The sequence below is a fragment of the Myotis daubentonii genome, chromosome 7 (assembly GCF_963259705.1).
Source record: "Myotis daubentonii chromosome 7, mMyoDau2.1, whole genome shotgun sequence".
Lineage (NCBI taxonomy): Eukaryota > Metazoa > Chordata > Mammalia > Chiroptera > Vespertilionidae > Myotis > Myotis daubentonii.
The window spans coordinates 93,735,455-93,875,766 of record NC_081846.1 but is presented as its reverse complement, the minus strand read 5'-3'; the positions used below and the strand labels follow the sequence as shown (position 1 = coordinate 93,875,766).

General features: G+C 55.3%; 2 protein-coding genes and 1 pseudogene across 21 annotated transcripts; all 3 read left to right on the top strand.

The window, feature by feature from the left end:
- The first annotated feature begins 7,191 nt into the window (after positions 1 to 7,191).
- On the top strand, positions 7,192 to 9,348 carry LOC132238896 (zinc finger protein 329-like; annotated as a pseudogene).
- A 47,701-nt stretch (positions 9,349 to 57,049) lies between these two features.
- On the top strand, positions 57,050 to 110,024 carry BIN1 (bridging integrator 1). Of its 20 annotated transcripts, XM_059704748.1 has the most exons (20): positions 57,050 to 57,323; positions 86,693 to 86,773; positions 90,082 to 90,136; positions 90,312 to 90,406; positions 90,617 to 90,712; positions 91,573 to 91,680; positions 92,406 to 92,498; positions 95,833 to 95,918; positions 96,087 to 96,162; positions 97,446 to 97,528; positions 98,661 to 98,705; positions 100,101 to 100,248; positions 101,261 to 101,389; positions 103,899 to 104,006; positions 104,457 to 104,480; positions 105,307 to 105,414; positions 106,122 to 106,211; positions 106,409 to 106,516; positions 106,758 to 106,859; positions 109,414 to 110,024. In XM_059704748.1, exons 1-20 carry the CDS (start codon positions 57,240 to 57,242, stop codon positions 109,519 to 109,521), a joined length of 1,827 nt encoding a protein of 608 aa, XP_059560731.1. In that variant the 5' UTR covers positions 57,050 to 57,239; the 3' UTR covers positions 109,522 to 110,024. The 20 variants fall into 20 exon arrangements, with proteins under 20 accessions (XP_059560731.1, XP_059560733.1, XP_059560735.1 ...); XM_059704750.1 differs by lacking the exon at positions 98,661 to 98,705 and having other exon boundaries at positions 57,051 to 57,323; XM_059704752.1 differs by lacking the exon at positions 103,899 to 104,006 and having other exon boundaries at positions 57,051 to 57,323.
- A 29,143-nt stretch (positions 110,025 to 139,167) lies between these two features.
- On the top strand, positions 139,168 to 140,139 carry LOC132238894 (keratin-associated protein 4-9-like). The gene has a single exon (XM_059704896.1). The coding sequence runs from the start codon at positions 139,168 to 139,170 to the stop codon at positions 140,137 to 140,139; it is 972 nt and encodes a 323-aa protein (XP_059560879.1).
- Positions 140,140 to 140,312: the final 173 nt, after the last annotated feature.

Genomic DNA, 140,312 nt, shown 5'->3' with positions numbered 1-140,312 from the left:
GGTTGGGTTGACATTTGCTATATTTTGTCAGCCTAACACTCATCCTTCTTTTCCATAACAACCACCTCAGTTTCCTTTGGGGGCCCCCTACTTCTCTCAGCCCACGTGTTGGAATGGGACCCCCCTGCTCCCCCAGCCAGGAGTGGACACATGGCCCAGACTCACCAGTTAGCATGGGCTGCTCCCTGCAATCACCTCATGGTTCCTGTGAGTGCCTCGAGGGCAGGGACTGTGGGCCACTCAGTTTTGGACCCCCCACAGCACTGGTTCCCAGACCTGGATGACCTAGGGCCCCTTCTCAGATGTTCTAAATCAGCAACTTTGGAGCTGGCCTTGGGCATCTATCCTATCTAATAATAGAGAAACATGGTAATTAACCGTAACTTCGCTACCCTTCCCATTGGCTAATCAGCAAGATATGGAAATTAACTGCCAACCAAGATGGCGGCCAGCAGCCAGGCAGCTGAAGCAAACAGGAGGCTTGCTTGCTCCAGTGATAGAGGAAGCCAAGGTTCCCCACCTGCCGCTGCCGGCCTCTGAGCTGCACTCTAAGGAACACTGTTGCAATTAGAGAAGCTAAACAATCCCCAGAAACCTGCTTTTAGCCAGCCGGGCCTCAGAGCTGGAGTTGCAACAGTGTTACAATTATAGAACCCAAACAAACCCAGATACCTGCTTTCAGCAGCTGAGGTCTCAGAGCTGGAGCTGAGCCTCAGAGCTAAAGCTGGCTCTCAGCTCCAGTGACAGCCATAGAAGGTAAATAAATCCCAGAATAAAAAAAATAAAGAAGAAAAGGAGAGGTTGGGAGCTTCAGTCACCCGCCAGCCTGAAAACGGCCCTCAGCCCCTCACCCAGACTGGCCAGGCACCCCAGTGGGAACCCCCACCCTGAAGGGGTGTGACCAACTGCAAACAGCCATCATCCCCTCATCCAGGCTGGCCAGGCACCCAAGCATGACCCCCACCCTGAAGGGGTGTGACCAGCTGCAAACAGCCATCATCCCCTCATCCAGGCTGGCCAGGCACCCAAGCGGGACACCCAGCCTGATCCGTGACACCCTTCAGGGCAAACCAGCCAGCCCCCACCCGTGCACCAGGCCTCTATCCTATATAGTAAAAGGGTAATATACAAACTGACCCTAACAGCAGAAAGACTGGGAATGACTGGTCACTATGACACACACTGACCACCAGGGGGCAGACGCTTAATTCAGGAGCTGCCCTCTGGTGGTCAGGGCGCTCTCACATGGGAGGAGCTCTGCTCAGCCACAAGCCAGGCTGATGGCTGCCAGTACAGCGGTGGTGGTGGGAGCCTCTCTTGCCTCCTCAGTGCTAAGGATGTCCGACTGCAGTTTAGGCCTGCTCCCTGCTGGCAAGTGGACTTCCTCCGAGGGCTCCTGGGCTGCCAGAGGGATGTCTGATTGCCATCTTAGGCCCAATCCCCTGGGGAGCGGGCCTAAGCCAGCAGGTGGTCATCCCCTGAGGGGTCCCAGACTGAGAGAGGGCACAGGCCAGGCTGAGGGACCCCCTCTCCCCCCCGAGTGCACAAATTTTTGTGTACCGGGCCTCTAGTATTTTTAATAAGCTTCCTAGTGAACATGGATGATTAGGTTTGGGGGTCATTGCCCACACTGTGTCTGTAATGCGGATTTTGTAGTCAAAGAAAACCCGATAATTTCAAGAGAAACATCAAAAGTGCTCTATTCAAAGTAATGTCCATCGCTAGCTACACATTTCCTCATCTTTCAGATGATTTGTGGATACCGTCCCAATAGAACTTTTCTTGTTTTAAGGCAAACCATTCAGAGACCCAATTTTCCACTTCTTCGTATGTTTTGAAGTGCTGCTCAGAACGTGCGTGTGCCATTGATCAGAACAAGTGGTAATCTGAAGAAGCAGGGTCTGGTGAATACGGCAGGTGGGTTAATAATTCCCAGGCAAGATCTTTTGACGTGTCTCTAACTGGTTTTGAAGTGTGTGATGGTGCATCATCATGAAGCAAAAGTACTTTGCCGTGTCTTCTGGCCCATTCTGGTCGTTTCACAATCAAGGCATGATTCAAATTGATTATTTGTTGTTGGTAGCAGTCAGTATTAAAGGTTTCACCTGGTTTTAGATTTTAGAAGCTCATAATACACCACACCTTCCTGATCCCACCAAACACAGAGCATTGTCTTCTTACTGAAGCGATTTGGCCTTGCAGTTGATGTTGATGGTTACTGATGACTTTTTGGTTTCCATTTGTCTTTCGTTCAGTTGATGTGGCACCATTTTCCTTCCTTTAAATAAAATCTTTCCCATTGCTTGTAAACAATCGGAAATTGTTTGCTGAGCAACGTTTAATCTTTCAGCAAGTTGTTTTTGAGTGACATGCTCCTTCATCCAATAATGCTTGAAATTGTTGGTCTTCAAAGTTTTTCTGTTGACCTGGATGTTCTTTGTCTTTCACTTCGAAATCATCACTTTTAAAGCATTTAAACCAGCGTTCACAAGTATCTTGAGATGGAGCATGTTCACCATAAACTTCCCAAAGTAGATGATAACTTTCAGCAGCACTTTTCTTCAAAATAATGAATAAAAACTTCCCGCAAATGCTCTTTTTTGGGCACGAAATTCAACATTTTTAAGCGTAAAAATATCTATGATGTTAACACCTTCAGAAAATTTGACATATGAAGTTTGGAAGCTTGTTGTCAATACAACAAAATAACATACATATCAAATCGCATATATATCAACATATGTGTAACTCCATCTATTGAAAAAAATCCGCATTAGTAACCGGTACACCTAGTATACTGTCGGTGCTTTACAGTTGCTGGTATAATGGAAAGACTAGAGTCGGCTTTCCGACAGGTATGTTCAGGCGGCTGTCTCTGAATTGCCCATGAAATGGGACTGGCAGGACTCTGGGAGCGTGCTTGGGTGGTGATCTGGGCCCTGCGGTGAGATGGCACTGCCCACGCAATGAGGCCTCCCACTCCCAGGAGCTGGAGAAGCCAGGATGAGTTCCTGGCAGGGCAGGGCAGGGCAGGGCAGGGCAGGGCAGGGCAGGCAGCCTCCAGACGGCGGTGGCATGGCAGGGCTTCCAAAATTAACCTGCAGCCACCCTACCCAGCCCCCCCACCCAAAAGGGCTTGGGAGCTTGGGGAGCTGGGCCTGCACCACCCCATCTTTCAGTTCCTCAGACATGGGTCTGAAGTTAGACTTTGCTAACCGACAATTTCCTCTGCTTTTCCTCCCCCGCCCCCCCCTCTTTTTTAAACTCTCGCCTGTAGCTGCAGGCAAAGGCTATTTTTATGGCCAGGGGTTTGATTTCTCAAAAGGAGGGTGACAGGTGGTGGATATTTTAGTACTAGTACTCTGTCCTTCCGTCTAATGAAAGGAATTCAGGTACAAATTAAACCCAAAATATACAAAGCTGTTTAAGATTTTTTTTCTGATTAAAAATGTTGAGTATAATCATTGCAAAAAACTCAAGACAATACCGAAAGCTCTTAAGATGAAAGCGATCGTTACTAGAAGCCCATCTTCTGAGAGAAGCACCCTCTGGCATATTGATACATTTCCTCCCTGTGCTTTTCGGCAAGTCCCAGCCCCTGAGGTGAAGACCGGCGCCAACTGCAAGCCCGGGATGGTCGGTGCCGGAGCCCCGCCCGCGGCCCGCAGGCGACGCGAGACCCGAAAGCTTCTGGGCGGCCGTTTGCACGGAGTACACCCCACCCGCGCACCGCACCCCGCGCACCGCACCCCGCGCACTGCACCCCGCGCACCGCACCCCGCGCACCCGACCCGCGCACCGCACCCCAACCCCGGGGGCAGCGTCAATCCCACCGCAGAGCCCCGCTCCCGGGCCTGGCGACTCCGGCGCCTGCGGGTTGTCCCAGGTCGCCCTGGCACGGCAGCGCCTTGTCGCTCCGTTTCCCGAGTAGTTAGGTCCTAACTGTAGTAGTTTTGTTCTAAAACTCAGTGGCCACTTGGAAAAAGAAAACGCATCATTTGACAAAAACCAAGCTTAAGCAACGCAGACAGAGCGTGGAAGGCAGCGATTGCAACCGGCGCCGGCCCTGCCGGCCCCCCCGCCCCCTCCACCGCTTCCAGCCTCCCCGGTTCTGCTCAGCTCGACTCCCCGCGAGCAGGTGCTGAACGAGCGGGTGAACGAACGGCCCCAGGACCTGCCGTTCCCATCCCCACGGGGTTGGGGGAGGCTCCGCCACCACGGAGCCGGGGCCTTGGAGGTCCTCTGCGAGGCAGGGGGACAGGCCTGCGCCCCCAGATGTGCCCTGGACAGCGGGCGGGGGGGAGGCGCAGGCAGCCGGGGCCTCTGCTTCAGAGCCGGGCTTGGAGGAGGGCAGGCTCCGGAGTCACAGAGACCGCGTGCCGGATGGAGCTCAGACCCCGCGCTGGCTCTTTAACTCCTCCCCGGGAATGACCCGGTACCGACCCTCCCGGTACCGACCCTCCCCGCGGGCCCAGTGCGGGGACAGCCGCGACCAGCAGGGGATCCAGCTCCGGGCCCAGCGGCTGACCTAGACCCGCTCTCCCGCCGCGGCGGCCCGCGGTCAGCGCAGCACAGCCGCGGGCACAGCCGCGGGGACAGCGCGGGCAGAGCGTGGGGACAGAGCGGGGACAGCCGCGGGCAGAGCGTGGGGACAGCGCGGGGACAGCGCGGGGACAGCCGCGGGCAGAGCGTGGGGACAGCGCGGGGACAGCGCGGGGACAGCCGCGGGCAGAGCGTGGGGACAGCGCGGGGACAGCCGCGGGCAGAGCGTGGGGACAGAGCGGGGACAGCCGCGGGCAGAGCGTGGGGACAGCGCGGGGACAGCGCGGGGACAGCTGTGGGCAGAGCGTGGGGACAGCGCGGGGACAGCCGCGGGCAGAGCGTGGGGACAGCGCGGGGACAGCTGCGGGCAGAGCGTGGGGACAGCGCGGGGACAGCCGCGGGCAGAGCGTGGGGACAGCGCGGGGACAGCCGCGGGCAGAGCGTGGGGACAGAGCGGGGACAGCGCGGGGACAGCTGCGGGCAGAGCGTGGGGACAGCGCGGGGACAGCCGCGGGCAGAGCGTGGGGACAGAGCGGGGACAGCGCGGGGACAGCCGCGGGCAGAGCGTGGGGACAGCGCGGGGACAGCGCGGGGACAGCCGCGGGCAGAGCGTGGGGACAGCGTGGGGACAGCGCGGGGACAGCCGCGGGCAGAGCGTGGGGACAGCGCGGGGACAGCCGCGGGCAGAGCGTGGGGACAGCGCGGGGACAGCCGCGGGCAGAGCGTGGGGACAGCGCGGGGACAGCCGCGGGCAGAGCGTGGGGACAGCGCGGGGACAGCCGCGGGCAGAGCGTGGGGACAGCGCGGGGACAGCCGCGGGCAGAGCGTGGGGACAGCGCGGGGACAGCCGCGGGCAGAGCGTGGGGACAGCGCGGGGACAGCTGCGGGCAGAGCGTGGGGACAGCGCGGGGACAGCCGCGGGCAGAGCGTGGGGACAGAGCGGGGACAGCCGCGGGCAGAGCGTGGGGACAGCGCGGGGACAGCGTGGGGACAGCTGTGGGCAGAGCGTGGGGACAGCGCGGGGACAGCCGCGGGCAGAGCGTGGGGACAGCGCGGGGACAGCGCGGGGACAGCCGCGGGCAGAGCGTGGGGACAGCGCGTGGACAGAGCGGGGACAGCGCGGGGACAGCCGCGGGCAGAGCGTGGGGACAGCCGCGGGCAGAGCGTGGGGACAGAGCGGGGACAGCCGCGGGCAGAGCGTGGGGACAGCGCGGGGATAGCCGCGGGCAGAGCGTGGGGACAGCGCGGGGACAGCCGCGGGCAGAGCGTGGGGACAGCGCGGGGACAGCCGCGGGCAGAGCGTGGGGACAGAGCGGGGACAGCCGCGGGCAGAGCGTGGGGACAGAGCGGGGACAGCCGCGGGCACAGCGCGGGGCCGCTCCCTTCCGGGCAGGCGCACCGCCCCCTCCCGCTCCCACCACTGCCCGCCGCTCCTCCTGGTCCTGGCTCCCTCCCGCTCCCTCTTCTGCTGCTCCAGCTTTTTGCAAGAAGAGGAACAGGAAGTGAAGCTGTAGGAGCAGAAAAAGGACAGGAACCCCCCCCCTCCCCCCCTCCCTCCCCCCCCCCCCCCCCCGCCGCGAGTGAGGGGTGGGGCTTGTGGAAGGCAGCGGGCAGGGCTCCGGGCGGCCCTGGCGACCCCCTGGGAATGAGGCGCCTGACCCGGCTGCTCTGATAGCGCCCAGCCCTGCGCTCCCTCCCGGCGGTGAGAGGGGTTGCGGGGGAGCTGGGGATGGAGGCCCAGGCTCAGATGAGGTCAGTGCTTGGGGGATGCTCCAAGCGGACCGGGGCTCCATTTACACCCGGCAGGACCCCTCTGAGATAAAGTAGCAAATCACAATCCTAACTATTGTCAGCAACTGCCAATTTAGCACCTACAGCAGCGGTTCTCAACCTGTGGGTCGCAACCCCTTTGGGGTCGAACGACTCTTTCACAGGGGTCGCCTCAGACCATCGGAAAACACATATATAATTACATATTGTTTTCGTGATTAATCACTATGCTTTAATGATGTTCAATTTGTAACAATGCAAATACATCCTGCATATCAGATATTTACATGACCATTCATAACAGTAGCAAAATTACAGTTATGAAGTAGCAACGAAAATAATTTTATGGTTGGGGGTCACCACAACATGAGGAACTGTATTAAAGGGTCGCGGCATCAGGAAGGTTGAGAACCACTGACCTACAGTGAACCAACAACCACACCAGCCTTTCACACACTTTATCTCATCCAATAGCACATGCCACGTGCAACACGCGTCACTTATCTCACTTTGCAGATGCGGAAACAGAGGTTAAAATCTGTCCAAGGTCACACAGGTGGCAGAGCTACTATGGCCACAGTTTGTCTGATGTGAAGGTAGTAGCATGAGCTATGAGATTGTTAATTAAAAGATTGATATATAATCGTGAAATTTGGAAATCTGCCTTCATTTCCAACTATAGGGCATCGATCAAGTAACATGTATTAGCTCCACGTACAAGGATTAAGAATGATGTCGCAATATTTAACAACGGGGGGATATTTGCACAGTATAGTCTTAAGGAGAAATAGTATATTTAATGTGATTCCATTTTTGTGAGATAAACAAATGTAAGACCTTACAAATATGGTTAGGGAAAAATCATGGATACATAGAAAAATGCCTAGAAGGATCAATGCCAAGAGGCTAATCTTGGGCCTTAGCAAGGTGGGATCCTAGGCGATATTTCCTTCATTCCTTATTGTTCATTTGTATTTTCTAACTCTCCAACAACATCCCTGTATGATTTCTTTTCAAAAGTCAGAGGAAAGGGGTCCTGGGCTGGAAAGGAGGGACCCTGCTCCAGCGCGGGCTCTGCCTCTGGCTGGACTCTTGGACGAGTCCTTTTCCTTCTGGGGCTGGCATCTTCGCCTATAACACGAGTGACTGCTCAGTAGACAGGAAGGCCGAAGATCGGGATCATATATATTGTGTTCTAGAAGTGTCTGTAACACAGGTCATGCTCCTTAAACAGTGAATTAATGGGTAAATGGGTGCATGCTATGAGATTTGAGAATTAGGGGCTGTGGGGGGTGGGAGAGTTTCAAAGCCATGGCATGCAGTTTGGTTCTCAAAGGCAGCCCAGAAGCAGAAGACGTGGCGGTTCTGGGACTCTGCGGAAGCCTCTGTTACATTCAGCTCATCAGCACAGGAAGGCGGCTCAGAGCTCTGGGCTTGGTGTTGAACAGACTTGATTTCTGGGGCCAGTGCTGCTCTTTGCTGGCTGTGAAATCTTGAGCTAATTATACAGATTTTCCTAAGCTTGTTTATTTTCACCTGTAAAATAAAAGTAATAATTAGTATGTAGCTCATAGGATTGCTGAGCATTTGAACAATCTGTTTAAATATTAGTTCAAAACGATAGACTAAATCCAGCTATTTTTTCCTATTCCAAACCTTAGACACACCAGAAAGATAAATAGATATATAGCCCATAAATGTTTTGGCACACAAGAAGGGGAAACCTCAGTGGATTGGAAATGATGAGGAATTCCTAAAAGAAGAAAGATGGTGAAGTGAGAAGAAAGAAACTACTGCCTAAAAGTAGGAGAGACCTGCTGCGAAAGGTGGGAGTGGCTTTCAAGGTGCTACAAGCTTGGAGACAGTGGGTGGGGGTGGCCATACCTGACAGGGGGATGGGTTTGGATGTTACAGTAGGAACAGCTACCTACTCCTCCAATCCCACCTTTCCTGCTTACCACAGCAGCAGCAGCAGGGATCCCTGCCTCCATCATGGGTTGCCTTGACTTCATCTTTTAATGAAAGCAGGAGGAGTCACCTGGGGAGAAGCTGTATAAATGTACAGAATGTGGCAAGTGCTTCAAACGGAACTCTTCTCTCATTTTGCATCACTGAACTCACACTGGAGAGAAACCTTATACCTGTAACGAGTGTGGAAAATCCTTCTCCAAGAACTATAACTTGATTGTGCATCAAAGAATCTACACGGGAGAGAAGCCCTGCCAATGCAGTAAGTGTGGGAATGCCTTCAGCGATGGGTCAGCTCTGACACAACACCAGAGAATTCACACCCAGGATAAACCTTACGAATGCCTAGACTGTGGAGAAACCTTCGATCAAAACTCATCCCTGATTTTGCATCAAAGAACTCATATGGGGGAAAAACAAAACTGATGTAACAATGGGAAGCCTTTCACAGACATCTCCCACCTTGCTGTGCATCTCAGGATCCACACTGGGGAGAAGCCCTAGGAATGTAGCAAGTGTGGAAAGGCTTTCGGGTTGGCTCGTACCTCACCCAGCATGAGAGGACTCACACCAGAGAGAAGCACTTTGAATGAGCGGAATGCGGAAGTTCTTCAACCGTAACTCTTACCTCTTCCTGCATCAGATAATCCATTCTGGGGAGAAGCCCTATGAGTGTAAAGAGTGTGGGAAGATGTTCATCGAGAGTGCTTACCTCATCAGGCACAAGAGGATTCACACTGGTGAGAAGCTCTGTGGCTGTGACCAGTGTCAGAAACTTTTCAGGAACATTCCTGGTGAGAAGGCCTATAAGTGTAGTTGGTGTGCAAAGCCTTCAGGGACTGCTCCTGCCTGACCAACCACCAGAGAATTCACACCAAGGAGACCCTGTACCAGTGTCTAGAGTGTGGGAAGTCCTTCAAATAGAACTCTCAACTTGCAGTACGTCACAGACTCCACAGCAGGGAGGGTCCCGGCCAGTGTCCTCAGTGTGGGAAAATGTTCAGAAGGAGCTCAGCCCTTGTCCAAAATCAGAGAACACACCCTGGAGAGCAGCTCACAGAACTATAATAGATATGGGCACACTTGTTTCCCAAATGCGCTCAAAAACCTGTGTGAGGGAGGGTATGCTCAGGGTGATTCCTCCCTGTCGGTAAAAAAGAATTTTTTAAATTCATGTGATGAAACCTATGTGTGTGTGTGTGTGTGTGTGTGTGTGTGTGTGTTTAATGTATTGATTGTTCTTTTGAGAGAGACATTGATTTGTTGTTCCACTTACACATTTATTAATTAACTAGGGGCCCGGTGCACGAAATTCGTGCACTGGGTGTGTGTGTGGGGGTGTCCCTCAGCCCAGCCTGCCCCCTCTCACATACTGGGAGCCCTCAGGTATTGACCCCCATCACCCTCCAATCGCAGGATCGGCCCCTTGCCCAGGCCTGACGCCTCTGACAGAGGTGTCAGGCCTGGGCAGAGGACCCTCATTTCCCCCCATCACTGGTTCTGCCCCCAGCCCAGGCCTGATGCCTCTGCCCCAGGTGTCAGGCCTGGGCAGGGGACCCCCATCTCCCTCTGATCACTTGCTCCACCCCCCGCCCAAGCCTGACGCCTCTGACCCAGGCTTCAGGCCTGGGCAAGGGGACCATCATATCCCTCCAATCCCCGGCTCCGGCCCCCACCCAGGCCTGATGCCTCAGCCAGAGGAGTTGACCCTCATCACCCTCCGATCACCAATCACCGGATCGGCCACTTGACCAGGCCTGAGGCCTCCGGCAGAGGTGTCAGGCCTGGGCAGGGGATCCCCAGCTCCCCGCGGTTGCAGGTTCCGCCCCTGCCCAGGCCTAACACCTCTGGCCGAGGCATTAGGCCTGGGCAGGGGACTCCCAGCTCCCCGTGATCTCCCGCTCTGCCCCTGCCCAGGCCTAATGCCTCTGGCCGAGGCATCCGGCCCGGGCAGCGGGGACTCGCAGCGGCAGCAGCGCCGCGATCTCCCACTCTGCCCCTGCCCAGGCCTAACGCCTCTGGCTGAAGCATTAGGCCTGGGCAGGGGACCCCCAGCTCCCCGCAGTTGCAGGCTCCGCCCCTGCCCAGGCCTAACGCCTCTGGCCTAGGCGTCTGGCCTGGGCAGCGGGGACCCACAGTGGCAGCGGGGGGTGCCACGATCGCACGGGCTCTGCCCCTGCCCCTGCAGGACGCCTCTGGATGAGGCGTCCGGCTCGGGCAGTGGGGACCCGCAGCTGCAGCGGCCCCACGATCGTGGGCTCCGCTTTAGGCCCAGGCAAGGGACCCCTAGCTCCCGGGACTGCCAGCTTAGATCGAGCCCCGCTCCCATCGCTGGCTCCACCCCTACTTTCTGCTATCACTGGCCAGGGCGGCAAAGGCGCCTGATTCTCTGATCAGGGCTGGGGGGCAGGGCAAAGGCGGCCCCAGGGCCGCCTTTGCCCTGCCCCCCAGCTCTTAGCTTCCCCCTGGGTTTCCGATCACTGTCAGTGGCAGGGGGCTTCTTCCTGCTTTCCCTTTCGCCTCCCTGCATTGTGCCTACATATGCAAATTAGCCGCCATCTTTGTTGGCAGTTAACTGCCATCTTAGTTGGCAGTTAATTTGCATATAGCCCTGATTAGCCAATGAAAAAGGTAGCGCCGTACGCCAATTACCATTTTTCTCTTTTATTAGTGTAGATTCTTGTATGTGCCCTGATGAGGGATCGAACCCACAACCTTGGTGTATCAGGAAGATGCTCTAACCAACTGAGCTACCTGACCAGACCCAATAAAACTTTTTTATTTTAAGGAAAAAAGTAAGTCACCTGCAATGCGACCTCTGTGATAATCATCATTTAGTATTTTGGTGGCCATCCTTTCCCCTATCTCCTTATGTGTACATCATTTTTCACATATGGGGGTCCCATCACACATGTGGCTTTTAAATATAGAAACTTATTTTTTATTGTTTCTCTTCCCTATCGAGTGAATTGAATGTGGAGCATTCCTTACCCATATTATTAAGTTGATACATTAGGGCAGTGGTCGGCAAACTGTGGCTTGCGAGCCACATGCGGCTCTTTGACCCCTTGAGTCTGGCTATGAAGTTTCAATCACACTGTATGTGCATGCCTGCACGTGGTATTTTGTGGAAGAGCCACACTTAAGGGGCTGCAGTTTTCTGACCACTGCATTAGGGAACTCCTGGAGGGAACCCAGGATAGTGGTAAATGTGGCAAAGGCATCGGAATGATCACCCTGTACAGAACATGATACAGATACGCTGGAATAACTCCTTTGGATGTCAGGAGGATGCTTCTCTGGAGACACCCAGCTGCTCCTGTCTTAGAGTGAGTTAACTGGAAAGAGCCTGTGACTGTGTTCAGTAACTGATAAGTCTGATGGATCCTTGAATTGGGAGTGTCTTCCTGTTGTACATAAGCAAACTCTTAGCAGAATCAAGTGTGATCAGTGAGAGCAGCTTTCAGCAGGAGCTGTATTGTCTCGTCTGGATCGGCAGTGATAGCCTGGTGAGAGGCCCCCATAATGCTCCACACCACAGCAAGTGCAGAATCAGAGGAGATGGCTGTTTAGATGCATTTCCCACCTGCTAGGTGCTGAGGACTCATTTCAGAAGAGGCACTTGGGGGAGGATGTTGCTTGTGAATGAACAGCGACATTGTCCCTCCTAAGGAAAGACTGAGCATGAGGATGGAGCGGGCTGCTGTAGAGATGTGATGCACTGCTTTAGTTGTTGAATAAAAATGACTGAGTTGGTATGTTTACATTTTTCCTTTTATTGTTGTTAACTTAGGACATTTCTGATTTGTTCAGTGCTGAACCATAATTATAAAGGTTTTGTTGCCATATTGAAATGTTATGATGTGGCAGGCAACAACAAAAAAAGACATAAAGTAGATTTGCTGTATGACAGCCATCTGGAGATACGTTTACATGTGGATGTTGTTCATCTATCTATATATAATAGAGAAATATGCTAATTAACCAGGACACCATAACGGGTCGACTGGACAGGAAGAGGTTGCGTGTGCAGCGTCGGGGGCCCGACGGCAGGGACCTCCACGCGCCTGTGCTGGGAGAGGGCCTGATCAGCAGTGGCTGTGACTGCCGCGGGGCCTGAGGAGTGAGGCAGGGCTGGACCAGCGACTCTAGGGTGGGCGACACCGTGCGATGTTGAATCGTGTGCTGGGCTCCTAGTGGAGAAATAAATGTGGTTTTGTTAGGGAAAAAAATATAGGCTAATATCCCTAATGAATATAGATGCAAAAATCCTCAATAAAAATATTTTTAATCCTCATTTGAGGACATATTGATTGAGTTTAGAGCAGGGATGGGGACTGTCCAGCCCTCAGGATGAATAAGGCCAGTGAAATAATTTGATCTGGCCCTGCCAAGACATTAGAGGTGAGTTAATTAAATATTTTCAGGATAATTTTTAAGTTGATAATTTTGTATGGCCCACAAATTATGTTATAAATATCCAAATGGCCATTGGCAGAAAAAAGGTTCCCCACCCCTGTTTTAGAGATAAAGGAAGAGAGGGGGGGGGGAGAGAGAGAGATATTGATGTGAGAGGGAAACAATAATTGGTTGCCTTTGTACATGCCCTGACTGGGGATTGAACTCACAACAGAGATATCTTCCCTGACTGGGAATCAAACCCACCACCTTTTGGTGTATGGGATGATGCTCCAATCAACCGAGCCACTTGGTTAGGGCTCCTCAATAAAATATTAGCAAACTAAATGCAGCATTGCATGGTTGGTTCAATAATCCACAAATTAATTAACATGATACACCACATAACAAAGTAAAGAGTAAAAATTATATAAACATATCGATAGATGCTAAAACAAATACTTGACAAAATTTGTCATAAAGTTATGATTAAAAAACTCTCAGCAAAGTGGGGAAAGAGGGAACATAACTCAACATAATAAAAACCATATATGACAAACACACAACTAACATCATTTTTATAAGGAAAAAGCTAAAATAATTTCCCTTAAGATCATGAACAAGACAAGGTGGTCCACTTTTTTTTAAAAATATATTTTATTGATTTTTTTACAGAGAGGAAGGGAGAGGGATAGAGAGTCAGAAACATCGATGAGAGAGAAACATCGATCAGCTGCCTCCTGCGCACTCCCCACTGTGTATGTGCCTGCAACCAAGGTACATGCCCCTGACTGGAATCGAACCTGGGACCCTTGAGTCTGCAGGCCAACGCTCTATCCACTGAGCCAAACCGGTTAGAGCAAGGTGGTCCACTTTTATCACTTTTATTCAACATAGTATTGGAAGTCCTAGCCACAACAATCCAACAAGAAAAATAAATAAAAGGCATCCAAATTAGAAAGGAAGAAGCAAAACTGTCATGATTTGCAGATGACATATTTTGTATATAGAGAATACTAAAAATCCCTCCAAAAAACTGTTAGAATTAATAACTGAATTCAATAAAGTAGCAGCATATAAAATAAACATTCAGAAATCAGTTGCATTTTTATACACCAATAATAAACTATCAGAAAGAAATTAAGAAAAAATTCCATTTATAACTATCTTATAACCCAGCAATTCCACTTTTATATATCTCAAGAAATCCACACACTAACTTGAAAAGATATATGCTGCCTATTTTCATTACAGAGTTACTTGCAATAGACAAGATATGGAAGCAACCCAAGTGTCCATCAAAAATGAGTGGATTAAATGAGGAGCCAAGATGGCAGCGTAGGTAAATGCCTTCCACAACCACATCAAAATTACAACTAAAATACAGAACAACCTTCATTCAGAACCACCTGAAATCTGGCTGAATGCAAGTCCTACAACTAGAGAAATACAGACGAAAGCACATTGAGACTGGTAGGAGGGGTGGAGGTGTGGAAGGGGCTGGTCTAGCACCCATGTGCAGCATTTTTAAAATTGGGCCTCCCATGGGAAGCACACACAAAACCCCCACCCCAGGGTTCCAGACCTGGGAAGAGAGATCCCTGTAACTCTGGGCTGTAAAAGCAGCAGGGATTGTGGCTGAGTGACAGGGAGGCTGCTGGAGTCCCAGGTGTTCCTCTAAAAGGCTCTGTGCACGAGCATACATGGTCCCGGTTCCTCTGAGCTCTAGTACCAGGTGGCAGCTTTGGGGAATCCAGGGACATACTGGGAGGAACCGGACTGTCTGGCATTGGGGCAGGAACTCGGGGGGGGGGGGGGCTTTCTCCCAGACAGGGGTGTTCACAGGCTCATTGCTCCTGTGTTGGTAGCCATATCTGAGTTTCCATCTGTGTGGCCCACACTGTTCCTTCTGCCCTGGTGATTCCCTGAGACCCCATCCCATCCAATTTTCAAATCCACCCAAGCTTGTTTGCAGCTGCTTTTACATATGAATGTCCTGTCCTGGTTCAGGCTTCAGACTTTTAAAAAATCTCTCAAACAAGCTGCATTTGGTGACAGCATGCCCCAAACCTATCAATAAAAGGCCCAAGAATAAGCACCAGCACCAGCCTGCCTTGCTTCACAGCTGGGCCTCACCTGGGCACCTCCAAACCCAATACAATTAGCAGCCACTTATAGATCACCCTATAGCTCCTGCTGGGTGGCCCCAGGCAGTGGCTGATTTTGCCCCTCCCTGGAGTCCCCAGAGCCAGCACACCTGGTGGACAGCTTCAGACCATAGCAGGTTACAACTCTACACATCCACAAGCAACACATGCAAGGGGCAGACTCAGTGAGCACCAAAGCCCCACTGAAGCAAGTCCTGCTCCATAGGATGTCTCCTGAACAGCAGCTCTTTCATTGTAGATATAGCTGGTCCTCACAACCACTTGGCCTAGAGGTCACTTCCTCCCAGTAATGCCAACAGCAATCAAGGCTCAATTACAAGATTGTGCTCACAGCCCATACAGGGGTGCACCTAGAGTGCCCAGCTCATGTGACTGGGAAGACTGAGCCACTGGGTCCTACAGGACAGCTACCACACAAAGCCATTCTACCAATTCCAGGAGACATAGCAGCTCTAGGTACAAACAAACACAGGGAAGCAACCAAAATGCAGAGACAAAGAAACATGTCACAAATGAAAGAAATTGAAGCAAGCAAACTACTGAATACAGAGTTCAAAACAATGGTTATAAGGTTACTCAAGGATCTTAATGAGAGTTTCAAGGAAATTAATAAGAGCATTATGGGACTTAGTGACACTTTCAAGGATCTTAGTGAGAATGTCAAAGACATGAAAAAGGACGAGTTAGCATACACTAACGGAAATAAAGAATAACTTACATGAATTCAACAGTAGAGTAGAGGATTCTGAGGTCAAATCCATGATTTGGAATATGAGGAAGCAAAAACAACAACAACAACAACAACAACAACAACAACAACAACAACAACAAACCACGCAAAACAACCATCCAACCAGAAGACTAAAAAAGAAATAAGAATACAAAAACATGGAGCTAGTGTAAGGAGCCTCTGGGACAACTTCAAGTGTACCGCCATTCGCATTGTGGGGGTGCCAGAAGGAGAAGAGAGAGAGCAAAATATTGAAAACCTATTTGAAGAAAGAATGACAGAAAACTTCCCCTACCTGGTGAAAGAAATAGACATACAAGTCCAGGAAGCCCAGAGAGTCCCAAAAAAGAGGAACCCAAAGAGGCTCACACCAAGACAGATCCTACCACTGGTTTTCAGAGAGATTTGGGCTGTGTCACTCAGCCACTCGGAAAGAGGGGTGAGATCACAGGGTTGGTATGAGGCTAAAGTAGAGACTGCATGGGAAGCACGTGCACAGTGCCTGCTGGGAGCACAGGCTCAGCATGGGGCTCTCGCTAACTGTGTTTATCAACAGCATGAGTGTCTTCTCTGAACCTGGCACAGTGGCAGGTGTGGTAAGCAAGGAGCCTCCTGGGGCAGCACCCGCAGGTGTGGTGGTGCCAGCTGGGTGGTCCTCAAGGACTAGGGGAAGGAGGACAAGAAGGAGCAGGACCACACAGAGGACGAGGAGGGAGAGGATGAGAAGGTGAGGAGGAGAAGGGGGAGAGGTGCTCCCAGTCAGTACTGAGACTTCCCCTTTCTCTCTCCTTCCACCTTCCCTTGCCTCCTTCCCTAGTCTTCTCTGGTGACTTCTGCTGAAAGTAAAAAGAGGAAAAAGAAATTTTAAAAAAAGCAGAACAGAGGTTTGGGCTTCATTTTTCGTTTGTTTGTGTTTAAAGCCTATTTAAAGCCCCAGTTTTCAGAACAGTCAGCGTAGGTCCTGGTATGAATGTTGGGGGAGTGGTTTTTGTAGGGTCAGGGCTGAAGGCCTGGAGACCCCAACTCTCAGGAGCCTCCCCTCCCAGGTCTCTGCTCAGTGAGTGCTCTGTGGGAAGAGGGCTGAGTGAGGAGTCAGGGGAGGGGAGGGGAGCATGGGGACCGGAGCCCTGGCCTGTCATCTGTGTTTGTGCCATGCATACCCCTGCTTGCTCGAGCTGACCTTACTGGTGTCTGTTGTTCGAACCTTAGATGGAGTTGTTTCAGTGTCAGAGCAAAATGAGTGGCCGCATTCTTACAGGCTGAGGAGGGATTCCCTGAGGCCCCAGGGGCTCTGATCCGGGCTGGGCACTCCGGGTCTCCTCTTGCTTCCTGTGCCATCACAGCTTCTGCCCTCCTGGGATGCTGTAGGTTCAGTTGCAGCTGCTTCCGGCTGGGCCTGGCCCCCACACCACTCCTGTCCTGGCTCTGCATGTGTGCCCTCCTCTAACCCCTCCCCCTCCCCCTCCCTCCCCCATCCTCTTTCCTCTCCTCACTTCAATCCCCACCCGTGTTCCTTACTCGGGGGGTGTTTCCCCCTCATGAATTTCCACTTCAGCATCCCTTGCTGACAAGCTGATCTCTGGGTTCCCAATTTAAGGAAGAAGAAACCTGGGAGAGGGGTTCTGGGAAGTTTCTGGTGGCTGCGTTCATCACCACTGTAATCCTGTCTTGGTGGCCAGCTTCTCCAGGACTGCTTGCCCTTGATGGATCAGGGGCTAACTCCAAGTACTGTGTGAACGTTAGCAAGCTCCTCCACCTCTCTGAGCCTCCATTTATCCCATCTGCCAAATGGGGACAATAATGTTTGTTTTACAGAATTGTGAGAACAAAAATATAATCCTGGTGCCGTGAGTTCCTTGACGTCAGGGACAATGTCTTATTCATGTCTGGGTCCTTAGATTCAGGTTCAGGATAGGTGCTGAGTAAATATCTGTTGAATTAAGTTGTTTGTAAGTGGTGTATCTTTGTGTCAATTAAAATGCCTTTTTTTTTTTTTTGCTACAAAATAACAGAAAATCCCATTTATAGAGGCGTAGTCATATGACAAGATTCTCCAAACCAGGGAACTACTTGCATTGGTTCCACAGCTCATGAGGTCTTAGCTGCAATTCCTTGTTTGTTGCCTCACAATTCCCAAATAGCTGTAGCAGCACCAGGTATTTTATTTGTATTCAAGATAGCATGAAGGAGAAAAGAAATTGCTAGTTGCACATGTTCCTTCGATCATGAAAAGCAGAAACTTTACCCAATCCCAGAAAATTTTCACTCAAGTCCCATTTCCCAGAGCTATGTCGAATGTCCACTCAGTTTGAGGCAATGCTAGTAAAGTAAGTATTTAACTTTCTCAGGCTTTTTAAGGGAGGCAGCAAGGGATTGTGGGAGAAATCCCATTGTTTGAGCTAATTGCTGTCTGCTGCCCAGTTCATGGTCCTGGTGCTCTCCCTTTTCAGGTGGAATTGTGGGAGAGAAGCATTCTGTGAACTTGTCTGGTGTGTCTAGAGGACACAGGAGAGAAAAGTCAAGTACAGAATTCAGAACAGGAGCAGGAAGTTTGCTTTACTAGATAGGTGGACATCAGCTAGTTAGTTCTCTCTGGACTTTGGTTTCTAGACTCCTAAAATGAGGTGGCTGAACAAGACGGGGTGTGATGGTCTTTCTAGCTTTTTTGATCCAGCTTTATGAAATCAGAAGGTCAGAGAGGAAGGAAGAGTAGGGTGGAAGGCAAAGAGTTGTGTATACATGTGCATACCGTAGATACGGATACATTTATAGGCATTGAAAAGCATCCCCTACTTCTGGGCAGGATGGTGGGGTAGGTAAACACTGTGCTTGCCTCCTCCCAGGACCACATCAAAATTACAACTAACTTATAGAATAGCCGTCATTGAGAACCACCTGCAGACCACTGAACAGAAGTTCTATAACTCAGGAGACACAGAAGAAGCCACTCTGACACCGGTAGGAGGGGCAGAGATAGAGCAGGCCTGCCCACACCTACGCGTGGTGGTTGAGAATCCAAAGGGATCTCTCTGCTGTGGATGTGCCCCCTGAAGAACAAGAGGTCCCAGCCCCACACCGGGTACCCTGCTCAGAGTCCCAGTGCTGGGAAAAGAAGTCCTCATAACTTCTAGCTGTAAAAGCCAGTGGGGAAAACAAAAAACAAACAAACAAACAAACAAACAAAAAACAAAAAAACAAAAAACAGTGGGGAGTAGCTGAGGGGATTATAGCTGAGAGAGATGGAGGGTTGCAGAGACCCAGGCATTCCTTTAAAGGGCCTGTGAATGGACTCACTCAGACTCCCTTGCTCTGAGCAACAGCCCTGGGGCAGCAGAGCGAAAAAGCACCAGGGACATATGGGGAGCAACTGAATTGTTTGGCTTCAAGGCGAAGGCTGGAGAAGTAGCCCTCTCAAGACACAAGTGCTGGCCTTACTCCTTTGTTGAGCACTCCTTCATCCAGTCTGCAAACGCAATGGGCATCACTGGATAAACCATTCCACCCACCCTGGTGATTCCCTAAGACCCTGACCAACTGAACTTGTGGCTTTTCCAGGACACTTGCAGTGGCTTTTCCATACAAACGGCCTGCCTTGGCTCATGCTGCAGACTTTCTTAAAAATCTCTCAAAGGTCCACAAGCCCCAAACTAGTAGTGCCTGGTCTTGATGTTACCTGTACCTCTTGCTAAGTGGCCCCAAGCCAGGCACTGGTGGCAGTCACCCTCAGTTTACAGCTTAATATCTAACATCACCTCTAAGCCCAGCACAAGTGGCAACCATTCCACATCACTTTGTAGCTCATACCAGGAGGTGCAGTGCAGGGAACAGGCAGCAGCTGAACTTGGCCTGAACCAGAACCCCTCCCAAGAGGCCCCAGAACCAAAATACCTGGTGGCTAGCTTCAGATCACACCAGACACCACCCAAAGGTCATCATAGATGACACCCAAAAGGCAGACTTAGCAGGCAATAGAGTGCGGCTAAAGTGAATCTCTGCACAACAGCGCATCCATTGTAATCTTAGCCAGTCCTCATAGCCAGTCAGCTTGAGTGTGAATCCCTCCCATTGATGTACCAATAGCAATCAAGGCCCAAGTACAACAGGAGGGCACATAAAACCCACACAAGGGACACACCTGGAGCACCTAGCTCAGATGAACAGGGAGATGATGCCACTGGGTCCCATTGAACACCTACTGCGTAAAGTCACTCTACCAAGAGCAAGCAACTCTACCTAATATATAGGAAAAAATACAGGAAGGCAGCCAAAATAAGGAAACAAAGAAACATGTCCCAAATGAAAGCACAGAACACAAATCCAGAGAGAAACAACAGAAAATAAAGATAAACAATCTATCAGATGCAGGGTTCAGAGCACTGGTTATAAAGATGCTCAATGAACTTAGGCGAATAACAGATGAACTCAGTGAGGAACTTATACAAAGAGAAAGGAAATATAAAAATGTAAAAGGAACATAAAAGGAACCAGTCAGAAATGAAGAATACAATAACTGAAATGAAGAGTACACTAGAAGGAATCAATAGAAGATAAGATAAAACAGAATTGAATCAGCATTTGGGGAGACAAGGTAACAGAAAACACCAACTCAGAACAGCAGAAAAAGAAAAAAAAACTCTAAAAAAAGAGGATAATTTAAGAGGCACTGGGACAACATCAAGCATATCAATGTATATTACAGGGATACCAGAAGGAGAAGAGAAAGAGAGAGCAAAGAATTAAAATCTATTTGAAGAAATAATGACAGAAAATGTTTTTAACCTCTTGAAAGAAATAGACATACAAGTTCAGAAAGCACAGAGCATCCCAAGCAAGATGAACCCAAAGAGGCCCACACCAAGACACATCATAATGTAAATGCCATAGGTTAGAAACAAAGAGAGAATCTTAATAGCAGCAGGAGAAAGACAGTTACCGACAAAGGAGCTCTCATAAGACTGTCAGCTGATTTCTCAAAGAAACATTTCAGGCCAGAAGGGAGAGACAAGAAATATTCAAAGTGATGGAAAACAATGATCTACAACAAGCATTTCAAACTCGTGGCCCGTGGGCCGCATGTGGTCCTCAACGAATATTTTTGTGGCCCAGCCAATATAATGGTGTGTAAGAAATGTTTTAATAAAAATTTCGTAACTTAATTTTTATAATATCCTGTTATACATAATTATTCGATATGAACTACAACATTTGCTAATGACTGATTACTATAATTGTGTTGCATTCATTTCCCTTATGCACCTTACACACAAGCACACCATTTCTCTCCACTAATACTAGCAGTGAATATTTTAGGAGCCAATTGCTACATTATTAGTCTTGGACTGATTTGTTTGGTGTGCACAACAGGAAATATTCCGCTTTTGGAGAACAAGAAAAATAGGTTCATTTGTGTTACACTTACTAATTTGTGCAGTTATTCAGTGTCTGGTAAGTTCATGTTCAAGAAAAAGTATTAATTTTTATTAAAATGTTCTATTATTTTATGTTAATGATGACTAATTTATTTCAGCCCTTTGTATTCAGCATGTCTCTATCAAAATAAATCTATGTTTCTATGAAAATTGAAGCTTTTGTTTTTTTTGCGGCCCACATCAACTTAAACCTTGTTTATGTGGTCCATGTTAGCTTTGAATTTGACATGCTTGATCTACAACTAAGACTACTCTAACCAGGAAGGCTGTCAGTTAAAATGGAAGGAGAGATAAAGAGCTTCCCAGACAAGAAAAAGCTAAAGGAGTTCATCATCACTAAACCAGTGTTATAAGAAATGTTAAAGGGACTTCTTTAAGAAGAAGAAAAATGTAAAAAATGAATAAGAAAATGGAGATAACTACATATTTATTAATAATCACTTTAAATAGATGACATGCTTGAATCACATGCTGAATGGATAAGAAAATAAGACCATACATATGCTGCCTATGACTCACTCCAAATCAAGAGACACATAGACTGAAAGTAAAGGGATGGAAAAATATTTCATGAAAAATCTGGCGTAGAAATACTTATACCAGACAAAATAGATTTTAAAACAAGGACTACAACAGGAGACAGAGAAGAACACAGTAATTCAACTTCTGGGTATTTATCCAAAAAAACTCAAAACACTAATTCAAAAAGACATATACATTGATATATGTTCATTGCAGCATTGTTTGCAATAGCCAAGATATAGAAGCAACATAAGTGTCCATTGATGGTTGATTGAATAAAGAAGAAGTGAGATTATATATATACACTAGGGGCCCGGTGCACGAAATTCGTGCACTGGGTGTCGGGGGTGGAGTGGGGGGAGTGTCCCTCAGCCCAGCCTGCCCCCTCTCACATACTGGGAGCCCTCAGGCGTTGACCCCCATCACCCTCCAATCGCAGGATCGGCCCCTTGCCCAGGACTGACGCCTCTGACAGAGGTGTCAGGCCTGGGCAGGGGACCCTCATTTCCCCCTATCACTGGTTCTGCCCCCAGCCCAGGCCTGAGGCCTCTGGCCCAGGTGTCAGGCTTGGGCAGGGGACCCCCAGACCCCTCCGATTACTGGCTCTGCCCCTTGCCCAGGCCTGATGCCTCGGCCAGAGGTGTAGACCCCCATCACCCTCCGATCTCCTGATCGGCCCCTTGCCCAGGCCTGATGCCTCCGCCAGAGGTGTCAGGCTTGGACAGGGGACTCCCATCTTCCCCCGATCACAGGCTCTGGCCCCCACCCAGGCCTGAGGCCTCTGGCCCAGGAATCATGCCTGGGCAGGGGACCCCCATCTCCCTCTGATCGCTTGCTCTACCCCCCGCCCAAGCCTGACCCAGGCTTCAGGCCTGGGCAAGGGGACCATCATATCCCCCCAATCCCCGGCTCCGCCCCCCACCCAGGCCTGATGCCTCAGCCAGAGGAGTTGACCCTCATCACCCTCCGATCACCAATCACCGGATCGGCCCCTTGACCAGGCCTGAGGCCTCTGGCCGAGGCGTCCGGCCCTGGGCAGCGGGGACCCGCAGCTGCAGCGGCCCCGCGATCGTGGGCTCCGCTTTAGGCCCAGGCAAGGGACCCCTAGCTCCCGGGACTGCCAGCTTCAACCGTGCCCAGCTCCCATCACTGGCTCCACCCCTACTTCCTGCTATCACTGGCCAGGGTGGCAAAGGCGCCTGATTCTCTGATCATGGCTGCCCCCCAGCTCTTAGCTCCCTCCCTGGGTTTCTGATCACTGTCAGTGGCAGGGGGCTTCTTCCTGCTTTCCCTTTCGCCTCCCTGCATTGTGCCTACATATGCAAATTAACCGCCATCTTGTTGGCAGTTAACTGCCAATCTTAGTTGGCAGTTAATTTGCATATAGCCCTGATTAGCCAATGAAAAGGGTATCGTCGTACGCCAATTACCATTTTTCTCTTTTATTAGATAGGATATATATATATATATATATATATATATATATATATATATATATATATTAGCCATAAAAAGAATAAAATTATATATATACATATTAGCCATAAAAAGAATAAAATTTTGCCATTTCTGATGTGGATGGACTAGAGGATATCATGCTAAGTGAAATGGGTCAGACAGAGAAAGACAAATGCCATGTGATTTCAGTTATATGTTTAATTAAAAAAATAAACACACCAACAAACAAAACAGAAACAAATTCATAGATACAGAGAACATTTTGATGGTTGCCAGAAGGGAGGGAATAATGGGGGTGGGGAATGGGTGAAAAGTGTATGAGGTTAAGAAGTACACATTTCCAAAACATTACAGATTGTAAAAACAGTCATGGGGATGTAAAATACAGCAAGGGAATATAGCAAATAATATTGTAATAACTGTATAGAGTCAGATGGGTACTAAACATTAAAGTGCTCACTTCATGAGTTATACAAGTGGCTAATCACTATGTTGTACAACTAAAACTAATATAATATTGTATGTCAACTATAACAGAAAAATAAAAAAAATCCAATGTAATAAAAGGCTAATATGCAAATCGACAGAACAGCAGAACAACCGGTCACTATGATGTGCAGTGACCACCTGGGGGCAGACACTCAACACAGGAGCTGCTCCCTGGTGGCCAGTGTGCTCCCACAGGGGAGCATCGCTCAACCAGAAGCCCACAAGCCAGACTCATGTCCAGCAGTTGGACATCCCCTGAGGGCTCCCAGACTGTGAGAGGATGCAGGCCGGGCTGAGGGACCCCCACCCCAAGTGTACAAATTTCATACCTGGGCCTCTAGTGATTTAAAAAAATAAAAATGATATAGATGTATAAAGTAATGTGTTGGGAAGAGATGGCAATAAACATGATGTCAAACATTAATAACATTTTGAATATATTTAAGCATAAAAAAGTGAAAAGCAACCCTTGCCCTGAATCACCAAGACAGAGGTGAGAAAGCTGCAGCTGGTGTGTGAGGCAGGACCACTGGACGACACACCCTCAGAGCGGCTGCAGCTCCCCTGGCTGGGTTGGCTGGAGTGTGGGGAAGAGGGCAGAGTGGGCAAGCCTGTCATTTTTTGCTGTAAAATAGTGAGTCAGGACATCTGGGCTCCGTCCTCGGGCCCCTCCCCCAAGGCAGCCTCCTGTTTGCGATTCCTCTAATAGCACCATGAGTGTCTGCTCTTTCTAAAAGCCGATCTGGGCCGATGGCAGTGTTTGTCATTTATACAGAAAAACATGTGTGGGCTTAAATAATATTTAAAAATAGCTTTGTTTTCTAAATTATTTTTTAGTTTGAAGGGATGATACAAGCTTTTATAGAAGTCACTCATTATAGAAAAACTAGAGGCCCGGTGCACAAAAAATTGTGCACTTGGGGGGGGGGGGTCCCTCAGCCAGGCCTGTGCCCTCTTGCAGTCTGGGACCCCTTGGGGGAAGTCCACCTCCTGGCTTAGGCCCTGCTTCCCAGGGGATTGGGCCTAAGCTGGCAGTCAGACATCCCTCTGGCAGTCCAGGAGCCCTTGGGGGATGTCCACTTGCCAGTGGGAAGCAGGCCTAAGCTGCAGTTGGACATCCTTAGTGCTGCCGAGGAGGCAGGAGAGGCTCCCACCCCCACCGCTGTACTGGCAACTGTCAGCCTGGCTTGTGGCTGAGCAGAGCTCCCCCTGTGGTAGTGCACTGACCACCAGGGGGAAGCTCCTGCATTGAGCGTCTGCCCCCTGGTGGTCAGTGTGTGTCATAGTGACCAGTCATTCTCAGTCCTTCTGCTGTTAGGGTCAATTTGCATACTACCCTTTTATTACATAGGATACAAAAACTGAATTTGTGCACTTTTTTCATTTCTTTTTGTTCTCACCGAGAACATTCTTTGACTGATTTTATTTTATTAAATCTTTATTGTTGAAAGTATTACATATGTCCCCCTTTTATCCCATTGAGCCCTTCTAGCCTGCCCCCACTGCCCTGTTGTCTGCATCCATGGGTTATACACATATGCATACAAGTTCCTTGATCTCTTACCACACACCCACCACCCTCCCCTGCCTTCCCTCTTAGGTTCTACAGTCTGTTCTATGCTTCTGTGTCTCTGAATCTATTTTGTTCATCAGTTTACTTTGTTCATTAGATTCCACATATGAGTGAGATCATGTGATACTTGTCTTTCTCTAACTGGCTTATTTCACTTAGCTGACAGCAGTTCTCAACCTGTGGGTCGCGACCCCTTTGGGGGTCGAATGACCCTTTCACAGGGGTCGCCTAAGACTATCGGAAAACACACATATAATTACATATTGTTTTTGTGATTAATCACTATGCTTTAATTATGTTCAATTTGTAACAATGAAATTGGGGGTCACCACAGCATGAGGAACTGTTTTGAAGGGTCGCGGCATTAGGAAGGTTGAGAACCACTGGCTTAGCAAAATACTCTCCAGGTCCCTCCATGCTGTCTCAAAGGGTAAGATATCCTTCTTTTACTGCCGCATGTATTCCGTGGTGTAAATGTACCACAGCTTTTTTATCCACTTGTACTGATGGGCACTTGGGCTGTTTCTAGCTCTTAGCTATTGTAAATTGTGCTGCTATGAAGATGGGGTGAATACATTCTCTCTGATTGGTGTTCTGGGTTTCTTAGGATGTAGTCCTAGCAGTGGGATCACTGGGTCAAATGAAAGCTCCATATATAATATTTTGAGGAAACTCCATACTGTTTTCCATAATGACTGCACCAGTCTACATTCCCAGCAGCAGTGCACTAGGGTTCCCTTCACACCACATTCTCACTAACACTTGTCATTTGTTGATTTGTTGATGGTAGCCATTCTGACAGGTGTGAGGTGAGACCTCATTGTTGTTTTAATTTGCATCTCTGTGATGATCAGTGACTTTGAGCATTTTTTCATGTGTCTCTTGGCCTTCTGTATGTCCCCTTTAGAGAAGTGTCTATTTAGGTACTTCGCCCATTTTTTAATTGGATTGTTTGTCTTTCTTTTGCTAAGTTGTATGAGTTCCTTATATACTTTGGATATTAAATCTTTATCAGATGTATCATTGCCAAGTATATTCTTCCATACAGTGGGCTCCCTTTTCATTTTGTTGATGGTTTCTTTTGCTGTGCAGAAGCTTTTTATTTTGATGTCGTCCCCTTTGTTTATTTTCTCCTTAGTTTCCTTTGCCCTATCACTAAGAGATGCCTGAGATTTTACTGCCTATGGATTCTTCTAAGATTTTGATGGTTTCCCATCTTACGTTTAAGTCCTTTATCCATTTTGAGTTTGTTTTGGTGTATGGTGTAAGCTGGTGGTCTAGTTTCATATTTTTGCATGTATCTGGCCAATTTTCCCAGCACCATTTATTGAACAGACTGTCTGGTATTGTGATTCCCTCTGACTTTGTTCTTCTTTCTCAAAAATCCTGCGGATATTCGGGGTCTTTTGTGGTTCCATATAAATTTTTGGAACCAAAAAACTTTGTTCTAGCCCTGTAAAATATGCTGTTGGTATTTTAACAGGGAGTGCATTGAATCTATGGATTGCTTTGGGTAGTGTGGGAATATTAGTGATGTTGATTCTACCCATCCATAAACAGGATATATTCTTCCACTTGTTTATATCTTCCCTGTCTCTTTTTTCAGTGCCCTGTAATATTCCGAGTACAAGTTTTATCTCCTTGGTTAAGTTTATTTCTAAGTATCTTAATTTTTTGTTGCAATGGTAAATGGGATTATTTGTTTAGTTCCTCTTTCTGAGAATTCATTATTGGCATATCAAAATGCCATGGGCTTTCTGGGTGTTAATTTTGTGTCCTGTTACATTGCCCAATTCATTTTATTAAAACTAGTAGTTTTTTGGTGAAGTCCTTGGGGTATTCAATGTATAATATCATGTCATCTGCAAATGACAATTTTACTCCCTCCTTTCCAATTTGGATGCTTTTATGTTTTCTTCTTGTCTGATCGCTGTGGCTAGGAGTTCCAGTACTATGTTGAATAAGAGTGGTGAAAGCGGACATCCTTGTCTTGTTTCTGTTCTTAGGGAAAATGATTTTAATTTTTGCCTGTTGAGTAGGTTTGTCACATATGGCCTTTATCATGTTGAGATATGCTCCCTCTATTCTCATTTTGCTGAGGGTTTTTAATCAAGAATGGGTGTTGGATTTTTTCTAATATTTTTCTGCATCAATTGATATGATTATATGGATTTTATCTCTAAATTTGTTTATGTGATGTATCAGGCTTATTGATTTGCGGATATTGTATCACCCTTGCATCCCTGGAATTAATTCCACTTGGTCATGGTGTATGATCTTTTTAATGTATTGCTGGATGTGACTTGATAATATTTTGTTGAGGACTTTAGCATCTGTGTTCATCAGGGATAATGGCCTGTAATTCTCTTTCCTTGTGGTGTCTTTATCTGGTTTTGGGATTAGGATAATGCTGGCTTCATAGAAAGAGCTTGGAAATCCTCCTTCTTGAATTGTTTGAAATAGTCTGAGGAGGGTAGGTTTTAGTTCTTTGAATGCTTGGTAGAACTCCCCTGTAAAGCCGTCTGGCCCAGGGCTTTTGTTTGCTGGAAGCTTTTTGCTTATTGTTTCAATTTCCTCAGTAGTTATTGGCCTATTCAGATTTTTTTAATTCTTCCTGATTGAGCTTTTGAAGCTTGTATTTTTCTAGGAATGTGTCCATTTCTTTGAGGTTGTCCAGTTTGTTGGGATAGAGTTGTTCATAGTATTTTTTCATAATCCTTTATATTTCTGTGGGGTCGGTGGTTTCTTCACCTCTTTCATTTCTGATTTTGTTTATTTGGGTCCTCTCTCTTTGTTTCTCGGTGAGCCTGGCTAGAGGTTCATCAATCTTGTTTATCCTGTCACAGAACCATCTCTTGGTTCTATTGATCTTTTGTATTAATTAATTAACTAATTAATTAATTAATTTTTTGGTCTCTATGTCATTTATTTCCACTCTGATCTTTATTATTTCTTTCCTTCTTCTTACTTTGGGTTTTTCTTGTTGCTCTCTTTCTAATTCTTTAAGTTATCGTTTAGATAATTTATTACCAGTTTTTCTTGTTTTTTTGAAGTATACCTGTAATGCTATGAACTTCCCTCTCAGGACTGCTTTCACTGTGTCCCATAGATTTTGGATTGTTGTATTTTCATTGTCATTTGTTTCCAGGATGTTTTTAAAATTTTATTTCTTCTTTGATATCTTTGGTAACCCAATCATTGTTTACTAGCATGTTATTTAGCCTCCAAGTGTTTGAATTTTTTATGATTGTTTTTATTGTAGTTGATTTATAATTTTATGTCATTGTGATCTGAGAAGATGCTTGATAAGATTTCAATCTTCTTGATGTTGATCTCTCCCTTGATATCTTCCAGAACTTTTTTTTTTTAATGTATTTGAGTGCTCCTGTATGGGATACATATATGTTTACCAGAGTTATATCCTGTTGATGTATCGATCCCTTTAGTATTATGAAGTGGCCTTCCTTATCTCTTGTTATGGCTATGCCGCCTTGGGAGTGCCCACAGCAGTAACAGGGGCTCCCTGTCTAAGAGAGCCTGATCTGTCAGTCCCTGGGACTCCTGAGATATCTAGCTGTCCCTCACGCACCCACTCACACACAACACATGTCCACACACACCCCTCTCACTTCTTTACTCTTACACTCTCCCCTCCATGCTGTCTTGTCAGCTGCCATGTTGGTTCTCTCTCATTAAGCATTCTTATAACCATTTTTTTGAACTCTGTGTCTAGTAGTTTGCTTGTTTACATTTCATTTATTTCTTTTTTTCTGGATATTTCTTCTGTTCTTTCATTTGTGACATATTTATTTGTCTCCACATTTTGGCTGCTTCCCTAGGTTTGTTTCTATGTATTACATAGAGCTGGGCACTCTATGGCTGTATACACCATCTTGTTGTAGTTGAGCCTTGATTGCTATTGGTGTCACTGCGAGAAATTGACCTCAAGGCCAATTGGCTGTGAGGACCAGCTGTGTCTGCAATGAAAGAGCTGCTGTGCAGGAGACACCCTATGGAGCAGGACTTGCTTCAGTGGGGCTTCAGTGCTCACTGAGTCTGCCCCTTGAGTGTGTAGCTTGTGGATGTGTAGAGCTGTAATCTGCTATGGTCTGAAACTGTCCACCAGGTGCACTGGCTCTGAGCCCCCCCACCGCCCCCCAAAAATGCAAAGTCAATCACTGTCTGTGCCCTGCCTGAGGCCACCCTTCAGGAGCTACAGAGTGACCTGCAGATGGCTGCTACTTGCGTTGGCCTTGGAAGTGCCCAGGAGAGGCCAAACTGCGAAGCAAGGCAGGCTTCTGCTAGGCCTGGGGTTCTTATTGAGAGGTATGGGGCACACTGATGCCAGCTGCTGCTTGCTTGAGAGCTTTTAGGAAAGTCTGAAACCTGAGCCAGGACAGGCCATTCATATGGAAAATCCGTTGCAAACAGCTTGGGTGGGGCAGTGTCTCAAGGAATTACCTGGGTGGTGTGAACAGTGTGATCCAGGTTGATGGAGCCTCAGATATATATGGTGCCTGACAGTCAGCTCTGTGGTGAGGAGGTCTCAGCACAGGAACAATGACCCCTGACTGGGAGAAAGCTGCCCCTAAGTTTCTTTCTTTCTTTTCTTTTTTTTTTTTTTTAAAGGAAAGCCTTTTTAAAAAATATTTTATTGATTTTTTACAGAGAGGAAGGGAGAAGGATAGAGAGCTAGAAACATCGATGAGAGAGGAACATCGATCAGCTGCCTCCTGCACACCCACTACCGGGGATGTGCCCGCAACCAAGGTACATGCCCCTGACCGGAATAGAACCCAGGACCCTTCAGTCCACAGGCCGACGCTCTTTCCACTGAGCCAAACAAGTCAGGGGTGCCCCTAAGTTCTTGCTCCAATGCCAGACTATCCAGTTCCTCCCTGTCTGTCTGTCCCTGGATTCCACCAAGCCATTTCCCCAGTATTTGAGCTCAGAGGGAATTGTGTCTGAGGAAGCCTGTACACTGGCTCTTTATGAGGAACTGTCTGGGTCTCCAGCAGCCTCCATGTCACTCAGCTTCAGTCCTTGCTGGTTTATACAGCCAAAGTTACACAGGCTTCTCTTAACAGCACTGGAACCCTGGGGTGGAGGGTCTAGTGTGGGGCTGGGACCCCTTGCTCCTCAAGGGAGGCCTCCACAGCCTAGATATCCCTCCCAACTAAAAAGAAAATCACATGTGGGTGTCAGGCCAGCCCATTCTGCACCTCCACCACTCCTACCAGACTCAATGTGTTTTCTTCTTTACTTTTCTAGTTGTAGGACTTCCATTCAGCCAGATTTCCAGATTTCAGGTTGTTTTAAATGATGGTTATGCTGTATTTTAGTTGTAATTTTGATGTGGTTGTGGGAGGTGGTGAGTACCATGTTTACCTATGTCGCCATCTTGGTTCTATCCTAGAATTATTTATTTTACTTTGGTGAGAAATGCTATTGGTATTTTGGTATGGATTACAGTAAATGTGTAGACTGCTTTGGGTAGCATAGAATTTTAACAATGTCAATTCTTCTTATCATGAGCAAGATATATGCTTCCATTTATTTAAGTCTTTTTCAGTTTTTTTCTTCAACGTCTTATAGTTATTTGAGTACAGGTCTTTTAACTCCTTGGTCATATAATATGTTACACCCATATATATGCTGTGTAGAAGAGACCCACCTCAGAACAAAGGACTAACACATATTGAAAGTGAAGAGATGGAAACAATTTTTTTAGGTAGGTGGAAATGAAAAAAAAAAGTTAGGGTATCAATACTTATATCTGACAAAATAGGGTAGGTAGGTGGGGGCATAAAAGATAACCAAAGAGCTTGTATGCATATAAGCATAACCAGTGGTTCTCAACCTTCCAAATGTTGCGACCCTTTAATACAGTTCCTCATGTCGTGGTGACCCCCAATCATAAAATTATTTTTGTTGCTACTTCATAACTGTAATTTTGCTACTGTTGTGGATCATAATGTAAATATCTGATATGCAGGATGTATTTTCAGGGGTCGTGACCCACAAGTTGAGAACCGCTGGCAGACAATGGGGGCGTGGAGTGAAGGCAAGGGCTGGTGGGCGGGGGCAGGCTTAAAAGGACAATGGGGGGAAAGGGTGCATATGTCATACTTTTAACAATAACGAATTTTAAAAAAATGCTTAATGAGAGCTTCAAGAAATTTAGTGAGAATTTCAAGGATCTTACCGAGAACACTAAAGACATGGAAAAGAACAAAGAGAATATCTCCAGCTGAGATATTCCTCCCTATTCTTAATTGCCACACTGTGGGAGGGGAACCTGCCCGTTCATGTCTCCACCCCCTTACCAGTCTTGTTGTGGCTTCTGTAGACCCTTAGTTATAGGCCTCGTATTCAGATGGTTCCCATTGATGGTGGTTCTATAATCTTGATGTAGTCATGGAAGGAGGCAAGTACAGCATTTACTTACCCGGCCATCTTGACTAGAAACTATAAGTCTTTACTTGTGTGGGTGTTTTTGTTTCCCTTTGTTTTTGTTCAGCCCATCTAAACTTTCAAGGATAAAAAAATTAATAGTCTTAAACTGCAGTCAGTATTTTTTGTCCTCTAAGTAATCTTAGTAATATTTTAAAAGTATTTGATGCATGTTGTAAGTTAAAATAAGTAAATATACTAATTGAAGCCAAGATTTTCAGTTTAAGAGAAGAGATATATAAATATAAAATAAAATAAGTTAAGGAGGGAAAACCCTATAGCATTAAATTTGAATTAGAAATATCAATTAGAATGCATGTTTTTTGTAAACTTACTTTTTCTAGCTCTGTACACTAAAAGGGCCCACGAACAATCACATGTAGGACCAATGAGCACCCAGATGTTGTTTTTGTTCTTTTAAATACCACTTTCCAGTGGAAAAAATGAGAACTCTTAGAGAAACAACTGATTCCAGGATGGAGGGGACAATACAAGGTGAGTTTTGGATATCTTATGCCAGCAATTAAGAAAGCCTTTTGTGAAGGTAAATTTCGCGTGTCAACTTGGCGAGGCTGTGCTGCCCAGTTATTTGGTCAAATACAAGTCTAGCTGTTGCTATGAAGGTACCGTATAGCTGTGGTGAACATCTACAGTCAGTGAACTTTAACTACAAGGGTTAACCCTTGATAATGTGGGTGACACTTACCTTAAAGTTGAAGGCTTTAAGGGCAAAAGCTGAGGTTTTCTAGAGCAGAAGGCATTCTGCCTGAAAATAACATAAAAACCCTGTGGGTTGCTCCGTAGATTTCAAACTTGCTCACCCCCAACAAGTATGTGAACCAAATCCTTACAATAATATATACATACAAATATGTATACATGTACACACACACATAGTATACGTATCTCATTGGTTCGGTATCTCTGGAGAACCCTGTCTGATACACCTTCAAAGACTACTAGGGGCATAGCAAAAGGACAAGGAGTCAGGTGTCAATAAACACCCACCAGTCCAGAGCAATTTAGACTCATGGGTTTTTATTTGAAAAGAAAGAGAGAAAGAGAGAGGAAAAACCCACCTTATTTAACATGATTGATGACTATTATAGCAATTCCTTATTCTGAAAATAAAGAGAAAGAATTAAGCATTTATACTATATTTTAAGCAGGAAATGTATGAGTAATGTTAGAATTAGAAAATAGCCATTTTGCATTCCCAATGAATAATACTAGTAAATAGTTGAAAGCTTACTAAGGATACAATACTTGTGTGGTGCCAAACCACTACACCACAACTCACCTGCTAATTGCAAGGTAAAATACCTTCACAATGGGAAGCACAGGCTGCCACTACCTTAGCCAAGTGACCAAACTGAGTATCACTCACAGTGGGACCAGCTGGTATTAGGCACTTCCTGTTGTGATATAGTGTGATGTACGCAGCATCTCACTATAGGGCGCCTGCCGGAGAGTGGCTAGATTTAGCTTCCAGTTTACCATCACCCAGGGGAACAGGTCAAAGCAAACCCCCAGGAAACACAATTTGGAATATGGGTTATTCTATAAGACACCTGACCTGGTGTCTTCAAACAGGCAATATCATTCCCCCCTAAAAGATGAGGGAGGGGCTGTTCAAAATGGACTAAAAGGTCTCAGCAACAAATATAATGTGTCAACCTAATTGAATCCTGTTCCTCCACAAAACCTCTATAAATATGTATTTGTGACAATTGGTAAAAGTAAACCTAATTTAATATACATTGGATATTAGATGATACTAAACATATTATTGTTAAATTTTTTAGGTGATGAATTTATGAAAATCCCTTATTAGGAGATGCACACTGAAGTCTCTAGGAATGAAGTGTCATGGTATCTGCAACTGACTTCAAATGGTTCATACATATTATAACATGTAAGCTCTACATATACTATATATCACATTATGCATATAGTTTACAAATAAGTGCACACATGTATTCACACTGTTGTATTGAGGTGATGTGTATGTGAGTGTTGTTTGGTTATTTCCTTTATTTGTTTAAAATTTTCCATTAGAAAAAATTAGAAAAAATGTGATGAAGGCTATTGTTTTACTAAAAACAAATCATGTTTTTAAGGTGACCAGTGGGATGCCAGCCCTTGCTGTAGTTTTAATTTCAGGTGCAGTATGCCCAAAGAACTACGTGTCATGAGAAGACTCCATTTTCCAACCACGTCCTCTACTGAAACTTTTGTCAAACCTTTTAATGGAGCATTTTGAAGTTGTTTACCCTTCTCTTGGCTTGATGCCAATACTGACATAAAATGTGCTTGTTCTTTTATAATTTCCACGAGACACGGTAATTTACTTGACACCAGTATGATCCTAAGTGGAAACAAATTCCAGCCTGACGTGGTCATGTAGACAACCCAGGGTGACAACGTTGATGGGTGATGACAGGTGGTTCCATCTGTGGGCACACTGAGGATAGCACTGTGTCTGCTTTCATGCTCACTTTCCCAAATGTCCTTGTTGCTAAGCATGGCATGTGATCTAGTTCTGGCTAATGAGATGGAAGCAAAAGTCATTCATTGTGGGGCTTCTGCATCACCTCGGTACAAGGGATCTGCTTGGAGAGCATGTAGCACCAGTCCTCTGCTCGTTGTCCCTCCTTTCTCCCTAACTAAAATGGAGATGCAACATCTACCTTGTAGCTGTGAAGATACACATCCCACAGACTATTGCTAGAGTCATGGAGTTGAAAGATGGAAGGAACCTCTGTCCTTAATGACACCCTTGAACAGTTCCATCTGCCATAGACGACCTCTCTCCAGACCTCTCATTTCATAAGAAAAATAAACTCATGTGCTTGAGCTAATGTTCATTGAATTAACTTGCAAATAAACACATCCCTGGATGATTAATGCAGATTATCCTAATGTTAGATGTTTAGATTATCATATGTGCCATGAATGTAGATGCAAAAATTCTTAACAAAATCCTATATAATAAAAGGACAGTTGACCAGTTGACCAGTCGCTATGACATGCACTGATCACTAGACGCTCTGACTGGTAGGTTACCTTGCTGCTGGGGTTCGGCTGATCAGGACTGAGTGAGATGGGCCAGATATGCCCTGGAGCTCTCTGTGGTCCCTCCCTGGGTGGTCAACCTCCTGAGTACCTCCCCGTCCCTGATTGCGCACTGATGCGTGATGACAGGTGGCCAATGCCCCCTTGCGATATAGGACCTGTTGGGGGATGTCAGAGAGCCAGTTTTTGATGGATCCCACAGGCCAGGCTAAAGGACCCCACTGGTGCATGAATTCGTGCACCGGGCCTCTAGAATCCTATATAATAAAAGCATAGTATTCAAATTGTCCCCTCGACCAGGAGTTGTCTGAGAGTTTGACCAGGGGGTGGAGCCATCCAGGGGAAGGGAGGAATTACCTAGCCGGCAGCCAGCGGCCCCTAGGGACCTTATCAGTGCATGAATTTCGTGCACTGGGTCTCTAGTTAGCAAATAAGATTCAGCAATAGATAAGGTGAATTATACACCATAACTAAGTGGGATTTATTCCTGGGAGGCAAGGCTGGTTCAATATTCAAAAACCAATTAATGTAAGTCATCCTATTAACAGTCTAAATAAGAAAAAATATGTGATCACATCAATTGATGCAGGAAAATATTTGACAGAATTCAACACCCATTCATGATAAAAAACTCTCAGAAATTGTGGAATAGAGGAAATGTCCTCAACCTGATAAAGAACATCTAAAAGAAACCTACAGCTAACATCAGACTTAATGGTGAAAGATTGCATGCTTTCCCCTCACCGGTGCCGTCTCGACTTCACTGGGGCCGATTCAACCTCACCAGGGCCGTCCCAGCCTCACTGGGGCCGTCTCAGCCTCACATGGGCCGTCTACACCTCACAGGGGCCTTCTCAACCTTACATGGGCCGTTTCAGCCTCACTGGGGCCGTTTCAGCCTCACTGGGGCCGTTTCAGCCTCACCGGGGCTGTTTCAGCCTCACTGGGGCTGTTTCAGCCTCACCGGGGCCGATTCAACCACACTGGGGCTGTCTCAACCTCACCGGGGCTGATTCAACCTCACCGGGGCCATTCCAGCCTCACCGGGGCTGTCTCAACCTCACAGGGGCCATCTCGACCTCACAGGGGCTGATTCAACCTCACCGGGGCCATTCCAGCCTCACTGGAGCCATTTTGACCTCACCGGGGCTGTCTCAACCTCACCGGGGCTGATTCAACCTCACCGGGGCCATCTCAGCCTCACAGGGGTATTCTCAGCCTCACATGGGTTGTTTCAGCCTCACCAGGGCTGTTTCAGCCTCACCGGGGCTGATTCAACCTCACTGGGGCCATCTCAGCCTCACAGGGGCTGTCCTTGCCTCATCAGCGTTGTCTCAGCCTCACAGGGTCTGTCCCAGCCTCACTGGGGCCACCTCAGCCTCACTGGGGCTGTCTCGACCTCACAGGGGCTGTTTCAACCTCACTGGGGCTGTTGCAACCTCACTGTGGCTGATTCAACCTCACCGGGGCTCTTTCAACCTCACTGGGGCCATTTTGACCTCACCGGGGCCGTCTCGACATCACCGAGGCTGTCTCGACCTCACCAGTGCCGTCTCAACTTCACTGGGGCCAATTCCACCTCACCGGGGCCGTCCCAGCCTCACCGGGGCTGTCTCAACCTCACAGGGGCCGTCTCGACCTCACAGGGGCCGTTTCACCTCACCAGGGCCGTTTCAGCCTCAATAGGGCCGTTTCAACCTCACCAGGGCCTTTTCAACCTCACCGGGGCCATTTTGACCTCACTGGGGCTGTCTCAACCTTATTGGGGCTGTCTTGACCTCACCGGTGCCGTCTCGACTTCACCGGGGCTGATTCAACCTCACCGGGGTCATCTCAGCCTCACCGGGGTCATGTCAGCCTCACTGGGGCCATCTCAGCCTCACCGGGGCCGTCTCAACCTCACAGGGGCTGTCTCAAACTAACAGGGGCCGTCTCAACCTCACCGGGGCCGTTTCAACCTCACCAGGGCCGATTCAACCTCACCGGGGTTGTCTCACCCTCACCGGGGCTGTTTCAACCTCACCGGGGCTGTCTCACCCTCACCGGGGCTGTCTCAACCTCACAGGTGCCGTCTCAGCCTCACTGGGGTCGTCTCAGCCTCACTGGGGCCGTTTCAGCCTCACCAGGGCCGTTTCAACCTCACCGGGGATGTTTCAACCTCACTGGGACTGTCTTAACCCCACTGGGGCCGTCCCCCCCCCCTTGGGGCCGTCACAGCCTCACTGGGCTGCCTCAGCCTCACCAGGGCCATCCCAGCCTCTCGGGGTCTGTCTCAGCCTCTCAGGAGCCATCCCAGCCCCACAGGGGCTGCCTCAGCCCTACTGGCGCCGCCTTGGCCTCACGGTGGCCATCTCAGCAACACAAAGTTTGGCATTCTGTCTTTTGTTGGGCGGCTCCTTGCTGGACAAAATCTCCAGGCATTCCTGGTGGCTGAATATCTGGTATGCTTGCTTAGATTTCGTTTTCTACCAAGTTCACAGACTGCCTGTCTGCCGCCTCCCAGCGTCCCATGTGAGACTGGATCTGGTGCACCTGTGTGTTTGCTAGTACAGTGGTTCCACGTTGCTGGCCCAACCGTGTCCGGGTCCGGCTTCCTCTGAACCTGATTCTGCTTCTTGAGTGTGTCCCTTATGTATGCGAGGAGTTGAAATCTGCATTCTGCTGGGCTGGGCTGCAAAAGCACCAGTGGTTCTCTTTGTGCCACTAGCACAGCTTGGGTGGGGATGTAATTTGAGTAGGGTGGGGTCCCCAGGAATCACCAGGGCGGAGCAAGAAGCAATGGCGTCTCTGCGACTCCTTGCCTCTCCGCGACTCCGTGTCTTGTGTCCTCGAGTGCCGGCAAGCAGCTCCGCGAGAAAGCCACTCTCGCTCTTTGGCCCGTTGCAAGGCCGTCCTGCTTCTCCCCGTAGGGGTCTGGGGCCTCAGAATCCCGCCCCAAACACACTCAGTGGATTTGAAAGTCTGCATTCCCTTCTGATTGAAAAAATCTGCGCATCCAGTTGCAGCCAGCCTGGCGCGCAATTCCGTACCTCCGTTCTTGGAGCCTCTGCACGACCTACTCAGTCTCAATGCTCTTCTTTCTTTCCTTCCAGTTGTAGAGCTTACACTGGGCCAGCTTTTCCATGGTTCTGAATGATAATTGTTTGTTTTATAGTTGGTAGTCTCAATGTTGTTGTGGGAGGCAACATGCACAGGTCTGTACCTTACGCCGCCATCTTGGTTCTCTAGAGCTACTGTTATTAAGACTACGTGGCATTCATTGGCAGAGGAATAGACATGCCAATCACTAGTACAAAATGGAGAATGAAGAAATAGACCCACACAAACATGGCCAACTGAGTGTTGACAAAGAAAGCTTTTGGAAAAGGAATATAGGCCAATAGGTAAAATTCTTTAGGGCCTAGGCTGGATGAAGAGTTCTTAAACATGAGTGAATTCACTAAAGGAAAAACAATGAATAAATTGCACTTCAAAATGAAAAGCCTTTTCCTGTAAAAAGACCCTGTTAAATGGATGAAAAGACAAGCTACAGACTGTCAGAAACGACTTGGAAACCACATTCCCAACTAATGAGTATTATCTAGAGCAGTGATGGCGAACCTCTGACACGTGTGTCAGAGGTGACATGTGAACTCATTTTTTTGGTTGATTTTTCTTTGTTAAATGGCATTTAAATATATAAAATAAATATAAAAAATATAAGTCTTTGTTTTACTATGGTTGCAAATACCAAAAAATTTCTATATGTGACACGGTACCAGAGTTAAGTTAGGGTTTTTCAAAATGCTCACAGGCCGAGCTCAAAAGGTTCACCATCACTGATCTAGAATGTACTATACAAAGAGCTCTCAAAACTCAACAGTGAACAATCAGAGAACAGGCAGGAGACATGAAGTGATCTCACCGATGAGCAGAACAGATGCAAACAAGCAGAGAAGATGCTCAGCATCAGGCCATTAAGAAAATGCAAACGAAGACCGTGACGAGAACCCCTGCACGCCTGTCAGAGACAGCGAGGAACAACGAGAACACCAACGCTGCGAGCGTGCAGAGAGCCTGGGCTTCACACTTTGCTGGTGGACATGGGAAGCTGTTCAGACACTCCGGAAAAGTTTGGCATTTTCTTAAGAAATGAAACACATACTTATTACATGACCTGGCATTTTTACTTGTGGGTATTTATTCCAGAGAAATAAAAACTTATGCTCACACAGAAACATGTACATGATTGTTCATTGCAGCTTTATTTGTAATAGTCAAAAACTAGAGTCAACCAAAACACGCCTGGCTCAGCGAAGCCAAGTGGGCATCCAACCACACAATCGAACACCGCTCAGTAATACCAAGGACCAGCTATTGGTGGATGCAACAGCTGGGAAGGATTCAATGGCATTGTGCTGAGCACAAAACTACTTTAAAAACATCACATGCTCTATGATTCTACATCTACACATTAATGAAAATGACACGATGATGTAAATGGAGAACAGATTAGTGGCTGCCAGGCCTAAAGGGAGGTGGGACGGGAGGGTGTGACTATGAAGGGCTTGCACCAGGGAGGTCTTTGTGAGGCTGGAATAGTTCTGTGGTCGTTTATATGAAGCTACACCTGTGATAAAATGACAAAGTTATACAAACATACTGTACCAATCTACAGTTCCTGGATTTAGATTGGTTTATAGCTATGCCAGGTGTCACCATTGAGGAAAACCGGGTGGAGGGTACCTGGGATCTCTATACTACTTTGCAACTTCCTGTGAATTTTCCATTTTAAAAAAATTAAAAGGAAAGGAGAAATGGCAAAATAAATACTTCTTCAGAAAAACATTGCAGTAGAGTGCATGGACCTCCTCACACACCTCCAGGGCCCTCAACCCCTAGCTGAGAATCGCAGAGGTGGTGTGGGGAGGGGCTGGCTAAGTCCCATGAGGTGCAGCTGCTCCTAGTTGAGGTTCGGATGAGGTCAGCATTGCTTGGGGCAGAGGAGGCCCCCAGTCATAAAACAACGTTCCTAGCTTCCTCCCACCCGCTCTCTTTCTCCCAGCATCTGAGCACATTAGGCATCAGCCGCTGTTGGGCACTGAGGTGTGGAGACGAACGAGGTGGGCCTGCTCCTTCGAGGGATAGATAATAACGTGGAGTAAGTGCTGTGGGTCTCAGAGCAAAGTCGCTGGCCCAGTGGCGAGCCGGGGAGGCTTCCTGGGTGGAGGACTCTTGGGCCAGAACCAGTTAGGAAAGAAGGTGATGCTGGTCAGGCAGAGGGAACAGCTCTCTCCAAGGCCTGGAGTTGAGGGTCAGCAGAGAGGGCTGGTTGAGCCTGGGAGTGTGGGAGAGGAAGGTGCAGAGGCAGATAGGAGCCAGGCCACCAGGTGGCTGCATTTTAACCTAAGGCATGTGGGATTTATTCTCAAACCTGGGAGGCAGTGAAAGGTAGGAGCAGGCATGGTCAGAAAGACCATGAAGAGGGCATCCAGGGGATGGGCCAGGATCCAACCAGCCAGCAAAGCAGATGAAATGGGGGCCTGGAGGCAGCATGGGGAAGGGACCAGAGCAGCGGTTCTCAACCTGTGGGTCGCGACCCCTTTGGGGGTCGAACAACCCTTTCACAGGGGTCACCTAAGACCATCGGAAAACACATATATAATTACATATTGTTTTTGTGATTAATCACTAGGCTTTAATTATGTTCAATTTGTAACAATGAAAACACATCCTGCATATCAGATATTTACATGATGATTCATAACAATAGCAAAATTACAGTTATGAAGTAGCAACAAAAATAATTTTAAGGTTGTGGGTCATCACAACATGAGGAACTGTATTAAAGGGTCGCGGCATTAGGAAGGTTGAGAACCACTGGTCCAGAGGGAAGCAGTCTTGGGAGCAGAATTAACCAGGGCTGTGTCGACACAACACAGCTACAGTGGTTGCAGGGACCAGGCCAGGCCCCCCCAGGAATGACCGGAACACACTTCTTTCCGGCTGCCAAACTGTCCCCCTCTGGCCCTTTGGCAGGAGGGCACAGCCCTAGCTACAGCACAGCACCCTGTCAGTGGCTGGGCCAGGACCCTGCTCAGGCTTGGAACACCTTGTTTCTGCAGATGGCGCATGAGGGTCGGGTGTTCCAATGGGTCTATCAGACTGTTCCTGGGAAGACCTCCCCGCCCACCAGGGAGCTGCCGCTGCAGACAGTCAGGCCTAGGTCCCACAGCTGGAGGCAGGGGCAGTTGCTGTCCTCCAAAGGTGTCCACATTTGTGTCTCTAATTCAAAACCAGTGAAGAACGGTCGTCCCTGCTCAGGTTTCCTCCCACCCGAGGGATCAGGGCCGAGGAGCGCTTTGCTCTGTTACAGATGACCCTTCACTGTGTGTCACTTACAGATGGTGCCGTCTCCTTCCAGACAGAGGACCCCTGCCACGGCGCCTGCTGCCTTCTCTCCGGGGCGCCCAGTGTCCGGGCCCAGGCGCAGTGCCCAGGGGATGCTGACGGGGGCTTTCGCTGTCTGGGAGGAGATTCACTCGCAGTGGCCGTGGCTCTGGCTGGCTCGCCGCACCTGGGCCTTGCTGGATGGTACAAAACCCCGCCCTCTTTATGTCTGCAGAAACCGTTTATGTAACTGAACTATATATTGTGATATGCACAGGTGGGATTGGCACGCTAACCATGGCTTCTCCCCTCGGCATTTCTGTGACCCTTACCCTGCTGCTCAAACACACCAGCTCCCTCCTCTCACTGCCTCAAGAAATGGACTTTTCATTTGGGAAAGCCTGGGTCTGTTCATTAAGCCAGTCCCTGATGGGTTAGTCTAGAGCAGTGGTTGGCAAACTGCGGCTCGCCCACATGCGGCTCTTCGGCCCCTTGAGTGTGGCTCTTCCACAAAATACCGACTTCTGTGCATGGGCCACGAAGTTTCAATCATGCGCGCCCGTACGTGGTATTTTGTGGAAGAGCCACACTCAAAGGGCCAAAGAGCCGCATGTGGCTCGCGAGCCGCAGTTTGTTGACCACTGGTCTAGAGCAAGTCTTCCTCTGTCAGATCAGAAAGCTATTATTACGTGGGATTTGGAGCATCAGAAAAGTGGAGAAGTAGACGCTTCCCTGCTGCTGGGACCACTCCCAGGAGCAGGGAGAAGGAGAAGATCACAGCCGGTTTGAGAGAACCTAAGAGCAGAGTGTGCAGTCCTGCAGGGGCAGGAGAACTGCCCTCCTGTGTGCTGGGCAAGGTCACACCTGGGCCCAACATGGTCCCTGTGTCTGCCCGCTGGCCTGAGAGGCCACCAAAGCTGGGTGTCCCGAAACCCAGTCGTGAAGGAGGTTTCTCTCCTGCCCTGGAACAGATCTGTGGTGTGACTGCATGGTGACGCACGGACCCCAGGCTGGGGAGAGAAGGGGACGAGCTCACTGTGGTGGGTGGAAGTGGCCGGGGCCGGATGAGGGCCAGAGCCTCTAGGGCTAGAGAAAGGGGAGCAGAGGGCACGGTGACTGGACGGTGAAACAGGGTTTGAGGGGTAAGAGTAAAGGAAGTCCATTGTTTCTTCACAGCCAGACTATAGACTGAGAGCTCCCCAACTACCTGTGAGTGCACACATTTGCACTCATTTTTTATTTAAGGAAGCATTGTTGCTTTGGGGGCAGGAGCCATTGAATTGGGCATTGTCAGATGTTTACTTAGAATGAACAAAAGCTAGTATTATGTTCTATGTCCTACTCTGCAAAATATAAAATGCAAGAAACATGATTTCATTGCAAGAGTGATGCTGGCACCTGCACTCTGTGAATGTGTGTCTGTCTCCTGCTGCACCGCTGCCCAGAGGCCACAGCCAGAGCAGCCCTGTGCTCAGTGCTCCGCCAGCGCCCAGGCCCAGGAACCAGGCTGGGCAGTAGAAGCTGACTTTGGAAGTAATAATGGTCATTAGGAACTAAGTGCATTAAGCATGGCAATGACTTATAAAACTACAACAACACACCCATGCTCACCATCAAATATTTACAGAGCAGGCGGCGGGGACACAGAGGAGGGCCGCTTAGCCCTGTCTGAGTGAGAGAGGTTGAAGAAGTCTCTCTGGACGCGGTGACATGAGAGTGGATCTGAAGGACGAGAAGGGGTTGCCGGGTCCAGGTAAAGAAATGAGGGAAGCAGAGTCAGGTATGTGTGTGTATGTCTTTAGGAAGGACACAGTAAAAGCCCCAGCATGCATCAGGAACCTGTCTGGGTTGGGCAGCTGCTCTTATTCCAGGGTGTTATTTGCAGCCATAAGGATGTTCAGGGGGTGAAACACACAGGTGGGCCCACAATTAGACTTCAAGTACAGATGATGAACTTGAGTAGAATTTGTAGGAGGAAAAGATAGAAAAAGAAAAAAGTTCATCATGAGGAAAGGAGAAGGAATCTGTTATCTTATATAATAAAAGCCTAGGTGGCGTCACGTGCAATGTCATCACAAGATGGCTGCCACAAGATGGCCAGCAGGGGAGGGCAGTTGGGGAGGATCAGGCCAGCAGGGGAGCAGTTAGGCATCAATCAGGCTGCAGGGAAGCAGTTAGGGGGCAATCAGGCTGGCAGGCAGGTGAGTGGTTAAGAGCCAGCAGTCCACGATTGTGAGAGGGATGTCCGACTGCCGGTTTGGGCCCAATGGGATCGGCCCTAAACCGGCAGTCGGACATCCCCCAAGGAGTCCCAGATTGGAGAGGGTGCAGGCCGGGCTCAGGGACACCCCCCATGTACAAATTTCGTGCACCAGGCCTCTAGTAAATTATAAGTGGCTCCTCTAGTAAATTATATAAGCAGAGTTCCAGTGGCTCCACATCCTCACCAGCATTTGGTGTTGTCACTCTTTTTAATTTTAGCCCTTTGGGGGAAGTGTGTAATGCTAGCTCATTGTGAGGTTAGTTTGCATTTCCCTAAAGACTAGTGAGTTTAGCATTTTCTCATGTGCTACGGCCATGTTCTTCAGTAATTCTTCAAACCATTTGGCTATTTTTTAAAGTGGATTGTTGGCCTTCTTATTACAACAATTATGTATTCTAGATACAAGTCTTTTGTTAGTTATAAGTATCATGAGTACTTTTTGTCTAAGTGAATTAGTCTTCATTTTCATAACCATATCTTTGGAAGAGCAGACTTAAAATTTTTAAGTAGTTCTACTTATCAACATTTAATGGTATCTCAATGTTCAATATAGATATATCAAAATTTAGAAATTAACTTATTTAACCAACTCTTGCTTGGACCTCTGGGCTGTGTCCAGCTTTTTAGTATTTTATTTGTTTTAAAGAATATCATTGTACTTATCTTTACCATCAATATTCTGAACTCTATATCAGATAAAGTTCTTATCTCCATTTCATTTATCTCTTCTTCTGGAGAATTCTCTAGTTCTTTCATTTGGGGTTGTTTGTCTCCTCATTTTGACTGCCTGTTTGGGTTTGTGACTCTGTATTAGGTGGATCTGCTATGCCTGTCAATCTCTAGTGCAGGACAGTGTCAAATACTGTTTCTGACTAATTAGATCAGGCAAAGACTCAAATCCTCCAGAGACTGCTTCTGTCTACAGACTGATAGCATTGCCTCTTGAATTGCCCCCAGGCAATCTTCCACAGGTGTGGTGAGAGTTTTTTCCTACAGGGTGGGGCAATGCTTCTGCTTGGAGGCAAATTGTTATTCTCAGTCTCTTAATGGGCCTCTGCCCCTCCAGTCTCTATGCATTCTCCACTTTCTGTCCTCAGTTATAAGGGTTCCCTCCAGTGAGTCTTCTGCTGATTATTCAAGAAGTTTTTCTGTATTTTAGTTATAATTCCAGTTTGGTCCTGGGAACATGTCTGTGTAGCATCCACTTACTCTGCTGCTATTTTTAATCCCTGGTTACTTTTAAATTATGTTGATGGCAATCTTTTCTTTTTTAATATATTTTATTGATATTTTAGAGAGGAAGGGAGAGGGATAGAGAGTTAGAAACATCGATGAGAGAGAAACATCGATCAGCTGCCTCCTGCACACCCCCGACTGGGGATTTGCCCGCAACCAAGGTACATGCCCTTGACCAGAATCGAACCTAGTACCCTTCAGTCCACAGGCCGATGTTCTAGCCACTGAGTCAAACCAGTTAGGGCGATGGCAATCTTTTTTGAGGCAACTTGAATAAGGGCACCCCTAGCCGGTTTGGCTCAGTGGATAGAGCGTTAGCCTGTGGACCAAAGGGTCCTAGGTTTGATTCCAGCCAAGGACACATACCTTGGTTACAGACTCCTCCACAGCCTGGGCCCTGGTGAGGGCATGTGTAGGAGGCAACCAATCGATGTGTTTCTCTCACATCGATATTTCTCTCTGGGAATATTGTTATAGTTAAAACTGTGTTCTAAGGATTGTATAAGATGAATTTCAGGAGGCCAGTGTGTGTAAGTCTTATGGCATGGCTCTCCTAATGGGTGCCAATGTAGCCCAGTTTCAAGGAACCAGCCACTCCCTTAGAATTCCCATTGAAGGTTAATTTGTTTATAAATAAATAACACTTTAGAAATGCTTAAAACATACATGTGAAATCTTGTCGCTGCACTTTGTTTAGTAAACCATTTTTTTATAGAGAAATATAATTATAGTAAATTTCCAGCAAGCAATTCCAGAAGCTGGACCCTTACTTCTAAAGGAACTCGCAGTGACTTATTGAAGGAATGCTGAGCAAAGTTTGCTTTTCTGCAACTCTGTTTACCTATCTGTGAAGCTGGCAAAGGCCTCACCAGCAAAGAGGCCACAACTCAGATTAACTAAGAGACACTGTTCCTGACCTTCAGAAAAGGATGTCATAACTATCATTTACTCAGGCTACTGCACCCTGGGCCAGGGAGAGCCTTGCCTGAGATTACTGCTCCATTTAAAAGGAGCAGGCAGTGGTGGGCCCAGGTCACATGACTCACACCAACAGAGCCAGAGACTTCTGGTCTGCTACCTTTCAGCCGTACCACAGAGCACACAGGTCACCACAAGTTTAAAGACATGCAGAAGAATACATGTCATCTAAATTTTTTTTTTTTTTTTTTGCTCTTGGAAAAAATTTCATTTGCTGGTGGCAAAAGGAAGTACTGATTTTTGCTGGAAGTCTTGGAAATGTCCTGGAGCTATTTGGTGGCCCTTTGACTGGCCAGGCCACTCCTGGAGAGCAGGGCTGAACTGGATGGAGACTGGAATTTAACATCTGGGTCAGTAGGTTTGGAAGCCAGGAGGCGAAGCCCGAGACATGTCTCCTTTCAGAAGGTCCTCTGGAGTGCTACCCTCCCATCTCTGCAAGGATCCCGGAAAGGATGGCTGGACAGGCCTGGAGAATGGACAGGTGCAACGGTCAGCACCCGCTTGACCACAGACTGTGAACTGCGTGGCCTTAGCCCCCTTCCCCTCCTTTACTCCTAGCTCCTCCCCCGACCTAGGAGCTCAGACATCCCGATTTGCTCAGGACAGTTCCAGTTTATGCCTGCTGGCCGGGTGCAACTACATATTTTTACCCCCTTGCATTCAAACTTGTCCAAGCTGAGCATTCTATATTAACTCAGATGGACCAGGTGGAGGCACTCAAGAGGAACTCTAACTCAAACCTCCACTAGGGTTGTCTTTGAGAAGGACAATTTATGATAATTTTTATTAGTCTTGACCCTTTAGATTGCAAGTGACCTCAAATTGGCTTTAGCAAGAAAAAAATGTATTCGTCTGTATAGCTGGACAGTCGGAGGTGGGGACCGGGCAGGATACAGGTGTGACTGGAACAAGTTCTCATTACTGTTGTCTGTCTCTCTGTCTCTTTTTCTCTCTGTGCTCCCAACCCGCTGACTTCATCTTCTGGCAGGATCTTTACCACGGAGGGCTAGCTGGCCTCTGACCACTCTAGACTCCCATCCTCCCATCTCAGCAACTCGAGCTGAAAGAGGCACTTCTGTGTCCCACAGGCTCACTTCCTACAAATCCAGGGAAGGCTCTTAGTGGCTCTGCTTGGGTCATGCACTCATCCGTGAGCCAGCTGTTCGGGCTGCAGTGAATGGCTCACCGGTAGTATGTGTACATCATGGTACAAGGGACAAAGTCTGCCTCAAACCACATCAAACAAGGAGTTCTTAATGAAAGTAGGACACTTAGCTGGGCAGACCAAACGTATAGCATCTGCCAGCTACTATATAACCACCATTTACAGAGTTACTTCTAATATTCCAGGGGCTTTATACTTACTGTTCTTTATTTCCACAATAACCTACAGAGTGTAATTTACCCCTTTCCCCATATTACAGATGAGGCTGGAACAATTTAAATAATGTTGCCAAACATGGAAAAGTGGTAAATGGAGGAGCTGACTTGACTCCAGGTTGGTCTGTCCCTCTCACAATCTCATGGTGGCATTTTACATGTGAGAGAGAGTGAGGATAATTTGAGTCAGGGGCCCTTCTTGGACACCATATCACGCATATGCTGCCCTGAAACAATGCTGCTAGAAAGAAAGATGCCCTCCTGGCTCTGCCTGCAGAGTCTCCTGGATCCTCCCTGTCTCTTGAAGACATGGCACCCGAGAGCCCAGGTTGAAGGTGTGAAGCTGGTCTGTTCCGGACCTGGAGCTGGCCAGGTGCCAGTGATGTCAGCTCAGCCCCGCGGCCCCCCCCCCCCCGCCCCACCGTGTGCCTCCTGGGGAACTCATGTTCTCCAAGTGTCCAGCCATAAAAGATGGCAAGAGGTCCTGCTGCTGTTGAACATAAGATTATTCTGACAGTCGAAGAGTATAAACTAAAAATAGGCTGATAAAGACAGTCCTAGTGCTGGCCCAGGGCCTCTTGCTCATTCTTGAAGAGCAGAAGGAAGACATAGGTTGGTGTCTTGTCTCTCCATGGGAAAGGAGGACTGCCCTCGCTTGTTTAAGTTCATGGTTTGAAAAGTTACTTCCCCAGACTTCACAATTCGGATACACAAGTACAGGACACACTCCTCCGTGCTTTCTCTTTCTATTCTGTCACACTGTGGTTACCCAACTAGAGCCTCAGGGCACAGTTCCTGCATTGCAATAAAAATATTTGTATTTTCAATAGCATTTCTTTTAAACATATATATATATATATATATATATATATATATATATATATATATATATATTCTTTTTAAAAAATGTTTTCATTGATTTACTAGTGGCCCGGTGCACAGATTTGTGCACATTGAAAGGAAATTAATTAGAAGGCGAGGTGGCACTGGGCAAGACGGGCCAGACATGCCCTGGAGTGAACCTCCCGTGGTCCCTCCCCACCTGGGGTGGCACTGCAGCTTGAAGGGCGTCCGCAGAGTGAGAGGGTCCCTTCAGCAGGTGGGGTCCCTCGGCCTGGCCTATAGGGATCGGGCTGAAACCAGCTCCCCAACATCCCCCGAGGGGTCCTGGAGTGCGAGAGGGCACTCTGCAAAGTTGCTGTTGCTTGACAGCTCCTGCATTGAGTGTCTGCCTCATGGTGGTCTGTGTACATCATACCTATGGGCTGGTCAGATGGTCAGTCAGTTGGGTGGTCACTTAGGCTTTTATATGTATATATTTTTATTTTTTTTAGGTAGAGGGGAAGGGAGAGATTGAAACATCAATGATGAGAAAGATCACTGATTGGCTTCTTCCTGCACGCCTCCTCCTGGAGACTGAGCCCCAAACCCCAGGCAGGTAACTTGACCGGGAATCAAACCCAGGACCTCTTGGTCTATGGGAGGAAGCTCAATCCACTGAGCCACACCAGCCATGCAGCATTTCTTTTTGATTACAAAAACAATACATGTGTAAAATTTGGGAAATAAAAAAGAAGAGAAAAAAATGTCATTCCTGAATTGCTCTATCCAGAGACACCAAATGCATTTGGACAGCAGTTGGCAGGATACTGTTATGCAATTTAATATCCTGTATTATGCTAACAATACATTACAGGCACTTCACCATCACAAAAAACTTCTTGAGCATTACTGTTCTGATAAACATTTCCTGTATGTCTATACTGTAGTTTAGTTAATCACAGGTGGTAATAGCCTTTTGCCCGTGTCTGGGGGTGGGCTAAATGGTGGCCACGGTCTCTGATGTGGAGAGTTGGAGAGATGCAGGGCTCAGAGGCTGGGGTGCTGAGGGGAAGAAGGAAAGATAGGCCAATAATGCTGTAGACATTTGCTTGTCCGATCATTTCTTCTGGTCTCAACATTTAAGGGCTCCACTAGGCACCAGGCTCCCCACTTGTTCCTCAGTCAGCGCTGATTTCAGGTCTTCAACATCGCCCTGCTCCCTCCCAGACCCCAAGCCCCTCCCAGACAAGATGTACCACTGAAGGGCCTTCTCAGAAGCCTCCGTTTCTGCAGTGAGCCCGGGGCTGGTACTTAGTAGGTGCTCAGAAATGGTTGCAGACTGAGGGATTGAGCAAATATGAACGCCAACAATGATAATAATGGCTCATACTTGTATGTTTTCAGTTTTGTGCAATTATAATAAATGTGATGAACATCTGTGTCATAAAGCTTTGTAAAAATTTTGAAAATTCTTTTTTTTGATGATTCTTAATACATATTGCAAGATTGCTTTCTAGAAATTCCCTATCAGTCACACTCTCAGAGAGTATGTGAAAGTGTCTCTGGTTTTAAGTAACATAATTTTAAAAATGACTTTGCTAGAGATTAAAAATGGCAGCAGAGTAAGTGGATGCTGCACAGACACGCTCCCAGGACCAAACTGGAATTACAACTAAAATACAGAAAAACTTCCTGAATAATCAACAGAAGACTCGCTGGAGAATCCTGAAAACCTAGGACAGAAAGTGGAGACTGCATAGAGACTGGTAGGAGTGGCGGAGGTGCCAAAAAGCAGGCTGGGCTCCCACAGACAGCAGCTGAAGTTCTGGAGAAATATCTTAGTTGTGGGGAGTTGCCACTGAGAACTCTGGGGTCTAATCCCCAAGCTGCGCCACCCCCTCAGCAGAGAGCACCAGAATGGAGAAGGGTACCCTCATAACATGTGGCTGTGAAAAGAAGTGGGGCTGCTGTCCACATGGGAGAGATGGTTGGAAATGCAGGCACCCTCTTAAAGGGCCAATGCACAAAACTCCCTGTGGATCCACCCACCTTGTGCTCTGGCAGAGGGAGGGCAGAGTGGACTGGAGCTATGTGAGCAGAAGCCAGGATCTGGAACTCTGGGGTTAGAGCTCAAAAAGCAGACACATCAGTTTCCTGTGCTGAGCCATTCCATCACACTGTGGAGGTCATCTTTCTCATTCAGACATGTGCTATACAGGCAGCTCTGCCTGGGGAAAGAGAGTTTACCCACCCTATTGGAAAACACCTTGCCTCACCATGGGGAATTTCTGAGGCCCATTAAGAGATTGAGAATAACAATTAGCCTCCAGGTAGAAGCAATTGCCCCACCCAGTAGAAAAAACTCTGTGGACGATTGTCTGAAGGCAATTCAAGAGGGAATCCCATCAGTCTGTAGGCAGAGGTGGTCTCTGGAGGATTTGAGTCTCTGCCTAATCTAATTAGTCTGAAACAGTGTTTGACACTGTCCTGCACTAGAGATTGGGAGCCGTAGCAAAGCTACCTAATACAGAGTCACAAACCCAAATAGGTAGCCAAAAATGAGGAGACAAAAAACAACCCATAAATGAAAGAACATGAGAGTTCTCGAAGAAAAAATAAATGAAATGGAGATAAGAAATTTATCTGATATAGAGTTCAGAGTAATGATGACAAAGATGCTCAACAGCATGAGAAAAGATATAGTAACTATGAAAAAAGAAATAAAAAATGACATAGAATAAATAAAGAACATATTATAAGGACTACACAGCAGATTAGCAGAAGCAGAGGATTGAATCAGTGAATTAGAAGACAGGATTGAAAAATCAATTAATCAGAGAACCAAAAAGAAAAAACAATTAAAAAATAAGAGGACAGCTTAAGGGAGCTGTAGGACAACATGAAACATAATAGTATTAGAATAGTAGGCGTGCCAGAAGAGGCAAAAAGGGAGAAAGGGATAGAGAATGTGATTGAAGAAATAATGGGAGAAAACTTCCCTAACCTGATAAAGAAAAAGTCACACAAGTTCAGGAGGCACAAAATACCCAAAGCAAGAAGAACCCAAACAGGCCCACACCCAGACACATCAAAATTAAAATGTCAAAAATTAAAGACAAAAAGAGAATCTTAAAGGCAGCAAGAGAAAAGCAATTTGTTACCTACACAGGAGCTCCCATAATGCTGATACCTGATTTATCATCAGAAACTCTACAGGCCAGAAGGGAATGGCATGAAGCACTCAAGGTAATGAAAAGCAAAGGTCTGAAACCAAGATTACTACATGCAGCAAGGCTTTCAAAATAGATGGTGAAATAGCGAGCTTCCCAGACACAAAAAGAAGGCTAAAGGGGTTTATCACCACCAAACCAGCACTACAAGAAATACTAAATGGACAGCTGTGATGAGAAGAAGAAGAAGTAGAGAAACCTAGCAATACAGAATTAAAATGGCAATAAACAAGTACCTATCAATAATAACCTTAAATGTAAATGGATTAAATGCTCCAATCAAAAGACATAGGGCAGCTGAATGGAACAAAAACATGGCCCAAGTATATGGTGTCTACAAGAGACCCACCTCAGAACAAAAGACTCACACAGGATGATAGTGAAAGGAAGGAAAAAAACTTTCCATGCAAATGGAAATGAAAAAAAAAAAAAAAAAGCTGGAGTAGTGATACTCACATCAGACAAAATAGACTTTAAAATGAAGACCATCACAAAAGACAACAAAGGTCACTACATAATACTAAAGGGATCAATCCAACAAGAGGATATAACCCTGGTTATATGCACCCAATAGAGGAGCACCTCCATATATATATATAAAAAATTACAGGGGACTTAAAGGGAGAGATCAACAGCAATATAGTCATAGTAGGGAAATTTAACACCCTGCTGACTTCATGGGATAGATCTTCCAGACAAAAAAATTAACAAGGAAACAGTGACTCTAAAGGACACACTGGATCAGATCGATTTAATTGACACTTATAAAACATTTCACCCCAAAGCTGCAGAATATACATTCTTCTCAAGTGCACACGGGTCATTCACACAGATACATCACATTTTAGGACACAAAACAAGTCTCTACAAGTTCAAGAAGATTGAAATTATATCAAGCATCTTCTCGGTCACAATCGAATGAAATTAGAAATCAACTACAATAAAAACACCCAAAAACATTCAAACACATCAAGGCTAAATAGCATGTTATTAAACAATAAATGGGTTACCAATGAGATCAAGAAAGAAATCAAAATCTTCCTGGAAACAAATGAAAATGAACAAACAACCCCAAATCTTTGGGACATAGCAGAAGTAGTCCTGAGAGGGAAGTTCATAGCATTTCAGGCCTACCTCAAAAAACAAGAAAAATTTATAATAAACTATTTAACCTTACAACTCACAGAATTGGAAAGAGAACAACAAGAAAAGCCCAGAGTAAGTAGAACAAAGGAAATAATAAAGATTAAAGCAGAAGTAAGTGAAATAGAGACTAAAAAAAAAAAAAAAAAAAAAAACCACACAAAAATCTATGAATCCAAGAGCTATTTCTTTGAAAAAATATAACAAGATTGATGAACCATTAGCCAGACTCATCAAGAAACAAAGAGAGAGGATGCAAGTAATTAAAATCAGAAATGGAAGCAGTGAAGTAACAACGTTCATCACAGAAATACAAAGGATTGTAAGAAAATACTATGAACAACTATATGCCAACAAGCTAAACAATGTGAATTAAATGGATAAATCCCTAGAATAATACAATTTCCCAAAACTGAATCAGGGAGAATCAGAAAATCTGAATAGGCCAATAACAACTGATGAAATCAAAGTAGTAATCAAAAATCAAAAACTCCCAGGAAACAAAATCCCTGGTCCGGATGGCTTCCCAGGGGAGTTGTACCAAACAAAGTTCAAAGAAGAACTATCACCTATACTCCTTAAACTGTTCCAGAAAACCCAAGAGGAAGGAGACTTCCAAACTCTTTTTATGAAGCCAGCATTATCCTAATTCCAAAACCAGTTAGAGACACTGCAAAAAAGAGAATTACAGGCCAATATCCCTCATGAACATAGATGCTAAAATCCTCAACAAAATATTAGCAAATCAGATCCAGCATAATATCAAAAAGATCATACACCATGACCAAATGGGATTTATTCCAGGGATGCAAGGCTGGTACAATAGTCACAAATCGGTAAATGTGACACATCACGTAAACAAATTGAAAGACAAAAATTACAGGATCATACCAAAATGCAGAAAAAGCATTCGACAAAATCCAACACCATATTTTAAAAAATAAAAACTTTCAGCAAAGTGGAAATAGAGGGGTCATATCTCAACATGGTAAAGGCCATATATGACAAACCTACAGCCAACATCATACTCAAAGGACAAAAACTAAAACCATTTCCCCTAAGAACAGGAACAAGTCAGGGATGTCTGTTTTCACCCCTCTTATTCAACATAGTACTGGAAATTCCAGCTACAGTGATCGGACAAGAAGAAGAAATAAAAGGCATCCAAATTGGAAAAGAGGAGGTAAAACTGTCATTATTCACAGATGACATGATATTGTACATAGAAAACCCTAAAGACTCCATGAAAAAACTACTCAATTTAATAAATGAATTTGGCAATGTAGCAGGATGCAAAATCAGTACTCCAAAATTGATGTCATTTTTATACACCGATAATTCTCAGAAAGAGAAATGAAAAACAAAAAACCAACCCCATTTACCATTGCAACAAAAAAATTAAGATACTTAGGAATAAACTTAACCAAGGAGGTAGAAGACTTATACTCAGAAAACTATAGAGCATTGGAAATAAAAGAAATAGAGGATGATATAAACAAGTGAGAGAATATTCCATGTTCATAGATTGGTAGAAATAATATCATTAAAATGTCCATCCGTCCCAAAGCAATCTATAGACTTAATGCAATCCCTATTAAAATACCAACAGCATATTTCACAGATCTAGAACAAATACTTCAAAAATTTATATGGAACCAAAAAAGACCCTGAATATCCGCAGCAATCTTGAGAAAGAAAAATAAAGTTGGAGGAATCACAATACCAGCTATCAAGTTATACTACAAAGCCACCGTAATCAAAACAGCCTGCTACTGGCACAAGAACAGGCATATAGATCAATGGAACAGAACAGAAATTGACCCAAGCCATTACACTCAATTAATATTTGACAAAGAAGGCAATAACATACAATGGAGTCAAGACAGTCTCTTTAATAAATGTTGTTGGGAAAATTGGACAGATACATGCAAAAAAGAAAAGAAACTAGACCACCAACTTACACCATGCACAAGAATAAACTCAAAATGGGTAACAGACTTACATGTAAGTCATGAAACCATAAAAATCCTAGAAGAATCCATAGGCAGCAAAATATCAGACATCTCTCTTAGCGATATGTTTACGGACACATCTTCTAGGGCAGTGGTTGGAAACTGCGACCCCTTGAGTGTGGCTCTTCCACAAAATACCACGTGTAGGCGGGCACGTACAGTGCGATTGAAACGTCGTGGCCACACTCAAGGGGTCAAAGAGCCGCATGTGGTTCGCGAGCCACAGTTTGCCGACCACTGTCCTAGGGCAAAGGAAACTAAGGAAAAAATAAACAAATGGGACTACATTAAAGTAAGCTCTGAACAGCAAAATAAACCATCAACAAAATGAAAATAAACTCCACTGTATGGGAGAACATATTTGGCAGTGATACATCTGATACATTAAAATATATAAGGAATTCATACAACTTAACAAAAGGAAGACAAACATTCTAATTAAAAATCGGGCAAAGGACCTAAATAGACACTTCTCCAAATAGGACATACAAATGGCCAGGAGACATGAAAAAATGCTCCAAGTCACCAATCATCAGAGAGATGCAAATTAAAATGACTATGAGGCATCACTTTATACCTGTCAGAATGGCCACCATCAAGAAATCAGCAAAGGACAAGTGCTGGCGAGGATGTGGAGAAAAGGGAACCCTAGTACACTGCTGGTGGGAATGCAGACTGGTGCAGTCATTATGGAAAACAGTATGGAGTTTCCTCAAAAAATTAAATATGGAACTGCCATGTGACTAGTGCTCCCACTTCTGGGAATATAACCTAAGAAACTCGAAACACCAATCAGTAAGAATGTATGCACCCCTATGTTCATAGCAGCACAATTTACAATAGCTAAGATCTGGAAAGAGCCCAAGTGCCCATCAGTAGATGAGTGCATAAAAAAGCTGTGGTACATTTACACCATGGAGTACTACGCAGCAGTAAAAAAGAAGAACCTCTTACCCCATGGAGGGACCTGGAGAGTATTATGCTAAGCAGAATAAGCCAGTCAGAGAAAGACAAGTATCACATGATCTCACTCATATGTGGAATCTAATGAACAAAATAAACTGAGGAACAAAACCGATTCAGAGACAGAGAAGCACATAACAGACTGTGGAATCTCAGAGGGAAGATAGGCGAGGGTAGTGGGAGTGATCAACCAAAGAATTTGTATGCATATATGCATAACTCATGGACACAGACAATAGTGTGGTCAAAATCTGGGGCAGGAGGTGGGAGCAGGCTAGAAAGGGTCAGTGGGGATAAAAAGGGGACGTATGTAATACTTCCAAAAATAAAGATTTTTTAAAAGTCTGGCCTGCACGGCTCAGGGGTTAAGCGTTGACCTATGAACCAGGTGGTCATGGTTCAATTCCTGGTTAGGGCACATACTTGGGTTGTAGCCTGGATCCCCAGTGTGGAGTGTACAGAAGGCAGCCAATCAATGATTCTCTTTCATCGATGTTTCTGTCTCTCTCTCCCTCTCCCTTCCTCTCTAAAATCAATAAAAACATATTTTAAAAAGAGATTCTCACTTCTAGGTGCTGATCATTAATGGGAGGACCCAGAAGGATCCAGAGTGCAGGGGGCCTCCCAGGCAGAGGGAAGAGAGAACCGGCTGGGGAATCCAGGCTGAACCTCTAAATTTGGGCCTGTTTCTCCACTTGTATAGGGGATGTGGCTTATGAGCTCTTGCTGCTCCCAGGGACCCCTGCCTTGGCTCCTGTCCAGGCACTGGACATGTCCATTTCTCCTCATTCTCAGCAGGGCCTCCAAGGCACCTCTCCCCACTCAATTCAGCCCACAGTCCCTGAGAAACCTTCCTGCAAAGAGAGGTGGTATCTTTCAAAGACCTGATATGATTTGGGAGAGGGGTTTGGGTGGAATACATACAGGGTGGGGTAAAAGTAGGTTCTTAGTTGTAAGTGAAATAGTTTGTTCTTGCATTATTTATTAACTAGAGGCCCGGTGCACAGATTTGTGCACGGGCGCGGTCCCTGGCCAGCCATGGGAGCTAATTGGGGCAGGCCGGGCGAGGGACCTCAGACCAGGGGGAGGTTGGCTGTGGGAGTGCACTGACCTCCAGGGGCAGCTCCTGCATTGAATGTCTGCCCCCTGGTGGTCAGTGCATGTCATAGCGGCCGGTGGACAGGTCCTTCGGTCATTGGGTTGCTTAGGCTTTTATATATAAAGAGGCATATATATATAGAGAGAGAGATTACTGTACTATTTTCCATATGAACAATTGTAGCCCTACTTTTGCCCCAACCTGTATGTATTCATGTTGAATACGTGTCAGTGGTCTGTTGGCCAAGGTGGTTAGCAGTGACCTTATCTTCTCTTTAAAGAGCGATCATTAACCCTTTCTCTCCCTGAGAGCAAGAGGAGACACCCAGGGTATAGTGGGCGAAAGCCTGAGAGCCAGAACTCTGCCTCATTTGTAAGATGGGAATAATAATTCTATCATTAGTAATAGAATAATTGATAAAATAGTAACTGTATTGTTTTGTTAAATGCATTTTAGTAGCAGCACCCACATCATAGGGCTGTTATGGAGGCTGAATGCAGCAATGCTGAGCAGGAGGCACCTAGCAGAGTGCATGCCCAGCGAGGCATGTCATTGTAAAATAACTTTCAGCAAACCGGAAGACTGGGCGCCCGGCTGGCATGGGACTAGGTGCCCCGACAGACAGAAATGTGAACACGTCCGGAGGCCTCCAGAGAGCCCGGGCGGAGCCCCGTGAGTGTGCAGCCCCCAGGAGGCTGGTGTGGAGCGGGCAGAGAGGCCCGGCGCAGGCTGGGCTCCGGATTCCAGGAGCGCGCACCCGTCGCCGCACGGCCTCCGCTTCTGCCGGCACCGGCGTGTCATCTGGCCTCCCTCCGGGGCCGGGCGGCGACGCCCGAGGGGACCCACGGCGGCCGCGCTCGTCCCGGCCCCGGGCGTCCGGCTGGCGGAAGCCCAGCCCACGTGCGCGTCGCTCCCTCCGCACCGGCCGAGCGGGTCCCGCGCCGGAGGCCCTTTAAAAGGCCGCGTCCGCGGGCCGGGCGCACTGACCGCCGCAGGCCCGCCCTCCCCGCCCCCCTGCGTCCCTCCCTCGGCCCGCGTCGCGCTCGCGGCTCCCGGGCGCACGCCCCGCCTCCGCGCGGTCTCCGCTCCCCAGTGCGCGGCGGGAGCCGGACCGGAGCCGGCGGCGGGGCTGGGAGCTCGGCGCCCGACAGCGGGCGAGGCCGGGCGCGATGGCGGAGATGGGCAGCAAGGGGGTGACGGCGGGGAAGTTCGCCAGCAACATGCAGAAGAAGCTCACCCGGGCGCAGGAGAAGGTGAGGAGCGGGACGCGGCCCGCCACCTGCCTCCAGCCGCCGGGTCGGCGCTGCGCCCCCGGGCGCCCGCTGCCCAGGCCTTCGGGGTCCGCGTGCTGCGCTCCCCGAGCTCCGGGCTCCCTCTGGGCTCCGCGGCATCGGCCCCCCGTCCCCCACGACCCCGCGGTGCCCCTCCCAGGCCCTGGGTTTTCTCCGCGCGCTGACCGCCCCTCCGGCGGCGCGAGGTCCAGGTACCCGCCCTGGAGGCCGAGGGCCGCGCAATTGGGAGAGGGTGGCGCCCCGGGCGGTCGGGCCCCGCGGGCCGGCGGCGCGGGGGAGGGGCTGCCCCTGGCCCCGGCGGCGGCGCCGGGGTCTCCGAGGCCGCCCTTCTCCAGCCCGCCCGCCCGCCTCTGCCCGGGGTACGCTGGTGCCGGGGACTGGGCTTCCTTTCCCGGGGCGCCTGCGGCCTGGAAGTTCCGGGGAACGGAGGGCTGCGCAGCCCCCGGGGGCTCCGCGTTTCCGGTGCGGGGGAGGGGTGGCGGCCGGCTTTGGGGCCGCAGCCCGGAGGGGAGCCGCCGCAGCCCTGGGGCCGGGGGCGCGGCGGGCGCGGGGTGCTGGGGCACGCGGGCGCGGGCGGGGGTCCGTCCTGGGCCTGGTCCCCGGCGCCTCTGGCTCCCGCACGGGATCGGCCTGCCGCCCACGCCACGTCCCCGCCCGCTCGGGCTCTGAAACGCGAGACGCAGATGACATGCTCCTGCCGGCCCCCCTCCCCCCAGGCTCTGCCCCCCGCGCGACGTGCGGCCGAGTGGGCGCCTGGGGACGCTGGCCTTCCCCTGCCAGGCTCGTGGCTGAGTATAAAGAATGACTTTGGCAGCTGGGGCCTGAGGGCTCCCTAGGGGGCAGCCACGTGACGGTGATGGAGGGGGTGCCCGGGGAGAGCTCCCGCGCCTCCCGGAGCCCTGTGCCTCGTCCTAGTCCCAGGCTGAGGAGGTGGGCGGCGGTGGTGGAGGCAGGGCCCTCGCTGCAGATCTGGCTGCCCCAGCTGTTCCCACCCCCTCCTTCCCCACCCCCTCCGCCTGCTGGGCCTGGAGGGCGGATTAGAGCCCTATACATAGCCGGCGGTGCTGGGGTGGCTCAGTCCCCAGGTGGGGGAGGGCGTCTCCTCTCCTCTCCTCTGCGCCTGGGGAGTCCAGCCGGTGCCTGGAGCCGGCAGCTCTGGCCTAAGCCGGCTTCCTGTTCCCAAGGGGCCAGGGAGATGAAAGAGAAGCCACAGCTGAGACCAGTTCCTGCCCCTTCCACTGCGGCCCTCTCCCTCCTGCTGGGCCCCTTTGCCTTGGCTGCCCTGTCACTGCAGCGGCATCTTTCAGTACCTCAGGGGCAGGGGGCCTGGACTGTGTCCCTCCGTGTCAGTGCCAGTGTCATCACTGGCCCCACTGAGCCGCCCCTGCTCCCTCTTTAGCCCGGGTTTGTGGCCATAGGCAGTTGGCTGACAGCTGGTCAGCTGTGGATGCTGGCCTTGCACCAGGGCTGGCCCACCAGAGCCGGCCTCGTGGGACTGGAGCAGCTTAGTGCTGCTGGTGGGCAACGGTTAGCGTCCCCATCAGAAGCCACAGCAGCACAGCAGGCTTCCCCCTAGTGTCCCTCCCCTCCCCACGAAACCTGATGGGTCCGCCCACAGGACCTCTCCCTCCTGCTCCAGTCTGTCCCAGCCTGAGTGCCAGGACCTGCTGCCTCCCAGCACCTTCTGGTGGCCACAGCACCACCTCTAACTCACGTTGCCAGTGGTCTCACAGGTACCCCACTCTGCCCATCTGCCTGGGTCAATCTGAGTAAGTGGTGATTCCGCTGTCCAGTTGCCGCAGGAGGGCACTTCCTGAGCAGGGCCAGGCAGTTCTCAGTCCACCACTTGCAGAGGGCCACAGTGTGGTCCGAAGAGCTTGCCCCCAGGTACCTGTGGAGACAGCTCCCTGTGTCTCTACAGGGTCCTGGCCTGGCCAACCCATCGGCCAGCCTGCCTCCACACGGCTTCCGGGGACGAGGGGCGAGCCTTCCCTGGTCCCTGCAGGTGCTGCGCGGCTGTTTGTGAGCAAACAAGGACTTTGGGGGCTGGCTGGGAGCCTTGCGCTGGCCTGTGGGTGGGCTAGGTTGTCCCGACTGGCCATGTGCCCTGTGCCTGCGCCTGAGCCTGGGCTGAGCAGTGGGGAGCAGGGTGTGTGACTCTGTTGGCGTGGAGCGATGGCTGTAAGGTCCTGTGGCCTCTGGGCCTGGTGCCGGGGGAACAGGAGGAAGTATGGGAAGGGTTGCCAGGGTCTGCCAGCATGGCGCCACTGCTGCCCCAGCGCTCAGGCCCAGGGCACCATGAGGTCATCTTCCCATTGTGCGTGGCTTCTTGGACCCTCTATAAACGACAGTGTCCAATTTTGGGCTTCAGTAGGGTGGCTGGGCAGAGCTGATTTCGGGTGGAGCTGGGTCAGATGACAGGATTAGAGGTTGCGGAGCTTGGCCCCTTGGGGGAGGTGTCGGTTGGGGAGAGGGACAGCTGGGGCGGGGGTGGAATCTGGCCTGCCCCTCTCTGAGGTCCGTGCCCAGAAGTCCTAGGGGTGCCTGAGGGAGGCTGGCCTTGCGCTGGGGGCGGCGATGGGAGGAAGAGGGCCCTGCAGGGGCGAGCATGCCCTCTGTCTGGGGGGAGGCCTGGTGGAGAGGGCAGCCCCTGTTGCCAGTGGACAGAAAGCCGGGCCTGTGGGAGCAGGTGCTCACGAGAGGGAAGGTGCAGCGCAGCTATTTATAGCCCTGATACTCGGCCAGGCGGGCACCAGCTCCTCCGGTGATCACAGGCTCCTCCTGCAGCGTCCATGTTGCCCTGCTCAGTAGGAACCAGACCTTTACAACCCGTCCTTGTCCTCACAGCAGCCTTGAGAGTAGCCTCAGTGCAGCCAAGAGCAGGTGCTGGGAGCAGGAAGCCCACCCAGGTCTCCAGGAGGGCCTCTGGCGCCCCAGTGCCTCCCCCTCCCCACTTCCCAGGCCCCATCCAAAGATACTCCTCTTTGCCCATATTCTTCATCTCCCTTTCCCCTTGGCATCCATCTCTCTGTTCTCGAATGTCTGAGGACTCTTCCTGCTCTTTCTGCTCATCAGCTACCCCCCCCCCCCCCCGCTCCCTCCCCTCTTCCTCGCGCAGCCCTCTCTCTCTGCCCCAAGCTCTCTCTGAGTTTGTACCAGCTTTCCTGCGCCTCTCGGTCTCGGATGAGAGCAGCTTCTCCCTGAGCTCGAGCTGTTGGTGTACACGGTCCATCATCTGTGCACACAGGCCCCTGACAGCATCTCCTGGTGGAGTGTCTATGGGGCATGGTTGATGTTGGCTGGGGAATGTGTGGCTAACGGGCAGCCTGGCCTCCAGGCTTCCCTGAGGCCCAGTGGGCCTGGCTGGGTTGAGTCTCCACTGAGTGGAGTCTGCTGGTTCATGGCAGGGCCCAAAGTGAGGGAAAGGCTGTTTTGCCCGGGGCGTGCAGGGGAGGAGAGTGCATTGGGCCGCTTGGGACTCGGAGAGGCTGTTCCAGGAGGGACAGGTATGGACCAAAGTGAGGGGTGGGTGTGAGGACTGCAAGCCCGTACACCTGAAGAGAAGGGGAATGTGTGGTGAGTCCGGAGTGGGGAGGGTGGGCAGCAGATTTGGGCCGGATTTGTCCCTGGTCTTTCCTCGGAGCTTGAATCAGGGGTGTCTTGTATTTGTATTCTGGAGAAGCCAAGGCCTGCACTCCTGCATTTTAACCCTCAAGGCCCCTTCTCACCTCCCTCTCCGGCCCCCGGCCCGGCTGGCCCCGCACGAAGCCGTCTACACTGGCCAACGGGAGAGGATGCTCTGCCCCTCCCTCCTGCCTTCACCCGAGACTGGCCTCCATGGCTCTTTCTCCAGGAGGTTCTCGCACTCCTGGTCCTCCCCTTGGTGTGAGTCCTCTGTCTCGCCAAAGGAGAAGAGAGTGCCTGTGTGGGCTTGGCCGGCAGGTGGGCCTTGGGCAAGTCACAGGACCCCCTGAGCCCAGTGTCTTCGTGTAGCACAAGCGTGTCAGACTCACAGGCTAACGGGCCAAATAAACAAGGCGTGTGTGTGTGTGGCCGCAAAAAACCGAAAGCTTCAATTCTTATAGAAACGTAGGTTTTTTTCTATAGAGACATGCTGAATACAAAGGGCTGAAATAAATGAGTCATCGTTAACATAAAAGAATCATTAACATAAAATAATAGAACATTTTAATAAAAATTAATATTTTTTCTTGAACATTAACTTACCAGACACTGAATAACTGCACAAATTAATAAGCGTAACGCAAATAAACCTATTTTTCCTGTTCTCCAAAAGCGAAATATTTCCTGTGGCGCACACCAAACAAGTCAGTCCAAGACTAATGACATGGCCATCGGCTGCTAAAATACTCGCTGCTGGTATTCGTGGAGAGAAATGGTGCGCCTGCGCGTAAGGCGCCACGATTCTAGTCATCAGTCATTAGCGAACATTGTAGTTCGTTATTAATAATTATGTATAACAGGATACTGTAAATATTAAGTTTCACAATTTTTATTAAAATGTTTCTTACCTACGGTTACCTTGGCTGGGCCACGAGTTTGACATGCGTGGTGTAGAAGATGGGATAATAACGGCTCCTCTTCACGTGTCGGGGAGCAGAGCCTTGAACAAGACGTAATAAGTGCTCACTGAGCGCCTGCTCTGGGGGCCGAGCGGTGCGGGGAGCCCTGGAGCCGTCCCTCCTGACAGGCTGCTCCCAGGCCCTCTGCCGTGGACCGTTACAGCCTCAGCGGACAGCTGGTCCCCGCTGAGCCCTCGGCCGATCAGGGCTTACCTGTTGTCCTCGTCCCAGGTAGTGTGCGCGCGCGCGCGCGCGCGCGCGCGTGTGTGTGTGTGTGTGTGTGTGTGCGCGCGCGTGTGTGCGTGGTGTGTGGATGTGGAGGGGCAGCCCGCAGCAGGGAGGGAATCCAGCTCTTCCGGGTGACCTTGACTTGGCTGCACATGAACCGTGGGCCGGGATAACGTGGCCCTCCTCTTGGGTCTCTGCTGCTTGTGCGTTCCTTTCTCCGTGGCACCCTTGGGTGGGGCACTGGTTTAGGGTGGGTGTCAGGCCAAGCAAAGCCAAGCCCTCACTCAGGAGCTGATGTTCTGGCTGGAGAGGAGTGAGGCAAGGGGTGCCTGCTTTCCTCGGGAATCGGGTCGGCTCAGCCTTTCCCGGGGGCCCGGTGCGGGTGCCGAGGACGCGGCGTGGGTGTGCACGCGGGTCCTCCCACAGCAGAGATGGGGACGGAGAGGATGTGGAGCTGCTGGTGTCCAGGTTGAGGGCTGGGAGGAAGGCTTCCTGTCAGATGTCACCTGGTCTATACTGTGAGGACTGCCTCTTGGGCAGGTCTACCTTTAGGATTGAACGTGTAAGGGAAAGGGCACAAGGTTAAAAACCAGGCTCAGACAGAGGACAGGCCTGGCAGCCTTGGAGGGCAGGCCTTGCCAGGGGGTAGGGGCTGCCCCCGGCAGCACTGCAGGTGGGCAGAACCACTTGGCTCTGGAGCTCTGGGCTTGGGTTCCTCCCACCAGTTTGCACCAGGGAGTCACGCCGAACTCCTGAGCCGCAGTTGCCTTACCTGAAACAGGTGGTGTGTGCCCCAGAGTAAATGTTCAGATTACATGGATCTGAGCAAAGGGCAGGGCCCGTGGTCTCCTAAAGGAGCAGTTCTTGCCTCCCCCCAAAAGGTGCCATCTCCCAAAGAGGCCACGTGGTTCTGGGCCGGGCAGGGGAGCTGGCTCCATGCCAAGGCTGGTTCTTCCTGCCCCCAGGGTGCCCTTCGTTAAATATTAACTTATAGCAAGAGCCTGGTTTATTGTGTAGCTGCTGAGTGCCAGGCGCTTGGTGAACATTCTCATCCTTCCTGCAGCCTAGTGAGGTCCTTAGGATTCCCATTCAGCAGAGGGAGAAACTGAGGCCCAGAATAGTGCTGTGACTTGCCCGTGGGCTCTCTCGCTCGGTCAGCTGTCCGGGTTGCCTGGGGACATGCAAATTAGAAGAGTGAGGCCCTCCTGACCAGGAAGACTATCTGTTAGGGGGGCCTTTTAACAGATTTTGGTCCCCAAGACCTTCTTTCTCTTTCCTATTAAGTGAGATGTGGGGCCCCAGTCTCCCCCTGAGTCCTCACCCAGCATCCAGGCTTACCTGTTGGGATGTGACCTTTCCCCTTTTAGGATGTGTTGTAGGCTCTGGGGCCCAGGGAGGGCCTGGGGTTTCCTGATGCAAATGAGGCCATGTGGTGTGTGTGTGTGTGTGTGTGTGTGTGTGTGTGTGTGTTTCCCAAGTATAAAAGCTGCAACCAGTTTATCCTATATAATAAAAGGCTAATATGCAAATTGTCCCCTCAACCAGGAGTTCTACCGTGAGTTCAACCAGGAGTTTGGCCAGGGGGCGGGGCCAGCCCGCCAACTGCCTGCTGCCCCTCCCCCCAGCCAGCCCGGCCCCATCGGCCCTATGGGGTGGGCCGGCTGGACTCCACCCACACACCGGCCTCTAGTTCAATATAAAAGAGCACCCTTTATTCTGAGATTATAACTGTCTACTTTTGTTGAAATGTTTCTTTGATTAAATGATGGTAATACTGTTTGTTCCTTAATGTTATTGGGGAGGAAATAGTCCTGCTGCTGATCACGGGTGCCCTGGAATACCTGCGCGCGCGTGCGCGCGCGCACACACACACACACACACACACACACACACACACACACGAGACTTTTCCAGAAGTGGAGTCCAGAAGTCTGGGCCCTGCTGCTCCGGGAGCTTGTGGCCCACCTCTGCAGACTGGCCCTGCAGGTAGGGAGCAGCTCTCCCGGGTCCAGGCTGGAGGCAGGTGCCCTGGAATACCTGCTCCATGAAGCTGGGCCCTGCCTCCTCCAGGTGCCCGGTGTCTCCAGCAGGGTGCACACGTGCTAGTGCACACCTATTGCACAGATGCATGGAGTCTTCAGGTGCCAGGGAGGGGCTGTGGCTGCAGGATTTCAGGCCTTCAGAGCAGAGGAGGCGCGGTGAGAGCGCAGGCCCTGGCATCAGATGGAGGGCACACCCTGTCCCACCACAGTGGTTCAGGGGACCCAGGCACCCTGCCCACACCTCCTCCACATAGAGTGTGTCCGCCTGAGCCTGGTTGGGCCCAGAAATGGGGTTCCCAGGAACGGGCTTGGGCCCTTCCAGGGAGTCCTGCGGGGCTTTAGGCCACAGCCTGGGCCCCTGCACGGGTGCTCTTCCCACCTGAGAATATTCTTCCCACTCGGAGGTGACTCCGGTGCTGGCCGTTGCTGACCGGGACTTGCTGGGCCTGGGACTTGCTGTCGGGGGCCAGGGCACTGTTACCCTCACTCCCTTCTACCGTTGCCAGGCCTCCTCTCTCTGCTTCCAGAACATCCCCTTTCACCCAGGGCTCTGGCTCAGGTCCCCGTGCCCCTGCAGGGGGGGTGGGGTCAGGACCGCAGAGTGGCCAAGATGGGGGAGCTGGCGGTGGGCAGTGATCTCTGGGCACTGAGCTGTCCATGGTGCCCTTGAGAGTGGGCATCCTGTTCCGGTGGGGCGGGGCCTCTGCTTCAGCACCCTCAGCCCCCACCCCGCATCCGGCCCCCTGCCCGGGCAGGCAGTGGATGCGTGGATGGCACTGGCAATGGGGTCATGGGCCCGGGTCCCCACTGCTGCTTCCGCCCCACGCTAGGCCAGGGAGCTGCCCACATCTCCACTGAGTGTGAGGTCACAGGCAGCGCCTGGGCCTGCGGGAGTGGGGGTGGCTTCGGGCTGCAGCCACCACAGGACTGTGGGGCTGGCTCCAAGGCCTGAGTTCAGCAGGGCGTCCTGGAGCCCTCGGGCCTTTCGTAGGGCCATGGGGCTGGCTCCTGTCTTAGACGCCTCGGCCTCTTACCCCGGATCATCTGCAGTGGCTGGGATGACCTTGGCATCGCCAGCGCCGTCCTCACACCCGCAGCCTGCCCCGGGGGTGGGGGGCAGGAGGCAAGGGGCTGAGGGTGCGAGAGCAGAGGCCCTGCCCCCACACTGCCCAGCCCAGCACTGCCCATCCGTCCTGGACAGCCACGGCTTCCCAGAGGATGTGACCCCTGAGCTGTTTGAAGGGCAAGGAGGCAGGTTGTGGGTGGGGAGGGATGTTTCTCGGAGCCATTCAGGGTGGCTGGAATGTGTGTGGGGGGGGAGGGGCTCAGGCCCTGCCCAGATGCCATCTGCCCAGGCTGCTCACCTTCCTTTCTCAGTGTGGCCCAGCCATTCGCCGTCGCCCAGTGTGGGCTCGCTGAGGCTCCAGCGCCTCATGTCCTGGGCCGTGGGCGCCCTGGCTTTCTGAGGAAGGGGAGGCGCTGGGTGAGGGGGAGTCCCGAGCCCCCTGGCCGGTTAGAATGCAGCCTGTCCAGGAAGGCAAGGGTCTGGGGAGGGTGGCCTGTGCCCTCGCCTTGCTGGAAAGGCTGGGGTGTAGCGCCTACCTGCCCCCTCGCATGGATACCTGCCCCTCTGTCTGGGGCCCCACGGTGACACGCTGAGCTCAGAGCGCTTCAGAGCTGGGGGGCCGTTGTGGATCCGGTTACCCCTTTCACGTGCCCTCAAGGCTGGGCCGGTGACCAGATGGCTGTCCTGGGTCAGAGCTGGAGGCTCTCAGAGGCGGTGGGCTGGTAGGCCGCACTGGCTGCGAGTGCAGAGCCCTGGGTGGGAGTGGGCATGAGGGGTCCTGTGTGAGGAGGCTGGGGCAGCGCTGCCTGGGGGTCAGGGTTCCCACACACCCCTGTGGCTTGAGGCGCTTTAAGAGGCTGTGGGGCCGGAAGGGGGTGGTGCCAGGGGAGCCTTGGTGGCCTGGCCCCTTTTCCAACAGCTGCTGCTACTTTTTTTGGACCCTTTGCTCAGCACGGCCTCTCCCCGGACTATGGCCAACATGCCTGAGCCCTGGCCCGCCCTTGGGCACTAGGGACAGACCGGGCGCAGGGAGACTGAGCCAGGAGAGACCCCTCAGGGGGACCCCTGCTTCCTCCACCCTGTCTGCCGGGGCTCCCCTGTTTCTCTGCTGTAGGAGGCATCCGCTCTCAGCACAGGCTCCCCAGCCCCCTGAGCGCTGTCTCAGGGCCAGGCAGGGGATGGGTGGGCGAGGTGGGCATCCCAGGCCCAGGGGCAGGGGTGGAGCAGGGAGGGGAGAAGACAGGGCAGGGGTTTATGTGGGAGGAAGACAGGCCGGAGCAGAGAGAGAGGAGTGGGGTTATGGGCCGCATTCCATGCTCTGCGGGTGGGAAGGGGCGCTCCTGCCCGGCTGGTGGAGAGGGTCCCAGAGCGGGGATGTGGCCGGCGTCCGCCTGCGGGCCTTCCTGGGGAGCCCAGAGCCCACGCTGTGGACCTGCTGGCCTTGTGCGTTGAGCGGTTTGTCTTCGCCTGGGACAGGATTCTTGAACGGCCTGAGGGAGCTAATCGGAGGGTGGTGTCCCCTCCCTGAGGTGGGATGGGGTGCGGAGGGCAAATGGCTCCAGGTGGGGCTGTGGTTTGAGGGGCCAGATGAGGGGCAGGGAGCTAGGGGCAGAGGAGAGGGTCTCCTGTTATTCATTCATTCATTCGTTTGTTCGTGGGGCCTATGTATAGAAGGGCACGGGTTCGAGAGACGAGTGTGTGCTGGGAACCGGGAAGCCTGAGCCCCGGCAATAAGGCGCGGAACCCCAGTCATGTGGGGCCGCAGGTCTCGCCGGGTCAGGAGGGGCGGAGGCGGAGCATCGCCAGGGCACCCTGTGACTTGCTGAGAGCTCCACACCCACCCTTTCCGTGTGTCTGTTCGTGGCCTGTGCAGTAGCAGGACTGGATCGTGGGCCCCTTGGACAGAGGAGAGCACTGAGGCGCGGAACCCCTGGGATTTGCTCCCTCAGTCATCAGCGGTGGCCCCCAGTTGGCCTTCCCGGGCGCGGCCACCGCCACCCCTGCACCCAGGGAGTCAGGGTGACAGTGACAAGTGACTATTAAAGAGCAAATGTGCTGCTTAAGTGTTTTCAAATGAAATCCGTGTTGGGCTCCCTTTGTGGGGCACACTTAATGGGGTGTGCGTGTGCGCGTGTGTGTAGCGGGGGATGCTTGGGGGCTCTAGGAGACCGGCACGCTAGCGGAGAAGGTGACCCTAGAGCTGGCCCCTCAGTGTGTTGGGGGGTCCCCCAGAGACTCCATGAGAGGGTGGGCGAAGGGGTTGTATTTGGACGGAGCTGGCTCAATGGCACTCCCCAGGGAGCCTCAAGGTAGGGGCCAGCTGGGCACAGGTTCCACAGCCCCCACCTCCCACAAAGAAAGAGTTGGGGGGACCCTGGGCCAGGAAGCCTTACGGCATGTCAGTGGCCAGAAGTACAAGTTGAGTCTCGTGACTTAAACCAAGAAAAAGAGTCCACAATTAATTGGATGCATTTGCTGAACCTGGAACAGGACCCAAATGTTGTTGTATTTCTGAACGTAAACTAAGCCAGGAGCTGATTTAATTGTGTCCTCCCCGCTCTGCTCCCCGAGGACTCGGGGGCGGTGTGTTCTGGACGCAGGCCTGGCGGAGCCGGGCCCCCCTCCTCGGTGGACTGAGGGCCCGGAGGAGGCCACACCAGGGCGGCCGGCGTCCTTTCTGAGGGTGCTGAGCACTGCCCGGGGTCTGGTGGCCCGGGTGGGGGCCCCGTTGCGGGGCCTGGTCCTGGCCCACTGGCCCGGCCCTGGGAGCTGCCCGAGGGCGGGTGTGTGCAGGGCCTGTGGGGAGAGCTGACTGAGCTGACTGCGCCCTGGTCGCAGCGGACAGAGCCTGAGGCCTGTGTCCCCTTTGTGCCACTGCCCTCTCGCGTCACCGTGCCCGCTCTGTGCCCTGGAGACCAGGGGAGGCCTTCCGCGGCCTGCAGCCAGCACCGCCCGCTCCCGAGCAGGCGGGAGGGAGGCCTGAGCAGCAGGGTCTCAGCGCACCCAGAGCTGCGCTCCCCCTCCATCTGGGACTGGGACCGGGTACTGGCCCCTCTCGCTTTGGTCTGTTCCTCCGTAAAGTGGGGTCACCGTCTCTGTCCAGGACCTCGAGTCTTTGAGGGTGGAGCCTGGGACCAGGTAAGTTGGCGTGTGAGCCCTGTGCGTGAGGGCTGGGGAGGGTTCTGCAGAGCATCCTATCAAGGACCCAGGCTGCCCTCGGCTCCCTCAGGCCTGGACCTTGCAAGTCACTGTTTTATCTGAGCCTCGGTCTTCTTATTTTTGAGGATTAAATGGGAGAAGAGTTTCTCCATTTCATACCTGTGGACACAAGTTTGGGGGCAGCACGTGGGCCCCATTCTTTGGGGTGGGGAGTCCAGGCCCAGCTTGAAATCCAGGTGGTGGGGCCTGAGGCCTCGGGAGGGATGGCCGGAGAGGGCCCCTGGTAGCCAGGGGCCAGGTGACAACACGGACCCCCCACCGTTCCAGCCCTCCCACCCGGCGCCCCGGCCCTGTGGGCAGCAGGAATCCCTGTAGCTTTTCTGTCATCTGCAGGTGTCCAGAGCTGCAGTGTGGGGTGGCCCAGGGCCGACCTCCAGGGCCTGCGCTGGGCACTCACACAGGCTGGCCCCTGCTGTTCTCTGCGCTTACCCTTTGGCGCGGTCCCTCGATGTTGTCTTCCTTTTTTTTTTTTTTTTTTAACAAAAGGGGTTGGTGGCACTGCTCTCCTGGGAAAGGGGCCCGGGGAGAAGGGGACCGTGGGCCTGAGCCCCTCCCCAGCAGGCAGAGTGGGTGCTGGCGTTAGCGGTGCTTCTGGGAGGGGCCTCTGCCACCCTCCCTTCCTCACGCACCAGCTTCTGGGGCCTCGGAGGGAGCCTGGCAGTCTGGGACGCTAGAGCTGGGCCCTCTCTCCCTCCCCCAGGGCAGAGGTGGGCCGGGGCCTGCAGAGTGGAGGCTGCCCCGCCCTGACCGGAAGGCCTGCTCCGCCCCCTGTGTGCTGACCGGCACCTGCTCGTCAGTCCCGCCCTGCACTCTGTTCCTCTCCTCTCCATGCCCCCAGCACAGCATGCAGGGTGCGGGGCCAGCAGGAGGAGCCCGGAGAGGCCCGTCCTGTCCCCTGGCAGGGGCTGGGGCAGCCACATGACTCCCCTGGTGTGTTCTTGGTCCCCGCTTGCTCCATTTCCCCCAACCTTGACCCTTGACCTGCAAGTGGATCAAAACCCCCTCCTCTTCCAGTCCCTTCGCACCCTCCTCCCGCCTTGGCTCCGGTGACACGCAGTGGAGCCAGCCCTGGGCTGGGAGCACAGCCACCCCAGAACCAGCAAGTCCTGCCCCCTGATTCTCCATCCACAAAGTGGGGAGTCCCTGGGTGCCCTCCGGGTGCTGGGAGCTGGGGAAGCCACAGCACGGCTCCCAGGCACAGGAGGCGGCTCCCCGGCTGTTCCTGTTGTGCACCCGACGGCAGGACGGGGTGGGAGCTGTTGGAAGCTGACTGGGCACCGAGCGACTCCTTTGAATAACAAAAGTAACCACAACCAAAATGATAGCAATAAAGTGTTTGAAAATAATACTGCATATCTTACCTCCTGACTGTTCTACTTAATAGTCCAGTTACACAGACCAGGAAGTGGAGGATTCGGGTTGGGAAAATGAGTGAATAACCTGGTTGCACACTTAGGTTGAGCTCAGACAGGAACAGACATATGCAAAGGGCTGAGGGCTTCTGGAGGGACAAGTGAGTCTCTGTGCCTCGGGTGGGGTCAGGGAAGGCTGCCTGGAGGAGGTGACCCAAAGGGCCAGCATGGTCAGGCATCAGGAGGGAAGCAAGTTACTGGTGAAGACTGTGGGGTTCCACTGGTCAGACACTTGCTTGGCCCCCAGGCAAGGCAGGTGGGCGTGGGCAGGGCTTTGGCCCCCCTCCCCCCGCCTGTGCTCTGCTATGGGCTGGGCCATGCCTGCTGCCCCTCCGGACAGGCTGTTCTGAGCTCAGGAAGCAGGTGATGAGGGGCGGTGGGCCGCCTGGGGCGGAGTCTACCCCGTGCTGATGGCAGCATGCAGCCTGGCTGAGAATAGCACACACTTGCATGGAGGGGACAGGTGGGCGGCGGCTTGGGGGTGGCTGTGCTGACATCTCTGAACAGGTGGTGTGGAGCGCTGGGCCAGGGGAGGGCGTGCCTGTCCTCTGAAGGCCCCGCCTGGCTGCGGCCCTCTCTGAGCCTCTCCACAGAGTGGCTGCGTCCGCGTGGCGCTGGGATGCCGAGTACCAGGGGCTGTGGGCTGCCCGTGGTGGCTCTGGTCGGGGGAAGGAGCCAGTGCTTGCTGTTGCTGCGTGGTTTCCATGGGCCCTTCTCATTTCACCCTTTCACAAAGGGGCCAGGCGTGGAGGGCTCACCCAGCTGAGGGTGAGGAGGCTGCTGAGGGGATGTGGGCCAGGAGAGGGAGTGGGTGGCTGGTGCTGTCTCCGTGAGGAATGTCCTGTGAGCGAGTGAGCCAGTGAGCGTGGGGAGCAGGTGTGCTGGCCGCCAGCCTCAGCCCCAGCCGCGGGGAGGGAGGTGTGGCGGAGGTGGGAGAGGCTGCCAGAGGTCTCTGGCTGGCGGGAGGAGTCTCGGGTAGATAGGTAATGGGGTGGGGAGGAGGCCAGCACTCTCTGTGCTGTGCCCGCTTCCTGTTCTACCACAGCTGTCCACCCTACTCTCCGAAGGAGGGCGGAGGGCGCAGCTCTGCCGCACTGCGGGTCGGGCTCAGAGCTGCATGTCCCGCCAGGGCTGCTGCCCAGGCCCCTCCCACCAGCAGGGCCCCAGCAGGAGGTGCTCCTCCCACCCCACCCACCCAACTCTCACCCCGTTTCTGTAGAGCTGCCCAGAGCAGACACAGAGCTGGTCACCGCCTGAGGGGTGACCGAGGCAGGTGGGCGGGGAGTGGGAGCGGCAGGAGTCTGATGGTGGGGTCCGTCCTGACCGCCCAGGGGCCCTGGCTGGTGTGCCCCCACCTCCCTTCCTGACATCTCTGGGTGCCGCAGACTCACCACGATCCCCAGGGATCCCCAGGGATCCCCAGGTGTCCCTGCCTCGGGTGATGGCAGCTCCTTCCTACTCACGGCTCAGACCCTGGAGTCCCTTTCACTTCTCTCTGTCACCCCTTATCTGACACTTCTCACCATTTCCTGTTCTTGCTGCTGCCGGTCACTGCAGCCACCTCCTGAGCCGCTCTGTGCCGTCCTGCCCTGAGGGCGTTCCCCACAGCAGCCCGAGCTCTTTTCAAACTGCAGGCCAGGCAGAGGGCTTCGGTGTCGGTGTGAGGAGCGTCCACGCCTGGGGAGGATTTTATGCGTTTCTTTGAGCCAAACCGGCAGAGATGGCACATGCGGGAGCAAGGCTCCAGGGTGCCAGAGAGACGGCGCTGCCCCTGCCTCCGTGCACGTGAGCCCGCGGGGCAGGGCGGGGAGGAAGCCTCCGCAGGTGGGGGTGGTGTGCTCTCTGCAGGGCCAGCCCCTCCTCTGACGGCGGTGCAGCGGGTGTGAGCCTAGACGGCAGAAACACGGGAGGGCTGGCTCACGCACCGAGGGCCTGGGTGTGAGAACCCCCTGCGCCCTGCCCAGTTCGGACTTTATGGGCAGATCGCCCCGGGAGGCCGCTTTCCATAAAACCCCCTTTTTGTTGGCAGCCTTCTCTTCAGAACGTCGGCCTCGTTCCAGGGCCTTTGCGCTCGCTGTGCCGCTGCCCGGCCTGCCCGCCTCCTCAGGTGTCAGATGCCAGGTTCCTGAGCTCCTTCCCAGAGCAGCACCTCCGCCCCGTGCCCGTGCCCGTGCCTGCAGGGCTCTCGGTGGTGGACTGAGCGCACCACAGGCTGTCCCTCGGGGCACTGGCCCCTCCAGGCCAGGGACCGTGCTTTGCTGCCTGCAGATCAGAGCTAGGCAGTCAGGGAGGGCATCCAAGAGGAGCCGAGCCTCACAGCCCAGCGGGCAAGGCCCGGTGTCCAGGGTGCGGGCTCCTCACGGGAGAGGCCGTTGGGGCTGAGCTGTGAGGGTGAAGTCAGATGGGGCCACTGAGGAGGGGCAGCGGGTGAGCAGTCCTTTCCTCCACTGGAGTGTGGCTGGGTGGGTGGATGAGTAGGAGGGAGGGCTGCTAGCCTTGGTCACGTAAGGGGGCCAGCCTTCCTCTGGGTGGTCTTGGCCCTTCCGAAGCCCTCCTGCCGCCTGTGGACTCCCGGCTCTGTGAAGCTAGGAATGGGGCCCGCCTGGTGGGGGACCCCTGGGGGGAGGGGAGCCTGTCCCGCCAGCCAGGGCCCCCCAGCACGCCCGGCTCCAGTGCTGCCTTAGCCCCCCTCCTCCGGGCAGACGGGCAGACCCCCCGGGAGGTGGGCTGAGAGTTCACATTCTAGCTGCCCACTCAGCCTCGAGGTCAGGGCTTTGAGGCTCAGTGTCTCCCGGGGAACACACTGGTAAGGCTTTCGGGCGCCTTTGGCGAGTGGCTGCTGCTGTTCTGTGGCCTCCCCCGCCCCAGCCCCACGGCCCTCGCAGGCGCCGCCCCTTCGCCAGCCTGACTTTGGCCCCTGCTGCCTCTGCTCCTTGTGCCCTGGTCCAGGCTGGCCCAGCCACCTGCCCACCCGGCTTCCACAGGCTTATCTGCTGCCTGGGTGGAATTTCAGGCCCTGGGAGGGACTGGGCGAGGAGGGGAGGGAGTCTGGCAGCCTGGAGCGACCGGAAACTCCCCACCTGGGGCGAGGCTTCCCTTCTGCCTGGAGATGGATGTGGAGGAGGAGCCCCCCATCTCTCCGCCCCCCGGAGCCATCACCTGGGAAGGGCCTGGGCTGGGAGGCCACTTCTGCACGTGGGCTTCTGACCAGGCAGTCCCATTTCAAGGCATACTGTGGGGCTGGCCGAGCGTTACGGGTCCTGCTGAGGACGTACAAGAGGAAACCAACATCCCTTTTCACTCTCGCCAGCATTTCGTAAAGGAAAGAGAAAGTCACTGAAAGAGGAAGGAGGTAATCTGCGCCCTGCGATCAGAGCGAGGCAGTCTGAGGACTGTAAGGTGCGGTCTCCCAAGAAAGACCAGTGGCTTCCTTGTCTGTCAGCTGTTCGACCAGGACTGGTGTCCGGCACAGCGACTCTCAGAACACGGACTTAAAAGCAGATCGCCGAGGGGCGGGGGAGGCCCTGGAGCTTTGGGGGGCAGGAGGAACCCGGAAATGTTTCCTAGTTTTACATGTCGTTGCTAAAGTCTTTGCAAACTTGGAATCCGGCTACAGTCTGTCTAACTGTGTTGGTTATATCCCCAGTAAAATTTTTGGAACGCAGCAAGATGGAATGTGAATCTTTTGCAAGAAACCCTGGACAGGCTGCCTCTTATTCCCTGTTTGAGAATCACAAGTTGATTTTGGGCTTTGGGATCATCAGGTTTGGGCTCCTGGTTCTGCCACTCGCCGGCTGAGTGACTTCTCTGAGCCTGTTTCTTCATCTGTAGAATGGGACTAACTGTCACCATCTCAGGTTGCCCTGGTGACATGACACCACCTGTCAGGGTGTCGGGGTGGTGCCCCCTCAGTGTGGGTCCTTGGACCTGGCTCTCTGGGGTCAGGCCTTGCTGTGTGATTTCAGTGAAGCTCCTTGGAGCTCAGAAGGAGGGGCTGGTGTCCACGGAGAGCTTGCTGGGCCGGCGGGTGTGTGGCTGGGAGATGGGATATGCTGGTTAGGGGTCCCCTCTGCAGTGTGAGCCGGGCTCACGGTGTTTGCCTGGGAGGAAGGAGGATGGCAGCCAGCCGGGGGAACAGAGGACCCAAGTGAGGGTGGGGGGCGGAGAGACCTGGGCCAGGCCTGACTCTCAGGGGCAGCATGTGCCCCAGAGCCGGACTGCCACAGCTGGGCCCTTCTGCCTGGGCTGTGTTGGCTCCCTTTCGCTGTTTTCTCTCCAGTCTCCTACATCATCTCGTTCTTCTCATACAGCTTCTCCTGGCCTCTGCTCTGCTTCTTGCCTGGCTCTGTGGCCTCTTTGTGGTTCCTGCCACCTTCCTGCTGTGCCTGGAGGCAACCGAAGGGCCTTGGGCAGGAGCCCTGTTGGGGAGCATGTCTGTGTGCACTGACAGGTGGCAAGAATCAGCATGTGAACATGTGAGTGCTGTGTGTGCCTGCTGCGTGGGCATGGGGACCTGTGCGTGTGCAGAGGGAAGCCATGTGTGTGCAGAGGGGACTGTGCGTGTGCAGAGGGGACCTGTGCGTGTGCAGAGGGGACCTGTGCGTGTGCAGAGGGAAGCTGTGCGTGTGCAGAGGGAAGCCGTGTGTGTGCAGAGGGGAGCTGTGCGTGTGCAGAGGGGACCTGTGCGTGTGCAGAGGGAAGCCATGCGTGTGCAGAGGGGACCTGTGCGTGTGCAGAGGGAAGCCATGTGTGTGCAGAGGGGACTGTGCGTGTGCAGAGGGGACCTGTGCGTGTGCAGAGGGGACCTGTGCGTGTGCAGAGGGGAGCCGTGCGTGTGCAGAGGGGAGCTGTGCGTGTGCAGAGGGGACATGTGCCTGTGCAGAGGGGACCTGTGTGTGTGTGCAGAGGGGACCTGTGCATGTGCAGAGGGGGGCCGTGCGTGTGCAGAGGGGACCTGTGTGTGTGTGCAGAGGGGACCTGTGCGTGTGCAGAGGGAAGCCATGCGTGTGCAGAGGGGACCTGTGCGTGTGCAGAGGGAAGCCGTGCGTGTGAAGAGGGGAGCTGTGCGTGTGCAGAGGGGACATGTGCCTGTGCAGAGGGGACCTGTGTGTGTGTGCAGAGGGGACCTGTGCATGTGCAGAGGGGGGCCGTGCGTGTGCAGAGGGGAGCTGTGCGTGTGCAGAGGGGAGCTGTGTGTGTGCAGAGGGGAGCCGTGCGTGTGCAGAGGGGAGCTGTGCGTGTGCAGAGGGAAGCTGTGCGTGTGCAGAGGGGACATGTGCGTGTGCAGAGGGAAGCTGTGCGTGTGCAGAGGGGAGCTGTGCGTGTGCAGAGGGGAGCTGTGCGTGTGCAGAGGGAAGCCGTGCGTGTGCAGAGTGGAGCTGTGCGTGTGCAGAGGGGACCTGTGTGTGTGCAGAGGGAAGCCGTGCGTGTGCAGAGGGGAGCTGTGTGCAGAGGGAAGCTGTGCGTGTGCAGAGGGGAGCTGTGTGTGTGCAGAGGGAAGCCGTGCATGTGCAGAGGGGAGCTGTGTGTGTGCAGAGGGGAGCTGTGCGTGTGCAGAGGGAAGCCGTGCGTGTGCAGAGGGAAGCCGTGCATGTGCAGAGGGGAGCTGTGCGTGTGCAGAGGGGAGCTGTGCGTGTGCAGAGGGGACCTGTGTGTGTGCAGAGGGAAGCCGTGCGTGTGCAGAGGGGAGCTGTGTGTGTGCAGAGGGAAGCTGTGCATGTGCAGAGGGGACCTGTGTGTGCGCAGAGGGAAGCCGTGCGTGTGCAGAGGGGAGCTGTGTGTGTGCAGAGGGAAGCTGTGCGTGTGCAGAGGGAAGCTGTGCGTGTGCAGAGGGGACCTGTGTGTGTGCAGAGGGAAGCTGTGCGTGTGCAGAGGGGACCTGTGTGTGTGCAGAGGGAAGCCGTGCGTGTGCAGAGGGGAGCTGTGTGTATGCAGAGGGGACCTGTGTGTGTGCAGAGGGAAGCTGCATGGGGCCTAGAGTGCTGAGGAGCATTTTGGGCTCCTAGGGATGGGATGCAGTTCCTGGCTCTTGCCCAAGGCCAATCCTAATATATAAAAAACCAGGGGTCTTCATGACTGAAACAACCAGACGGACGACCGAGCAGCAGGCTTCGTGGGGTGTCAAGGCCGGCAGGGGGGGTTAAGTGAGGGACGAACAAATGACTGAACAGCAGGCTACATGGGGCAACCAGGCCGGCAGCGGGGTTAGTGAGGGATGATCAAATGACTGAACAGCAGGCTGTTGGGGGCGACCAGGCTGGCAGGGGGGCAGTTGGGGGTGACCAGGCTGGCAGGGGCCGGTAGTTGGCGAGCAGGCCAGCAGTGGGGGGCAGTTGGGGGTGACCAGGCTGGCAGGGGGGGCAGTGAGAGACGACCAGGCCGGCAGGGGGGGCAATTGGGGGCAACCAGGCTGGTGGGGGGGCAGTAAGGGGTGACCAGGCTGGCAGGGGAGGCAGTTGGGGTGACCAGACCGGTAGAGGGGGGCAGTTGGGGCAACCAGGCCAGCGGGGGGGGGGAAGTTAGGGGCGACCAGTCTGGAGGGGGGGACAGTTGGGGGTTATCAGGCAGGCAGGCAAAGGCAGTTAGGGGTGATCAGGCTGGCAGGGGGGTCAGTTAGGGGCGATCAAGCAGGCAGGTAGGTGAACAGTTAGGAGCCAGCGGTCCCGGATTGTGAGAGGGATGTCCGACTGCTGGTTTAGGCCTGATCCCTCCCAATCCTGAGGGGACCCAGATTGGAGAGGATGCAGGCTGGGCTGAGGGGACCACCCCCCACCACCTGTGCACGAATTCTGTGCAACAAGCCTCTAGTCTACACTAATAAAAGACAAACATGCAAATTGACCGTACCTTTGCTACGCCTTAAGTCATGCCCACCAGCTAATCAGAGCAACTATATGCAAATTAACCCAACCAAGATGGCGGCCACAGAGTTGGAGCAAGCAGGAGGCTTGGTTGTCCCAATGATGGAGGAAGCCAAGCTTCCCTCCCGCCCGCCCTGGCTGGCTCTGAGCTCCTCTCTAGGCTACAAAGTTTCAATTATAGAAGGTAAATAAGTCCCAGAATAAAAAAAAAAAATAGAGAGAAAAAGGAGAGGCTGGGAGCTTCTGTCACCAGAAGGGCTTGGCCAGCCTGAAAACGGCCCTCAGCCCCTCACCCAGACTGGCCAGGCACCCCAGTGGGGACCCCCCCACCCTAAAGGGGGTGTGGCCAGCCTGAAAACAGCTATCATCCCCTCACCCAGGCTGACCAAACCTCCATGGGGTGAGGGTCCCCACTGGGGGGGGGGCTTGACCAGCCTGCAAACAGCCATCAGCCCCTCACCCAGGCTGGCCAGGCACCCCAGTGGGGACCCCCACCCTGATCCGGGACACCCTTCAGGGCAAACCAGCCGGCCCCCACCCATGCACCAGGCCTCTATCCGATATAATAAAAGGGTAATATGCAAACTGACCCTAACAGCAGAATGACTGGGAATGACTGGTCACTATGACACACCCTGACCACCAGGGGGAAGATGCTCAATGCAGGAGCTGCCCCCTGGTGGTCAGTGCGCTCCCACAGGGGGAGGTCTGCTCAGCCACAAGCCAGGCTGATGGCTGCCAGTACAGCGGTGGTGGTGGGAGCCTCTCTTGCCTCCTCAGCAGCACTAAGGATGTCAGACTACAGTTTAGGCCTGCTCCCTGCTGGCAAGTGGACATCCCCCGAGGGCTCCCGGGCTGCCAGAGGGATGTCTGATTGCCAGCTTAGGCCCAATCCCCTGGGGAGCAGGCCTAAGCCAGCAGGTGGTCATCCCCCGAGAGGTCCCAGACTGCGAGAGAGCACAGGCCGGGCTGAGGAACGCTCCCCCCCCCCCCCCCCCGAGTGCACAAATTTTTGTGCACTGGGCCTCTAGTCTATATATATAAAAGCCTAAATGACAAAAAGACCGGTCGACTGGTCGCTATGATGTGCACTGACCACCAGGGGCAGATGCTCAATACAGGATGCCCACAGAGGGAGCACCACTCAGTGAGCTTACTGGGCGGCGGCAGTGGTGGCAGGTGCAGCAGGGCTGGGATGAGTGGGAAAAGTGCCCGGCCTGGGCTCAGGCTCCTCCCCGGCCGCCTGCTGTTTTGCATAGTACATCCCTTTGGGGGATGTCACTGCCGGTTTTGGCCCAATCCTTGCAGGTCCCTCCGCCTGGCCTGCAGGGATCAGGCTGAAACCGGCAGTCAGACATCCCCCGAGGGGTCCCAAATTGTGAGAGGGCACAGGCCAGACTGAGGGACCCCACTGGTGCACGAATCCGTGCACCGGGCCTCTAGTGTTTAATATTTATCTCTTAAAACGTCATCGAGCCTTTGGGAAGCTGTAAGGCAAAGCCTTTTGTTGCTGCAGGAGGCTAAGGAGTCGTTTTTGGCCAAAGTTTCTCAGCCACGTGTCCTAAACTTCTTTTCTGGACCCTGAGCTGCTAACTCCCTCCAGCTGGGCTGGAGCCAGGCCAAGGGGTCCACGGGCTTGACACTGCCCAGGGAGGCCAGGCCTCTCTCTCTAGCCCCTCTCTCCACAGTCCCCTCTCAAGCCAGACGCCCAACAGCAGCTCTGGCCACTGGAGATGACCAGCCTGGAGGAGTGATGCGGCCCCGAAGGCAGAGTCCTGCTCCCCTCGGAGTGCGTTCACTGGCCCAGAGGGAGAGGCAGGGTTTCTGGGCTGGGTCAGAAGACAAAGCTGCTCCCAACTGCAGTCACCCACTGGCTCAGGATCAAGAGCCACATCCCAGAGATGCACCTGGTGAAAGGACCAGGAGCCAGAATACCTGGGTCTGGTCCTGGCCAGCCCCCAGGGCACCCCAGCGCTCCACCTCACTAAGGGGGATGCCAGCCCACTTAGAAGAGGCCAAGGAGGGCAGGCGCTTGAGGACTGCCGGCTGCAGCAGCTGGGGCCCCGCCAGAGTGCAGGCCCTGGCTGGGGCTTGGACCAGTGGGCGGGCGGGGCCGGCAGGAGGGCTGGTTTGCTGTGCACATGAGCTCCGAGCCACACTGTTCACCACCACAAACCACAGAGCCCTGCCTTTGCTGCTTCAGGCATTACTTAATGAGTCCACATTACTTAATGTCTCAGCATGTCCTCGTCTCTCTAAAGTGGGGTGAGCCCACAGCCCTGGGCATGGCCTAGAGCAGTGATGGCGAACCTGTGACACGTCTATCAGAGGTGACACGTGTGTCAGAGGTGACACGCGAACTCATTTTTTTGGTTGATTTTCTTTGTTAAATGGCATTTAAATATATAAAATAAATATCAAAAATATGCCTTTTTTTTTTTTACTATGGTTGCGAATATCAAAAAATTTCTGTATGTGACACGGCACCAGAGTTAAGTTAGGGTTTTTCAAAATGCTGACACGCCGAGCTCAAAAAGTTCGCCATCACTGGCCTATAGATTACAGGAGATGCCAGGGCACACCTCCCCCGAAAGGGCACCAGGGCTCCTTAGAGAAATGGCTGAGCCGGCAGTATCTGTAGTGGGAGGAAGTGAGCAAGTGTTCGAGACCTGGGCCGTCCAGAGGCGCCCATGGCCAAATCCTATCTAATAAAAGAGAAACATGGTAATTGGCGTACGACCGCTACCCTTCCCATTGGCTAATCAGGGCAACATGCAAATTAACTCAGCCAAGATGGCGGCCGGCAGCCAGGCAGCTTGAAACTAACATGAGGCTTGCTTGCTTCAGTGACGGAGGACTCCAATGTTCCCCGCCTGCCCCTGCAGGCCTCTGAGCTGCAAGCAACTATGTAACAAACATAGAAGCTAAACAAAACCCCAGAAACCTGCAACATTGTAAGCAAAGGCCAGAAACCTACTTTCAGCAGTGGAGGCCTAAGAGCTGGAGCCAAGCCTCAAAGCTAAAGCTGGCCCAGAATAAAAAAAGAAAAAAGAAAAAAAGGAGCAGTTGGGAGCTTCAGTCACCTCCAGCCTGAAAACAGCCATCAGCCCCTCACCCAGACTGGCCAGGCACCCCAGTGGGGACCCCCACCCTGAAGGGGGTGTGACCAGCTGCAAACAGCCATCATCCCCTCACCCAGGCTGGCCAGGCACCCCAGTGGGGACCCCGCCCTGATCCAGGACACCCTTCAGGGCAAACCAGCCGGCCCCCACCCATGCACCAGGCCTCTACCCTATATAGTAAAAGGGTAATATGCCTCCCAGCACCGGGATCAGCGTGACGGGGGGCAGCGCCCAAACCCCCTGATCGCCCTGCGGCTCTGTTGTGACAGGGTGCGGCGCCCCAACCCCCTGATCGGCCCTGCCCTGAGTGTGAGAGTGGTGGCACCCCAAGCCCCTGATTGGCCCTGCTCTGTGGGTGATAGAGGGCGGTGCCCCAACCCCCTGATGGGTCCTGCTCTGTGCGTGACAGGGTACAGAGCCCCAACCCCCCTGATGGGCCCTGCTCTGTGAGTGACAGGATACAGAGCCCCAACCCCCTTGATGGGCCCTGTTCTGTGAGTGACAGGATACAGAGCCCCAACCCCCCTGATTGGCCCTGCTCTGTGCATGACAGGGGGTGGCGCCGCAACCTCCCCATCGACCCTGCCTTGAGTGTGACAGGGGATGGTGCCCCAACCCCCCAATCAGCCCTGCTCTGAGCCCGACCAGGGGCTGCACCTAGGGATTGGGCCTACCCTCTGCCACCTGGGAGCAGGCCTAAGCCAGCAGGTCGTTATCTCCCGAGGGGTCCCAGACTGCGAGAGGGCACAGGCCGGGCTGAGGGACCACCCTCCCCACCGAGTGCACAAATTTTTGTTCACCGGGCCTCTGGTTTGAATATAAGAGAGTTTGAGCATCAAAAAGAGTAATGAAGGTAGGAGGTTCTAACTCACTGATGCAAAATCGAGACCTGAGTCGGTGAACATGCCCACCCTCCCCAATGCCAGGTGGAGGGCATGGTGGCAGCACTGGGACCTGGCCCCGCACGGAGAGGGCGCTGCCTGGGACGCCGTGCGCACCGAGCGGGGCCTGGCTGGGATGCAGGCCTCACTCAGCAGGTCCGAGGCGGGAAGGGGACACGGACCTTCTGTGTCTGCACTGGCCGGGCTCCCGGGGGCCGGATGCTGGTCCGTGGCCCCTGCTTGGAGGAGCAGCGTGTGAGGATGGTGACGGCGCTGGGTGAAGAGTTGTCGGCCTCACACGTCCACAGTGACAGTGCCTCCCTGTCAGATGCCCAGTCCGTTAGCAAGAGGAGCATTACCTTTAGGCAGAGACCTGGCCAGCGCCCCCACCGTGGTCAGGCTCAGCACGCCAGGCGTCCCACGTCATGTGGCAGGAAGGACACAGCAGCGCCTCAGTCATCTTCTTGCCACACAGGGTTTAACCTGAACTCAGTCACAAAGAAATAAGCAGATGAATCTGGAGTGTGGCGCATTCTCCATGGGCAAAGTCTGTACTCGTAAAATTGTTAGTATCACAAGAGAAAAGAATGTATCCGATAACCAGTAACCGGTAGGTGTGCGGGGAATATTCCGGATGGAAGGAGACAGAGACATGGCATTCAAAAGCAGCGTGGGAACCATGTTGGACGCCAGATCTAAAACCATCAGAGACAAGGGATATTTGGGGGCAAGTAGGGATATTTGGATTTGGGCTCTGCCTGTCAGCTCCCTCTCCAGCCTGGCGGACACTCACGGGTTGTGGGCAGAATGTCCCATCTGGGCATGTCTGGGGGGAAGGGTCACTGGTGGCTTTGGCCTGATTCCAGTGGCCCTGCCTCACTGTCCCCTCTTGGGGTGTCACCCCCAGAACGGGCCCAGCTGTGGGAAAACCCGGCCCTCCGCCTGCCTGTCGGGAGCCCGTGTGAGGGCTCCAGGATGTGCGTCCTGTCCTGTGGTCCCCGACCACAGCTCTGTGGGGAGGAAGCAGCGGTGGTGCCGCCCCCACGGGCGGGCTCACTCCGAGACCAAGGCTGCCGAGGGAGGCGGCAGGGCTGCAGGAGATGAGGAAGGTGATGGCTTCTGGGGGTCCGCAGCCAGGTGGGGGTCTCGTGGGGAGCGGGATGAATCCCCGGGGCGTGTGGGTGTGTGTGGGTGTGGGTTGGAGTTCTGCGGACGCTCTGGGGGGAGATGGGGCCCGCGGCCACGGTGACAGGACTGGGCCCAGCACCTGGAGGCAGGGCTGACTGGGAATGTGGGCCCTGCCTCCCACGGCCTTCCCTTCTCCTCCTCCTCCCCAGCCTGAGGTTCTAGAAAGGACTTGTTCCTGCCGTGTGCCAGGCCATTCAGAGGGGGGCATGCGTCCCCATCAGTGTCGGGGTTCGGCCCCTCTGGGAGTCAAGGCCCCAGGAGGAGCCGGGGCTCAGGCTCAGGGCTCAGAGCCACCCGGGTCAGCGCCGAGGGGAGCCTGTGAGCTCCCTGCCCCCGGCCTGCCCTCTGGGCTTGCAGCTGGGCAGGGTGGGCGCAGCGCTCAGTCCTGGCTCCAGGGCCTTAGGCTGGTCCCAATGTCTGTGCTCGGCGCCACCTGCTCGTGGAGGTGGACACTTACCTGGGAGGAGGGAGACTTCTGGTGGGCGGGGCCTGCTCTAGTTCCAGTAGCTGGCCCCTGCCCTGTGGGCTGGGAGGCCCTGCAGCACAGCTGTCGGAGGCACTGTCCCGGGGCCTGGCTTGTCCCCAGCTGCTTTCCAGGAGGAGCAGAGGGAGGGGCTCTGCTGCGGCTGAGAGAGAGGCACAGCAGAGGCTGGGGAGCCCTCACTCTTCCAGGCCGGCCATGGGCAGCCCCACCCAGCCCGGTCACAGCCCTGGTTCAGAGGTGGCCAGGGTGCTGTCAGAATGCGCCGCTCTGTCACTTTGGGGTGTCACCAGAGTGCCCTTCGCAGGCGTTGCTGCGCTGCTGCTATCTGCTGCTCTGAGGAGGTGCTGAGAGGCTGAGGCAAGAGGTGTGAGAGGAGCTGGCAGCACTGAGGAGGAGGTGTCCTGGGCCGCGGGCAGTCCTGCGGGCCAGCCCCTGGGGTGGGGGCCTGTGTGGTGCTCTCAGTCCCCTCATCAAAGGCTCCTGTGTTTGTTGCAAAGGGAGACCCTGTGATAAGTGCATGAGAGTGTGGCCCTGTCCCCGCCGCCCCCCGCCCCCCAGCCCCGGACAGAGCGGGATCCTGACCGCGCCCCACCAGGCCTCCTCACCCTGCTCTGCTCATCCTCCAGCCCTCTCCTCCGCCTGTCTTCCCCCTCCCTCCTCCCTCCTCCCTCCTCCCTCCTCCCTCCTCCCTCCTCCCTCCTGCGCCCCCCATGCCATCCTGCAGGTGGTGGGTTCTGTGTGTGTGTAGTAGGGGCAGGCCTGGCAAGGCTGGAGACCGCAGCCTGGGGCCTCCGGTGGAGAGGGGCACACACCTGGAAGGCTGAGCAGCCTGTGGGTGGCGGGAGGGCTGGGCTGCTGCTGGGGAGGGCGGCAGTCCCAGCTGAGGCGGCAGGAAGTAGGAAGCCAGGGCAGTGGAGGCTGTGGGACTTCCTGGACTGAACTGTGTCCTGGCCCCTGCCATTGGGCAGGTGGGTTCAGATTGGTTTTTCTTCCAGTTGCCACACTGGGAGCTCCTTGAGGACAGGGACCCGGACCACGTGTCCTCCTTCCCTCACCTCTGAGATGGGGGAGGGTTTCAGGGGCTTGGACAAGGCCAGGACCAGCGTGCGTCCACTGAGCCGGCTTTCTGGCCTCCTCCACGCGGTGGCGCGGTGTTCCTCCCGCTCAGAGGTGGGCGCTGAGGTCAGGAGAGGTGGAAGCGGGGGCCCGAGTGCTCCCGGAGCCTCTCGACGTGGCCACGTGCAGGCTGCTGCTTCAGGCCGGGACCCACTGGAGCCGGCCTGGTACCCAGGACCAGACATCGGATTGGCAGGAACGCCAGCCCCTGGTCCTAGGGGCTCCCTCCCCTGGCAAGCTTTCCTGTGCGCTAGGCACACACTTTTCACCCATGACCATAGAGGACTGCGTAGAAGAGACTGAAGTTGAGAGATGGGTATTTTGTTCAAGGTCATGACTCTGCCCTCAAAGCCCCGGCTCAGGTTAGCTAGCGGTCACCAAGAACATGTGTGTGTCTGACCTGTGCCTAGTCCTGCATAGGAGCCGGGACAGAGAGCTGGACACTGTCCCTGACCGCAGGCTGTTCACGTGGCTGAGGCAGGGCCAGCGTAGACACTTGGGCACCATTGCACAGTGATGAGGGGCATGGTTCTCAGGCCCTCAGTGGTACAGGGTGGTGTGTGGCAGGGCGCTTCACAGAGCAAGGTTTTGAAGGATGAATAGGAGTTTGTTGCGTGTACAGGTATTCCCATGCATACGCGATCCGTGTGTGTGTCCAACGTCTAGAGAGGCCATCTGTCCGGACCTGGTGTGGGGGTTGGTGTTGCCAGGCCTGGCCCGAGTGCGAGGGCTGCCCTGACGGGCTTCCTGTTCTCGAGGATGTGCTTGGGCCAGGCCCTGAGGTGAGCTCTACAGACATGGGCCTCAGGTGGGTGCCATGTTCTCCACGTTCCCGACAAGGCACTGAGGCTGGGAGCGACGGGGCGAGCCCTGCTTTCCAGCGTCTGCTCACTGCCTGGCCGGTCTCTAGCTGCCCTGCCGTAAGTCCCGAAGCTCACCCAGGCGGCTGTGGTGCACTGGGAGTCCTGAGGGAGGGGTAAATCTTTGGGGATTCAGTGCATATCCTCAGGGAGAAGGGGCGGGCAGGGCGCCGACAGGGCCACCTCCCTGGTCCTCCGGGCTTGAGGGCGGCTGCCCAGGCCCTGCTCCTGCTCCCTGGGAGCCCCTGGCTTCCTTGGTGGCCCCATGGGTTTCTGGACCCACAGGTCCATTTCTCTCTTTGGAGGGGGAGGCCCCTACCTAAGCTCAGGCACCTCCACGGGATTCCCATGGGACCGGAGGGCGGTGGGGGTCGCTTCCCTCTCCTCCCCTCACCTGAGTGTGGGCCGTGTGATCCAGCTGCGCTTGCCCAGTGGACTGTGTCCTGACCGTGTACACATGGTTGTTCAGGGGCCGCTCCCCAAGGCCCACCCCTGCCTTCCTGCTGCTCACTGTCCTCTGCGGCCTCCCGTTGCCTCGAGTGATGGAAATTCCTCGGTAATGTACCCTCACCTTTCTGGTCTCCTTGCCTTTGCTGTAAGCTCCCTCCGTCGGAGCTGTAGCGTCCCCCAGGAAGTCCTCCTTGATTACCCAGGTAGATGGAATTTCTGTCCTGGGCTCTCCTACAGGCCCATGTGCTCCCTCGCTGCTGGGGCTGGACCAATGTCCGTCCCAGCAGAGGAGCTTGGATCTGAGCAGGCACTTGGCAAGAGATGCCAAATGTACTGTGTGATAAGAGAGAACCTGAGAGCTGATGGGCTGCTGTGGCGCCTGGGCCAGCCAGAGAAGGAGCAGCCCGGAGCACAGGCCCTCCTGGGCCAGTCAGGGCTCTGCGCACCCCTCAGGGCCCCAGCCTGGGGCTGGGTGGGCAAAGCTGGTGCTCGAGGCCCGCTTCAGGGTCTGCGAAGGGAGAACGTGGCTGAAGGGAGTGATGGTGGTGGCTGCTGGTCTCAGACAGCTGCTGGGCTGGCTCCTGGTCCTGTGCGGCCCAGCCTGCTGGGTACCCAGCCCTGGCCTGTCCCCGCCTTTCCCCGCTGCGTGCCACCCCCACCGCCACCTGTTTCCTCTCATTCTTGTTGAGTTGGGGCCACTGCCTCTACTGAGCTGTCAGCGTTGTTTTTTCTGCTGCTTAATGGAGGTGCCTGCCCAGGGCTGCGGACGGCAGTCTCTGGCTCCTCCGTCTTGGTCTCAGTTTCCCTCTTCTTGCAAACCCCCCCGCCCCCCATCCCTGCCTCAGCATCCCCTCTCTGCTCCCAGCTCATCTTTCTCAGCTCTTCTCCATGGCCCTCCCCTCCTTCCATGCCTCTATTTTGTGCCTTTCTCTCCTGCTCTTTCCCCCCCTACCCTTCCTTTTCCCCTCCCCTCCTTTCTCTCCTGGAGAACTGGGATGGGGTAGGGGGTTGGGGGTAGGGAGTAGGATCTAAGAGGGAGAACCTGATGGGCCAGCCCTTATGGCTTCCTCCCAGGCTCCTCTCCTAGTGCGCCCACCCCCCCCTCTCTCTTTCTCTCTCTCTCTCTCTCTCTCTCTCTCTCTCTCTCTGCCTTTACTCACCTCTGCCCTCCACTCCTTCCCAGCGTGTGTGCGTGCGTGTGTGTGTGTGTGTGTGTGTGTGTGTGTGTGTGTGTGGGCTGTGGAGGTGGGAGTAGGTGGCTGGGGAGTGGTCATATCTGAAAACCGACTCAGACTGGGAGCTGACTGCTAGGGACACAGAGAGCCTGGCTCCTGGCACCTCTCTGCCCTTCCTCCTGGGTGTCGCCTCCAGCCCGGTACAGTCCGGTTGCGGGGCGCTGTGGGGGCCTGTGGGCAGGTGGGGCCGCCCTCGCCCCTTGAGATTAGCTCACCTTTCGCCACCAGGGTGGGGGGAGCACCCAGGGGTGTGCGTGAGGTCAGCAAGAGGGGCACCTGATTCCGCATCCTGTCTTTGAAGCTCCCTCTTCCAGGTTCAGGCACTAGGCTGGCCTGTCTTAGGTCCTCCTGTTGGTGATGGGCAGGCCCTGGAGAGAGGGTGGGGTCTGAGCCTTGGTGGGCTCCGTCCTGGCCTTGGGATTATAGCAGCCGGGAGACCTGATGGTCCCAGCGCCTGGGCTGCTGGTACTGGCCGGGCCTCCTGGACCCTGGCTGGGGGGGAGGGGCCTGTGGTGTTGCTAAGGGCACTCTTGCTTCGGGCGGTCTCTGCTTCAGGGGCACGCTCCCTCCCTCTGCCTCTGTAGGTCCTCCAGAAACTGGGCAAGGCTGATGAGACGAAGGACGAGCAGTTCGAGCAGTGTGTCCAGAATTTCAACAAGCAGCTGGTGAGTGGGGCGGCCCTGGGCCTTGGGGAGCTGCTGGGAATGGGCCTGTGGCTGTGGGTGAATGTGGAGCAGGGGAGCTCAGAGAAGGGGATGGGCAAGGCCATAGGACACTGCGGGAGGACGGAGCACTGGCCGGGGCGCGGACGGGGCTGGAGGGACCAGGCCTCTCTGCTCCTTGTCCGCGTCTGAGGCCTCGGGTCTCAGGAAGCACTGAAGGCACTGCCAACCCGACAGCTGGAGTGGAACCCAGGGAAAGGCCCATTTTCTCCTGAGAACTGACAGCCAGGGCCCGGGAGCCTGCAGGGAGAGGGAGAGGGAGAGAGAAACATCAGTGATGAGAGAGAATCATGGATTGGCTGCCTCCTGCACTCCCCGGACTGGGGATGGAGCCGGCAACCCAGGCAAGTGCCCTGACCGGAATGAACCCTGACCTCCTGGTTCATAGGTGAATGCTCAACCACTGAGCCTCGCCTCTGGGCATGCCTTGCATCTTTGAGATGCTGCTGATGTTCTCTTTATGTTTCCGAGGAGGCACTGAGGCTCAGAGGATGAGGCAGGGCTTCCCAGGCCACACAGCTGATGCGGGGGCTTGGGATTCCAAACGCAGACCTTCCCACTCCAGGGGCCTGTGCTGGAGCTGAGCTGAGGTTGCAGGGCAACAGGCCGGCCTGGAGGGAAATGAGCTGCAGCCTGGGGTGGTGGTGGGGAGAAGGGGGGCGAGGGGGCTGCCCCAGCAGGCGGGGCTGTTTGCAGAAGGTGAGGAGAGCGCCGCTGGGAGCGCAGGTTCCCTGTGGCCTGGCCCCAGGGCTGTGACCCAAAGGTTGCTCTTCCCATATGTTACTCAGAGTCATGACTCTGGGTCCCTGGCTCTGGGCACGGACTTACATTGATCTTCAGGCCGAGGGGCCGGGCAGGAAGGCCTGACCGAGGGGCTGGGCAGGAGCTGGTGCTGGTGGTGCCCTGGCTGGGCACGTGCATTGGCCACTTAAGCTGGCCCTCTTCCCACCCTCAGGTGGCTGGGGGACTGGCTTTTCAGGGGCCAAGGGTGGGAGCAGGAGGGACAAACTTCAGTCGCCACTGGAGACTTGGGGTAGCTTCCCTGGGGGTTGAGGCGACAGGCAGTTCTGGATCTGACAGGTGTGTGGGGTGACTGAACCCTGGGATGCCAGGATTTAGAAAGGTGTGGGCACTGTCCTGGAGGGAGTGAGGTCAGCGGCCTCGGGCGGGCAGGACCTGGGAAAGGTGGGTAGAGGCCGGTTGGGCGCCGGCAGCGGGCGTCTGCTCCTTAGCTGTGAGCACTGAGCGCAGGGCTGAGGCCAATCAGGGGCTGGCGGGCGGGAATATGGTCTCAAGGAAGCAGATTCCTAGTCCTTCCTAGGAGGTGGGTCCTAGGAGAGGGCATAGGTCACCTGGCGTCACTTGTTCTCACGTCCCTCACGGGCCCACTTGACACTCGTCACAGTGCACCTGTCCTCCCTCCCGGCTCTGAGCCCTGGAGGCCTCCTGTCCCTCCCCCTGAGCCCCATGAACCTAGCTCAGGCGACCCCGAAGCACCCAGGGTCCTGGGGCCCCTGTAGCCTGCAGCCCAGGCTTCCTCATTGCTGTGTTTGTCCTTCCCGCCCCAGGGCCCACCCAGGCTCTGCTCCAGGCGGGCATCCCTGCTGGCCCTGGTGTGGAGTGGCAAGAGGCCGCGGGGGCCAGAGAGGTCTGTGCAGGAGAGCTGCCTGCCCCCGGACCCCCTGGGAAGGCAGGGGCTCAGTCTTCAGGGGTGGTGGGGAGCACCCTTTGGAGGGAGGTACAGCGGAGACATGGGGTGCTGGCCGAGCTGCCGCCGTAGAGCTGGACCAGGCGCTGGTCCTGGGCTGTGGTGCTGTCCGACTCGAGCCTGGAGAGCAGGCCCAGGGGCAGCGGGTCCAGAACTTAGTCCTCCCGCTGCTCTGCCAGGAGCGTCAGAGCTCCGGGCAGCTGCAGAGACTTTCCCCAGGCGTCCGGGGGAGCAGCGGTGTGAAGGGAGCTCACAGATTCTGTGCTGGCCGGCCCTGCCCTGCTGCGGAAGCCGCTCGATGGGGCAGGGCTGTCCGACTGGAGGCTGATGCGAAGCTGGCCTAGGGTTCCAGCTGCAGCTGCACGTGGGCGGCCCCTTGCACATCTGTGCCCACATGCCTGTTCACAGTGTGGCCTTGTTTGGGAGGCACAAGGGGCCCTGGTACATCCCGGTGCCCAGGCAAGCACAGCACCTAGGCCAGTGATGGCGAACCTTTTGAGCTCAGCGTGTCAGCATTTTGAAAAACCCTAACTTAACTCTGGTGCCGTGGCACATACAGAAATTTTTTGATATTTGCAACCATAGTAAAACAAAGGCTTATATTTTTGATATTTATTTTATATATCTAAATGCCATTGAACAAAGAAAAATCAACCAAAAAAATGAGTTTGCGTGTCACCCCTGACACGCGTGTCATAGGTTCGCCAGCACTGACCTAGGCCATGGGCCACCCCTCCCTGGGGGTGAGTCCGCGGGCGCTGGGGCCGTTGCAGGGAGTGGGAAGGGGTGGCCTGGCAGGGAGAAGCTGGGTTTGGAGGGGACCCCAGCGGATCAGGCCCAGCAGGATGGTAGCTTCACTCCTGGCCCACTCCCCTGGTGACCCTTTCTCTTACATCCTACACCCTCCCTCCCAGCTGGCCAGCGTCCCGAGAGCCGTGGACCCGGCCCCACTTCTCCGTCCCCGGGCGAGGCCACCCCTTCTCCCCAGGGCCGCCTTCCACCCGGGCACGATGCAGTGGGAGCTGCTGGTCTCGGGCACCATCGGAGCTTTTGGAGCGAGGTGCCCCCGCCCCCGCCCACGTGTCTGTACATTGGTCACCGGTCCATGGTTGTCGGAGGGCGGGCCTGCGCACGCCAGTCCCACCGTACACGCGTGCTGCGCCGTGTGCTGTCACCGGCAATGCCCCAGTGTCCCATCCGGGACGCCTGTCTTGCTGACGTCCTTACAGGGCTGAGAGTAGTGTCTGGAGAGACAGGCGCTGATAACTCAGGATGAATGTCCCTCCGGGCCCACAGCCCCACCGCCCGGCGAGCCGAGAGCGCACTGGCTGCTCGGTACATGTGCGTGGCGGGCGCTGCTGCTGTGCCGAGGCTGAGCTGGGGGCCAGGCCCGCCCGGGCGTTTGCCCCTCTCTTCTCTGGTCCGGCCATGTCCTGTGAGGACAGCCTTCATTTGCCTGCGGAGTGCAGGGGTGCAGGAAGGAGAGGGTGGGGTGCAGGGCGTGCCCCCAGCCCTCACCTTGTTTTCATCTTTTTCTTCGAAGACTGAGGGCACCCGGCTGCAGAAGGAGCTCCGGACCTACCTGGCCTCCGTCAAAGGTGCGAGGCCGACCTGGCCTGGGTGCAGGGCGGGGCCTCCCCATGCGGAGCTGATGTGTAAAGAGCTGGGAGGTGCCAGGGTCCGCGGGGAAGGGGCAAGGACTCCTGGGCCTCTGGGGACCCTCCGTCCCAGGTCCCCATGGCCCTGGCTGCAGCACGGCCCTTCTGCCCCCAGCCATGCACGAGGCCTCCAAGAAGCTGAGCGAGTGTCTGCAGGAGGTGTATGAGCCCGACTGGCCTGGCAGGGATGAAGCGAGCAAGATCGCCGAGGTGAGTAGGGGCAGGTGGCTCGGCCCTCCCACGGGGCCTTGCTGGCCTCGGCTGCTGGCCCATTTTACCAATGAAGAAACAGGTTTTGAGAAGGCGCCGAGCCTGGAAGTGATGGGGCAAGAGCTGAGCTCCGAGGTTCCTGGGAGGCGAGAGCTGTGGCTGGGGCGGCGGGCGCCCTGGTGGTGCACTCACCTGCGGCTGCCTCCTTAGAACAACGACCTGCTCTGGATGGATTACCACCAGAAGCTGGTGGACCAGGCGCTGCTGACCATGGACACGTACCTGGGCCAGTTCCCTGACATCAAGGTGAGAGGCTGCCGTGTGGTGCTCCTGCGGGGAAACTGGAGGGAGAGGGGAACCGGGCGGGGCAGTCCGGCTGGCTCAGGCACCGCAGTGCCCTGCCCAGAGGCAGGCATCCCTGCCCCTGGCGCGTGGTCCCTCCAGGCTGCTCCTGCTGCGGCCGGCCTGCCAGCCCAGCCGGGCCCTTTCTGAGCTGGGGGCTGGGGCCTGCTCCCTGGGCCTCGGCCAGGCGAAGAGGCCCGCAGTGCGTGTGCCTGTGTGTGGCGGTGCCTGGAGACGGGGACTGTATAAGGTGTGTAAGGGGTGTCCGCCTGCAGGGGCGTGTGCAGGCTGTGTGTGCTGTGCGTCGCCCCTTCTCCGGTGTAGCTGTGTGACTGTTCAGAAAGCCAGCTGCCCAGCTGGCCTGGGCTGTGCTGCGCGGTTGGTGAGCCAGTGTCTCCACCGAGGCCCCGGGACCCGCTGCGTCTGCCGCGGAAGAGGCGCCTGGAGCCGGGTGGTGACCGTGACGCTGGGCTGACCCACGGGGTGGTGCTCCCCCGGCCCCTCACCCGCCCCACGCTGATGCTCGGCTCCCGAAGGCGTCCGGGGGAGTGTGGAGGCTGCTGGCTGGCCCTGGACAGGAGGAGCCGGGCCAGGCGGGGAGGAGGCTGGGCCTCGGCTGGCTGGTGGCGACAGTGGGTGGATGTGTGCAAGGCGGGGGTTTGACCTGTGCGTGAGGGAGGGGCGCAGCGGGCGCAGAGGCGTGCACAGCCTTGCCGGGCGGGTCTTCCGCGGGCGCTCTGGCTTCCTCCGGGTCCCGTGTAGCTGGGCCACCGGCTGGCAGCCAAGACCAGGACCGTGCAGCCCTCTCCTCCGCTCTCTCCCAGTCACGCATCGCTAAGCGAGGCCGGAAGCTGGTGGACTACGACAGTGCCCGGCACCATTACGAGTCCCTCCAAACAGCCAAAAAGAAGGATGAAGCCAAAATTGCCAAGGTGAGGGGCCAGGGCAGTGCTGGGGAGACAGCGGGGGAGGGCTGTGCGCAGGCCCAGGAGCCTGCCCTGGGCTGGGCTTACCTGCCCCTTTGCACCCTGGCCCCTGCCCTCCACCTGTGACAGGTGGCAGGTCCCAGAGCTGGGTGGTGGGTGACAGATCTTCATGGTCCCCAGGGTGTCCCGGGGTGGCCCTCTGGCTCATTCACTGGCACCTGTCCAGCCCCTGGTCCCCCCCCCCCCCCACCCCCATCGGCTCCCGGTGGCATTTTCCTGAAGGAGAGGCTTGGGTTTCGGGGTGAGGCCCTCACCCAGCCGGTGTCTGAGTGGACGCCCCAGGACCCATGCGAGCCTGCGTCTGCTGGAACAAGCCAGGCGGTGGGATGGAGGCGAGGGGGGGGGGGGGCGCGGTGTGGGGGCCGCAGGACTTGGCGGGGGCCCCATTTCCCACAGGTCCTGAGGGAGGGCCCTGCCCCAGGGCAGGCCCTGCTTGCCGCACCCCGCCCCAGCTAACCGTCTCACATTTTGCTTTGCAGTTGGAGTTCACCCCCTTCTGCGCCTGCTGGGGCTCCCCTAATTCTCTCGGCCTCTGAGGGGCCGGGTCCCTGGAGGCAGCAGCTTGTTTGTCAGCCTTCCAGGCCTTTGGACCTGGTGTTTAACGTCTGTCTCTGTTTCTCTCCGCCTGCCTCCTGTTTTCCTCTCTCCTTCGCCTGACCTCCCTTCCCCAGCCTGTCTCGCTGCTTGAGAAAGCCGCCCCCCAGTGGTGCCAAGGCAAACTGCAGGCTCATCTCGTAGCTCAAACTAACCTGCTCCGAAATCAGGTGACACTGGCTTCTAACCTTGCACGTGCTGGCGCCTTCCGGTCTGCGGCCCTGTCCTGTCTGCACTGCCCTGGCTCGGGCGGGGGGTGGCGGGGGGCGGGGGGAGGTAAAGGGGGGCGGGAGGCCTCTCCCAGGCTGGAGGCAGGGCTGTTTCAGAGGCCTGTGCTGGGAACTCCCGCCGCAGACCAGCCCTGGGGTCCAGCAGGGACAGAGGCTGGGGGCTCTGGGGGCTCTGGCGGTCCTGAGACGGACACCCTAGCATCCAGAAGGCCAGGAGGCCTGGAGCCCTTTGTCCTCTGAGGCTCCTGCAGGGAGGGGCTGCTGGCACCAGGGCTCTGGCCTGGCACACGCTGGCCTTCCGGCCTCGGCACTGAGGGGGGTCCTGCATTGTCTGAGGAGAAAGCCTGAGGGGGCACAGTCTCCTGGCCCGGGGCCCAGAGCCGCGTCGTGGCTGAGTTGGGGCTCACAGGACTTCAGGGCTCCGCGCCCTGGCCCAGGCTCCGTGTGGGCGGTCCTGCCACAGACTCGTGGGGGCCCTTGGGAAGTGTGGGCCCCGTAGAGCCCCTGGAGGGGACACGGAGGGCGCAGCGGGCTGGTATGCTGAGGCCTGGGGCGGCCCTTGGGGGGTCTCCGGGGGGCGGTCTGCACGCGGTGGTCCCGGGGGCCTCCTGAAGGAGGGAAGCTACGGCCAGCAGTACTGCCTCCTCTCGGGCGGGTGCGTGTGCAGGGCCGCTGGGTGCAGGGCCTTCTGGTTTTCTCTCCAGAGAAACTGACGTGACCTGGAACCTGAACCCCTCGTGGTCTTGGGGTGGGGGCAGGCAACAGCCCCAGCCCAGGAGATTGGGTTTCTCTCTGGGCAGCTGCCCGTTTTCGCTGGGCCGCCTCCTGGTTCCGTCGTCCCGGCCACATGTATCGGATGCCTCTGTGTGGCGGGCGCCGGGTCAGCATGGGCTGGTGGCCAGCTTCTGACTGACCTGCTGCCTGATTTCTTCTAGGCCAGAGCTGTGGGCTGGTCTGGGGGGAGAGTGCCCAGGGACTCCAGGGTCTGGGGGAGGCCCAGGGTCTGGGGGAGGCCCGGCGTCTGGGACAGGCCGTGCCTCCTCTGCTGTGGGGTGCGGGAGGGCGAGTGGGCCTTGGCAGAGCGTGGACTCTGGCCAGCGGGCTGGGGCCGCGGGCCCAGCGACATGGTTTCCATGTCATTTTCCTGAGGCGGGTCTGCCGGAGGCCAGGTGAACGTGTTTGTGGGTAGGAGTGTCCCTAAGACTGTGGGGCCTGGGGTGCGGCCCGTAGCAGCTTTGGGGCTCCTGGGGTGGGTGTGGTTGGAGATCCTGCTGGGAGGGCCCACACCCGGCCCTTGGGATGCAGCAGGGGACGCTAAAGCCCTTGATGTCATCTTGGATGTTGGATGCACATGTTTCGCCCGCAGCCAAACTGGCTTTCCATTTGGATTGAGCATTCTTCCTTTGGCTCTCCCCCTGCCTCACGCCTGCTGGGGTGGGGCAGCCTGGGGGTCCCGTGGGCGGCTGGCTGCCTGTGAGCTGGGTACCTGGGGCCTGAGGCTGCCCCGAGGGCTGGCCTGACTTTGTGGAAACAGTGCAACCTGGTGGGGCTGACCAGCTCCAGGTGTGCCCAGAATCGTCTGAGCTCTTCACACTTGCCAGTCCCCCGACACCTGCCTGCAGGGCCCTGGTGCCCTGGTGCCCTGGCGCGTGGCAAGCCAGCCCGTTCTGGGTCCGCTGCGCATGTCCATTGGTCAGCACGTGGCAGAGCCACAGCGGGTAGCTCTCCTGCACCCCCTGCCGCTCAGAGATCCAGGCGATGGATGTGACGCAGCGAACAAGGCTGAGGCCCTGACCTCGGGAATTAAACGGAGCAGCGCTGTTCACTGCAGTACTGCCGGAACGCGGGCCCTGCCGGCACACAGCCGAGATCTGTGCCGTGGCCATCGTCCCGGTCACGACTGTTTATTGGGGAGTTAGGGCCAGCCTTGTGGGGTGGAGGCCCAGAAGCTGGGTGGGTCAAGGCCAGTGCCCAGGACGGGCCTAGAGCCAGACTCCTGGTTGTCGCGAGAGAGGCGCTGATGCCCGGGGTGGGGGCCACTCGTGTTGCGGCTTCACAGACCATCTTCAGCAGCCCAGGCAGCACAGGCTGCCCAGGCCAGAGCCGCTCCGTTCAGGAGCAGCGGGCATGCGTTTCTTCCCCTCCCTTTCTACCTTTAACTGTTAAATTCGGTTTTTAAAGCTTGGGCCAGAGCACGCTCATTTGAACAGTTCCAGTAGCCTGAAGGGACTTGCAGTCAGGAGAGATGGTGGCCCCTCTCCCCTCCCACTCACCCCAGCCACGGGGCTCAGCCTGGGCACAGTGCAGTAGGGCGGGCGCGGGCTGGTCCTGGTGCCCGGGGCGGGCGGCCGGCCTGTGGGCTCGGGACCTGGGTGCTTTGTCCCGATGCGGCGTTCCGGCCAGATGCTGCCTTTGTCGGAGGCCTGAGAACAGGCTGCTGCAGGAAGTGGGCCTGGGTGGAGCCTGCCCTCTCCTGGGCAGTGACTCAGACCGCGTCCCGGTCACCCCGAGTCACTGTTTCCAGCAGTGCCTCCAGGAGAGCTGGCAGAGCCCTCCAGGCAGGGTCTGGTGACGGCCCTGCACCTTCGGGCACTGCTGCTGCACTCCCCCATTCGGCTCTGCCTGGGGCCCAGCACCACTTCGGGTGCAAGGGTGGAGGGCACCATGTGCCCAGGGCAGGTGGGGGTTTGGAGCAGGCTCAGGCACCCTGCCAGCTGCCCAGCTCCGTGCTCCCGGGCCCTGCCCTCCATCTGGGTGCACAGGTGACAGAGGAGAGGAGGTAGGGGTGGGGGGCTGGGAAAGACTGTTGGGGAGGTGAAGTGCAGGCTGGGGGCTGAGGCTGAGTAGAGGAGCCTTGAGAAAGGGGGCAAGGGATCCTGTGAGGGGACAGCAGGGCCCAGAGAGCTGGGCAGCAGGCTGACACTGAGCCTCGGGCTCACAGGGGGGCAGGTCCCCGTGGCGGAGTCCTATGCCCCAGCACTGGACCCATGCCCGTGCCTTCTTATTGTGCCCTACTCACCCCTCGTCTCCCTCCTGGTCCACCTGGCAGGAGAGGGGTTCCCTTTGCCATGGCTGCTCCGCCCCCTCGGAGGGCCTGGGAGGGCCTGGCACTGGGTCCTGGGGGCTGCGAGGTGGGGCTGCCCGGTCCCACCCCCCTTGCCCAGAGCCCTGTCTGAGCTCGCTGGGCGGGAGGTTGGAGAGCAGGTCTGGGGTGGCCTGGCCTGGCCTCGCTGGCTGGGATGGGCGGCGGAAGCAACGGCTGTCCTGCCTGCAGGCCGAGGAGGAGCTCGTCAAAGCGCAGAAGGTGTTCGAGGAGATGAACGTGGACCTGCAGGAGGAGCTCCCGTCCCTGTGGAACAGGTGAGGGGAGGGGTGCGGCCCCTCGCCTCCTCCCGCGCTGCACAGCTGTGCCCGTGCCCGTGGGGCGCCCTCGGGCCGTGCCTCAGGTGAGGGTGGAGTGGGCAGCGTTTCGCGCTCTCCTGGTTGCCCGCCCTGACCTGCGTGTTGGTTTTGTCTCCCCCCCTGCAGCCGTGTAGGTTTCTACGTCAACACGTTTCAGAGCATCGCAGGCCTGGAGGAGAACTTCCACAGGGAGATGAGTAAGGTGGGTGGGCGTGCCGCCAGGGCCGGCCGACGGCCGGAGCCCCGCTTGCCTGCCCTGCCGAGGTCCTGCACAGGCCCCTCTGGCCCTGGGAGGAGCTGCCCTGCGCACGGGAGCCGTGTTGTGCTGGGGGCTGTGGGCGGAGCGCCAGGGCCCGCGCCCGCCCCGCTCCTGTCCCTCGTCCCTCGCAGAGCCAGCCCTGCCCACTCTGTACCCTGTTCGCAGGCAGCTTTGGCCCAGGGAGCTGTGTCAGATGGTGGTGGCTTCCCAGGTTGTAGGCAAATAAATAAATTGCGAGAATCTTCTCAGTTTTTAATATCCTTTCACGTGTCGTAGATATTGAACCGGGACTGTTTTGTCTGCCTGGACTGGGGTGAGAAGGGGTCTGATTGGCTTCCGTCCCCATTGTGTTATTTTCACGATAGTTTAACCGGGAGTTAGAGGGCAGCGCTGAGGGGGACCCGCCGGCGGCCTCCTCCCGCCGTGCCCTGAGCGGGCCTCCTCCCGCTGTGCCCTGAGCGGGTCCCCTCCCGCCGTGCCCTGAGCGGGCCTCCTCCCGCTGTGCCCTGAGCGGGTCCCCTCCCGCCGTGCCCTGAGCGGGCCTCTCCGGCTCTGGGCCTGGAGGAGGGAAGGGATGCTGGGGCCCAGCCCGGTCGGAGGGAGCAGCACGCCTTCCCCGAGCCCTGCGTCACGCTGAGTGGGACGGCCCCTCTGCCTGCTTTCCCTTTTCCCTTCCGAGACCCGAGACAGCCTAGGAGATGGAAACACAGAGAGCGGTGGGTTGGGGAGAGGACGTGCATGTAAAGTAGGAGGGAGATGAATCTCTGAGCTTCCTATCAGCCAGAACAGAGACGATTCTCAGTAGTGAGACTCGCGTGCACGGGGCGACCTGCCTGTGCCGCGGGACCTCCCTGGCAGGTGCGTGGCCTGGAAGCATCTGGGCAAGAAGACCTCACAGTTCAGACCCCCAGTTAGTTTGCAAGAACAGCTTAGACGTTTTAAAGCAGGACCAGCTCTGTGTGGCCTTTGGGGAATCTCTACGAGTAGAAAGAAAAGAAAAGATGGTCCCTGGAAACAATGGCTGTGGCAGGGCAGCCACTGCCTCCACCTCGCCCCTTGGCTTCCTGGTTTGGGGTGTGGGTTCGCAGCTCCCCCTGATGGGGGAGCAGAGCTGTTTCCGCAGGGACGGCGCCGGGAAGGGGTTCAGAGGGAGAGGCAAGATGGCGTTGGGAGAGTGGCTGTTTGGTGGCTCCAGAGGCTCCCCTACCTGTGCTCTCCCTCTGCAGCTCAACCAGAGCCTCAACGATGTGCTGGTCAGCCTGGAGAAGCAGCACGGGAGCAACACCTTCACGGTCAAGGCCCAGCCCAGGTGCGCCGTTCTCTGCTGCTGGTGCGGGAGGGCGTGGGCAGGGCTGGGGCAGGGCCGCTGCCGTGGTCGCCCGGGGTTGGGCCTTATGGGGAGGCGCCCTCGCAGGGCAGTCTGCTCACCACCTGAGCCTGGCCCACATCCTCATCTGCGGGGCAGGCGGCCCGGGCTGTGCCTGTGGGGCGGGGGGACCGGGACTGACCCCCAGGTGTGGGGCTTCTGGGAAGCGAGCAGTCCTCTTAGCGTGGGTGGCGCCCCCCCTGCCCCCTGCTCCCGGGAAGCCGAGTCCCAGGCTGGCATTCTGCACCCCGGCCGGGGTGGCCTTGTTCCCGCCACACCGCCTCCACGGAGACCCGTTTCCTGAGGGGCCCCTGCGAGCGCGGAGGGGGAGGGAGAGGTCTTCCCTCTGTGGGCCCTGGGAAACAGTGCGTCTGGGAGTTTCCTTCCTGCCCGGTCGTCAACCCCAGAGTGGGGACCACAAGGAGCCTCGCTGTCCTCGTCTGTAGGCGGGGTGACTGACTGCTTCTTGGGTGATCGGGGTTACCTCGGACTACGGGGGTATCCAGGGAATACCGCTGCCCCTCCTCCTTGAGAATAATGTAAGCGCGCCCTGGGCTGAGGAGCGCCGGGCGGAGTGGCGGCGGAATGAAGGCCAAGGGCGACTTCCCAGGCGCCTGCAGGGAGGACCCGCCTCCCTGCTGCACTGCTGGCCGAGGTGCAGCGGCCAGGTTGAGTGGGGCGGGGCGGGCAGTGGCCGTCCTGGTCACCATCCTGTCACCGGAGGGGAAGGGAGGGCTGGAGGCCGTGAGCTGCTTCCCACAGGAGGCCTGCTCACCTGGCCCAGCGCCGCCCTGGCCGCCGAGCCCACCCCTTCAGACACGGGGCCCCGGAGCTCCGTGCCGCCCCAGCCGAGTGCCCACCACTCACCAGGCTCCGCTCGCTCCGTCAGCACCATCCCGGCCCGGGGAGTGGACCACGGCAGCCAGGCGGCCAGGCCTCTCATTGCCCAGGGTGTTAGGGGAGACCGCTTTCTGCCCAGCCCCCATGTTGGTGGCTCTGATGAGGGGTGAGGACAGGCCAGCCCCGCGTCCCACATTTCCCCCGGTGAAGGCCTCCGTCCCGTCCGTCCCCACAGAAAGAAAGCTAAGCTGTTCTCCCGGCTGCGCAGAAAGAAGCCCAGGTACCACCCTGCGTGCTGTGGGGCCGCGGCCGGCACCGCTGGCCCGTGCATGCCTCCTGCCTGTGCCGAGGGCGCCACTAACCCCTAACCCGCCCTCCGCGTGGTGCTGCCAGTGGGGCCGGAGCGCTGTGCTGTGAGGTGTGCGGCGGGCACAGGGCGGAGGGCAGGGGGTGGCGGGCCGGCAGCCTGAGCCGTGTGTGCATTGGCCGGGCCAGACCCGACCGTTAACAGTGGCCGGTGACCAGAAAGGGGCCTGGGAGGCGCGGGCAGGGCAGTGCTAAAGGGGTGTACGCCTGCCTCTGTCCTCACATCTGTTCTTCAAGGAGCAGCTCCTCCCAGGACACACTCACTCACTAACGGGGAAAGTGCCAGCAGTGTCAGGCTGTCCGCCACCCAGGCCCCTCCCCAGGGGACGCGTTTCTCTGTGCCCTTCTAGAGCCGCCCTGCGAGGCGGCCACACACCGCAGGGCCGGCCAGAGGCCTGAGGAGCTGGGTTCTAAAATTGATTCCACTTGAATGTGGATGTACACTGCCCCCTGGCTAGTGGCTGGTCTCGGTCAGCCCTGTCTCAGTGCACCTGAGCATGCACAGGGTTTGCCCTCGGCCTCTGCCCCCACGCGGAGGCCTGTGCACACAGCTGCCTGGTTCTCGGTGCCGACCATGGGGCTTCGAGACCTTACCCTCTCCCACTCCTGGGCTGTGGGCATCCCTCTGTCTCCCACCGCCCGTGGCCTCCGGGTGGTGTCCCAGGTCTTCCTGGAAGGGCCCCTGGGAGCAAAGGTTCGGAGACAGTGATGGTGTGGTGTGACGTGGGCAGAGGGCGCAGCGTGGGCGGGGAGCCAGGCATTGGGGTGTGAGTGGGGGCAGGGCGGGAGGCAGCCAGAGGCCTTTGGGTCCAGCTCAGTGGCAGCCGGGAGGAGCTGATGTGTGGCTTGTGGGGACTCACTTTGCCTCTAGGATGTTCGGCTTCCTCCTGCTGGGGAGCTCGGGCCTCTGAGGCTCCTGGGCTGCCCCATCCCCTGGGGACCACAGGCCTCCAGCTCAGTGCTCCCCCAGGCGCTGCTGCCAGTCCTCAGGTACAGGGACACGCAGCTCACACGTGGGCACATCACATGTTCCCAGTGAGTCCATGTGGACACTCATCACACCCAGGTCCACACACTGCTCTCCATGCTCACACACACGTGTTCTCGTGCACACGGATCCCAGGGCATCTGCACATGCACACCTGTCCCACACACTGCTCTACATGCTCACACACACGTGTTCTCATGCACACGGACCCCAGGGCATCCGCACGTGCACACCCCTTCCACACACACCTGCAGATTTGCACACTTCCTCTTCGGCGCTAGGACCTCCCTCCCCTGGACACCCTCTTGTCTTCCTCTGCAGTGACAATGCCCCTGCAAAAGAGAACAAGAGCCCTTCGCCGCCGCCAGATGGCTCCCCTGCGGCCACCCCTGAGGTCAGAGTCAACCATGAGCCGGAGCTGGCTGCTGCGGCCACCCCCGGGGCTGCCCTGCCCAAGTCCCCGTCTCAGGTAGGCGTGGTCTCTCGGTGGCCTGTCCGCTCTCCTGCTTGTCCTCCTGCTTCACTGCTGCCCGCTCTTTCCTCGTTGTGTTTCCTGCCTGCGCCTGGGCAGGTTTGGAGCCAGAGGCCTTGCCCAGAGGGGCTGAGCCCGGCATTGCTCACCTTAATGGCCTGGCCCTTGCAGGGGCCTCTTCCTGTTCTTCCCCTCATTGTGCCCGGCCCGCGGCAACGGCCCCTCCCCCCCTCGGTTTTGGGTGGCTTTCCTTCCTCCGTCTTCCCTTCCATGTAGGACACAGGCTCGGGCCCTCACCCCAGCACCAGGTCCTGAGCGGCCACCGCGCTGTCCTCGCCTTCGCTCTCCTGCATGGGACAGTGAAAGGCCCAGGGAGGGCTTGGCGAGGTGGGCGGGGTCAGGGCGGGCCCAGCGGCCCCTGCCCACCAGGCTTCCAGTTGTTTTCTGGAGTTGGAAGGGGAGGGGGGGCGCAGCGTCCCTCCGTGGGCTGTCCCCGCCCTCCACTCCTGGCAGCAGCTCTGCTGGGCCTGTGCCTCACCCCACCCAGCAGTGATGAGGACACAGGTGGTAACGGTGACCAGAGCCCACCTCTGAGCGCACTTCCGCGTGGCCGTGCGTGGAAGCCTGACAGTCGCCTGGGAGGCTCCCGGTGGCAGGGGTGTGACTGCCTTCTGTAGCCTCTTCCGGGCCCTGCTTCCCAGCTGCTTCCCAGCCTCTCACCTGGCGAGCCCTCCTGGGCTATTGCCTCTGTCTTCTCTCTTCTCTCACCTCCTTCGCCTTCCTTCTCTCCCTCCCTTTTCTCCTTTCTCTCTGCACAGCGTGGTGGACCCCCTCCCTTGGGAGGGTGGCATGGTCCTGGGGTCTGTCTTGGGGAGCAGTGACTCCTTCTTCTTCCCCAGTTGCCTGGGTGGGGCCGTGGCCTGTATGTGACTAACCTCGGCTTTGTCTCTGTCTGTCTCCCCCCACCCCCTGTGCTCCCTGCGCGGCCCCTCACCCGCTGTGGACTCAGCTCCGGAAAGGCCCACCCGTCCCTCCGCCTCCCAAACACACCCCATCCAAGGAGGTCAAGCAGGAGCAGATCCTCAGCCTGTTTGGTGACACCTTTGTCCCTGAGATCAGCGTGACCACCCCCTCCCAGGTCAGCCGCGGCCGCCGCGGCCCAGCTCTCCCCTCCTCTTGCTCTCTCGGGGCGTGCATGGCCTTCCCTCCATCCCACACCCTGTGCCTCTGCCTCAAGAGCCAGGCATTTGGCCAGAGAGATTGGCCCTGAGCCTCCCTCTCACTCATTCATTCACCCATGCTTTCATCCCTCATCCCTCATCCATCTCTGAGCATGTACTGGGGCCCATGCAGGCACATGAGCAAATGGTCCTAGCAGGGTGATCATCTCACAGTGCCCCCTGGCTCCACGGATGCTATGGCTGAAAGGGGTGGGAGCACGGAGGCCTTGCTCATGGGGGCGGGGGTGGTCCTTCTTGGGGCAGGTGACTGCAGGAGCTGCAGGCAGACAGCCAGGAGGCTGAGTGCTGGGCTCAGGGCTCCTGCAACTGTGCCTAGTGCCGTTCACAGCAGGACAGCAGGAGGGCCACACGGAGCGGCCTACACCATCCGAGCAGCGCAGCCAGGGAGCTACCTGCTGGAGCCTGGGTCCCGGGCCTCCCAGCCAGGCCTGGCCCCGCGAGGGCTGGTTCTGTGTGGACTTCTAGCCCCAGGCTGTGATGGGCCTGGGTTGGGCTGCTGCTGAGGGTTGGCCCTGCCTGGGGCACTCGCTCTGACTCCTAGGCCTCTCAGAGGCCTGGGGCTGGGGCAGAGCAGGAGGTGTGAGTGCAGGGAGAGGTGCTGGCAGGCTCTCGGGTGAGTCCCCAGGGGGTCCTTGGGTCAGAAGTAGGGACTTCTAGTATGGGTGCGGGGAGTGCCCTGGCCCGGGCCCCGGTGGCTGGGGGCCCGTCTGTAGAGGTGGTGAAGCTGGCCGGGCACTCCTGAGCGCAGGGCAGCAGGCTGCTGGGCCGCTGACCACTGGAGCGCGCTTCTGCCCGTGCCCAGCACTGTGAACCTGACCGGGCAGTGCCACCACTTCCATCACGACCCTGGTCCGTTCCCAGCCGCCCTCTGACAGGGTGGCCCAGGGCCAGGTGAGCTGCGGGCCTGCCCTGCAGCCAGACTGCTGGCCCCAGCGAGTCCGTCTGCTCCCTCACCGCACGCTGCCCTTGCTGCCCCTCGCTCTCTGCAGGGAGGAGAGGTCTGCCCTGCCCGGCGGGAGGGGAGTGTACACGGGGTGGTGGTGGGGTGGGGGGGTGTTGCCTGGGGCGGGGCTGGTCCCGGTCGTGTGTGGCGGGGGTGCCAGGGGTGCCAGGCTGCTGGGCAGTGGGTGGGAGGATGTGGACTGCCCTGGCCCTGGACACTGGGTCCCTGGAGCACATGGTGGCAGCTGCCTGGGCCTGGGTGACTTCTGAGAAAGGGCGGGTGTGGGCTCCAGGGGAGAGAAGTGCTCCCGCAGGCTGGTGGGAGCACCCAGAGGCCACACCTAGCGTGTCCCGGGCATGGGTTCCCTCAGAGGCAGGGTTGTGGGGACAGCAGTGACACCTCCCCAGGCTCATCGGGCAGGGTTTGGCCTGCAGGAAGAGGCAGGGGCTGGGCTGAGCCGGGCAGGCCCTCCTGTCCAGGACGTGAGTCTCGTGGACTGGGCTCTGGGCGAGGGGTGCCTTGTCTGTCCCCTGAGCTGTGGGGCAGCGGCACCAGGTGCTCTCCGGCCGAAGGGCTCTCCTGAGGCCCCACCTCCGCTGAGCAGGCTTCTCTGGGGAGCCCCTCCCACACCCCAGGTCTCAGAGGGGAGGGCCTCAGAGGACAGGGCCGGAGGGCACTCCCCGTCAGTGCTGGTGCCCATCAGGCGAGGCAGAGCTGGGCTGGGCTCCGGAGTCTGCGGCCCCAGGAGGGCGGGAGGCCAGGGGAGACCCTCACACGGATGGCGGGCGGCATGTCCCCTGGGCTCGGTGCGGGGGGGGCCGTCTTCTGCAGGCGGCTCTGGGACTGAGGCCCCCCTTACAGGGGGGCTGGGCCTCCAGCACGCGTGGGCCACCGTGTTCCGTCTCCGGGCTGTGCCTGTCACAGGCCCATTCCCGAGCTGCGCCCAGACCCCTGCGTGCTAGTCTCGGAGTGGCTGGGCGGGACCTTTCACTGGAAAAGGCGCCGCGGGTGTTGGGGACCCACCGTCTTGATTGGGCTCCTCGCGGTGTGGCTGGTTTGGCCCCGTCCTCACTCCCTGGAGCTGGCTGGTGGGCGGCTGTCACACTGGGTGACGTCCGTACGGGGCAGCACGGGAGACCGAGGCTGTCGAGGGGCCCCCTGTGGCCCTGTCCAGCCTGGGGCGCTGCCTGGCTTCTCGGGTGCTTGTGGTGCAGGAGCGGGAGGCAGAGCCCCGGCGAGCGGGCTGGTGCCGTCTGGCAGGTGGTTGGCCTGCGGCGGGTGCCTGAGGTGGGGGCCAGGCTGTGGGTGGGGTGGGAGCGTGCGCCAGGGTGTCTGGCGAGGGTGTGCTGCTCCCTGTGAGGGGCCCTGTCTGCGCGGGCGCCCGTGTGCCCGAGCCGCACCGTGCCCGCCTGTGCTGTGCTTTCTGTCACTAACCGCCTTCCTCCTCTGCCGCTGCCGCCCAGTTTGAGGCCCCAGGGCCGTTCTCGGAGCAGGCCAGTCTGCTGGACCTGGACTTTGACCCCCTGCCGCCCGTGGCGAGCCCAGTGAAGGCGCCCACGCCCTCCGGTCAGGTTGGTCTGAGTCTGCCACCACCTGTGTGCCCATCGGCATCTGGGCAGCTGGGCCCTGGGCGCACGTCTGCCCCGGCCCTGCGAGCCCATGGAGTCCTGGCTCTTCTCCCTCCCACTCTGTCCCGGGCCGGGCCGTGGGGAATGGAAGAGAGCAGGCTGGGCGGGGCCCGGGGGAGGGCCTGCTGACCTCACCTGGCAGTGGACGGCTTCTCCCAGCACCTGCGCCTCTCCTGGCAGCAGCCCTGTTGGGGTGTTCCCTGGCCTGAGGTTGCAGGCCCCTGAGAGGTGTCCAGGACGCAGCCTTCTGGGGACCCAGCCCGGCTCAGGCTGACCTGTGCCTGCCGGCTTGAGGGCCCCGGGGGGGGGTTCGTGGGAGGGGGTCCCCGGGGCTGCTTGCCTGCCCCCCTAACTCCTGTGCTAACTCTGTGCTTCTCCCTCTGCTGCGCTCAGCCCATCCCCTGGGATCTCTGGGAGGTAAGCCTGCTGCTCGGCGCCGGTCCCGGGGCCGCGCCTCCGCGTGGGCCACCCGCTCACACGTGCACGCACAGCCGCGCTCCTGTGCGCAGGCGCTGGCCGCAGCTGCGTCTCCAGCTGCTCCTTCTCTGTGGGCGCCTCCCCGCCAGCCCCGATGGGAAAGGGCTCCTTGGTTTCGCTGGAGAAGGGGTCCTGGCCGGCGTCAGGGCCTGTGAGCGGCCTCCACACCGCCCGCCGGGCGTCCAGGGTGGACGTGCTGCCCGTGTGCTGGGCGGGACTCAGTCAGGAGGGCCCTGGGTGGAGTCTTGGCCTTTGACAGGCTTCCTGTCCACGGGCCACACGGGCAGTGGCCTCGGGGCTTTTGGGACAGGCGGGCGGGAGGGAAAGGCAGGCTGCTGTGCACATGGTGCCATAACCTAGCGGCTCTGCCACGGCCCCGGAGGCCAGGGACTGCCCTGTAGGAGGGGCTGGCGACAGTGCCGCGGCCCAGGCTCGGGCAGCGGGCAGCGGGGACAGCCCCACAGGAGAGCTGCCCTCTGGAGGGGCCTGAGGGGGGACGGGCAGAGCCGTTCTGACCAGCAGGTTTCAGGGGGTGCCAAGTGCGGAGCGTTCCTTCCTGCCTGCTGCTGTCGGGGGACCCAGGAAGTGGAGGCAGGTGCCCCTCAGGGTTGGCATCTGCCCCAGGCTCTGGCCAGCGCCCGCCGCAGGCACCCGCGCCCCTCTGCCAGCGCTGGTGCTCATGCCTGTCTCTGTCTCGTGCCCTGCCCACCACCTTCCCTCCCTGCCTCCCGCCCTCCCACCCGTTCTCCCTGGTGGCCGTCACCAGCCCACAGAGGGTCCAGCTGGCAGCTTACCTTCCAGGGAGCCCAGCCCTGCCGAGGGCACCTTCGCTGTGGCCTGGCCCAGCCAGGTGGCTGAGCCGGGGCCTGCCCAAGTAAGTGCCCACCTGCCAGCCCCCATCTGCCCTCGTATGTGGGGGTGTAGCATGGAAGACGAGCCTAGAGGAGGGAGCACAGGATGGACACGCTACGTGAGCTGGAGGGTGAAGCCAGGGCCCCGAGCCTGGGCCCCTGTGTTCAGGATGGCTGGCTCAGAGCAGCCCCTTTCCCTTCCCCAGCCCCACCCAGCCCCCAGCGGGGCCTCTCCCAGGGGAGGGAGGAGCATGTAGAGCACCCACTGGTTTAGGTGAGAACCTGTCAGGATTTTCTCCCTTACTTCACCCTGCACAGTCCATTCCCCTCTGAAGAGGGAGGAAGGTTGCGGGATTGCTCCCAGAGTTGGAAGTGGCCGAGCGTGGGAGGTGGCCCAGGGCAGCCTGGCTGCCGCCAGGTGGCATCTCCCGACCTTGCCCAGACCCCCATCACGGTGCCCAGCCTGTGCTGCGTCCTCCTCCGGCCTGAGGGCAGGTGGCCAGGCAGGGCCGTGGGAGCTGAGGCTGGGCCCGAGCTTGGGCCTAGGGGCCGGCCTGCGAGGGCGAGGTCGGGGGCCAGCTGCTCCCCACGCCCGGGACCTCGCCCCCCTCCAGGGGCTCCCTGTGCTGTGCAGGGACACTGGCCAACTGCAGGCACCACTCGGTGCTGCCCGGGCCCCTGCCTGTCCCGGGGTGGCCCCGCATCTGACCCGGCTGCGTTTATGTTGCAGCCAGCAGAGGCCTCGGAGGTGGTGGGGGGCACCCAGTCTGCGGCCGGAGCCCAGGAGCCCGGGGACACAGCAGCTGGCGAAGCAGCCTCGGTGAGACTTGGGGACCGGGCCCTGCCTTTCCCCCCCCCGCCCCGCTGTCTGTCTGCTGCCCGCCTGCCTGTGCCCAGCTCTGTCCAGCTGCAGTTCCCGTTGGGGAGACTGAGGCAGGCGGGCTCGCGCTGGGCCAGCACCCCTCCGCTGCCCCGCCCTCTGCCCACCTCCTGCTCACAGACCTTGCTCCCTCCCAGAACTCCCTGCCGGCCGTGGTGGTGGAGACCTTCTCTGCAGTGAACGGCACGGTGGAGGGCAGCAGCGGGGCTGTGCGCATGGACCTGCCCCCGGGGTTCATGTTCAAGGTACGCCCCGGCTCTCATCCCCAGCCTGCTGGCCACTGCCTGAGGCGTCCTGGGGGTGGGGGCACCCCTGTCTAAATGGGAAGGCGACGTAGTTGGCCCAAAGCCATCCTGCTCCTATAAGGCCTGCTGCCCAACTGGCGAGCTAGCACAGCACGCTCCTGGCCACCTGGTCCGGCCCAGGCCGCCGGTGGGGCCCAGGGCCTTCGAGAGAGGGTGTGCAGCTTCCCGCCATCCCCTGCAGGTGCAGGCCCAGCATGACTACGCGGCCACAGACACAGACGAGCTGCAGCTCAAGGCGGGGGACGTGGTGCTGGTGATCCCCTTCCAGAACCCTGAGGAGCAGGTGGGCCGGGTTCGCCAGGCGGGCTCCCCATCCTCACCTGTCCTCATCACTCCCCCTCCCCCGCCTTGCTCCCTTCCTTTGTCCCTTCCCTCCCGTCCATCCGGTCCCCCAAGAGGCCACATCTGTATCTCTCCTTTCTCCTCACTCGTTTCCTTACACACCTGCTCCTCCCGGGCTTCCTGTCTCCCTGAGGCTCCATCTGCCACTCAGCTCTCTGCAGGCTTCCCTCCCCCGGGCTTCCCTCCCCCCCGGGGCTTCCCTCCCCCCCCCCCCCCCGGGCTTCCCTCCTCCCCCGGGCTTCCCTCCACCAGGCTCCTCTGCCCTGCCCTGCACCGCGTTCTCCCTCCTGCCAGGCTGAGACCCTGGCCGTCCCTCCATGAACCCGCCTGCTCTGCTTCCTGCCTGAGGGGCCCTCTCTGTGTCCTGCCGGTGGCCCTGCGTGCTGCCCCCCCCCCCTGCTGGCCCGCACCCATCCTCATGGGAGCCAGGGGCCCACAAGGCAGTGAGTGGTCTCTGCAGGAACCCTGAGCACCCGCCATGCCTCAGCGTTTCCCACCCGATGCCTGTCAGAGCCGCCTCCTGAGTGGCTTCTCCTTGTCTGCCTGTCATCAGCATGTCCCTGGGGTTTAATTGACGGGTGGCTGAGGGTGGTAGGGGGGCTGGTTTGGAAGGAGGCCAACCTGGGTGGGGTCCTGGGCGGGGCTCTAGGGCGCCAGGTACTGACTGAGCCACACTGGGCTGGGAGTGAGTAAGAAGGGTTTCCCGGGCCTGGTGCCGGATCAGCTGATTCTCCTGAACCTCAGGTCTCCCTTGTGGGCCAGCCCGGGGCTGGGTGGGGTTTTCAGAAGCAGAATCCTGGCCTCCGGTCCTTGCCTGGTCATCTGGGGCCAATAGAAGTGGCTCAGATCGGACCAATGGCAGAGTGAAACGAGAAGGATGTAGGTGGGCACCAGGCGTAGCTCAGCTGCAGGGCAGTGATGGCTCAGCCACAGGCCTAGGGCCAGGGTCTGGGGCCCGGGAGGCTGTCAGGGCCTGGGAGGGGTCAGGGTCTGGGGCCCAGGAGGCTGTCAGGGTCTGGGAGGGGTCAGGGTCTGGGAGGGGTCAGGGTCTGGGGCCCAGGAGGCTGTCAGGGTCTGGGAGGGGTTAGGGTCAGGGCCTGGGAGGGGTCAGGACCTGGGAGGCTGTCAGGGTCTGGGAGGGGTCAGGACCTGGGAGGGGTCAAGGTCTGGGAGGGGTCAGGGTCTGGGGCCCAGGAGGCTGTCAGGGCCTAGGAGGGGTCAGGGTCTGGGGCCCAGGAGGCTGTCAGGGTCTGGGAGGGGTTAGGGTCAGGGCCTGGGAGGGGTCAGGACCTGGGAGGCTGTCAGGGTCTGGGAGGGGCTAGGGTCAGGGCCTGGGAGGGGTCAGGACCTGGGAGGCTATCAGGGTCTGGGAGGGGTCAGGACCTGGGAGGGGTCAAGGTCTGGGAGGGGTCAGGGTCTGGGGCCCAGGAGGCTGTCAGGGCCTGGGAGGGGTTAGGGTCTGGGGCCCAGGAGGCTGTCAGGGTCTGGGAGGGGTTAGGGTCAGGGCCTGGGAGGGGTCAGGACCTGGGAGGCTGTCAGGGTCTGGGAGGGGTTAGGGTCAGGGCCTGGGAGGGGTCAGGACCTGGGAGGGGTCAAGGTCTGGGAGGGGTCAGGGTCTGGGGCCCGGGAGGCTGTCAGGACCTGGGAGGGGTCAGGGTCTGGGGCCCAGGAGGCTGTCAGGACCTGGGAGGGGTCAGGGTCTGGACCCAGGAGGCTGTCAGGGCCTGGGAGGGGTCAGGGTCTGGGGCCCAGGAGGCTGTCAGGGCCTGGGAGGGGTCAGGGTCTGGGGCCCAGGAGGCTGTCAGGGTCTGGGAGGGGTCAGGACCTGGAAGGCTGTCAGGATCTGGGAGGGGTCGGGACCTGGGAGGGGTCAGCGCCTGGGAGGGGTCAGGGTCTGGGGCCCAGGAGGCTGTCAGGACCTGGGAGGGGTCAGGACCTGGGAGGCTGTCAGGATCTGGGAGGGGTCGGGACCTGGGAGGGATCAGGGTCTGGGGCCCAGGAGGCTGTCAGGGTCTGGGAGGGATCAGGGCCTGGGAAGGGTCGGGACCTGGGAGGGGCCAGGACTAAGGCAGAGAGGCTGGTGGGATGGCCTCAGGTCACTCTGGAAGCTGTTCCTGGGCCAGCTCAGTGGAGTGTCCTGGAGCTGTTCAGGGAGGTCTGGGAGGTTGGTGATATCCACGGATGGTGGGGAGCTCCTGGCTGGGACTGAGGGCTGTTTAGACACGTCCAGAGCAGGGCCACGGTCAGGCTGCCTTCCAGGGTGACAAGGCCTCGCCAGATGACAGAGTTAACCCACCTGCTGAAGGACGGTCCTGGGCAGCTAGGCTTGGGGCTGGGGAGGTTAGCAGGGAAGGCTGCCTGGAGGAGGCGTTCTTTCAAGGGTGGACAGGCTAGAGGAGGGGACATCCTCCCAGCAGATCCCCAGACACACACACCCTTTAGGGTGCAGGCTACCCTCCTTGGCCACTCGCTCAGCCTGTGCTCTGCTCCCTCAGGACGAAGGCTGGCTCATGGGCGTGAAGGAGAGCGACTGGAACCAGCACAAGGAGCTGGACAAGTGCCAGGGCGTCTTCCCCGAGAACTTCACGGAGCGGGTTCAGTGAGGGCAGCAGGGCCATGGTGTGGCTCTCTGGTGTGTGAAGAACACCTTCTCCCCAAAATGTGTGTTTTTTTCTTTGTTTTTGTTTTTGGACTTTTTGGAAAGCAAAGGGAAATCGTGAGGAGAGACCTGAGCCACGAGGTGTCTCCCAAAGGAGGTGGTTTTCCGAAGAGCCGGCTCCGGCAGGTTGGGCTGAGTCGCCAGTGTCCGGCGCTGCTGTGCCCCTAGTTGAGTTCTGGCTGCCGCCACCCGCAGCGCCCTTTGGGGTCCGCAACCGCCGCGTACCCGGCCCAGGGCGGGCTGGGGCTGCAGAGCCGCCGCGCTTGCCTGAAGCTTTGGCTGAGCCACTGGGCAAGGGTCCTTTCCTGCCACTGCTGTGGGTGGGGTCCAGTCTCCCAGACACCTTGGGACCCAGACCTGTCTGGCCTCGCCCTGCCCCGCAGACCGTCTGTGTGCTGTTTGAAAATAAATCTTAGTGTTCAAAACAATGAAACAAACCTGACAAAAGCACTCAGAAAATGTGCGTTTTCTCTCCATTCCTGTCTCCTGTGCTGGGGTTACCTGGGCGCATGCTGGGCAGCAGGCTGGTTCCTGGCGGTCGCCCCACCAGCTGCACGGCCAGCACTTGTGAGTTGGCTGGGCCAGAGCTGACAGGCTCCCGCCCCTCGCCCATGGGCCGTGCTGCTGGAGGCTGGATGGGATGCAGATGGCAGGAACCAGGTGACAGCGAGGGAAGACGGCTCGCACAACCAGCTGTGTGCCAAGAAGTCTGCTAGGGCCCTGGCCTGCGCTCAGTGGTTAGTGTCACCCAGGGACCAAAGGGTCTCCAGTGCGATTTCTGGTCAAGGGCACATCCCTCGGTTGCAGGTTTGATCCCTGCCATGGTGGCGGGGGTGGGGGGGAGGTGGGGGGGTGGGGAAGGCACTAGTTGATGTGTCTCTCACATCGATGTGTTTCTCCCCCCTCCACTCTCTAAAGATCAATGAAAAAATAAACTCGGGTGAGGACTTAAAAAAAAAAAGAAGTCTGCTAGGGGCCGCTCTGAGTGATGGGATTTAGTACACGTGGGAACTCGGGGTCAGGGGTCAGGGTGAGGGAACAGGCCCGAGGAGAGTGGTTTGTGGCTCGCAGTGAGCGGTGGGTGGTCTGAACCTGAGCCTTGGCTGGGCACACGGGGACGCCTGAGCCCGGTGTGTGGGGCCCACGCTCGGCCCCAGCTTCCCCGTCCGGTCCGTCCAGGCCGACGCCAAGTCCGTGTGCCGGGACACGGCCCGGGCCCCAGAGGAGCGCCCCCCCCCCCCCCCCCGCCTGTCCCCGCTGGTTGCTGCCTCCTCGGCCGCGTGGAGACTGGTGGGGCAGCGCCTGTGCAAGTTCAGGCCCGGCGCTCATTCCGCACCATCTCCCAGCGGCAGGGCTGGCGGGAATGAAAGGGGCCCCTGCCGCACTCAGGGGAGCCGTGCCAGCCGCGCCGCCCTGGCCTGCGTGGTGTGCGGGGCTCCGGAGGGAAAGCCGCCGCGGCTTCGCGGGGGTGGGGGGTGGGGGGATGGGGGGTGGGGGGGTGTCTGCGGAGCCTTCAGTGAATGGGGCTCGGGCTGAGCAGGGGGGCCCCTTTAGGCAGAGAAGCCAGGGGGCGGTGGAGTCGGCATCTGGCCCGGAGGTCATGGTTGAGTTGGAGAGGCCTGGGGGTTCCAGCTCCTGCTGAGGAGCCGGCTCAGGAGAAGGGGACCCAGGCCAGGGACAGGCAGCGGCCGGAGCCCCGCGTGGAGGCGGGAGGCGGGGCTTTGTGCCTCCAGAGCAGCGGCCAGGAGGCGGGACAGTGGGTGAGGGGGTGGGCCCGAGGGGCGAGGCAGCTCTGACCTCGGCCCAGGCTGCCCTGCGGACACCCCTAAGGAAAGGCCCCCCAGGGAAACCGAGGACAGGTACCAGTGAGCACAGCCGGCACTGACCCTGCTTCCGGCCGGGCTGCACTGCGGGAGCAGGGCCGCTCTCCCGCCGCAGCCCAGGTCAGCACCAGGGCCCATGGAGATGCGCCCAGATCCCCGGTGGGCGAGGCCTTGTCCCCCCAGCTGCCACCCCCAGGCGTTTAGCTCCTGTCCCGGAAGTGCCTGCCCCGTGCAAACTGCCAGGCGACCAGGAGGGCACGGCTCCTCCCCATGGAGGTGAGAAGCTCGTCCCAGGGCTAAGGCAACGGGTCCTCGGTAGCCGGTCCTTGTAGTGCCGTCGCGATGGGCGGGCAGTGCCACAGGCTGGTGACCTCGCATCTATGGCCTCAGGTGGGGTCCTCGCCTGCCCAATTCCCCGGATGCCCGTGGCACCTCAGACTCATGTGCCTGAGGCTGGCAAACCCTGGGTGCTGGGCGCCCCCTGATGCCGCTGCTTCAGGTGCCACGGATCCCACTGGTCCCAGCCTTCCTGGCAGCTCCGGGGCTACAGCACAGGCCAGGCCAGGACGCGAGGGAGGGCATTGCCTCCTGAGCAAAACGGCAACGCCTTCCTAGCAAGGCTCTCCCTGCCTGCTGGAGGCCGGAGGCCGGAGGCCGGAGGTGCAGCTGCCTCCCGAGACCCTGCAGCTCAGGCGTCAGGACTGGGCACCACTGATCATGGCAGATGGAGGGATGTCGCTGCAGTCATGTTCCCTCCAATGGCCCACTCCTGGGGTTTTTCTTCTGCAAAACATGTAAGCCCACCACACCTGTGGGGCTTGCTGGCCCTGGAGGTGCCCCCACCACACCCGTGGGGCTTGCTGGCGCTGGAGGTGCCCCCACCACACCTGTGGGGCTTCCTGGCCCAGGAGGTGCCCCCACCACACCCGTGGGGCTTGCTGGCCCTGGAGGTGCCCCCACCACACCTGTGGGGCTTGCTGGCGCTGGAGGTGTTCCTGAGTGCTCCATGCTCCCGTGTCTGTCTCCAAGTCCTCTGGCTGGCCTCTTAGAGAATTCTGGATCATTTTTGCCCCTCCCTCATCTCCTAGTTCAGGCCTGTCACCTCCTTCCGCACAAATGTGACAGGATCCTGGTGGCTACTGCCTCTGTGGCCTCTCCCTCCAGTGCACCCCTGGCTGCCAGGTGGTATCTCAGACACACACTTCTGGCCCCCAGGATCCCAGTATTTAAATACCCAGTATTTCCATTTCCCACATAAGCCCAGATCCCTCACCCAGACCTGCAGGACTTGGCCCCTAGCCATCTTCTTCCATTTTCCCTCACTCCCCCTCGTGAATGTACTGCCCCAGTAACACAGCTGAGCCGCACGCCCTCTGCCTTCTGTCCACCTTTTCTGTGCTGTGCTGTGGCCAAGCAGCCTCAGAAAGGACTCTTCCCTCCCCCGCTGATGTCCCCTCCCCCTCCGCTCACCTGCTGATGTCCCCTCCCCCTCCCCCTCCCCTCACCTGCTGATGTCCCCTCCCCCTCCCCCTCCCCTCACCTGCTGATGTCCCCTCCCCCTCCCCCTCCCCTCACCTGCTGATGTCCCCTCCCCCTCCCCCTCCCCTCACCTGCTGATGCCCCCTCCTCTTCAGCCCAGGGTGGACTTGTGTCCCGGCCTGTGTCCTGACAGGCAAAGCCTGGCACCAGGGGTGGGCAGATGGAGGGACCTGTTCAGTGCCTCCTGGGGCCTCCAACAGCCCACTGGGAGCCTCAGCCCAGGGCAGGTAGGAAGGGGGCTGTCACAGAACTGCTGGGTCCTGCCCAGTGCCCTGCCAGCCCCGAGCACGGCCTGGACGCGGCTGCTGCTGGCTCGGACACCCCTTAGGAAATGTTGGTCCCTGAGTTTACCTTCCCCTCCTCGTCCTGCGAGCTAATCTTTCTCTATTTTTTTCACAAGATCTTTTCTAGGGACCGTGAGACCCCAAGGCAGGGATTACCTGGGAGGTGTGTGTCCAGGATTTTTTCTCTCTCCCAGCTGTGTGCTGTGTGTGTGACCCTGTTCTCAGCCTGCAGCATGTTCTAGAAGGTCCTCTCCCGTGCAGGCCGGAGAGAGCACGCCTGGGCTCCGCCTGCACGCTCCGTGCCATCGGTGGGGAGTTGGACTGCGTGTCATGGGAAGGAAACAATTCCGATCTGGAAAGTTGCCTGTGATTTGAAGAAGGGAGAGCAAACATTCCTCTAACAGAGTCAAAGGCATTTGTTGGGGAAAATACCTCACAGAACGTTTGGTTCTCACAGAGGATCCCTCAGCCCCATCACAGTCTGAATCAGAGAAACAGGAGAAGTGGTTGTTCTCTACCATGGGACCCTTTCCCTCCTCCTGGGACTGGGAGCTGGACTTGAGGCCCCCAGGGGGGAGGGCAGAGGAGAATGAAGAGAGTCTGGGGAGAGGGGACCTGGGGGAGAAACACCCTGCGGGTGGGCTCACAGGGCACTGCAGGCTCACATCCAATCCCGGTTGTTTCTACTCCTGTGCTGGGGAGGCCGCCCACCTTCACTCCCAGACCCGCAGTGTGTCCCTGTTCATTCAAGGAGAAAGGCCTAGTTTCACATCAGAGCAGACACCTGCTGAAAAAGAGAGGGTTGCTGGACAGAAGGCAGAGAGGCCGCAGGCACTGCCCTCCCGCAGAGAGCCCCTCAGAGAATGCCCTCTCCCCAGAGAGCCCCCCAGACAATGCCCTCTCCCCAGAGAGCCCCCCAGACAATGCCCTCTCCCCAGAGAGCCCCCCAGACAATGCCCTCTCCCCCAGAGAGCCCCCCAGACAATGCCCTCTCCCCAGAGAGCCCCCCAGACAATGCCCTCTCCCCAGAGAGCCCCCCAGACAATGCCCTCTCCCCAGAGAGCCCCCCAGACAATGCCCTCTCCCCAGAGAGCCCCCCAGACAATGCCCTCTCCCCAGAGAACCCCCCAGACAATGCCCTCTCCCCAGAGAGCCCCCCAGGGAATGCCCTCTCCCCAGAGAGCCCCCCAGGCACTGCCCTCTCCCCAGAGAGCCCCCCAGACAATGCCCTCTCCCCAGAGAGCCCCCCAGACAATGCCCTCTCCCCAGAGAACCCCCCAGGGAATGCCCTCTCCCCAGAGAGCCCCCCAGACAATGCCCTCTCCCCCAGAGAGCCCCCCAGACAATGCCCTCTCCCCAGAGAGCCCCCCAGGGAATGCCCTCTCCCCAGAGAGCCCCCCAGGCACTGCCCTCTCCCCAGAGAGCCCCCCAGGAATGCCCTCTCCCCAGAGAGCCCCCCAGACAATGCCCTCTCCCCAGAGAGCCCCCCAGACAATGCCCTCTCCCCAGAGAGCCCCCCAGGGAATGCCCTCTCCCCAGAGAGCCCCCCAGGGAATGCCCTCTCCCCAGAGAGCCCCCCAGACAATGCCCTCTCCCCAGAGAACCCCCCAGACAATGCCCTCTCCCCAGAGAGCCCCCCAGACAATGCCCTCTCCCCAGAGAGCCCCCCAGGGAATGCCCTCTCCCCAGAGAGCCCCCCAGGCACTGCCCTCTCCCCAGAGAGCCCCCCAGACAATGCCCTCTCCCCAGAGAGCCCCCCAGACAATGCCCTCTCCCCAGAGAACCCCCCAGGGAATGCCCTCTCCCCAGAGAGCCCCCCAGACAATGCCCTCTCCCCCAGAGAGCCCCCCAGGGAATGCCCTCTCCCCCAGAGAGCCCCCCAGGGAATGCCCTCTCCCCAGAGAGCCCCCCAGGCACTGCCCTCTCCCCAGAGAGCCCCCCAGACAATGCCCTCTCCCCCAGAGAGCCCCCCAGGGAATGCCCTCTCCCCAGAGAGCCCCCCAGGCACTGCCCTCTCCCCAGAGAGCCCCCCAGACAATGCCCTCTCCCCAGAGAGCCCCCCAGACAATGCCCTCTCCCCAGAGAACCCCCCAGGGAATGCCCTCTCCCCAGAGAGCCCCCCAGACAATGCCCTCTCCCCAGAGAGCCCCCCAGGGAATGCCCTCTCCCCAGAGAGCCCCCCAGGCACTGCCCTCTCCCCAGAGAGCCCCCCAGGGAATGCCCTCTCCCCAGAGAGCCCCCCAGACAATGCCCTCTCCCCAGAGAGCCCCCCAGACAATGCCCTCTCCCCAGAGAGCCCCCCAGACAATGCCCTCTCCCCAGAGAGCCCCCCAGACAATGCCCTCTCCCCAGAGAGCCCCCCAGGGAATGCCCTCTCCCCAGAGAGCCCCCCAGACAATGCCCTCTCCCCAGAGAGCCCCCCAGGGAATGCCCTCTCCCCAGAGAGCCCCCCAGACAATGCCCTCTCCCCAGAGAGCCCCCCAGGGAATGCCCTCTCCCCAGAGAGCCCCCCAGACAATGCCCTCTCCCCAGAGAGCCCCCCAGACAATGCCCTCTCCCCAGAGAGCCCCCCAGACAATGCCCTCTCCCCAGAGAGCCCCCCAGACAATGCCCTCTCCCCAGAGAGCCCCCCAGGGAATGCCCTCTCCCCAGAGAGCCCCCCAGACAATGCCCTCTCCCCAGAGAGCCCCCCAGACAATGCCCTCTCCCCAGAGAGCCCCCCAGACAATGCCCTCTCCCCAGAGAGCCCCCCAGGGAATGCCCTCTCCCCAGAGAGCCCCCCAGGGAATGCCCTCTCCCCAGAGAACCCCCCAGACAATGCCCTCTCCCCCAGAGAGCCCCCCAGGGAATGCCCTCTCCCCAGAGAGCCCCCCAGACAATGCCCTCTCCCCAGAGAGCCCCCCAGACAATGCCCTCTCCCCAGAGAGCCCCCCAGGGAATGCCCTCTCCCCCAGAGAGCCCCCCAGGCACTGCCCTCTCCCCAGAGAGCCCCCCAGACAATGCCCTCTCCCCAGAGAGCCCCCCAGGGAATGCCCTCTCCCCAGAGAGCCCCCCAGACAATGCCCTCTCCCCAGAGAGCCCCCCAGACAATGCCCTCTCCCCAGAGAGCCCCCCAGGGAATGCCCTCTCCCCAGAGAGCCCCCCAGACAATGCCCTCTCCCCAGAGAGCCCCCCAGGGAATGCCCTCTCCCCAGAGAGCCCCCCAGACAATGCCCTCTCCCCAGAGAGCCCCCCAGACAATGCCCTCTCCCCAGAGAGCCCCCCAGACAATGCCCTCTCCCCAGAGAGCCCCCCAGACAATGCCCTCTCCCCAGAGAGCCCCCCAGACAATGCCCTCTCCCCAGAGAGCCCCCCAGGGAATGCCCTCTCCCCAGAGAGCCCCCCAGGGAATGCCCTCTCCCCAGAGAGCCCCCCAGACAATGCCCTCTCCCCAGAGAGCCCCCCAGACAATGCCCTCTCCCCAGAGAGCCCCCCAGGGAATGCCCTCTCCCCAGAGAGCCCCCCAGACAATGCCCTCTCCCCAGAGAGCCCCCCAGGGAATGCCCTCTCCCCAGAGAGCCCCCCAGACAATGCCCTCTCCCCAGAGAGCCCCCCAGGGAATGCCCTCTCCCCAGAGAGCCCCCCAGACAATGCCCTCTCCCCAGAGAGCCCCCCAGACAATGCCCTCTCCAATGCCCTCTCCCCAGAGAGCCCCCCAGACAATGCCCTCTCCCCCAGAGAGCCCCCCAGACAATGCCCTCTCCCCAGAGAGCCCCCCAGACAATGCCCTCTCCCCAGAGAGCCCCCCAGACAATGCCCTCTCCCCCAGAGAGCCCCCCACGGAATGCCCTCTCCCCAGAGAGCCCCCCAGACAATGCCCTCTCCCCCAGAGAGCCCCCCAGGGAATGCCCTCTCCCCAGAGAGCCCCCCAGACAATGCCCTCTCCCCAGAGAGCCCCCCAGGGATTGCCCTCTCCCCAGAGAGCCCCCCAGACAATGCCCTCTCCCCAGAGAGCCCCCCAGACAATGCCCTCTCCCCAGAGAGCCCCCCAGGGAATGCCCTCTCCCCAGAGAGCCCCCCAGACAATGCCCTCTCCCCAGAGAGCCCCCCAGGGAATGCCCTCTCCCCAGAGAGCCCCCCAGGCACTGCCCTCTCCACCGAGAGCCCCCCAGACAATGCCCTCTCCCCAGAGAGCCCCCCAGACAATGCCCTCTCCCCAGAGAACCCCCCAGGGAATGCCCTCTCCCCAGAGAGCCCCCCAGGCACTGCCCTCTCCCCAGAGAGCCCCCCAGGGAATGCCCTCTCCCCCAGAGAGCCCCCCAGACAATGCCCTCTCCCCCAGAGAGCCCCCCAGACAATGCCCTCTCCCCAGAGAACCCCCCAGGCACTGCCCTCTCCCCAGAGAGCCCCCCAGACAATGCCCTCTCCCCAGAGAGCCCCCCAGGGAATGCCCTCTCCCCAGAGAGCCCCCCAGACAATGCCCTCTCCCCCAGAGAGCCCCCCAGACAATGCCCTCTCCCCCAGAGAGCCCCCCAGACAATGCCCTCTCCCCCAGAGAGCCCCCCAGACAATGCCCTCTCCCCCAGAGAGCCCCCCAGACAATGCCCTCTCCCCCAGAGAGCCCCCCAGACAATGCCCTCTCCCCCAGAGAGCCCCCCAGACAATGCCCTCTCCCCAGAGAGCCCCCCAGGGAATGCCCTCTCCCCAGAGAGCCCCCCAGACAATGCCCTCTCCCCAGAGAGCCCCCCAGACAATGCCCTCTCCCCAGAGAGCCCCCCAGGGAATGCCCTCTCCCCAGAGAGCCCCCCAGACAATGCCCTCTCCCCAGAGAGCCCCCCAGACAATGCCCTCTCCCCAGAGAACCCCCCAGGGAATGCCCTCTCCCCAGAGAGCCCCCCAGGCACTGCCCTCTCCCCAGAGAGCCCCCCAGGGAATGCCCTCTCCCCAGAGAGCCCCCCAGACAATGCCCTCTCCCCAGAGAGCCCCCCAGACAATGCCCTCTCCCCAGAGAGCCCCCCAGGGAATGCCCTCTCCCCAGAGAGCCCCCCAGACAATGCCCTCTCCCCAGAGAGCCCCCCAGACAATGCCCTCTCCCCAGAGAGCCCCCCAGACAATGCCCTCTCCCCAGAGAGCCCCCCAGACAATGCCCTCTCCCCAGAGAGCCCCCCAGACAATGCCCTCTCCCCCAGAGAGCCCCCCAGGGAATGCCCTCTCCCCAGAGAGCCCCCCAGACAATGCCCTCTCCCCAGAGAGCCCCCCAGACAATGCCCTCTCCCCAGAGAGCCCCCCAGGCACTGCCCTCTCCCCAGAGAGCCCCCCAGACAATGCCCTCTCCCCCAGAGAGCCCCCCAGGGAATGCCCTCTCCCCAGAGAGCCCCCCAGGGAATGCCCTCTCCCCAGAGAGCCCCCCCAGGCACTGCCCTCTCCCCAGAGAGCCCCCCAGGCACTGCCCTCTCCCCAGAGAGCCCCCCAGGCACTGCCCTCTCCCCAGAGAGCCCCCCAGGCACTGCCCTCTCCCCAGAGAGCCCCCCAGGCACTGCCCTCTCCCCAGAGAGCCCCCCAGGCACTGCCCTCTCCCCAGAGAGCCCCCCAGACAATGCCCTCTCCCCAGAGAGCCCCCCAGACAATGCCCTCTCCCCAGAGAGCCCCCAGGGAATGCCCTCTCCCCAGAGAGCCCCCCAGGCACTGCCCTCTCCCCCAGAGAGTCCCCCAGGCACTGCCCTCTCCCCAGAGAGCCCCCCAGACAATGCCCTCTCCCCAGAGAGCCCCCCAGACAATGCCCTCTCCCCAGAGAGCCCCCCAGACAATGCCCTCTCCCCAGAGAGCCCCCCAGACAATGCCCTCTCCCCAGAGAGCCCCCCAGGCACTGCCCTCTCCCCAGAGAGCCCCCCAGGCACTGCCCTCTCCCCAGAGAGCCCCCCAGACAATGCCCTCTCCCCAGAGAGCCCCCCAGACAATGCCCTCTCCCCAGAGAGCCCCCCAGGGAATGCCCTCTCCCCAGAGAGCCCCCCAGACAATGCCCTCTCCCCCAGAGAGTCCCCCAGACAATGCCCTCTCCCCCAGAGAGCCCCCCAGACAATGCCCTCTCCCCAGAGAGCCCCCCAGGGAATGCCCTCTCCCCCAGAGAGCCCCCCAGGGAATGCCCTCTCCCCAGAGAGCCCCCCAGACAATGCCCTCTCCCCCAGAGAGTCCCCCAGACAATGCCCTCTCCCCCAGAGAGCCCCCCAGACAATGCCCTCTCCCCCAGAGAGCCCCCCAGGGAATGCCCTCTCCCCAGAGAGCCCCCCAGACAATGCCCTCTCCCCAGAGAGCCCCCCAGACAATGCCCTCTCCCCAGAGAGCCCCCCAGACAATGCCCTCTCCCCAGAGAGCCCCCCAGGGAATGCCCTCTCCCCAGAGAGCCCCCCAGACAATGCCCTCTCCCCAGAGAGCCCCCCAGGGAATGCCCTCTCCCCAGAGAGCCCCCCAGGCACTGCCCTCTCCCCAGAGAACCCCCCAGACAATGCCCTCTCCCCAGAGAACCCCCCAGGGAATGCCCTCTCCCCAGAGAGCCCCCCAGGCACTGCCCTCTCCCCCAGAGAGCCCCCCAGGGAATGCCCTCTCCCCAGAGAGCCCCCCAGGCACTGCCCTCTCCCCAGAGAGCCCCCCAGACAATGCCCTCTCCCCAGAGAGCCCCCCAGACAATGCCCTCTCCCCAGAGAGCCCCCCAGACAATGCCCTCTCCCCAGAGAGCCCCCCAGGGAATGCCCTCTCCCCAGAGAGCCCCCCAGACAATGCCCTCTCCCCAGAGAGCCCCCCAGGGAATGCCCTCTCCCCAGAGAGCCCCCCAGGCACTGCCCTCTCCCCAGAGAACCCCCCAGACAATGCCCTCTCCCCAGAGAACCCCCCAGGGAATGCCCTCTCCCCAGAGAGCCCCCCAGGCACTGCCCTCTCCCCCAGAGAGCCCCCCAGACAATGCCCTCTCCCCCAGAGAGCCCCCCAGGGAATGCCCTCTCCCCAGAGAGCCCCCCAGACAATGCCCTCTCCCCAGAGAGCCCCCCAGACAATGCCCTCTCCCCCAGAGAACCCCCCAGGGAATGCCCTCTCCCCAGAGAGCCCCCCAGGGAATGCCCTCTCCCCAGAGAGCCCCCCAGGCACTGCCCTCTCCCCCAGAGAGCCCCCCAGACAATGCCCTCTCCCCAGAGAACCCCCCAGGGAATGCCCTCTCCCCAGAGAGCCCCCCAGGGAATGCCCTCTCCCCAGAGAGCCCCCCAGGCACTGCCCTCTCCCCAGAGAACCCCCCAGGGAATGCCCTCTCCCCAGAGAGCCCCCCAGGCACTGCCCTCTCCCCAGAGAACCCCCCAGGGAATGCCCTCTCCCCCAGAGAGCCCCCCAGGCACTGCCCTCTCCCCAGATCCCAGTGATGGTCCTATTGCACAGTATGTAGGAACTGATGTTTTCCCAATGGCTGGAAGGAACAGTTTCCAGTCTCCCCTGGAGGAAGGAAAGGAGCTTCCAGCAGGCAGAGGCTGGGCCCTGGCCGGCAGGGATGTTGGCAGTGGGGCCCTGGAGGCAGGTGCTGGGCTGGTTAACGCGGGCTCTTGCCGGGGACTCATCCAGCCTTTCTGGTGCAGCATGGCTTGGACACTGTTTCCTATCAAGCAGTGGTGGCCACAGTCCATTGGCACGGTTCCAGCATGAATAGGAAGCATCACAGGATAATTCTAAAAATGTAAAACGAGCCATACATACCACAGAACCAGAAAAGCAGCACATCTTACTTAAGTAGCCAGGATCCGTGGGTGCTGCAGGCGGCGGCGTGAGAACCGGGCCCAGTCTGGGCCTCTTGTAAGGGTTCCCTGGCGTAGCCTGAGCAGGCAGCCCCTCTCAGGCTCACTCTCTGCAGATGCACACTGGCATACATTTTTAAGGGTCTTTAATACATGTCGCTACATTATTTGCCAGAAGAGTTACACAAATTTATAATTCAGCCAGCCGTGTACGTATCTCCTTGTCATCATACCCCAATGGTTTAAAACATGTTTAAAAATAGTATTTCACCAGTTTCAATTTGATTTCTTTAATTATTATTGACTTTATCTAATTTTTGTAAGTTTATTAGCCACTTGTAATTTGGTAAATTGATTTTCATGTCCTTAACCCATTGTTTTTAACTTAAAAAACCAATGAAAGAGTTTTCAATTGGAAAGTTTTAATTGGAAATAAAGAGGATAATGTAATGGAAAATTCTCATGTAACCATCCCCCAACTTGGGTAATTATCAATATTTTCCATCTTTATTTGAGCTGCTGCTTCGCTTACACTGTTTTTTAGGATCCGGAGCCCTTTAAAAGGAAATGCCATGCACCGCGACCTGACCCAGACACAGCAGCACCGCCGACCGCCAGCGGCGCCCCACAGAGGTGCCCGCTCACCGCCGCCTGGACTTGCTGCCTGATGGGGTGCTGGGGGCCAGCCTGCAGGCGGCAGGCGCCTCTCCCTGAGGGGACTGTGGCTGTCCTCCTGGCCTGTCCCTGCCCGCGGGTACCAGTTCAGCCCTGGGGAAGGCCCGTCCGTGTGGGCGAGGCCGTTCATCAGGCCCGGCCCGTGCCGCCCTCGGGGAGCCAGGCGCCCTGGGCCCGCACAGCCCTGGCTGCAGCGAGGTGGGATGCAGCAGCCGCGGGCCGGCCCATGGAGTGTGCCCGCAGCGTGGGCCTGGGCATGAGAGGCTCTTGAGCATCGGGGCTTGAGGATGGCTCCCAACTCCCTACACAGAGCCGGAGTGAAAAGCAGACCCGCTCTGCCGAGAGTCAGTGGGCATGCGGGCTTGCCCGCCGGTCCTGGTGTGGGGCCTCTTGGGAATGAGGATTAATTTGGGTGAATGGCAACGGAGACTCTGAACGCTCACGAGAAACTTCCACTCTCCCTTAAGGAATTTAAATTAGGAACTGGGCCCATAAGAAGTGACCACCAGCAAAACATCCTGTGAGTCAGCTGCAGTGCCAGTGCCGCAAACCAGGCTCCCAGGGAGCATCTGCTCCCCCGCTGGGTGAGGACCTGCCCCGCCCCCTCTCCAGGCCCAGGCATCTCATCCTCCCCACCCCCAGGCCCAGGCCCCTCCTCCCCCACCCCCAGGCCCAGGCCCCTCCTCCCCCTCCCCCAGGCCCAGGAACCTCATCCCCATCCCCAGGCCCATGCCCCTCACCCTCCCCTTCCCCCCATCCCCAGGCCCATGCCCCTCATCCTCCCCTTCCCCCAGGCCCAGGCCCATGCCCCTCATCCTCCCCTCCCCCCCATCCCCAGGCCCAGGCCCCTCATCCTCCCCTTCCCCCATCCCCAGGCCCAGGCCCCTCATCCTCCCCCTCCCCCAGGCCCAGGCCCCTCATCCTTCCCCCCAGGGCCAGGCATCTCATCCCACCCAGACTGCCTGGGCCTGCATTTCCCTGCAGTCTCGAACCCCTCCCGCCTGCGGTGATTTTCTGTTGTTAATCTGCCTCACACCTGTCTGGTTATCACACCAAATAGAGGGCAGATGTCAGCCTGCTCCTCCACAGCTGGCGTGTGAGCAGGACACTCCCCAGCTGGGCGCTGCCCGGAAGCGGCTGTGGGGAAGGTCCTGGCCCCCCTCGAGCGTCCAGGCCCCTGCAGGGCGGCAGGGCGGCAGGGCGCAGTCTGCCTTCTCGCCACGGACAGCAGCAGGAGAAAATGCTGTGTCACAGCTTCGGCGGCTAAGACTCTTGGCTGTTCCGTGTGGGTGCTCACGGGTTTTCTGTCTCTGTCGGGGCCTATGTTTCCATCTTATTATTTGTCCTGAGACCTTGGCCTTCTCACCCGCCAGAGCACTGTCTCTGGCCTTCACCACCCAGAGTGCGCTAGCCGGCACCTTGCTCAGGCCCAGGGAGCTCTCAGGGAGTTCTGTCGCTCCATTTCCTCCCAGAGACGGTAGAAACAGCCCTGTTCTTGTCTCCTGCTGCTCTGAGGATGAGGATGCTTCTGAACCTGGTGGCAGCCAGCAGGCTGTGGTCTGAGCTGAGGGAACCCAAACACCTCATTCCACAGGGGAGGGCACCTGAGAGTCCTGGGGTCTCTGACTGGGAGTGACCTGCCTGGTGAGGTTGCATCTGCCTGTACTACCCTCTGGGAATCCTTCTTGTGTCCACCAGCTCCTACTGGCTTGAGTTGTTATTAAGATTTTACTCATCAAGGCCAGATGATGGAAAAATATTTAAATCAAAAAGTTTTGAATTGAAAAACTTAAATCAGCCCTGGCGGGTTTGGCTCAGTGGATAGAGCGTCGGCCTGCGGACTGAAGGGTCCTGGGTTCGATTCCGGTCAAGGGCATGTACCTTGGTTGCGGGCACATCCCCAATAGGGGGTGTGCAGGAGGCAGCTGGTCGATGTTTCTCTCTCATGGATGTTTCTAACTCTCTTTCCCTCTCCCTTCCTCTCTGTAAAAAATCAGTAAAATATTTTTTTAAAAAATAAAAATAGCTGAACCGGTTTGGCTCCATGGATAGAGCGTTGGCCTGCGGACTGAAGGGTCCTGGGTTCGATTCCGGTCAAGGGCATGTACCCTGGTTGCAGGCACATCCCCAGTAGGGAGTGTGCAGGAGACAGCTGATCGATGTTTCTCTCTCATCGATGTTCTAACAATCTCTCTCCCTCTCCCTTCCTCTCTCTAAAAAATCAATAAAATACATTTTAAAAAGAAAAAGAAAAACTTTTAAATCAAAAAGAGATTTTGTCTTTCAAGAGAGCGCTTACATTGCTATAATGGCCAGGCATTAAGATTCCCTTAATATGCTGGAAGGACAGATATTAGAACAAAACTCAAAGGCCACGCACACCCTCCTCATTGTCCTTGCGATGCTGTGAAGCACCAGGCCGTGGAGGTGCGACGGTCTCGCACTTACCAGTAAGAAGACAAAGGAAAGAAGAGAGTGACCAAGTCCTGCCGAAAGATAACTAAACATTTTATACCCTAAGAACTCGGCGTAGTCACTGTCTGCAGAGGCTCCCAGCATTGTCGGCCAGAAACGCGGGCTAAGCGGAGGGACAGCTCGGGTCCCACCACCTGGCGCAGCCCATGGGATTAGACCTAAATTCTAGAGGCAATTATGAGGGATGTTCCAATTAGATCAGGGCCTTTAAGGTGCACTTAAATACAAGGGCTTCCAAAATCAGATAGACAGAATGAGATGCCCGTTTAAAAATATTGATAAGGGAGCCCTAGCTGGTTTTGCTCAGTGGATAGAGTCTTGTCCTGCGGACTGAAATGTCCCGGGTTTGATTCTGGTCAAAGACACATGCTCAGGTTAGGGGCTTGATCCCCAGTAGGGGGCATGCAGGAGGCAGCCAATCAATGATTCTCATCATTGATGTTTCAATCTCTCTCTCCCTCTACCTTCCTCTCTGAAATCAATAAAAATATATTTTAAAAAATATTGATAAGGGTGAAACAAAGAGGAAAGAGAGAGGAAAGTCACAGGCCTGGTCCCAGCGGGGTGGACAGCTTTAGATGGGTCTAAGAAAACCGAGATAAATAAAATGTCATTGACATGGTCAAAACGAAGGTTTGAATACAACGCTAACAAGGCTGAATGGTGCCCAAGGGGCCCAGTGTTGATCCCCCAACAGCGAAGGACCCCAACAAGTCTGCTTTATTTGCAGCAGCACTTCCAAAAGCTGGAAGGCAGAGATGACCCTGGGAAGCCTGACCCGCAGTCGCAGGGGCAGCAGCCAGGCCAGTGAGATGAAGTCAAGATTGAAAACAGGGAAACCCAGGCTTCCTCGCCTTGACCCTGCTGGGGACCAAAGCCCTTCTACACAAGAGTGGGCAAAGTGGTCGTGGGTAGGAAGAGAAATTCCCAGGCGCCTGGATATGGAATTCCAGGAACGGAGGTGCCAAGCCCGTGGGTGAAGCCCTGATCAGGCTACGATTGGATGAAAGAATATGGAAATGTATTGGCAAGATTAAAAGATTGGCACTTTAAACAGGCTTCAAAGCAGTGGTGCCAGCATGAGCTGTGTTTATGGGCGTGAATATTATGTATGTCCAGTAACTCTACTCAGGACTGTACAGCCCACACCTGCTGACAAGCCCTGCCGGCGTGCAGGCCAGCACACAGGAGTCGGTGGGATGAGTAAACGCTTATAGGCAACTGGTGTGTTTTGGACAGGCGTGGTGTGAAGTGACTGCATCCCTCTTACCGGATCGCATTGTGGAAATAAACACTGTCTCGCTGGGGAACATTCCCCGGCCTAATATTGTAAACCAGAAGGTATATAAATCTGCCCTTCAAGCAATATTAATTAGACATGCTAGGAAAATATTAATAGCTTCACTGGAAAATTTGTTGTGATAGGCTAATGAAAAATTAAAGAGGTAAAAGGTAGATAAGATAAGGACTAAGACTAACACTAAGACTTCCTGCCCCCTTTGTCCTCCTTTATTTGAGTCTCCTCTATACTACTTCTTGATCAAGGGCTATTAGAAGGCCATCATTAGAGAATTTATTAAAAGCAGGGAGGGCCCTCAAAAGTTTTTACAGATGGATCATCTCCTAAGCCCAGTGAGAGGGGGAAATAAAGTTCATGGGGGTCTGTGAGGCCAGCCGGGAGATAGTGTGCTGCCTGCCTGGTTTCCGTGTGGCACCGCTGGGCGGCCCAGAGGCCCACACTGTGCCCCGGCCTCCAGTGTCTGGCCGCACTCACTGCATCTCTGCGTGGGGACTCGGGCATTGTGTCTCAGGCCGAGGGGGTCACGTGGGGACACAGGGGCCCAGGTGCTGCCCAGGGCCAGGAGACCAGCTGGGACCTGCCCTTCCACGCCAGACACTTGTGCTTTGATCGGAGGCCAGGCCTAGGGACTGCACCCGTGAATGAATTTTGTGCACCAGACCTCTAGTACAGTGTTCGCCAACCTTTCAGACCTCACGGACCACCAGTGGTCCATGGACGACCAGTTGGCGACCGCTGCTCTAGTATACAATAAGTTCCTTATATATTTTGGACTAGAGGCCCGCTGCATGAAGATTCGTGCAATAGGCCTTCTTTCCCTGGCTGCCAGCACCAGTTTTCCTCTGGCACCCGGGACCCAGACCTTCACTCTGGCCACTGCCTTCCATCTTCGCTCTGGACACAGTCTTCGCTGTGGCTGGAGCCTTCAGTCTTTGCTCCTCGCTCTGGCGGGAGTCTTCAGTCTCCAGCCAGAGCTGCTCCTGTAGCTCCTTCCGCCCCCCACCCTCCCCCTCATAGCTTGATTGCTGCTTCGCCTGCAGACCTTGCCGATGGGCTCCTAGATTCCAGGGGACTGCCTTGCCTGTGGCCCTGCTTTCCGATCACAATCACGATCACGGGCCGCAGGCAAGGTGGCTCCTGGGTCCCGGGGTGTCGCCTTGCCTGCAGCCCGGTTTCCGATCACGATCCCCATCACGGCCACAGGGTCCCGCCGCCCAGGGCTGCACACGGGGGTCCCGGGTGGGGGCTGGGCTTAGGTGGCACACGGGGGCCCGGATGGCGGCTTGTGCTGGCCCGCCCTGCCTGCAGTATGCAAATTGGACGCCATCTTTGTTGGCTGTTAATTTGCATATTGCGCTGATTAGCCAATGGGAGGCATAGCAAAGGTACGGTCAATTACCATGTTTGTCTATTATTAGATAGGATAGTGACCTTTTCTCAGATGTATCATTGGTGAATACCTTCTTTCATTTAATGGGTTGTATTTTTGTTTTGTTTATTTCCTTTGCTGTGCAAAAACTATTTTTATGTAGTCACAATTTGTTTATTTTTTATTTTGTTTTCCTTGCCACAGCAGATATATCCAAAAAATATTACTGAGTGAGTTTAAAGAGTTTACTGCCTATGTTTTCTTCTAAGAGTCTATGGTTTTGGGCCTTACATTTACGTCTTTAATCCACTGTTACTTTATTTTTGTATATGGTGTAAGAAGGTGATCTCGTTTTATGTTTTGCATGTGTCTGTACAGTTTTTCCAACACCATTTAGTGAAGAAACTGTCTTTACCCCATTATATATTCTTGTCTCCTTTATCATAGATTAATTGACCATATACACCTGGGTTTATTTCTGGGCTGTCTACTCTTTCTGGGCTGTCTATTGGTCAATGTGTATGTTTTTATGCCAGTACCATGCTCTGTCGATTACTATATCCTTGTAGTACAATTTGGTAACAAGTCATGTGATACCTCCAACTTTGTTCTTCTTTCTCAAGATTTGTTTGGCTCTTGGGGGTTTTTTTGGGGTTCCCTATAAAATTTAGGATTATTTATTCTGGTTCTGTGAAAAATGCCCTTGATATTTTTATTCTGTAGCTTGCTTTGGTTAGTATGGAGATTTTAATGATATTCTTTTTATCCATGAGCATGGTATATGCTTTCTTTATTTGTGTTATCTTCAATTACTTTCTTTCTTCAATGTCTTTTAATTTTCCATGTACAGGTCTTTAATCTCTTTGGTTAAATTTATTCCTAGGTGTTTTATTCTTTTTGATGCAATTGCAAGTGAGGTTTTTTAATACTATGTGTTTCTGATAGTTTATTATTGTTGTACTAGAGGCCCAATTTGTGCACTGGGGGGGTGTCCCTCAGCCCAGCCTTCACCCTCTCCAATCTGGGACCCTTCGGGGGATGTCTGACTGCTGGCAGTCAGACAACACTCCCACAATCTGGGACTGCTGGCTCCCAACCGCTCGCCTGCCTGCCTGATCACCCCCTAACAACTCCCCTGCTGGCCTGCAGCAGAGGGCAGTTGTGGGTAATCAGGCCAGCAGGGGAGCAGTTAGGTATCGATCACTTTGAATATTTCCTGCCAATCCCTTCTGGCCTGAAAATTTTCTTTTAAAAATCAGCTGACAGTCTTATGGGAACTCCCTTGTAGGTAACTAACTGCTTTTCTCTTGCTAATTTTAAGATTCTCTCTTAGTCATTAACCTTTGGCATTTCAATATTATGTATCTTGGTGTGGGCCTCTTTGGGTTCATCCTGTTTGGGACTTTCTGCACTTCCTGGATTTGTATGTCTATTTTATTTGCCAGGCTAGAGAAGTTTTCAGTTATTATTTTAATGATATTCTTTTTATCCATGAGCATGGTATATGCTTTCTTTATCTGTGTTATCTTCAATTACTTTCTGTCTTCAAATAAGTTTTTAATTCCTTTTGGTACTCTTGAGATGTAAATCTTGGTATGTTTGGTGTTGCCCAAACGTCCCTTAAGCTACCTTAAATTTTTTTTTTCCTTTTTGTCATTTAAATTCAGTATTTTCTGCCACTTTGTCTTCCAAATTGCTGATTCAGTTCTTTGTTTCATCTAATGTGCTGATGATCCTACCTAATGAACTCTTCATTTCAGATATTGTATTCATTATTGCTGACTTATTTTTTAGGTTTCTCTTTCTGTGTATGTTCTCACTTAGTTGATCTAGTTTACTCCTAAGTTCATTAAGCATCCTAATAATCACTATTTTGAACTCTGTATTTGGTAGTTGTTTGCCTCCATTTTGTTTAGTTCTTTTTCTAGAGCTTTATTCTGTTCTTCTATTTGGGATATGCTTCTTGTCTTCTCATTTTTTCTTATTTTTGTGCTTGTTTCTATGTATTAGGTAGATCTTCTATTTCTTTTCTCTTTTTTTAAAATATATTTTATTGATTTTTTACAGAGAGGAAGGGAGAGGGAGAGAGAGTTAGAAACATCAATGAGAGAAAAGCATCGATCAGCTGCCTCCTGCACAACCCTTACTGGGGATGTGCCTGCAACCAAGGTACATGCCCTTGACCGGAATCGAACCTGGGACCCTTCAGTCCCCAGGCCGACACTCTATCCAGTGAGCCAAACCAGCTAGGGCTAGATCTTCTATTTCTCCCGATCTTGGCAGCGCAGCCTTCTGTAGTAAGTGTTCTTTGGGGCCCAGTGGCACAGACTCCCTGTCACCTGAGTTGGGTACTCTAGGTATGTCCCTTGTGTGCCCTCCTTGATTGCTGTTGGAACATCATTGGGTGGGATTGATCTTCAGACTGACTGGTTATGAAAACTGGCTGTGGTTACAGTGGATGAACTGTAATGAGGGGTCTCACCCCATGGAGTGAGATTTGCTTTAGAGAGGCTCTGGGTCCGTCTGAGTCCACCCTTTGGGTGTGACATTTGTTGGTGGTCTGGTGTGGTCTGAAGCGGCCACCATGTGTGTTGGTTCTGGGCCTCTTGGGAACATTTTTTTGTGTAGGCCAAGGTCAGCTTCTAACTCTCCCCACTCAGGTAGGAGCTACAAAGTGATCTGAGGTTACTTGCTGAAGGTGCTGGACTTGGGGGTGCCTGGGAAAGGGTATGCTGTGAACTGAGGCTGGCTGCCACTCGTGCAGAGAACAGTTAGCAAGAGGCATGGGGCACACGGAGGCCAGCCACTGCTTGTTTGGGTTTGTGGGCCTTTTAGATATTTTAGGAAAGCCCACTGCATGGGCTGAGGCTGGTTGCTTGTGAGTGACAGCTGCTAAAACAGTTTTCTGCCTTTGCACCAGTCGGGTGAATCTGGTTCTCAGGAAATTAACAAAGTGGGGTGAGTTTGATGGAGACTCAGATTTGGTTCCCACCAGTGCCTGCAAGCTGGGTGGGGTGAGGGTTCATCAAAGGATCTATTGCCTCTGCCAGCCTTCTCTCTGGGAGAAATATGCACCTCCAGCCTCCTCCCTGATGCAGGTACTTCAGTTCTTCCTCACATGTTACTGGCACTTTTTGAGCTGCTGTCCAGCTCTGGAACTCAGAATGAGTGACTCCAAGTAAGTTTGTGCATGGGCCCTTTAAAAGTAATGCCTGCAACTCCAGCTGCCCTGTCTTACTCAGCCACAATTCCTACTGCTGGTCACAGCCAGAAGTTATGGGAACTCTTATCAGCAGCACTGGTGCTCTGGGGTGGGTGTCCGGTGTGATACTTGGACCCCTCACTTCTCAGGGGGCACCCCCACAGCCAAGATCTCCTTTTGATTTTGTGTCTCTGCTCCTCCTACCAGCTTTGATGTGGCTTCTTCTTTACATCCTTAGTTATAGGAGTTCTGTTCAGCTAGTGGTTTTCATGGGTGTTTGTTCTAAAATTTAGTTGTAATCTTGATGTGGTTGAGGGAGAAGGTGACCACAGCATTAACAACTCCACTGTCTTGACCAGTTTACACCTAAGTCTGTTGATTCTTACGTCACTGTAGCAGTAAAAGATCAATAAACATAGTTTAAAATTTAAAGTCTGGTATTAGAGGGAAAGGTGTTCCCATTTTTTTAGGTTGTGAGTTTAAAGAATAGATTAAAAGCATTTTTAATTGAAAGCACTTTTAAGATAGTGGAGGCCACAGACTCACATCTTTGGAAGGGATGTTTTCAAAGGCTATTCTATCCAGCTTCCTTTGGTCAGATAAGACACCAGTATCTCTGTTTCTCTAGCAACAAAGTCAAGGCCATCTAGGCCAGGTGGTCACCCAGGAGAAAGTGAGTCTACTTTGTTGAAGGATATGTAGCTGTAGCAGATGGACAGGTAAGATGGTGCCAGTGATCTGTCCCTGTGTGCAAACGGCCCCTCTTATCAAGAGGGGGTGTCTGTCCCCTCTCCCCTTGAATCTGGACTGGCCCCATGACTTTGAGAAATTCTGTGTGGGTTATATTAAGGTCCAGTTGCTATGTGAAAAAGCTAAGCCCAAGCACCCATAGCATCATGGAAATAAGTCAGTTTAAAGCCTCCAAGTTTTGGGGGGTAGTTTGTTATGTAGCCATAGACCAGTGATGGAGAACCTATGACACGCGAACTCATTTTTTTGGTTGATTTTCTTTGTTAAATGGCATTTAAATATATAAAATAAATATCAAAAATATAAGTCTCTGTTTTACTATGGTTGCAAATATCAAAAAATTTCTATAGGTGACATGGCACCAGAGTTAAGTTAGGGTTTTTCAAAATGCTGACATGCCGAGCTCAAAAGGTTCACCATCACTGCCATAGACCATAGTTGTAGCCATGGTCAAATATCATTTGGAAACATTTATAAGTTTTTAATTTTTAACTTAAAGTTCATAAATCCAGTCAAACTTATTTTAAACTTATTCTCTATAAAATAATTAAATTATAGAACATAATGTCCACTTACAAAAAGTCGCCCTAACTGGTTTGGCTCAGTGGATAGAGCATCAGCTTGCAGACTCAAGGGTCCCAGGTTCAATTCTGGTCAAGGGCATGTACCTTGGTTGCGGTCACATCCCTGGTGGGGAGTGTGCAGGAGGCAGCTGATCGATGTTTCTCTCTCATCGATGTTTCTAACTCTCTATCCCTCTACCTTCCTCTCTGTAAAAAATCAATAAAATATATTTTTTAAAAAAGTTATGAAAAATTTAAAACATACACAAAATTACAATAAACATCCACATGCCCATCACCCAGTGTGGACAAAAAAAGGCCACACACTAAACCTGACAGCTCAGAGGAGGCCTGCATGGCAGCCGTACAGACTCAGAGACCTAAAGGAACCACACAGGATGGCCTGAAATTAAAAATTTCTAACTAAAAGCAGGTCATGGCAGGCAGTCATGATCTGGGATGATATTTTTCTTGCCAAAAATCAATCTTCACCTTAACTGAGTCTGCTGTATTGTCTTTTTTTTTTCTTTTTAGAGTATTTTTATTGATTTCAGAGAGGAAGGGGGAGAGAGATAGAAACATCAATGATGAGAGAGGATCATTGATTGGCTGCCTCCTGCACACCCCACACTGAGGATTGAGCCTGCAACCCGGGCATGTGCCCTAACTGGGAATCAAACTGTGACCTCCTGGTTCATAGTTGACCCTCAACCACTGAGCCTCGCCGGCTGGGCCACGTTGTCTTTTCCCACCTATCCTATAAGCACCTATGCAAAAGGAGTGTGTTTCTGTTCCTTTTACTTTTCATCCAAGCCCAGAAATTTCCCCTTCTTTGCTTTTTCCCGTTTCCATAATCTATTACCAATGACTTTCATGTAACTTTCTCATGCCTTCTTCTCTTTGAATGTAATATATAAAATAAGGTACAAAACTGCCATTTTCTCAATCCATTAAGATCTTGCTTCCAAGCAATTGTGATCAGTTTGGCTCAAATAACCCTGTTTTAAGGACAGAAGCCTGACTTTATTTGAGCTGTGTTTTTTTTTTGTTTTTTTTTTTTAATTTTTTAAATCCTTTAAATAGAACTAAAGGTTAAAGGTTGAAAAAACCCAGGCTAAAGGTAAGAGTTAAAAACTCAGAGAAAGCCCGGCCAGTGTGGCTCAGTGATTGAGCATTGACCTATGAACTCAGAGGTCATGGTTCAATTCCCAGTCAGGGCTTATGCCCAGGTTGCGGGCCTGATCCCCAATAGGGGGTGTGCAGGAAGCAGCTGATCAATGATTCTCTCTCATCATTGATGTTTCTATCTCTCCTTCCCTTTCCCTTCCTCTCTGAAATCAATAAAAATATATTTAAAGAAAAACTCAGAGAAAAATAGGTGACTGGTTTTGATGTTTGGCTGTCAATGGGAATTGCTTTTTGAGAGTTTGAACAAAAACCCTTTTGCTAGATAAAAGAGAGCCTGAACTCGTTCAACTCCAATACCTCACTCCTCAAATCTTGGGTATTCTGAAGTGACTAAGAATTTTTGGAGCCCCATAAGGAATTTCAATTCAACTCTGATTAAATAATTGACTTGACCAGGGACACACACATGAAGGCTGGTTACATAGCACTCTGAATTCTCATGGCTGTATGAGAAGCCAGGGAGAAGCTGAGACATGGAAGAGGGTTTGATGCAACTCGAAGTGGCAGCTGTTGGCGCTCAACCCATAAGCAGCACTTTCTGACCCCCTACACAATATCCCTAGAAATTTTGTTCAGACTCTGCAGATCCCAAAATGAAATTAATATGGGAAATTGTGCCTCCGCGGCCAGAAACTTCTGGCCCCTTGCCCCTATTAATACTCTTGTGTTATGGGCCAGATGAGACCTCAATTCTTGTATTTTGGAAGGAAAGTTTTCAATTAAGAGACAAAGTGTAGAAAAGCAAGCAGGAATTTATTGACTACAGCAAAAACACACTTAGGACAGTCCAAGAAGGACGGGAGAGCCCAGGCTGGGCTGCGCTGGCTCCCTGGGAAGCCAGAGAAAAGGGCCGTGGTGACAGGTTCAGGGGGTGAGCCCGGATGAGCTGCCCCCGCTGCCCATTGCTCCCCTGCTTGCAAGTCTCCTGGGGTCGCGGAGAGGTTTGGGATTTGTGCGGGAGGAGGTGGAGGAGAGGGGGAAGGAATTGGCAGTGTGCTCCCTGGAAGGAGAAGCTGCTGGGACCTTCATTTTCAGGGGTTTGAAAGGCTGGGCATTTAGGGGGCACTTAGGGGCTGGTCAATAGAATATTCATCAGCTTTATGCTGACGTACCAAATGAGATTATTCCCTTAATTTGTCTGTCCTTGGGTGTGGCTGGCAAATGGCACTAATTGGATTTCTGTTATCTGTCTCCCTGAGTGGGGTGATTTAAGCTATTTTCCCTCTGGTTGGGGAGGAGAAGTGCAAACCATTTACTCTTAAGTGTCCTTGGGTTAGGGGAGATAGGATTTACTGGGTGGCTGCAAACTACTGCTTAACTGTCTGTCTTAGTTTCCCTATTCTGCTTGTGTTGGAATTTTTCTAGCTTCTTAGTATTCTATAACACCTGCAGATACAGAATTAAAAGGAAGCCTTTACTTGCAAGTACTTACAGAAATGGGAAGATTTAAGTAGAAGTGGTATCAACTAAAGATGACTCCTGCTGGCCAGCATGGCTCAGTGGTTGTGTGTTGACCTATGAACCAGGAGGTCACAGTTTGATTCCCGGTCAGGGCACATGCTCAGATTGTGGGCTTGATCCCCAGTGTGGGGTGTGCAGGAGGCAGCCTATCAGTGATTCTATCTCATCATCATCTCTCTCTCTCTCTCTCTCCCTTCCTCTCTGAAATCAATCAAAATATATTTAAAAAGAAGCAAAATGAATTAATGAGACGCATGTCTTGATTGAAAATTAGAAGTTTCTAGAAGAAGCACAGATAAATTTTCTTTAAAAAAAAAGAATTTAAGAAATTTTAGAGATTGTTTCTGAACTAAATAAGGCTTCTTTAACTAATAAATGCCAATACCTGATTCTACAACCGAACAACCAATGGGTCTAGGCTGTCTGTCACTACTTGAGCCAACTAAGCAGAGACAGGGTTGAATCATATATGAGCGTTTATTCCAATCCTGCCAGCAGCATGAGAGAGCAGCAGCTCATCCACAAAAATCTGCTCTGCACCCCCCACAAGCCAGCTGCGTGTACAGGGTAGGACAAGGATTACATGGGGAAGTAGGAATGACAGGCCTGGGGAAGTAGGAGGCTGGGGTGGGACTCCATTGTTTGGGCAACAAGGTTGTTAATCTTTCCATGATTTTAGGCAGTTCTTGAGTGAGAATTGACCACATTCCAAGGTTGACTCCCAGGTCCCAGGGATGTGCGTACTACTCCCTGCCAGGTCAGAATGTCCTTTCTTTAACCAGAACAAGGCACTCATGGTTAATAGAGCATGATACTATTTCCCATAACTGTACCTAGTCCGAAATATTCTATTTCTGCCCCTAACATTTCCTCCCCTTCTATAGCTCCTCTACTATACCCTTTGCTCTCTGAGCTTTCTTGTTTGGAGTTGCCCCCCCCTTCTTCCTTTCCCTTCTATATCCTCTGTATCTCCTCCACTACCACTCTCTACTGATCTAAGGGAAAATAGGAATAAAAAAGTAGATAAGGAGCCCTAGGTGGTTTGGCTGAGTGGATAGATTGTCAGCCTGCAGACTGAAGGGTCCCTAGTTGAGTCCAGTCAAAGATACATTGCCCGGTTGTGGGCTCGATCCCAGTTGGGGGTGTGCAGGAGGCAGCCGATCAATGATTCTCTCTCATCATTGATGTTTCTCTCTCTCTTCCTCTCCATTCCTCTCTGAAATCAGTAAAAATATATTTTAAAAAATGTAGACAAGAATAATCTAGGAATTCTAGCATCTCCCTTCAGGGAAAAGCCAGTCCCAGGCAGAGGGGACCCAGTGATTACATATATTCCTTGGACTAGAATAGAATTAAGAAATATACCTACACATCTCCCCTATTTTCTCCAGGACTCTGATGGGTTCAAAAAGGAGTTTAATTTAACGATTAGAACATGTGAGCCTGGCTATTCTGACCTGCTCCAATTAACATACCTACTGGTTTCTGGGAGCAAAAGCAATAGAATTACTAAGTAGGGTTTGCTGGGAAACGTGCAGAGGAGTCTTTTTTTATTGTAGACAGTCAGGTCGCCTTAAGAAGGATTACAGAAAGCTGAGATGGGATTTAGGAAGGGAAGAGAAGCAGAAGCAAGCATATGGTTGCTCCAAGAACTCTGTGAGGATGTTTGTCCTCCTCACTGGTAATTTAGGAGAAATTAAAATTACCATAAGAAGGAGAACTTACTAAGGCTCTTGTAGACACTGGGACTACGTTTTCTGTTCTGAACCCAACTTAGCTGCCTCCTCCCTCAGAGGAAAGCTTCTGTGCAAATGGTAGGGATGTCTAATCAACCAACGACTGTTTTTTTAAATAAGAACCTGTCCCCTTCCCACTAGGGATTGCTATGGGGCAATGCATAGTTTTGCTAAGCAAATCTGCCCCAATTCACCTGATAAGGCAAGATTTTCTTGAAACCAATTGTGGTCGTGCAGTTAGACAGACATGAGCAGAGCAAGGACGATGGCCGGGTACAGCAGTCACCAAGCAGAAAGCCCCAGGTGCCCAGCAAAGGACAACTGTAGGGTGAGTGGCCTGTCCTCCCCTAGCACACCACTCACTGGTCCTGTGGTTGGACCCTGACTTTTCCTCCCTAGAGATAACATCTGGGCCTCAGTTGTATACAGCAAAACCTATTGAGGTCTTGCCCTCGGTCCTCCCCTACAATCTCCACCCTTTAAACCCTTGGGAAGGAGGACCTGTGTGCCTCCCTCCTGGGAGCATGCCTATGCCCTTCCCTTCCTCCTCTGCCCCCCCCCGGGCACCTTACCATTAGCCTCCTCACTCCCAAGCTCCAAGGGCCCTTCCTTTCCTTTGCTTCTATATCGTGTTTCCTAAGCCCATTTCTTCTAGGAATTACTTCTTCCACCTCTGTGATTTTATTTTTTTATGTTTTTATTGATTTGAGGGAGAGAGAGAGAGAGAGAGAGAGAGAGAGAGAGAGAGAGAAACATCAATGATGAGAGAGAATCATTGATTAGCTGCCTCCTGCACGCCCCCTACTTGGGATAAAGCCCGCAACCCAGGCAAGTGCCCTGACTGGGAATTGAACTGTGACCTCCTAGTTCATGGGTTGATGCTCAACCAATGAGCCACACCGGCCGGGCTACCTCTGTGATTTTATAAATAAATGTACTCTTATAGTTTGAGTCTTGCCTCTTAATTCTTTCCTAGCCAGAACTTAAGTACTGAGGTTACGGAACCCAGGTCCAATCTGACTCCACTAGTCTAGCTCCTGGTGCTGTTTCCAGCCGCCTACAACACAATGATGTACAGGGTCTCAGAGCTACAAATAAGATAGCTATTCCCAGACATCCAAGGTTCCAACCCACAGAACCATTATCAGCCATGCCTGTGAACGGTCAATACTTTTCAGCGATGGATTTATGTCGCGCCTTTAGCACATTTCTGAAAGAGAGAAAGACACACACACACACACACACACACACACACACACACACACATCTATGCTAACATGCTGTGTGCACTTTTAAAAAAAACACTCCTCACTCAAGGATGTTTTTCCATTGATTTTTGGAGACAGTGGAAGGGAGAGGGGAAGACAGAGAAGTATCTATGCCAGAGAAACACATCGATTGGTTGCCTCCTATACGAGCCCGACCTGGGCCCAGCCAGGAGGAGCCTGCAACCGAGGTACATGCCCTTGGCTGGAATCGAACCTGGGACCCTTTGGTCTGCAGGCCAATGCTTTATCCACTGAGCAAACCAGCTAGGGCTTATGCACTTTCTTTACATAACAATGTATCTTGTAGACTTTCCACATCACTCTCTTTTTTTGGCTACCAGGTATTTCATTGTATTGTACCACAATTTATTTTCTACTAGAGGCCCAGTGCATGGAATTTGTGCACTGGTACAGTCCCTCACAGCTGCCAGCTGCCAGCCGGAGCCTCCCTCCCTTCCTCCAGCCAGCCTGCTCCCTGGCCGAACTCCTGGAAGAACTCTGGTCGGGGGGACAATTTGCATAATACGCTTTTATTATTTAGGATTCTCTTGTTGAGAGGCAGTCATATTATTGCCAATATTTTGCTGTTAAAAACACTATAAGAGTGCCAGTATTCAACTAGAATGTCACACTAGTGTGTTTCTCAGGAAGATACATTCCTAGAAGCGACATTGTTGGGTTTGACCATCTGCGTTCACACTTCTGTGGGCCGTGGGCCTTTTGCAGGGGAAACTCCTGGGCACTATACACCCAGAGACAAACCGGCACCCAGACTTGCCAGCAGTCACAGTGGGTTAGAGGTACAGGAGCGCGCAGCCTGGAGAAGGGGCAGTACGTGCTGGGTGGTGGGCGAGGATGGCAGACAAGGGCCTGGCGGGCCTGGAGAAAATGGACGTTGAGTTCTTCTTAAGGGCAAACACCAGAATTATTTTCACTGTAAAACTGATTTTATCCAGATATTGGCTAAAACAAGAACTGAACTATTTGCTGAATCCTACCCATCAGGAACTTCAGTTTCCCGGGAGAAATTTAATTTCCTGGCCGCGGCTCGGGCCCTGTCACTGCTACATAAACTCTTGAAAATTTTAAAACCATTGTTTTATTCAGAAAAGATCTCCAGCTCAGACTTTATGCCACGTTAGATTGGTCTTCTCCCTAAGCTGGAAGTAAAGAAAAGGGAGCTCGTGATTTAGCTGCTTCCACTGCAGTTCTCAGAAGTGGCCCCAAGAGGGCACTAGAGAGATTCTTCCAGGTTTAAAGGCCACTGTGCTCCCAGCTGCCTCCACACCCACATCCTGCCCCAGCTACCGGCCTCCTCCTGAGCTTCTGAAGCACCTAATTATTAGTAGAGCTTGATGTCAGCAAAGAAGCCCAAAACGGGAAAGGAACAGACTGGAAGCAAGCCACGGACAAAATCATGCCAAGGAGTAGAGCAATGCCACCAGCGCGTCCCAGGTGGGGCTGCCCATGCACGCGGCCAGCTCCGGCCACATCTCCTGCCCGCACCCTGGGTGCAGGGGCTGCGCCCACAGACACTTCCCCACTCCCTGACCAGGGGCTGCGCCCACAGACACTTCCCCACTCCCTGACCAGGGGCTGTGCCCACAGACACTTCCCCACTCCCTGACCAGGGGCTGTGCCCACAGACACTTCCCCACTCCCTGACCAGGGGCTGTGCCCACAGACACTTCCCCACTCCCTGACCAGGGGCTGTGCCCACAGACACTTTCCCACACCCTGACCAGGGGCTGCGCCCACAGACACTGCCCCACTCCCTGACCAGGGGCTGTGCCCACAGACACTGCCCCACTCCCTGACCAGGGGCTGTGCCCACAGACACTTCCCCACTCCCTGACCAGGGACTGTGCCCACAGACACTGTCCCGCTCCCTGACCAGGGGCTGTGCCCACAGACACTGTCCCATTCCCTGACCAGGGGCTGTGCCCACAGACACTGTCCTGCCCTGACCAGGGGCTGCACCCACAGACACTGCCCCACTCCCTGACCAGGGGCTGTGCCCACAGACACTGCCCCACTCCCTGACCAGGGGCTGTGCCCACAGACACTGCCCCACTCCCTGACCAGGGGCTGTGCCCACAGACACTGTCCTGCCCTGACCAGGGGCTGTGCCCACAGACACTGTCCTATCCCCTGAGTGTGTGCTGTGCCTGAGTGTGCTGTGGCTGAGTGTGCTGTGCCTGAGTGTGCTATGGCTGAGTGTGCTGTGCCTGAGTGTGCTGTGCCTGAGTGTGCTATGGCTGAGTGTGCCGTGGCTGAGTGTGCCCTGACTGAGTGTGCCGTGGCTGAGTGTGCCGTGGCTGAGTGTGCTGTGGCTGAGTGTGCTGTGCCTGAGTGTGCCGTGGCTGACTGTGCTATGGCTGAGTGTGCTGTGGCTGAGTGTGCTGTGCCTGAGTGTGCCGTGCCTGAGTGTGCCGTGGCTGAGTGTGCTGTGGCTGAGTGTGCCCTGGCTGAGTGTGCCGTGGCTGAGTGTGCTGTGCCTGAGTGTGCCGTGGCTGAGTGTGCTATGGCTGAGTGTGCCGTGGCTGAGTGTGCTATGGCTGAGTGTGCCGTGGCTGAGTGTGCCGTGGCTGAGTGTGCCGTGACTGAGTGTGCCGTGACTGAGTGTGCTATGGCTGAGTGTGCCGTGGCTGAGTGTGCCGTGACTGAGTGTGCCGTGACTGAATGTGCTGTGGCTGAGTGTGCTGTGACTGAGTGTGCCGTGGCTGAGTGTGCCATGACTGAGTGTGCCGTGGCTGAGTGTGCCGTGGCTGAGTGTGCTGTGGCTGAGTGTGCTGTACCTGAGTGTGCCGTGGCTGAGTGTGCCATGGCTGAGTGTGCCGTGGCTGAGTGTGCCCTGACTGAGTGTGCCATGGCTGAGTGTGCTGTGACTGAGTGTGCCGTGGCTGAGTGTGCCGTGACTGAGTGTGCCGTGGCTGAGTGTGCCCTGGCTGAGTGTGCCGTGACTGAGTGTGCCGTAGCTGAGTGGGCCGTGGCTGAGTGTGCCGTGGCTGAGTGTGCCCTGCCTGAGTGTTCTGTGCTTGAGTGTTCTGTGCTTGAGTGTGCCGTGGCTGAGTGTGCCCTGGCTGAGTGTGCCCTGGCTGAGTATGCTGTGGCTGAGTGTGCTGTCCCTGAGGGTGCTGTGGTGATCTTTCAGGTGCCGAGCTCCTGCTGGTTTTGTTGAAGGGGGGGTGAAGGTAAACAGGATGCCCACGGACACCCCCATTCAGGGGAGTTCTCACAGTTCCCAGAGGGTGTGGGCTCCCACACTTCTCCATTCAACCGTTGTCTCGTTTGTGGTTCCGCAGCTGTTCACCCAGCACACACCTGTCTCTCTGGAGCACCTGTCCGGCACAG

Excerpts from the sequence above, each read along its gene's own strand:
- BIN1 (XM_059704748.1), top strand. The coding sequence starts at position 57,240 with ATGGCGGAGATGGGCAGCAAGGGGGTGACGGCGGGGAAGTTCGCCAGC. Across the intron at positions 90,407-90,616 it reads AAGCGAGCAAGATCGCCGAG|AACAACGACCTGCTCTGGAT; the intron begins GTGAGTAGGGGC and ends CTGCCTCCTTAG. Across the intron at positions 106,517-106,757 it reads CCCCGGGGTTCATGTTCAAG|GTGCAGGCCCAGCATGACTA; the intron begins GTACGCCCCGGC and ends CATCCCCTGCAG.
- LOC132238894 (XM_059704896.1), top strand. The coding sequence starts at position 139,168 with ATGGCTGAGTGTGCTGTGCCTGAGTGTGCTGTGCCTGAGTGTGCTATG.